Source organism: Sus scrofa, chromosome 7, assembly GCF_000003025.6.
Source record: "Sus scrofa isolate TJ Tabasco breed Duroc chromosome 7, Sscrofa11.1, whole genome shotgun sequence".
In the NCBI taxonomy this organism is placed as follows: Eukaryota; Metazoa; Chordata; class Mammalia; order Artiodactyla; family Suidae; genus Sus; species Sus scrofa.
In genome coordinates, this window is record NC_010449.5 from 57,934,976 (window position 1) to 58,074,991 (window position 140,016).

At 52.2% G+C, this 140,016-nt stretch overlaps 5 protein-coding genes across 6 annotated transcripts; 3 read left to right on the forward strand and 2 right to left on the reverse strand.

Annotated features, from left to right (window-relative positions):
- ODF3L1 (outer dense fiber of sperm tails 3 like 1) lies at positions 309 to 4,045 on the reverse strand. Its single transcript, XM_001929275.5, has 4 exons — positions 3,825 to 4,045; positions 2,897 to 3,007; positions 1,849 to 1,962; positions 309 to 1,260 (listed from the first exon to the last, which is right to left on the reverse strand). Exons 1-4 carry the CDS (start codon positions 3,943 to 3,945, stop codon positions 779 to 781), a joined length of 828 nt encoding a protein of 275 aa, XP_001929310.3. The 5' UTR covers positions 3,946 to 4,045; the 3' UTR covers positions 309 to 778.
- CSPG4 (chondroitin sulfate proteoglycan 4) lies at positions 14,207 to 53,627 on the forward strand. Its single transcript, XM_003128485.6, has 10 exons — positions 14,207 to 14,646; positions 35,249 to 35,412; positions 36,883 to 40,410; positions 41,565 to 42,047; positions 42,355 to 42,531; positions 45,230 to 45,428; positions 45,508 to 45,642; positions 45,742 to 45,908; positions 50,126 to 50,309; positions 50,608 to 53,627. The coding sequence occupies exons 1-10, from the start codon at positions 14,559 to 14,561 to the stop codon at positions 52,440 to 52,442; spliced, it is 6,960 nt and encodes a 2,319-aa protein (XP_003128533.4). The 5' UTR covers positions 14,207 to 14,558; the 3' UTR covers positions 52,443 to 53,627.
- Positions 64,472 to 80,623, reverse strand: SNX33 (sorting nexin 33). The gene is made up of 2 exons (XM_001929226.7): positions 77,372 to 80,623; positions 64,472 to 69,777 (listed from the first exon to the last, which is right to left on the reverse strand). The coding sequence occupies exons 1-2, from the start codon at positions 78,840 to 78,842 to the stop codon at positions 69,524 to 69,526; spliced, it is 1,725 nt and encodes a 574-aa protein (XP_001929261.3). The 5' UTR covers positions 78,843 to 80,623; the 3' UTR covers positions 64,472 to 69,523.
- IMP3 (IMP3, U3 small nucleolar ribonucleoprotein) lies at positions 88,393 to 89,521 on the forward strand. Its single transcript, NM_001243292.1, has one exon. The coding sequence runs from the start codon at positions 88,439 to 88,441 to the stop codon at positions 88,991 to 88,993; it is 555 nt and encodes a 184-aa protein (NP_001230221.1). The 5' UTR covers positions 88,393 to 88,438; the 3' UTR covers positions 88,994 to 89,521.
- SNUPN (snurportin 1) lies at positions 103,942 to 130,997 on the forward strand. Of its 2 annotated transcripts, XM_001929236.5 has the most exons (9): positions 103,942 to 104,077; positions 107,626 to 107,788; positions 112,131 to 112,278; positions 119,346 to 119,450; positions 119,662 to 119,758; positions 122,383 to 122,480; positions 125,733 to 125,810; positions 128,912 to 128,992; positions 130,406 to 130,997. In XM_001929236.5, exons 2-9 carry the CDS (start codon positions 107,631 to 107,633, stop codon positions 130,727 to 130,729), a joined length of 1,089 nt encoding a protein of 362 aa, XP_001929271.1. In that variant the 5' UTR covers positions 103,942 to 104,077; positions 107,626 to 107,630; the 3' UTR covers positions 130,730 to 130,997. The 2 variants fall into 2 exon arrangements, with proteins under 2 accessions (XP_001929271.1, XP_003128528.1); XM_003128480.4 differs by lacking the exon at positions 125,733 to 125,810.

A 140,016-nucleotide genomic window follows, 5' to 3' on the forward strand; every position in this document is an offset into this window, starting at 1 on the left:
GAAAAAGAATGTGTATATGTATGTGTGTCTGGGTCATTTTGCTGTACAGCGGAAATCAACAGAATATTGTAAATCAGCTATACGAAAACCGTTTTTTTAAAAAAGACTGGGAACCTCTATATGCCACGAGAGCGGCCCGAGAAATGGCAAAAAGATCAAAATAAATAAATAAATAAAAGACTACATTCCCTCCTACACACCTTCTCTGTTTGTCCTCTTAGGATCCTCCCCCAGGAAAACTGCCCTCCCCCCTGCACCCCAACCCAGAAAGGCCTCTCCTTCCAGTGCCCACATCCACTTTCCTTGCTGCTCTCTTGGATGCCGATCCCTCTCAGGGGCCAGAGTCGAAGAGTTCAGGAACTAGAGAGAAATCAGACATCCTCCCCTCTCATGGAGACCCAGAGAGGTTCAGGAGCTGCACGAGCCCACACAGCACGTTAGTGGCAGAGGTAGGACGAGAACTCAGCGCTCCGGAGCCTCTGCCCAGGACTCCTTGGAGGACAAATGGCTGCCTCCCCTGGTGAGCCAGAGCAGAACGTCTCCCAGACTGGGATTCCTCCAGTGCCTCCAGGTAGTCCCATGGCAGGGCCCAAAGAAAGCAGCTGTGAGTGTTTGCAAAACAAAGGAATAAATAAATGAAAATATTTATCTAATGCTTTCTATGTGCTGGTCACCACAGGCACCAGCTCTGCTACTCAAAAACCTTGGCAAGTTGCTCAATTTGGTATAGAAAAATAACTTCTGGGGACAGTGGGGGGGGGGTGCCCCAGGAGGGGGCTCAGTCGTGAATATCGATGACCAGCGGGCACAGGTGGGGCGAGTGCTTGACGCCCATGCTGAAAGCAGGCGTGCGGGGCTTGTGCACCGTGACCTGCTGGACCTCATGGGAGCCAGGTCCCGGCCGAGGCATGTGGTCCACTGGGTAGGCAAAGCGCTTGGCCATGCTGTAGATGGGGCCGCGATTCTGGTAGATGGATGGCTCAGGTCGGATGTGCATGGCTGGTCCAGGCCCTCCTGCCACATTCTCCTTGTAGAACCAGTTCTTGTCTGAGGGGCCCAAGCTGTAGCAAGGAGCAGCTCGGTTGGCAGGCAGGTTGGGCCCCAGCAGGAGTGGCAGCTGGTACTGGTTGGGACCCGGATTGGGATCCGTCACTCGGTACCGACACCGGGAGCCAAAGGTGTACTGGGGAGCCCTGCGTTCCCCAGGTGGGGGGGTCTTCTCCAAGTGGTAATGGCAGGAGGCTGGGGTGGAGCTCAGGCCTGAAAATAGGTGAATGGAGGGAAGGAGTCTCAGGGCTGGAACCAGGCCACAAACCCCAGTGTCCAACCAACGGGTCCAGGGAGGGAGCTGAGGTCCTGCTTAACCTGGCGTAACTTAACTACAACCAGGCAGGAATATCAGCACCCGAGTACGGGGCTATGGGGTGGGGGTGGGGAGGGATTTCTGCCATCCTATAACAGGATTATGAAACGGTTGTCATCATATAAAAACTACTACAAGTGTCATCAGAACATCACTCTCAGGCTGTCATTGTCCTTGTGACAGCACCAAGAAACCCCAGAAATCACTACAATCTGTGAACCCATTAGCATGACAATATCGCTGCTGCGACATGAGCCCTGTAACACTTTTAGCATAACATCGCCCTGCGACATCCAGGCATAGCACTGGCCTCAAGACATACGTGTTGTGACAAAGACATATTGACATCGCAGGGAGATGCCAGTATCGGCAGACACACTTGGTGAAGGGAGTCATGACCCCTCTGCCCCTGCTCGTATGTCCTAAGCGTGGACCCCCATCCCCCAGCCTCGCAATCCCCACCTCCCTCCCCAGTCCCATCTTACGCAGGTTAGAGATGCGCTCTGCCATGGGAACCTGAGGGCAGCTGGACATTCCAAACCGAGTTACTTTAGGATCCAAGAAATAGCAAGGCCCAGGGCTGCATACGTCCACAATCCCTGCAGGGCAGCCAAGGAGAGGCCCAGTCAGCCCCAGACGCTGTCCCTCCCTCAGCCCCACTCCCCCCCCAGGGTGTGTCTGGCCTGCCTCCTGGCAAGATCCTCCTCTCCCAAGAAAGGACAGAGGGCTCCCTTCCCAATCCTTGGACTCGGGTATTTCGGAAGCCTTGATTTTCTGCAAAATGGGGCTTTTAATACATAATTTAACATTCTCAAGGTCTTGTTCAGGAGTCCTCTGGGGACACAGTGGGTTAAGGATCCAGCAGGTCCTGCTGTGGCACGGGTTTGATCCCTGCCCTGGGAACTTCAGGCATGGCCCAAAGAAAGAGCAGATTCTGTTCAGAGGAACAGATAAAATAACAGCTGCGTCTAGCGGCTTGGTCTGCCCCCACCCCATAAGGGACTGATGCCAAGGGGATAATAAAAAGCTAATGGATAATTTTAGATGAAGAATGGGGTCCCAGTCCCAGAAAGGGGGTTTTCCTCCTGAAGAGGGTGTGTCCCCCCCAAGGAGGGGCCTATATCTCAAACCTCCAGATACACCCCCACCCTCTTCTCTCACTGGCCTTGCCCAGCAGGCCCAGCTCCTCTGTGACCCTCTGCTCCCACCCTTCCAGGGGATTCTAAGCCATCTGGGACACTTCGGGGTCCACCACCCCCACCACTTTCCCCCCAGCTACTCCCGCCCAGCTGCTGTGGCAAGTGAACCCACGGCAGCCAGAGTTAAAGGACCCCAGCGAAAAAGCAGGCAGAAGGGGACCCTGCTCTGCCTGCTGGACGTGGCATCGTCCCCTCTAAGCTCAATCTGGAGGTCCAGGCCGGAGAGGCCCACGGATTTGCCTTCAGAGGGACAGGGCACTTGGCATCCTGCCAGCTTCCTCTTGGACCCAGAGGGCCACCTGTGTGTCCCATTCAAGGGAAGGTGAGCACTCACGTTTCTCTGAGTGCCGGGTGTGCAGGGTGTAGGCCGGCTCCTGGAACATGGAGATATCATGGTCTATGTAGCCCGTGCAGGACGGCCGGAGGTACTTGGCAGGCCCGGGACCTGTGAGCACAGACGGGGCGGCCCTGAGCCTGGGCCCGTCAGATCAGAGGTGGGAGAAGCCCCAAATGCAGTGGGCCTCGTGAACATGGGGAGGGGGCAGAGGGTGGGGCGGTCTTTGCTCCCACTGATGTCGCACTGCCACCAATCCCACCATCGAGCTGCTTCCTTTGGGGAAAGGCAGTATTCCCAGATAAGATGCAGTTTCTCTCCGACAGGCAATGCATAGGAAGAAAAGTAATAATTACAAGTAACTGAGAGTTTATTCTGTGCCTAGTACTATGCGGAGCATTTTCCACGGGTTATTTCAGTTAAGCCTCTCAACACCTCTGTAAGATGCATACTCCTAATCTTCCCACCTTACAGATGAGAAAAACGAGGCTTAGAAATATCAATTTGCCCAAAGTCACACAAGTTGTTAGTGTGAAAATTCTGAGCCATTAGCCAACAGAGCCCAAATATTTAATCATACGCTAAACCACCTCCCATACAGAGCAACAATCAGTCATTCACAATGTAGTAAGAATCAGTTTGTCTGCTTTCAGTTGAGCATAAGAGTGAAGGGAAGTGAGGAAAGCTAAAGCTGGGCTAAAGATGCCACTGAATCCCTAGCATTTTTCCAAAACTGGCTTTACTTCACATCCCTTACTCCCTCTCTCCCCAAACCACCCCCCAAAATTCCCAGCAGCTAGTATTGCCTGCAAGGTTCAGCTTGGAAACTGATCTTCTGTAGCTTCAAGGGCTAGAAGGCTGGGACACTCTCAGCAGCTCTGCAGAGAGGGGAATGAGCCCAAACCCAGGGCAGGGGGCCTGCTCTCACCTTTGATGGTTGCCAGGACCACAGGGGTCTGCTTTACCTCCTGCCCCGAGGGCACCTGCACCTTCTTCTCTGGGTGCTGCCCATAGAACACAGGGTTCCTGGCCCCCTTGGGCAGTTTCATGCCTGGGGCCCAAGAGGGAGTAATAGCAGATTGCTGCTGAGAGATCTAAGTGGCTGGCAAGGAGCTGGCCCTGGGTCCTCTGCCCAAGGCCCCGGGTCCACTCTCTCTCCCTGGCACCAGAGGTTGCGTGGAGGCTGGGAAGGAAGACGGTCCTCCGGTTTGAGCAGTGGAGGCCGGCTGGGGTGCAGCCAGCTGCAGGGGCCCGCAGTCTGGAGCTAAGGATGACATCACCACAGAACTTGGACTGTGAAACCCAGAGTGTTTATTTCCCCCAGTTGCCGTGGCGCCTGAACCGTGGCTGAGAAATTCTACGCTGGCAGCTCAGTTGCGGAACCCTGAGGACTCAGTGGGGGCCCCACGGTCCCCGATCCCAACCCGACTAAACATCCTGAGGGTCCATCCCCAGGGCTCTGGGTCGGGAAGGGAGAAGGGAGAGGTGGAGTGACAGATCCAGCTCTTCACTCCTGGTGGGTGCCCTGAAAGAGTGCACCGCTCATGGGTAAAGGGTTCTTGCCACCTGCACAGCCGCCTGGGGGTGGCCCTCTGCTCCCTGCCCCTCCCAACTCTCCCCCCCCCATATTCTAGATGCCCTCCCTTCTATCACAGTCTGGTTTTTCTTGGGAAAGTTTCAAGCCAATTATTTCACACTAAGGTGGGACTGTCTGATAGCTTCCCAGGTTTTTATCCCAGGGTGTGACATCTTTAGAGGAATACTACCTGCTGCTGGCATTTCAGGCAGGGACTGGGGAAAAAATGAAGGCACATAGAGGGTAATGCTGAGGCCTCCAGAAGCTACTTCTGGGAACTGTATCTAGTCCCTTGTGATGGAGCATGATAATGTGAGAAAAAGAAGGTAAATATGTATGTGTGACTGGGTCACCTTGCTGTACCGTAGAAAATCGACAGAACCCTGTATACCAGCTATGATGGAAAAAATAAAATTCATTAAAACAAAGAAAAAAAAGAAGAAGCTACTTTCGTTGCTGGTGGTCAAGAACGCCCCCTGCGGTGGCAGGAATGTGAGGAAAGACATTGAAAGGCAGGGAAGCTATCCAGCTGCCAAAAGATTGATGGATGAGCCCCCCCGCTGAGGAAATGCTAGAGACCCCTTCACCCCTAAAAAACAGGAGGCTGGGGGGCCCTGGGGTCTGCTTTTACCCACCACTTCATAGCTCAGATGAGGGATTTGGTCTGGAGGAATGACTGCTGGCTTTAGAGAGGGTGTCACAGCCTCGGTACACAGATTAAGAAACGAGGACCAGAAAGGAGTAAAGACTTCCCCGGAGTCTCCTATTGCATTAGCAGCAGAGATGGAACCAGAGCACAAACCCCAGGACTCTCTTTGGATCAAAGGCGACAAAACCACACTCTGCACTCACTCCAACCAGCAGGCACAGTGAGGGCCCCCACAGACCAGCCGGGTGAGCTGGGAGCCCCAGAAGCCCTTCGTGGGACCAAAAGGCTTGGAACAGAGGGCAGGGTCCCGCTCCAGAGGCAGCAGATCCTGCCTGTGCCTCTCTCATCAGCCGTGGGGCAGCCAGCCGAGCCCCTGGTTTCTGGAGAGGGAGGGCTGGGCAAGGCGGGGGGGATTGAGCCAGCCTCGCTTGGCCTCCGGCCACGGGCAGTGCCGCTTCCTCTCCCCCATCCTAGTCAGCTTTTCCTGGATGAAGCTGAGGACCTGCTGGGCCACAGCCCTGATGATCCCTTCGTGCTGATATGGGCAAGATGTGGGGCTGGGACCTTCACCTTCCTGGGCCCGGGGAGGCGGTGGTCTCCAAACATTTCAGACCCCAGGAGACTTCCTGACACCTCCCCTACACACTGCCCGCCTGCTGTCCTTGCGCATGGCTCTCTTAGGGGAAAGCAAGCCACTCCTTACCCCAGCAGGTCACAAGCCACCCCATTTCTGCTCCACATGCACCCTTCCCTCCCACTTTAACAGAGCTCACCCCCGGAGAGAGCCCCTGGTTCTCTCCAGAGCCTGGAGTGGGGCAGGTCCCTGGTTTCCTTAATATGGACCCAGGAGGTATCCCCTCCCCAAGAGCATGGCTCCCCAAAGACTCCAGCATGCAGGCTGGCCCTCCTCATCTCTCATCCTCAGGGCTGCCATCTGTCCTGACTTGTCATGCTGGTGGCCCTGGTCTTCCTCCCCAACCCCAACTCTTGCCATTACCCTGGGGACTTGGGCCTGCCCAGGACCCCCCACCCATCCCTTGGCCTCCCAGTTCCCAGACCTCCTCCTCATCTCCAGATGCCTCCTCTGCACTCTTCCCAGCATGTTCTGGGCTTCTCACCCTCCTTCCAGGATCATGTCCCCTGTCCTTCCCCTTCTGGCCCTGCACAGATTCCCTGCCATCACTGAGACCCCATCAGTGACCCTGCACCTCCTCCCCACCTCCTGCCTTACTGCCCCCCTTGTCCAGCTTCTTTCCTGCTAAATCCCAGCCCTGAGTCACCAGGTCTGCCTTGCCCACCCACATCAGGAAGCTAAAAACTCCTGGGGATAGCCATGGCCCCCGAAACTTGAACGTGGCTCCATGTCACCTGGCTGCCCATCTCCTCTCTGGTCAGCTTGCTCTTTCCCTCTCCCCAGAGAGCATTTCAAACATGGCTTATTCCCCTCTGTGTGCCTGGCCCTCCCTCCAGCCCCCTGCTCTGCCTCCTGCTCACAGAGAAAACAGAGATCATCAGCCTGGACTCAGACTAAAACCCCTCTTACTGCACTGTCAGAACCACCAGCTTCCACTGTCACCTGTTCTCAACTCCCTCCTGGGGCTTAAGAGGACCCACCAAGCCATTCTCTAATCTCCTTTGCCTCTCAGAACACTTTGCTCTCCTTTGCCCCCCTCCTTGCTTGAATCTCTCTGGCCCCTTCCTATCACATTCTCCCTGCTCTACAGCCCTTCCATCAATTAAAAATCATCTCCCTGGTCACGGACACCTCTCCATCTCTGCCTGGATCCCTCTCCCCAGCCCACAGGCAAACTTTCCCAAAGAGGCATTTCCCCGCAGTCTCTATTCTCACCTCCCTTTCACATTCTGACTCTCTGCAGGCTGGCTTCAGACCCATCGCTCCACCTAAATTATGACCTGCATGTGGAAGCTGCAGCCAATGGCCACTTCTCATCCTCGCCAGACTGGCCTCTCAGCAGCCCTGGACCGCAGTGACCAGCCCGTCCCTCCTACTTGCAATGCCTGTTCCCAGTTCCAAGATGTTCTGGTCTTTTTCCCATGTCCCCGCTGCCCCTTCAAAGGCTTTCTTCCTGGCTCTTCTTCCAAAACCTGACCAATGTCGGCATAAGCTTATTAACTTCAAAGGGAAAGACAGTGACTTTATAGGGAGATTCCTGGCAGCCACCACCTCAACCAGGTGATGTATGTTAACAACATTGACAATGTGACAGACAGATGCTGTGTCCCTCCTAAGAGGATGCACTGGGAGGGACACAGCATCACTTCTGGGGTGTTCCCACCAAAGGTTCCTAACCTGAATCTAATTAGAGAGAGACCAGATAAATTCAAATCTAGATTCATGCTATAAAGCAACAGGTCTGTACTTGCTAAAAATGGCAAGATCATGAAAGAAGAACTGAAGAGCTTTTCCAGGTTAATGGAAACGAAAGGAGTTCCCTTGTGGCACCGCAGGTTATGGATCCAGGGTTGTCACTGCAGTGGCTTGGGTGGCCCAGGAACTTCCGCATACTGCAGGCATGGCCAAAAACAAAACAAAACTCAAGAGATAGGACAACCAAATGCAACATAGAGGCAAGGATTTTCTTTGCAATCAAAGCTTTTATTAGAGAAATTGACAAAAGTGGATAACAGCCTTAGGGTAGTTAAAATTATTGTATCAATGTCAATTTTCTGATTAGGATCATTGCACTCTGGTTCTGAAAGAGAAGATCCTTGTTCTTAGGAAATACACACTGAACTATTTAAGGATAAAGACATTATGTCTGCAACTTTCTAAAAATCCATACAGGCAAAAAAAATATGCATATACATAGAAAAGAACTTAAAATGTGGAGCTCCCATTGTGGCCCAGCAGGTTAGGGACCCAACATAGTGTCCGCGAGAATGTGGGTTTAATCCCTGGCCTCATTCAGCGGGTTAAGGATTCAGTGTTACAGCCAACTGCAGCGTAGGTCACAGATGTGGCTCAGATCCAGTGTTGCTGTGGCTGTGGCATAGGCTGGCAGCTGTGGTTCAGATTCAGCCCCTAGCCTGAGAACTTCGCTATGCTGGAGGTGCAGCCATTTAAAAAAAAAATTATAAAATATCAACATTTGAGAAATCTAGGTGAAGAGTATGTGGGAAATAGTTGTAATGGACTTACCACTTTTCTATAAAACTGAAGTTAGTTTAAAAAGAATTTAAGAAAAAACTGTTGGTATCTCAGAATTCTGTGCTGGGCCTTCCTCTCTCTTTCCACCACTCACCTCTCATTAGAAAGTCTCATCTCCTCTTGTTGCTTCAATCCCATCATCTGTACCCCAACAATTCCTAAATGTACATGCTTCAGGCTCAGACCTTCTTAGGAGTTTAGTCCCACACGTCCATCAGCCTCCAGCGTCACTTGAGATTCTCACAAACATTTAAAAGTCAAATATGCCCGGAGCTTTCTCATGAGATGCCCCCTGTCCCTCATTTATCTCAGTGAATGACACCACCACCCATCCAACTGTCCAAGCCAAAAATCTGGGCTTGTCCTGGACATCGCCCTTGTCCTTACCCCCCACATCCAACAATCATCAAGTTACTTGGGAAGCCTGTGAGCTCCCCAAAGCAGGGCTCCTCTCACTTACCTTGTGTCCCCAGCCCCCAACATAGTGCCCTAAAATATGATAAGTGCTTAAGAAATATTTGTGGAGTGAATGAATGAGCCGATCCATTGATTGACCAAGGAACCATCCCTCCTCCTCATGGGAACAGAATCCTACTTTCTGCACCCAGACATGTGCCCAGAATGGCTGCCTGGACTACAATTTACACTCATGCAGGTTTGTATCAGTTATCCCTTTCTGTGTAACAAATTATCCTCAAAGCCTCAGAGCTTAAAATAGCAATAAACATCTATTACCACACAGTTTCTGTGGGTCAGGAATTTAAAGATGGCTTTGCTGGGTGACTCTGAATCCAGATCTCCCCGGAAGTGGCAGTAAAAATGTCAGCAGGGGAGTTCCCATCATGGCTCAGTAGTATCCACGAGGATACAGGTTGGATCCCTGGCCCCGCTAAGTGAGCTGTGGTGTAGGCTGGAAGCTGCAGCTCCAATTCAACACCTAACCTGGGAATCTCCACATGCTGTGGGTTCAGCCCTAAAAAAAAAAAGGTGTCAGTAGGGAGTTCCCCAGTAGCTTTGGATCTGGTGGTGTCACTGCTGTGGCATGGGTTTGATCCCTGGCCTGGAACTTCCACATGCTATGGGTGCAGCCAAAAAGGAAAAAAAAAAAAAAAAAGACATCAGTAGGAGCTGTGGTCATCTGAAAGTGTGACTGGGGCTTGCAGATCTGCTTCCAAGACGACTCAGCTCATATGAATGGTGAGTTGGTACTGACAGTTGACAAGAAGTTCCTCTCCACATGGGACTCCACAGGCTACTCAACTGTCCTCAGGTCATGGCGGCCAGATTCCCCCAGAGCGTGCTCTCAGAACATAGGAGTTCCCTTGTGGTGCAGTGGGTTAAGGACCTGGCATCATCACTGCAGCAGCTCAGGTCACTGCTGTGGCCCAGGTTTGATCCCTGGCCCAGGAAAGTTCATATGCTGTGGGGGTGGCCAAAAAAAAAAAAAAAAAAAACAGGAATAGACCAACACAGAAGCTGCCATGTCTTTTGTGACCTGGTATTGGAAATCACACGCCATTTCTACAGTGCCCTACGAGCCATACAGGTCAGCCCTATTCAGTGTGGAAGGTGATCGTACAAGGTCATGAACACCAGAAGGTGAAGATCATGGAGGCCCATCTTGAAGACTGGCTCCCACAGGTTTTTCACTGATCAAGGACACCAAGGCCATGGGGCCACTAGGGGCTGAAATTCAAGCTGCATGTCCTAGGGTAAAGTGGCATAGCTTCTAAAGCCCTCACAGACTGAAGACAGCCTGCCAGCTTGCTCCAGCTGTCTCTTGGTTGTCAGCCTTGCCTCTCCTTCAAAGGATTCCTGGGAGTCGTGCAGAGAACACGACCTGGTATCCACAGTTACCCTCATCACAACCACCAGGCACTGCCCTTTATAAGGCCTTGGCACCTCTGTTGGAGGGCAGCATCCAAGCGTATGGTGGTTCTATGATCTACAGATGAGGGAAAGGTGCAGGGAGCTGAGGTGACTCGCCTGAGGCCACACAGAGAAGGCTTGGCAGAACCAGACTTCTGGCTCCTAACCCCACATTCTTTCCACTGCCCTGCCCAGCCGCCAGCCCAGACCCATGTCTCCTAACAATCATTGAAGCCTCATTCAAAGCTGAGCAGGTACTTCTCATCCTTCTTGTGGGAGCTCCACCCCAGCCCCCAAAGTAACGCCCCATGCTAGACCCTGGGCAGGTATGTTCACAAATTTTTGAGGACTATCCATTCCCCCTCTTCAAGGCTCTCTCTGCAGCCTGCTGAAGAGCCTCTGGTGGGGGAGAGCAGGGGTTAACAGCATGAACCAATATTTAGAAATAGCACAACTCCAGGAGGAGTCAGCTGCAGCCAGCTGGTCACAGCCACTGAAGCCACAAGCCATTGTGGACGTGGTGTGGGAGATGCATGCTTGCTCCTGGGAACAGAGGCTCTGAGAGGGTCCTCTACCACCCCCAGCCCCTGTCTCCCCAGTACAGCCTGGGCATGGCTCAGAGCCTGCCCTTGGCCAAGAAAAGCCCTGCCATCGGCCTCCCATCCACAACTCACAGCCGGCTCCCAAGGGTAGCAAACATAACTTTCAGCTCCTGAATTGTGTAATTGTTGGGAATAGCTGTCCCCGCCCCTCCTGATCCTGGCTGTCTGCACTTGCTGGAGCCCCACTGATGCCTCCAGCCAGGAACAGGAGCAGGACCACTCCTAGCAGAAGCCCCTGGTCTGAGGTTCAGGCCCAGGCCCACTGCTGTGGCGCTCCTGGCCATGAACCTGCAGGGCCACGGAATCAGGGTCAAAGGCCCGTGACCCCTTGCACAGTAGTGGCCTGGGTTCTATGTCCTTCATGGCAGAGGACCAATTCCCTGAGGTTAGGACCTGGGCAGCAGGAGCTGAGGCAACACCCCATCTAGGGCACAAGTACCCGCCATTTACCGGCAAGCTGGCTCTGGCCACAGGCTCTCTGGGTGGGGCCCAGGCAGTCAGCCTGCAAAATATAGAGGCACTCAGAGTGCCAGGCCCTGGCCAAAGGCAGGGCCGAGCCACAGCCACTGCCAGAGCGAGTGCTCTTAATCCACGAGGCGTCGAGGATGAGTGACCAGGAGGGCCTGGCTGAACTCTGCTGCAGGGAAGTGGGTGATGCAGGGTGCTCACTGTCTTGTTCTCCCAGAGACACTTCACTGAGGGAAACTGAGGCAGCACATATCACAGGGCATTCAGAAATTTTTGAAATTTTTGCATCCTCTTTCAGCCCTGGGGTGTGGGTGTCCTTCTTCATTCTTCAAGTCTGTTCTCTACCTGTTGCCTGTGCTTTGCTAGGAAGAAATCTATGTAGGGGCACGAGAGGCATTGATTTACACCTGCTGACCCCACTAGGCTCGCCCCGGGGTCACTAGGAGATGGCTCCTCAAGGGAGTCAGTGGAAAGGGAGCTGAGTGGTGGGAAGGAAGACGGGGAGGCTTTCTGGAGGAAGGTGAGATGAGGCCAGAGAGGCTGGGGCAGTCAGGGATGGTCACTCCAGCCTGACCAACCCAAGCCAGAGAAAGTCATGGCGAAGATCAGAAGGCAAAAGGAGAAGACCTGAGGATGCCAGGGAGGCCCTGGTCAGCTATACTCAGGATGGGGATTTGGAGGCCTTGGGGGGTGGGACGCATCCAAGGAGGCTGGGAGGGAACCATGGAGGAGCAAGCAGTACCCGGTCCAACAGCCTTTGCTCTGAGACAGTAAAAGGCGATCAGGCATCAGTTCCAAAGCAACACGAGGCCTCAACTTTCTGCCAGTCTGCCTGGCATGAGGCCACTCGGTACCAGTCTGGGGTTCAGGTCCTAGGCTCCAGGCTGAACAAAGGCCAGGTCTGTGTATGCGGCAGCCCCAACATCCCTTTTCACCAGAGCCTCAGTTTTCTCATCGGTGAAAAGGGAACACTGTCCTCGACCCCACACTTCCCAGGGTTGTCAAGAGACCAGGTGAATGTTTTGTAAACTGAGAAGCCCCAGCAGAGAAGCAAGTGTGGTTATTACTGCCGTGCTGGTTGCCATTATTTTTCCAGGCCTGTGTTTCTCTCCCCAGCTAGCAACCAGGCCGGGGGAGGCTGCGAGCTAATCCTAACTTGAATCTCCGCTGTGGGCGGGAACTCCGTCTGGAGTCTCCAACGACTGACTCCGACTCCGGTAGTGGTGGGTAAATCTGTGTGGGTGGGGCTCAGGGGAGGAGATGGGAGAGGAAAGGATGGGCAGATGGGGTGGGTGGAAATCTCCACCCACATTTTTGATTCATAAAGAAGGAGAAGGCTCCTTTGCTTTTGTCATTCCTAAAAAGAAAGCTCTTTTCCTCGCAACGTTATCTTCTCAGCAGCTCCTGCAACCCTGGGTCCACACTTGGCCAGTAATTAGCCCCTAACAAGGACCAGGTGCCTTGCTGACTTGGGAAGAAGGAAAAACAAGGGACAAGTGTGGAGTCGATGGCTTTATTGCCACCAAGACCAGTTGAGCACAGCCCCGCCCAAGGCCTTCTAGGGTAAACCAGATGCGAGTCAGGTTTGCCAAAATCCCCACAGAGCTGCAGCGAATGGCTTCTTAATCAAACACAACATGCATTTATTGAGCACCTACTGTGTGCAGCTGCCTCTGGAAGCTATAAGCAAAATGTGAGACACAGGGAGGAGGTGCAGCAGGACTACAGGGCAAGGAGTGGAAAGGACAAGCATTTGTTGAGTACCTTCTGTATACCCAGAGCTAGGCACTTGAGGTATTTTAAAGCATTTAATCCTCACTAACCCAATTTTACAAATGAGAAAACTGAACTATAGAAAAGTGAAGTGACTTGCTCAAGGTTGGACAGCAAAGCAGGAGAGCTGAGGCTGGAATCCAGAGCCTGGGTTACCACTGTGCTATGGTGGTAAGAGCTCTGAGCTTGGGTTCTAAGACCTGACTCCACCTCCTGGCAGCAAAATAGACTTGTTCAAGTCCCTTAATCTCCCTCAGCCTCAGTTTCTTCATCTTCAAAATGGGGCTCAATTTCGTTGTAAACTCTGAAGAGCCGTGTACATGGTAGGACCATCACTGGACAGGGGAGGTGCTGGGGAGTGTGTGGTGGGATGGGGTTGGGGTTGGGCTGAAGCAGGCAGATGTGACAGAGATTCTGATGGAAGAAGGGAGGGGAAAACGCTCCAGGGGTCCTTTTCCACCCATTCCCTGGTCAGAGAAACCAAGGCCAGGCAGCGCTGATGCTGAGGCTAAGCAGAGAGCAAGCAGAGCCTCTAGGCGCCACTGGAAGCTCTGCGGTATTGCCTTTTCTCCTGTTTGGGACAAGGCTGATGTTGTTGCCTGGGAGTGAGCCAAGAGGAGCAGGGCCTCAGCCTGAAGCTGTTAGGTAGGAGCTAAATCCAGGGCCAGACTTCCAGAAGGCAGCCTCAGAAAGTTGAAACACCCAAATTTAGGAGTCAGGAGGCCTGGGGTTCTGGTCCCATATGGCCAGGGCCCTACTCTCCATCTGGGGGCCTTGCAAGAACCACTTCCAGCTCTGAGCCAGTTTTCTTCTCCGTAAAATGGGGCGGGAGGGTGGGGGAATGGTTATCACTCACCTTGCAGGATTAGTTTGAGGCAAATGATAGGGAGTTGACAATCCCTCCTGCCTCGTGGGAGACTGGAGAACATTTCTCCTTTACCGACTAGGAAACCGAGGCCCTGTGAAGCAGAAAAGGACAAGGGTGCACAGACAGTGGGCACCCAGCTATGCAGAACCTCAGGCTAGTGCTTCTCTGCCCAAATGGAGTCCTGAAGAGACCTCCGAGGCAAAGCAGCCCAAAAGCAGCCTGTGGGGGGTGGGGGTGGGGGGTCAACTAACCTTCCTCCTTGGCCTGGGTAGGGACGTCCCCGATCCACACAACCCTTGCAACAGCTGAAAGCAGAGAAGCGAGGGCACGGGCTCAGCTCCCAGAGGAGCTCTCCGAGAGCCCCGGAGTCAGAGCTCAGGAGGTCTGGGCTCCTCTGGGTTTTGGTCCCAAATCTCTGAGGTGGAGCCTGGGTCTGACCGAGCCGTAAGGGTCCCCTTACCCCGGCACGGGGAGGAGCAGCCAGCACGGGCCCTTTAAGAAGGTGGGGGCGGGAGGGGGCGACGGGAGAGCCCCAGCCTGAAACCAGAGCGCGGGTCGGCGCCTGCCCCGCCCCCAGGGTTAAGTGGGCGGCGGGCCGCCCGGAGTCCCAGCCCGCGCCGGTTCTCTCAGCTCGAGCCTCTGGTGTCCAAGCTCCGCTCCTCCAAGTCCTGCCGCCCTGCCCGCCGCGATGCGCTCGGGCCCGCGGCTCCCGCGTCCGGCCCCCGCCCTGGCCCTGGCCTTAACCTTCGCAGTGTTGGCGCGCCCGGCGGCCACAGGTGAGTGACGGGCCTGAAACCCCGATCCTGACAGGAACTGCGGCGGGTTCCTTAGGTAGAGAAGAAGGCCGGGAGGACCCAGGAGTGGCCCCCAGACCGCGAAACTAGCGGCTGCACTTCTGCCACCCCAGGCTAGGGTCCCTGACCGTCGGACCTCACCCCCAGCGGATGCGGGACTTCCAGCGATGGCTCTGGATCTGGGGGGTCATGTGGGCTCCGGTTCTCAGAGGTTGGCCCCAGGGTCTTTTGCCTAGGGCGTGGCTCTGCGAGGGCTGCCCGCTGTACCCAGAGGGGTCGCCTCGGGGCTGACTGGGTTCCCTGTGCCCCAGCAGGCTTCCTGTGACTGAGTTGGTGCTTAGAGGACACTTAGTGACAGCAAGAAGCCAGTAGCCTTGCCTCAGACCCCAGGCCAGGAAGGGGGAGTGCTGTGAGGCTCGATGGGGAGGGAGTTCCCCATGTGCCCCAGCCTCCACCTCCTCTGGCCTCCTCCAGCAGCGCCCCGGCTCCTGCTCCCCTTTTTCCCCTGAGTGCGTTTCCAGCCCGGCCTCTTCACCACCAGCTTCTCCTGTTCTCCTCCCCTCCTGTCTCCTCTCTCCTCACTGAGAAGGCCTGGTTGGTGACAGATGGGACCACCCACCCTTCAGCCTCTCAGAGACAGGACTGGTGCCCCTCAGATATCCTCTGCCCCTCAGACAGCCCTGGGCAACCCACTGCCACAGCTCGCTGTCCCAGGCTTTGGTGCTTTCCCCAGCACAGAGAGAATGCCATCAGAGAGGGGCTAGGACATATCCCGTCTCTAGTGCAATGCAACCCCCGCTAATGCTGCGTTCTTGCCTTAGTTGAGGCACAATCTAGTTATGCCATAAGAACTGAGGCCTCAGGGCCCATCAGTCATTACTACCCATGTATGTATGAATCAGTGCTTCAGCCTCCATCTTCGGGACCATGCCAAGAACAACGCTGAGCAGAAGGGCCTGTGCCTCCCTTCCAGGGACCCAGGCCACACCCCTCTCTCCATCAGATGGGGAAGCCAGCTCAAATAGACAGTGATCATGAAGTGCCCAAAAGGGAAATGAGTCAGCGGAGGACCCCCCCCCAACTGCTACCACCACTGGGTTGGTCAGAGCTGGATCCCCAGGCTCCCTGTTCCTGTCTCCAGGGACCCCGTCCTCCAGAGTCTCAGGGCCTGGATGATGGGCTGGGATTCTAGAGAGATGGAAAGGGAGCATTTGAACTGACTAGAGAGATTCGCTCATTTGGCCCCCAGACTCCCTCTGAGGAAGAGACTCCAGCACCCCCTCCTCCTTGGGCTTCAACTGAGAGCCATTCTCAAATACCTTCTCGGCATCAGTAATGTACAGACATTGTGCTGGGCAGTCAGCCGTGCACAGAAATGCATAGGCTGAACTTGGACTCATTCAGGAGGCAGAAAAGCAAATTGCAACTCAAACAGCAGAGTTCCCTGATGGCCTAGTGGTTAAGGATCCAGTGTTGTCACTGCCGTGGCTCAGGTCACTGCTGTGGCACAGATTTGATCCAGGGTGCAGGAAGTTCCACATGCCTTGGGTGCGACAAAAAAAAAAAAAAAAAAAACCTCACTCAGCAATTCCTATCATGTCTGCAAAGATCCAGATGAGGAATATGGTGAGGATAAATTCAGAGGCAAGCTAGGGCAGGGCAGAAGGTGATCCTTGAGCCAAGCCTCAGAGGATGGGAAGGCAGTCAGAATGCCAGGTGAGAGCTCATTGAGCAAAGGCTCTGAGGTGGGTATGAACAGAGGGAGGGTGAGATAAGAAGGCCGGTTGCCTGACCAGAAGGCATATATATTTTGAGCACAAGCCGGGAAGTACCATTGGACTAGGGCTCAGAAATCTGAAATAGCAAACTGTAGCCTGCAGCCTATGCCCAGTTGGCAGTGGGGAGCCAGAGAAAGTTTTAGAGTGGAGAACAGCATGTTGCCAGTGGAATTTGATAGCAGCAAGGTGACCCCTGTCTTTAGGAGGGATTTGGAAATGGTGAGGGGATGGGAAGCTGGTATCCACTTCCCCCTTCCAGACAGAGCACCCCTCCCAGCTCTGTCACCATTCCTGGCTTAGCTCCCTGTCCTGGTCTCTGTAATGGGGCAGCCCTTCCTTGAGAAAGGCATCAGTCATTCTCACCCCTCCTGGACACCTCAAACCCCAGAGGTCCTCCACTCTCATGGACCACAGTGAGGCACACTGCTTTCCCTGCATCATCAGCATTCCAGAACATCCAGGTCATGGGGTCCGAGAGTCAAGCACCCTTGGAATCCATCTGGCCAACTATCCAACTATGCAGACAGGGAAACTGAGGCCCCAGGGAGGAAGCAAAGTGATCCAACCCAGAGAGAAGCCAGCTGCCCAGCAAGAACCCCCAGTTTCACTTTATGGCCTGTGTGGGCAGCGAGGCTTGGACCACTGTGCCAGGGTGGATGATAAGTATGGTGTCCAGCTCCTTCGGAGCCCTGTGGGAGGCCCAGCAGAGCCACAAGCCTTGGGGAGGTTGGGTTTGAGCTGATGTGGTTCCAGTCAGTGAGAACAGCCTCAGCAAAACCAAGAGGTCAGAGTACGCTCAGAGCATGCAGGGCCAGTGGCTCCCACACCTCTTCCCTGCCTGGCCCAGCTGACTTTGAGGACGAGAGGCTGAAATGGGACTGAGGGAGGAGTACCTGGCAGAGAGGGTTCCTGTATAATCCCGGTGAGGGCTCTGAACTGATGGGGGTATCTTAGAGAGCAGGGCTGGGGTGGAGGCGGGGGAGCGTCAGGTGCAAAGAATTGAACCAGGGTAGATTCTGTTGCGTTTAAGTATGGTCTAGGGAGACCGATGGTGCTGGAGACAGCCTCTGAACCGCGTGTGTGTGTGTCTGTGTGTGCACGCGCTGCCCCAGCCCTCTAGAGCAGGACAGGGGCCAGGGCCCTTGGTCCAGCCCACCCAAACTCTGAAGAAGCTGTTCCAGAACCAAGTATAACGGAGCCCCCCTCCCATCATTCGCCTGCCCAGCCAGGACAAGAAGAGCCTTTCAGGGCTGCCCGCCTGGGGGGCTCAAGGAGGGGTTTTGCACCAGGTGGGCCTGGAGGCTGTGGGGTGTGTGTGGAGAGCGCTCAGAGGAAGTGTGTGGGGAACTGGGCGTGCTGCCCGGGAGGGGGCGGGCAGAGGAGGGGGAGTTGGAAATAGCCTGACTCCACACTCACTAGCGCATACAGATGTGGGCCCGCACACAGAGCACACACAACCCTGCACACAGCCAGCCTTGCTCACAGACCTGGGCTGGGTGGTGCCTTCAGGGAAGCGGGTGCGGACCAGGAGGGGGCAGGGGTGCTGAGCTGCGCTGTGGCTCCTGTTCAGTCCCAAGAGCAAATAAACAAGGGGGCCTTTGGGTCTGGGACTTGAGCCTGCTCCTTTCCAGGTCCCTCTGCCCCTTTACTGCCTCTCCCCAACTCCTGGCCCCTTCCAGCTCCCCTTTTGCCTCCAACACACCCCTGACCCAGCATGTGTCCAGTTCTGGAGAGCCTTCTAGAGTTAAGACTCCTTTTCCAGGTGCAGGCTTAGGGTGTGTTTCCAAAATACTGTGTTACCATTATTACTGAATGCGTATGAATAATTTCTTTTGGCCACACACAGCATTCGGAAGTTCCCCGGGCCAGGGATCGAACCCCCACCATAGCAGTAACAATGCCAGATCCTTTAACGGCTAGGCCACTGAGGAACTCCTGTATGAGTAATTTCTAAATGAACTGAATTCGTATGAACAATTTTGCCCAAGGATTCTCCCCGGGGTCAGGGTTCCTGGCTCTCTCTGCCTCTCAGAGAACAGGGGAGAGGATGGAGCACTCTCATCAGAGCTCCAGGATACCCCATGGAGGCCACTAACCATGGTGTCCCGCAGCCTCACTGCAGCCCTGCAAGTCAAGAAATATTCCCATTTTACAGCTGAGGAAACTGAGTCTCTGAGAACAGCAGGGACTGGCCTCAGGTCACTCTTTGGGCCCACAGACAGCTCACTCACCCCAACAACAGCTGCCTTTCCCAGATCAGGGCAGGTGGGCAGCCACCTGCCAGTGGACTCAGGCCCCCCAGTGGGAGGGGGGAAAGAGAGCTCCCTGAGGATCCTGGATCTGTGATCTCCTCAGATTTCTCCAGCAAGGGCCCCCCACCTTTCCAAACCCTCCCCACTTCCTCACAGCATAAGCAGATCCTCTTCAAGAAAGCCTACCATCTCTCCTTGACAGCTGGGGTGGCAGATAAAGCCACATTTGTCTCAGATGTAGGGTAGCGGCTCTGGGGGCAGCCACGAAGGTGGCTTGGTGGTATGGCTCACCCATGTTCTGGACAGTGCCTCTCCAGTTGACCATTTCTTCCGCCAGCCCAGCTCCTGCCCACACCCCTGCCGCTCCCAGCCCACAGAAGGGCCAGCTCTGCCAGCTCTGATGAGCATTAGCCAGGCCTCCCACCACTGCTCATGCTAAACTGTTTCAGTGTGTGTTTCTCTCACAGTTTAAGTGTCCTGGTGGGTCAGTGAGGCTGCCTCCCCTCCCACACCTCAATGCAGAGACTCCCCACCCCCAGGCTAGCCCCCCATGGTTCATGGCTCATGGTTCATGGCAGCTGCTTTCTCAGAGTCACATAGCAAGTCCTTAGCAGGCTGGGGGCTCTGCCTCTCTGCTCTTTGTCCTTGAACCCTGGTTTGGGTGTGGCCTTCCCCATAGGATCAGCAGCTCCCCAAGGGCAGACCTCCCCTCTGCTTTTCTCTGAGGCCCCTACTATCTTGCTGCTCCCAGGACTGGGCCCACAAGGGTCAGACAGAGAGATCACTGAGCCAACCGGGGGTTTTCCAGCTGTGTCCGAAGTGTTCTGGGTCTTTACATTCCCATATCTGGGAATATGGCATGCTGGCCCCATCCTGACTCATACATAGCAGTCCCATGAACATGTGTTCATAGATTGAGGTTTTGTATAAGATATGGTTTTGATAAAGCATTCTGTGCTTTAAAAAAAAAAAAAAAGACTTGAAAACCAATGAGTTTCTTTGAGTTAAAACATACTGAGAGCAGGGGAAACTCAAGTCAGGTACAAAAAAGGACTACATGGCTTTCAAAGAATTCAACTCAAGATTGATACCAACAGCCCCTGGAAGATGTCCCTCCCCAGGTGGACCGAAGTCTGGGGGCCTAAAGGCAGGAAGAACACAATCCCAGTTTCCTCCCAGCCAGGCCTGGGGACCTGGCCTCTTCTGCCCCAGCATCCCACTCCCGCACCTCCTGGAACCAAATGGGACGTTCCTAAGTATCCAGGTAGACAGCAGCATCGTGGTACCACCTGCCTGCAGGCCCAAAGATACCATGACTGTGGCTGGGCCCTCTCTCCTCCCTGTATATCTGCCTCCACGTTAAAGGTGATGCTGTCTCCCACAGGCAGGCTGATGAACTACACCATCAGAGAATAATCCATAATCCCTGGCACCTTTGCCCAAGCTTTTGCCTACAACTGGTCTTCTCTCTTTCTCCCCAACCTTCAAGGTCCAGCTCCAGCATCACCACCCCTGGGAGCCTTTTCCAGCCATTGGTTATTGAGGCCTACAGCCTGGTCTGCTCCTCTTCTGAGGCCTTGCCTTCCCTCTCTGTGGGATTACAGGCCTTTCCCTCCTTGCCCTTACCTGGCTCCTACCCATGTCCCATGACCTCCATCAGTGTGACACCCAGTAGGTTGCTCAGCAGCCTGGCTCAAGGCCTAGCAAGAAGAGTGTCCAGCCCCTGAGCCAGCAGCCTGGGGGAAGCCCCAGCTCCACCTCCAGGCCAGGGCCTCTAGCCTGGCCGGCCTGCTCTCTGGGGAGACAGAGGGGGTGAGGAGAGGAGACCAACTTCCGTTCCCACCTAAGAGCAATGCCTCCCCCACCCACATTTCAGGAGGAGCAGCTATAAATATCCGTGGGCCCAGGATGCTGATTCCCACGACACCGGCCCCTCCCTGCTTCTTCCCTTGTGCACAGCGACTGGGGCCAGCTCAGCTCTCCTACAGCTGGAGGCCAGCCAGGCAGGCCTCAGGCCCAGACACACATACAACTTCTCACCAGAGTGAGGGAAGAAACGAATCACCCTTTTTGGGTGTCTTGGAGCGGCTAAGGGTGAGCTCTCCTCCCTCCCCTCAGTCCTGACTCAGGCCCCACGTCTCCCTCCTCTGAGTCCTCAGCTCCTGGAGCTTTCTACAGAGTTGGGGGAGGCAGGAGGCCAGGCTCGTGGGAATAAAGAATGGCATTAGAGAGCTTAAGATTTAATTCTAGGAGTACCCGTTGTGACTCAGTGGTAACAAACCCAACTAGTGTCCATGAGGACTAGGATTCAATCCCTGGCCCCACTCAGTGAGGGTCCAGCATTGCCATGAGCTGTGGTGTAGGTCACAGGTACGGCTTGGATCCTGCATTGCTATGGCTGTGGTGTAGGCTGGCAGCTGTAGCTCCAGTTGGACCCCTAGCCTGGGAACTTCCTTAAGCTGTGAGTATGGCCCTAAAAAGACAAAAGAAAAAAAAAAGAGATTTAATTCCAGCCCTACCTATCACTTGATACATGACCTTAAGCAAGTGATCTGGCCTTTCTGAGCCTCAGTTTTCTCTTCTTTAAAATGGGATCAATAATCCCTACCTTCTGTGTGTGCTGAGGATACTCCTTTGCCTGGAGTAAATGCTCAGTAGGTCCCTGCTCCCGAGGTTGCTGTTATTCTGTTATTACCGTCTTCTTCTGAAGTTGGGCAAGCCCAGACCTGGGAGAGGGGGTGCTCCTGCCTAGGAGTCTTTGAGAAAGTTTCTAAGGCAGGGGAATGGATGGGGTGACCCAGGGAAAGGCTCTGTGTGGTTGAAGTGATGCGAAAGAGGGGTGGTGGGCTCCCAAGGGAGCTGTCAGCCAGCCTCTGCCTGCCAGCCCAGGACCCTTCAGAAAGGGGAGGGGGGTCCTGCATCTGACAGACTCAAGTGGGCTGAGGAAAAGCAGGACACCCCCTCGCAGCCCCACTCCAAAGCCTAATGGCCCCTTGGATGGAGATCGATGAGCAGAGATGCAGCACAATCAGTCTTTTGAACGAATGACCAAATGGAACTCAGACCCTGTCCTGAGAGAAGGAGTGGGCCAGGACCTTTTTATCAGATGGAGAGGCTAGACACCTGTCTTTTCCTTGCTCTCAGCCCACCCTTCAGGGCTCCCTCTGGAGGTAGGGTCAGAAGGCCAGGGCCTGGTGATGTGAGATGGCTCCCATAGAGCTCCCATGGGGCTATTACTGCCACTCATTAAGCAGTAGTGGCTGCATCATGAGGAGCAGACTCCAGACTGAAGGAGCAAGGGCCCCTCTCTGCCCTGCTGCTTGGACCCGTCACCAGGTTGGTGATGCCTGAGTCCATGTACTTATGAGACCAGAGTTGGTGAAGGTGAGGGGAAGTGAGTCTCTGGCTATGGCTACAGAGTGGGGGGAGGAGCCTAGGGGTGTGCCAACTGGAAGGACACTCTAGATAAGATGCTGGCATGAGCCTGGGCCCACAAGTCAAAATCCCAGGATGTGGGCCTCCTCTGCCTCCACCCCCATAAAGGTAACTCTTTGGAACAGACCATTGGGTAGACACTGGCCAGATCCCCAGATGTGTGCTAATAGAATCCAGCCTCCTGCCCCCTCCTGAGGCTCCATATCTGGGCCTTTGGTGCCCATGTGCTTCCGGATACTCATCTGGAGCCCAGCTAAGCTCCTCTAGGGGCAGGTACTCAGAGGGGGGCCTGTTTTTCCAATTGTTGACAGGCCTGGAGCAGGAGAGATGTTGTAGGGGCTTGAGCCAAATGTGTAATGGATGCCCTTGGGATACCTGGCCCTGCTGTGTGACCTTGAGCAGAACTTTGTCCCTCTCTGGGCCTCTGGGTAGGATCTTCAGTCTCCAAGGTCAGCTCTAAAATTCTGAGCTCAGACACCTTGGGAACAGGACAGGGGTCTCTGCTTCTATCCAGAGAGAGCTGGCTGCTTATCTGGGTCTACACATAAGGCAGGCTGGGCTCAGGACGGGGCTGAGAGGCAGTGCAGCCTGCCAGAGCTCCCTGGCATTGAGAAACCGCTTTCCTAAGTTGGCACAGAGCCTTGGGGCTCTCCTGGGATGAGAGCAGTGGCTCCTCTCCACCCCCGGTTCGCATCTTCCACCCCCTGGCCCCAGCCCCACCCTACCCAGAATAAACCCAGACCACCCCATCCTGTACCAGCCAGATCCACCCAGCCCCTCCAGAGCCAGTTGAGTCACTGCTCAGAGCTGCTCCTTTTTTTAACAGTCTGAGTCACCGGTTGTGGCTATGGCTCCATGACACATGCCCCAGGCTGCAGCTACCCCACGGCCCCTAACAGCACAACCAAAGGAGGGGTCTGAACGGAGGCTGGCAGCAGGTGTGAGCCTAGGCCATAGCCTCCACTTGTCACCCTTCCAGGCCTGGGAGATTCACCCCCTAGCAAGGCAGAGCTTAGACCTGCCCCCAGAGTCCTAGAACTACCCCACCACCTCCATCCAGGACAGTCTTTCAGGGATCTTGGCACCAAAGCCCATCTTCATCAGCTCTAACCCCACAGCTTTGCTTTGCCTCCAAAAGGACCTGGGCCTCCCAGCATTAGGTTGCCAGGAACAGAGAGTCTCTAGGCCCTGGGCCATGGGGGTGGTGGGAGCAGACAAGGCCTGGCCTTCTGGGGTGTGGGCCACAGAGATGCCTGAAACCTGCCCTTCCTCACCTGGACCCAGCTCAGCCTGACCTCTGACCACTCTGCGCAGAGCGCCATGAAGACATTCTCTGGACAGAACCACCACTTCCGCCCTTCCCTCACTGCTTCTCTCTAAGAGCTCCAGCTCTCTCTCCACACCCCTGCCTCTCCCTGTCTTCTCCTCCAGCCTTTCTCTCCATCTTTCTCCTCCCGCTTCTCTCTCCATCTGCCCCATCTCTCTGGCCCTGCCCCATTCTCGTTCCTTCACCCAGTCCTGGTGACAGCCGGCACCCTGCCCCCCACAGGTCCTCCTCTGCCTTCTCTGCTTTGTAGACATAACATACCCTCACCTCCACCCCTTCCCACAAAGGACTCTGGCCCTCAGGGACCAATTCAGAGAGAAAATTTCCATCCCCCTCACCCAAGTCCCCTCCTTCCCCTGCCCCAAAGCGCAGGCTACATCCTGTCCCAGGGAATGTCAAGATCCCACAGGCACTTCCTTGGAGGCTGAGAAGGGGGAGCAGGGGGCCTGGGAATGGCTCCACCACCACCACCCCCAGCCCCTGCCTGAGTAGGAGCCTGCACAGCCTCAAACCCCATCCATCTCCTGTCTGTGGCTATGGCCTCCAGCTATAAATAAGGGCTCTGATTCTATTTTCTTTCAAAACAAGCACCAGACTGTCACCACAGGCCCAGAAAAGCACTCCCTGGCTGGGGCAGTGCCCCACTCTGCCCCGCCCGTGTGTCCACCCTCTCCCCTGCCCAGCCCCAGCCGCAGCCCCACGGGCAGGCACTGGGGCCCTGGAGGGCACAGAAGCACTGGAAAGAAGCCTGGAGGTAAGACAAGGGTGGGGCCGGAGCTGGGGACAGCTCCCAGAGAAGCCGGTGCCCCTCCTCCTGCCCTCATGGGCCCCTACCTCCTTCCTTGCCACCTCCCATCACCAGTCTTGTCCCTGAGACTCACAATATTAACAGAGAGGTGACAATAACACAACTCCCCAAGCCATGGCTGAGTTTCTTTGCACCCCAGATGTGGAGAAGGAGCTATGGGCAGGAGGAGGCCTTCGTTCCTGAGGGAGCATGAGGGCGTTTCCTAGGCGAAAAGGAAAGAAGAGTTCACTGGGCAGAAGGCCTGGCCTGAGCAAAGGCCAGAGCGGGGACCTGGTAGGGGTAGATGGCAAAGGGCCCAGGGCCTGGTGTGGCTGGCGCACAGGATGTTTGAAGGAGTGAACAGGAAAGCCTGGCAGGGCAGTGGCTTCTGTGCCAGGGGTTGGGGCGTGATGGCAGGGCAGTGGGGAGCCATTGAAGGTGTCCAAGGAAGGGAGGATGCCAAGCAACTTTCAGTTGACCGTGGCCGTTACTAGCAAAAGGAGGCAGGAAATTGATTACGCCAGGCAAGGGGTGATGACCATCTGTCTTGTGGGACGATACAGAGGAGCAAGGGGGAAGACAAACTTGAAGGCTAATTTAGGGACTGAATGGATGGAACATGGGTGGAGGGAGGAAAAGTTCAGCGATTTTCAGATTTCTGCCCAGCAGTGGGTGGGGGGCTTTACTGGGTGATGAGCAGGTTGGAGGAAAGATGATACTGAGTGTGGTTTGGGGGTTCCTATAGGTGTTGCTGGCATAGATATCCAGGGGGCATTGGCAGGAGGGTCCAGCGCCCTGGAGAGTTGATGCTAAAGATGGAGATGAAGGGAGTTCCCGTCGTGGCGCAGGACGAATCCGACTAGGAACCATGAGGTTGCGGGTTCAGTCCCTCCCCTTGCTCAGTGGGTTAACGATCCAGCGTTGCCATGAGCTGTGGTGCAGGTTGCAGACACGGCTCGGGTCCCGCGTTGCTGTGGCTCTGGCGTAGGCTGGTGGCTACGGCTCCGATTAGACCCCTAGCCTGGGAATCTCCATATGCCACGGGAGCGGCCTAAGAAATAGCAAAAAGACAAAAATAAATAAAAAAATAAATAAAGATGGAGATGAGGATACCAGACCAAAGAGGCAGTGCCCGAGGCCAGGGAGGAAGGGGTGGGCTGGAGAGAGTGCAGCAGGAGCCAGGCACAGCTCGTTGGGTTGGAGGGCTCTGCAGAGTTAGTTAGCAGGTAGGGATGGAAGGCAAGGAATTATTCCAAGAAGAGTCAGGCCATGGAGTTCCTGTCGTGGCTCAGTGGTTAACAAATCCGACTAAGAACCATGAGGTTGTGGGTTCAATCCCTGGCCTCGCTCAGTGGGTTAAGGATCTGGCGTTGCCGTGGGCTAGGCTGTAGGTCACAGACATGGCTCGGATCCCACGTTGCTGTGGCTGTGGCGTAGACCAGCAGCTACAGCTCTGATTAGACCCCTAGCCTGGGAACCTCCATATGGCTCAGACACAGCCCTAGAAAAGGCAAAAAGATGGCAAAAAAAAAAAGAGTCAGTCCTGCCAAACAGTGGGAGTGGGAATGGGGTCTGAGTCTGAGGATCTCTGGTCAAACGTGGTTAGCACGGAGGCCACCAGCGAGGACACTGAGGTTTCCCGGTCTACCCTCCACACTCCTGCTGGCACATTATCAATGCCAGGAACTTGTTTCTCTTCCTGTCTGCTGTCAGACAGCTCTGCTGATAGAAAACCCCTCCTATAGGCCAATACCCACTCCGTGTGATCCTTGCCTTCCCTCAGGTGCTCATACTTTCTCTGTTGATATATGTGAATGGCCCTGGATGGCGGGTGTCCCATCCTCAAGAGCCTCCAGTCTAGCCAGGCCAGTGGCCCCTTAGGCCAGAGGTAGCTCTGCTGTACCCACTGTGGTGACCACACCCGTCCACCAGCCACTTCTTGCTGGGCTGGCAGGGGGCCAGGTGTGTTGTGTGGGTGTGTTGGGGGTGATCCCTGACCCAAGCCTCTGCTGCCCCCAGTCTCCTGAATACAGGACTTCTGTCTGTGGGGTCATCACACCCCTCTTTCCTATATTTCAGATGGGGGAACTGAGGCACAGAAGGCAGGGCCTTCTCCAAGACACACAGCCTACTGAGTACAATCTGGGCCAAATGGGTCCAGGCCTTTGTCCAAACCCACAGTCATCGCTTCCACTATCCCCCATCCCAGCTCATACACTCACTGTCTCCAGGCCAGGCTGCCAGGCTGGGGGAAGCCCGGAGACACCTCCCCAGCAGCCCTGCCCTTAGCGGTTTCTCATCTCAGAGTGGAGGGAAGATTTGGAGCTGAGCCCCAGGCATCCCAGCTCTGGCATGTGCCCAAGAGGGGATGGCTTCTCACCCTGGGAAGAGCCCACAGCCCCCACCTCTCCACCCTTTCCTCTGATCTCCAAGACCCCAGTGATCACGGGTGGCACTTATCACTGGTTTCTGGAACGTGCCGTCTTGAGCCGGCCAGCCTCGAAGAAGGTCCCGCCCTGATCCGGCCAGCCCCAAACCAGACCCCATCCAGCCACAATGGCTGAGGCCAGCTGCCAAACCACCACAGAAAGCAGATACTCCCCTCCCTCCCCCCTCCACCCCTGACCCTGATGGAGGGAGCCCCCAGGACAGGAAAGGAAGGAAAAAGCAAGTCTTCCCCAGGCAGGGGGCCAGCTCTCACACCCTCCTCCCTCTGGGGCCAGCGGCAGAAGCTCCACTTCCGATTCACAGGCAGCAACCAACCCCCACCACCTCCACCTCAACCACCCCACTTCTGTGTGCACACATTCCCCCCGCCCCCGACACCCACAGCACCCCGCTCTGGAGCCACCCCCGCAGGGCCTTGGATCCTAGCCCTGCCGCTGCTCGTCTTGAGGCCCTGACACAGAGGATTGCTATTTTTGAGTCTTGGGGTCCTCACCTGCAGAATGGGAGCTACTGACAATGACCCTGCTGGGCTGCGGGGCTGCAGGCCCAATGCCCGGCGAAGGCCCTTCACTTCGTTTCTTCCCTGAAGAACCCCTGCAGATACTTGGGGAGAGGACCCGTAGCTGAAGCCAGTGACCAGGGTCAGGGCTCAGCTGATAGCTGAGGAATCTGCTGTTCCGCCCTGGCTTCCTTGGCCTGGGACCCCTGAGCTGAGGATCCCACTTTGCTTCTGGGGCCAAGAAAGCCAGAGGGAAGGAGATGTGGAAAAGAGTATAGAAATCCACCCATCTCCCCTAAAAGGAGGAAAATTATAAGGCGAGGAAAAGCCTCTCGGAACTGCTCCATGCCGCAGCGGCCCCACCCCTGGGGAGCAGCGGAGCCTCCACAAAGACTCTTTTGAGGGCCCCACTTCCTCCCCGCCCCAGCCCTCCAGCCTGGGTGGACTCAAAACTGCTTCTTCCAGCAGAACCTCGTTTTCCCTCCCACTTCCTCTGAGCCCCATGTGGCCCCAAGGTTAGAACACATGGCTGGGAGCCCTGGGCCCCAGCCCTGCCCCGGTCAGTATCTAGGGGCCAAGCTCAGCACCTCCACACACACACCCTGCCCCCAGTCCCCTGCTTCCTCTCTGGGGTACTCACCTTCCAGAGGGGGCTGCCGTATTGGAAGTATTCCCCAGTTTTTTCCCCTCGGCCTGAGTGGCCTCCAGATACTTGGGGAGGGGACCAATAGCTGAGGCCAGTGACTAGGGTCAGGGCTCAGCTGATAGCTGAGGAATCTGTTGTCCGGCCCTGGCTTCCTTGGCCTCACAGGGAACCAGAAAAGCAGCCAAAGAGGTCAAGTACCCTGAGAGTGAGTCTCATGGCTCAAGGGTTCTAGGAGCAAGGAGGGATGGGGCCGTCTTGACCCCAGCGAGGACTTCACAGTGTTGAGAAGGGGAGATAGTCAGGCAGGGCCTGACATTCCTGCACTGTATTGGATAGCTATTGTCTCTCAAGGGGGAAGCCTACTGATTTTTTTTATTCTTTTTCTTTTTTTCTTTTTTAGGGCCACACTCTTAGCATATGGAAGTTCCTGGGCTAGGGGTCAAATTGGAGCTGCAGCTGCCACAGCAACGCCAGATCTGAGCTTCATCTGTGACCTAAACCACAACGCATGGCAACATGGGATCCTTAACCCACTGAGTGAGGCCAGGGATCAAACCCGCATCCTTGTGGATCCTAGTCGGGTTTGTTTCCACTGAGCCACGAAGGGAACTCCAGAATCCTGCTTTTTTAAGTCCCACGTGACTCTGAACTAACATGCTGTTTTTCCTATGGCCATGGCTTGCAGGGCATGAGAGGAGCCGGCGGTCAGCGGCCGCTGGGATGGCTGGGGGTTATTCCCCAGTCTGGAGTCGGGTAGGAGAGCCAGGGGAGTGAGCACTCTGGGTCTGCAGGTGTGTGAGCATCTCCTAGGCAGCCAGCCCTGGCAGGTGATGAGCCATCCAGCCTTGGCTGTGTGACCCCTGTGTCACCACGGGCAGGTTATGTTGTCCTTTTGATCTGACCCAAAGTCATCCCTGTAACTTTCCCCCTTGTTACCCAAAGTGTAAACAGCCTTGGTGGAAGGTCAGATCTCAGTTTGGGAGGGCTGAGCCTTGGGGGTCTGTGGGACCTGCTGAAGGAGGGGTAGACACCTGAATAGACATGGTGACAGCATCTCCCTTGCCCAAGAGCTCAGGGAGGAAGGCATGGCTTGGAGTCAAGGTCCAGTACCCAGAGCCAGACTGGCCCTACTGCGCCTGATTCTCGTCTGTCCACACTCACCTCAACCACTGTGAGGCGTGGCATTGACATGCACCACTGCACACTCAGGCCACCTGCAGCCCACTGAGGCTGAGCAGGGGTCTGCAGGCTCTGTGGGGCTGAGTTCTATCAGCACACTTGCATCCCCAGATCTGAAGTGGGAGGGAGCGGTGCAGGGAGCATCAGCCTGGGCCAGTCCTGGGGGCCAAACCCCTGGTTCTGCATCAGAGAGAACTTTCCACTGACTCCAGCCTCCTTGGAGCTGCCCCGGCTTGGGGCAGAGTGCTGGTAAGGACAAAGCGAGTCCTTGGAGGCACAAGGGAGGGGATCAGGCCTGAGGTCTAGAAGACTCTGACTGGGGCAGAGCACAGGGCCCATCCCCACACACACACACAGGGCCAGCATTCAGCCCCAGGTGGGCCACACACACACACACCCTTGAAGAGAGACAGAGAGGCCTTCATCCCGGCCCTCCCAGAGCTCCCCACCCTGCAGACTCTCTCAGGGGGACTCTCCCAGCCTTACTGCTACCTTCCCAGGATCTGTACCCCTGGTGCCAAACCCCAAGAGGCTATGGTGGAGAAGCCCAGCCTTGCCCCAGAGTGGGACCCCCTCCCTCCCCAGCTGGTTGGCGGGTGCCCCCCTCCTCCCCCTCCTTGCTCTGTCCACAGCAGCAGGCTCACTGCCAACATCCTGCCTTCTCTGTGTCTCTTGGTTTTTCCTCCTCCATCTCCTTCCTCAGGGCTCCGTTTGGATCCCTGAGTTCAGTCTTTGTGGAGGAGGGGGGTCTTTATTTCTCATTCTCAGTTTTAATACCTTTCTCAGGCTTCCTGTGTCTCCCAGGTTAGTTCTCCCTTTCCATCCCTTATCATATTTGTGAGTGGATGAGTAGATGGACGGATGGACGGATGAATGAATATGGGTTCCCACTTCTCTCCCCATCCATCTCTCAGCTCCTGCTCCATCTCAATACCCCTGGGTGTATCCCACACACACATCTGCATGTCCAGGTCTCCCACCACCCACCCCACTTGTAGGGCCAGGCTATCCTACCCAGCAGCTCTGAGCTCCCAAACTTTCTCCCTTATAAAGTCAGGCGGCGGCAGACACCCAGGAATGCTGCTGCTGCCCATGACGCATGCCGGCTGTGGGGCCGCCCGACTGCCCCCAGGCAACCAGGAATGTGGTGGGAGGGGGGCACACAGAAATTGATTGCCAGGGGGTGAGGTGGGATGGGGGTGCTCAGGCAGCCTGGGGCTCAGACAGGTGGTAGGGACAGGAGCTGCAGGCTTTCTGCTTCTCTCTGTCAAATTGCTTCTCCACCAGAGCCTCAGTTTGTCTGATAAGTGGAAACCAGCAGTACCCTACTGCAGGGAAGGGCCACGGAGAACTCCCATCACCAAGGAGTGGGGGCCCCAGGGTCGAGCAGGCAGGCCTGGCTCTCTGGACTGTCCTGGGGCAAGGGCGATGCTCACAGTTACAGCTGGGACAGGACAGAGGGAGGAAAGGACCAAAGACCAAGATGGGGGAGAAGAAGAAAAGCAGAGGCAGGGACGATGGAGACGTGGGACAGAGACAGGGAGAGAGACAATCTGGCTGACCCCAGGGGTCCTGAGGACCCAGAAGGAGCATGGTCTGCAGCAGCCCCCAGACTGGAAAAGGCACCCATTCTTGAGACCCCCCCAGGCCAGCCTGAGAGAGACAGGAAGGCCAATGCCTGCTGACAGGCAGGCAGAGGGTGGAGTGTCATGGTGGAAGTAAGCCTCAAGTTTAGGGTCTCCCAGGGACAGGGACCAGGTTCCCATTCATAAACATCCTAGGAGTGCCCCAGGAGCCAGGAGATGCCAGCACTGCCCATGCTGTGCCAGAGGGTAGCTTGTTGGGGGACCTTGGCGGAGGTGTCGTCTTGCTGTGTGAGAAGGGGCTTGGCGGGAAAGGACAGACTCTTTTCTGTGCCCCAAGCCCTCTCTCAGGAAGAGAGATGGAAGCACCCGCCCGGGGCCCAGACAGCAGCGCCCTGTTCATGGGCAGGAAGGGTGGGAAGCTGTGGGATTCTCCACCTTCAGCAAACCTCTCGGATGGATGGGTGCTGGGGGGGGGGGGGAGGCGCGGCAGCCCTCCAGGAACACACTGCCCCTTTCATGGAGCCGGCCGCAGCCAAGTCACGGCGGGCAGGCACCGAGGGGCAGGACAGGCCTGGGCACAATCACTGCTCTGTCCTGGCAGCTCCCAGCCCACACGCGCACACATGCATAAACACACAGCCTTACGCAAACCCAAAATATACTCCCAACAGCCACCCACACGCCTGCACACACGTGCAAGTACACATCTATGCAGCCCTGGACGCTCACATAGGTACCTTCTTCCAGACAGAGAAGCCCATAACTGCGGCACTCTTCCTGCCCTCCTACTTGTCCCCCATACCCCTTAGGACACCCTGCACTCCCATGCCAAAGGCTTGGAGCCACTCAAGCAGCCAGTACCATTTCCCTCTGCAAACTCACATTTGAGAGCAGACCCCAGAACAGAAATAGGACTAATCCTCACAGAAAGGAAGAGGAAAGAATGCCCATTTTATGGAATGGCAACACTGAGGCCTGACTTGGACCACTTTTTCTGGCCCAGAGGGCAGCCCACATCACCGCTGCTGTCCTCAACCGATGTTTTGATGAATTTTAGGTCCTCTTCACCTAGGAGAGTCAAAGACAGGTCTCAAGGCAGTAATGATGCCACCTCCCTTCCCCCACCACCCCAGCACCCCATTAGCCTGCTGAACCTGGTGTTGCCCACTCAGCTTTTCTCTCTACTCCTCTGTCTTCAGCATCTCCAGAACCTGTCTATGCCTGCCAGTCCCTCTGAGACCACCCACTTCCCTCTCTCTACTCCTCTGAACACCCTCGGGAGTTCCCATTGTGGCGCAGTGGAAATGAATCCAACTAGTATCCATGAGGGTGTGGGTTCGATCCCTGGCCTCGCTCAGTGGGCTAAAGATCTGGCATTGCCATGAGCTGTGGTGTAGGTTGCAGACACGGCTCGGATCCCAAGTTGCTGTGGCTGTGGTGTAGGCCAGCAGCTGGAGCTCCGATTAGACCCCTAGCCTGGGAACTTCCATGTGCCACACATGAGGCCCAAGCAAGCAAGCAAACAAACCCCTCACCTCCCTCAGGAAGCCCTCTGGGATTGACTCCCAGCTCATTACTTCTTTATCCTGCATTCCTTCTCCATTCAAAGCCCCTCTCCAACTGCAACTCCCCCCACGCAGCCGAGGACAGGGATTCTGGGTTCTTACAACTGCAGCCCATCAGAGACAGTAAGAGAGGCAGCAGAAGGAGACCAAGAGATGGGAGGAGCAGCGCTGTCAGAGTTTCCAAAACTGTGGCCAGCAAGGCCTCAGAGGCCTCCGTTGGGGCAAGGGGGCTGCTGGGCCTGTTCACTCCCAGCAGCACAAGGCAGCTTGTGTGAGCCCTTTCCCGCCCGACCTCACAGGAAACAGCAGGGCCCGGCCCCTCAATGGGCCCATTCAGACCCCAGCTCTCTGGAAAGTACCTCTGCTTCCTGTTGCCCCCCTCCCCCGACTCTGGCCTGAAGAACCAGGCCAGACAGGCTGCTACTCTCCCTGCTGGGAGGGCGCTGGAGGCAGGTGGTTCGGTGGTTAGATCCAGCCAGCTACTCCGGTTCCTGCCTGGTCCCGAGCTTGACCATGCCCTGGCAGGTTGACATCCACCTGTCACAAAAGAAGCAGAGGGGCCCCCAACCAGTGTGTGGTAAGCAGGTAAACGTTTAGCAACACCCTCTGTGGGAGAGAGGGACCCTGATTTGTAGTGTTTGCCACTTTCCGTGGTATAACTATTCTCATTGGGCAACATCACCGGGCTTGTAAAATTCCTGCAAATGTAACAATCAGCTTTTGCCCGTTGCTCTAAGCCACGGTGGTGGCTCCATCCTGCAGGGGCCATCTGCCCCACTCTTTGCACTGTGGCTGCCCTTGGTTTAGGGTGCTCCGTTTTGTTCTCAAGAATCAATGACTTTGGAGTTCCTATTGTAGCGCAGCAGAAACGAATCCAATTAGTATCCATGAGGAGGCGGGTTCAATCTCTGGCCTTGCTCAGTGGGTCAGGGATCCAGTGGTGCTGTGAGCTGCAGTGTAGGTCACAGACACAGCCTGGATCCCACATTGCTGTGGCTATGGTGTAGGCTGGCAGCTGCAGCTCTATTTGGACCCCTAGCCTGGGAACTTCTATGTGCCATGGGTGTGGCCCTTAAAAGGGGAGAAAAAAAAAAAAAAGAAATAAAAAGAATCAGTGACCTTGCAGGCAAGGCATCCCTGTAGGCGCATGCCAGCTGCCGGTTCCCTGGTCTGCCCCTCACGGCACCGAGGTGTGCTGGGCCTGCTAGGCTGTGTCTGCCTGGATGGTTTTGCCATTCTCCTTTGATTCCTTTCACTTCCCAGGCAAGGCTCTGGTGTTGCCAGCAAGTGCAGGCAAGAGGAGCTAAGTAGAAGGGGTTCCGGCTCAGCCCGAGGGGAAGAGCATTGTCTTCCGGACATCCCTCCATCCCTCCGGGCTGCATTGTGTCCTTAGGGCGTACAAGTCTGGGACACCTCCAGTGGCTGCTGCTACTTCCTCAGATGCCGGTCAGCTGCCTCAGGCTGCCCCGGAGACCAGCATGTATGTGGCTAGTGCCAGATGATCCCTTATCAAGACCATCAGCCTTTACTCATTCACACAGGATTTAAGAGAAGCCTAAGGGAGATGAATCATCTTTTTAACCCATGCCTGCCCCCCCACCACCACCACCCTAGTCCCAGATGTCAAGGGAGTAGAGTCAAAAATTATATTTGGCACTAATCTCCACAAAAGGGATGAACTAGAAGTTGTGGCAGCAGGTTGGAGGTCAAGGGAGGCTAATTTGGGGAAACTGGAGAGGGGGACAACTTGAAAAAGGAGATGTCCCAGCATGAGACAAAAGGAGCCTGGTTAACAAATCTGACTAGGAACCGTGAGGTTAAGGGTTTGATCCCTGGCCTCACTCAGTGGGTTAAGGATCCAGTGTTGCCTTGAGCTGTGGTGTAGATTGCAGAGGTGGCTGAGATCTGGCATTGCTGTGGCTCTGGCATAGGCCAGTGGCTATAGCTCTGATTAGACCCCTTGCCTGAGAACCTCCATAAGCTGCAGGTGTGGCCCTAAAAAAGACAAAAAAGAGGGGGACCATATACGGTGACCACTAATGCTGGGAAACCCCAAATATGACCTCCTGCCTTAAGGGGCCTTCTGGCCTCCCCATCAGGCCCCCAGCCCCTCCAGGCCTTTTGTTTTTTGTTTTTGGGGGGGTGGTTTTGGCTGCACCAGCAGCATGTGGAAATTCTCAGACCAGGGATCAAAAACTCATCACAGTGTATCTTTAATCCACTAGGCCACCAAGGAACTCCTCCCAGGCCTTGTTTTCAGCCTCAGACCCAGGCTTGGAGAACTCAGCTGCTGTCATCCCTGGGTTCCTGGCCATGGTGGAAATAATGGGGCCGGATCCGACCTCTCACCAGGGACCACTAATAGCTAAGCAGCAGGGAGCAATATGGGTGATGGAGGAAGTTTTGGCCCATTTGGGGCCCAGCACAGCACGTGGTCTCCATCTGGCCTTGGAGGCTTTGCTCCTCGGTGGACTCAAGCCAAAAGGTGCCACCCCCACCCCCAAGGGCAATTGGAAGCATGGCCAAGAGAGAAGCAGGAATGGGCGGGTTACCTGGCTTATTAGCACCACCACCAGAGCCCAGCCATGGCCCCAGCCAATCCACGGGGCATGACGTGGAAAGTGTTGCCCAGGAGCCAAACCTTATGGGAACTCAGGAGAAGGAATTCGAGCAGGGATCAGTTTGGGTAGATGCGGTACTCCTAGAACTTCACTCCTGGAGGTTGGGAGCATCAGGCCAGTGATGGTTTCCTTTTGAGCCAGGGAGGAAGCAGACCCAGGAGGGAGATTCCTCTGGGCCCCAGAGGAAGACAGCCAGAGCTTTCTGAGGCCTCTGATCCCAGAAACCTCTGAGGAAGAGACCTGAGATGCTTGACATTGCTGGGTCTGGCCTCTTTCAGAGCCAGGGTCTGGGATGGATGCAAGGGGAGGCTGAGCCTTCTCATGCCAGGACCAAGCAGGTGCTGGATGCAGCTGAGGCCACAGGACAGTGCCACATAGGCCTGCAGCCCACCTGCCCACCCTGCAGCACCTCTCCTCCAGGCAAGGAGCTGAGCTTGACCACAGCTCTCTCTGTCATACAGCCTCCTTCTTTGGAGAGAACCACCTGGAGGTGCCTCTGGCCACGGCGCTGCCTGACATTGACCTACAGCTGGAGTTTTCCACGTCTCAGCCAGAAGCCCTGCTTCTCCTGGCGGCAGGCCCGGTGGACCACCTCCTCCTACAACTCTACTCGGGTCGCCTGCAGGTCAGTGACCTCTCCCCGCTGGACTCCTTTACTAGCTTTGAGTGGCCCGCAACCAGCTGTGTGACCTTGTGCAAGTCACTTTCACCGTGAGGTCCCAAGTTGCCCACTGTGAGATGGACAGCAGCATCCCAGGAGGTGTGACTCCCCTATGAACTGGCTCGGCACCCCCTCTTCCTAGTCACACTTCTCACCACAACCCCTAGCCAGCCCTTTGTGTTCTGACCACACCAACTGCTTTCAGTTCCCTGCCGTCTCGTGGTCTCTTGCTGCCAGGTCTTTGCTCGCTACACACCCTCTGCCTGGGGCATGCCTCACTCGTTCCCTGCACCAGCCTAACTCCAACCTTTCCTTGAAGTCTCAGCATGGGTGTCCCTTCCCCACCTGGGCTGGGTCCCCTCTCCTGGGTTCCAGCACCCCTGTGCACCCCTCTGGCATAGCATCAATCACCCTGAATCACCATGGTCTGTTGGGGATGAAACAACCAGTACTGCCCCAGCTTCCTCATTTTTCTCTTTCATCCTTCGAATCTCCACAAGCATTATTAGCAAGGATTCTTTTGATTGTATCTTGAGACGTTCCCCTAGCCATGAAGAGTTTGAGAACCTAATGTCTTAAGCCAAATTGGAGGGTCTGCTTCCACACCCCAGTGGGGAGAGGTCTATGGCCTGGTCATCCATCAGTCCATCTGCTGCTGTCATTGCTCCTCATTGCCACAAGGTGTCACTGTTGAACATGGCCTGGTACAGCAGAGCACTGATGCTCTTCCTCTCTACCAGGTATATTGATGCCACACCCCCAGAAATGGCTCCAAACCTGGACCCCCAAGGCCATAAGTTCTCAGTGCACTGCTCTTTCAGTTCCCATATTCTGCCACCACCCATTCTACTATCTCGGTGTGGGAGCAGCTCACCAGAGCCATGTCCCTCTTCTCTCCCCAGGGATCTCCCCTCACTCTAGGTCAAGAGATTTTCTTTACTAACCTGAAGAATACAGAGCATTTCATTGGGCTCCCATCCCTGAGCAGTGAGCCTGGCTGCCTCAGTGGCCCCAAAGTGTTTTTGCTCTACTTCAGGGGACTCATCAGGGGATTCCCAGGTGTCCATTATTCCAGGGGTGGAATCGTCTGCACCTGGCACCTGTCATCCCAGAAAAGAGGGGAAGAATAAAAGAATTTAGGTTGACTCTCTAGGAAAGCATTTTGCTGCATGACAGTTCTTTGTGGGAAGGGACCACATCTGATTCACATTGGGGTCCCCTGAGCCCATCCAGGCCTGGCACAGAGATCACTCTGGTGAGTGTTTGGGGCATGAGGAAACAGGTGGCAGGAAAGAGAGAGGGGTAGCATGAGGAGCCCTTGTCCTAGACCTTCTGCTCTGGGGACCCCACATGTGGAAGACCAGCTCTGCTTTTACCGCAGAAGTGACGGACTCAATGTGCTTACCCCACCCCCTATCCCCCATCTCTCCCCAGGTCAGACTTATCCTGGGCCGGGAAGAAGTGAGGCTGCAGACCCTGGCAGAGATGCTGCTGAGTGACTCTGTCCCCCACACCGTGGGGCTGACTGTGTCAGACAGCTGGGCCTCGTTGTCAGTCGATGGGCTCCTGAACGCCTCAGCCCTAGTCCAGGGGGGACCCCTGGAGGTCCCCTATGGGCTCTTCCTGGGGGGCACTGGGAGCCTCGACCTTCCCTACCTGAGGGGAGCCAGCCGACCCCTGCGGGGGTGCCTCCACACAGCCACCCTCAACGGCCGCAGCCTCCTCCGGCCACTGACCCCAGACGTGCCTGAGGGCTGTGCCGAGGAGTTTTCTGCCGGTGATGATGTGGCCCTGGGCTTCTCTGGGCCCCACTCACTGGCTGCCTTCCCTGCCTGGGGCACTCAGGACGAAGGCATCCTGGAGTTTACCCTCACCACACGGAGCCGGCAGGCACCCCTGGCCTTCCAGGCAGGGGGCCGGCATGGGGACTTCATCTACGTGGACATATTCGAGGGCCACCTGCGGGCAGTGGTGGAGAAGGGCCAGGGCACCGTACTGCTCCACAACAGCGTGCCCGTGGCCGATGGGCAGCCCCATGAGGTCAGTATCCACGTGGATGCCCACCGGCTGGAAATCTCCGTGGATCAGTACCCAACACGTACTTCCAACCGCGGGGTCCTCAGCTCCCTGGAGCCACGCGGCAGTCTCCTCCTTGGGGGGCTGGATGCAGAGGCCTCTCGCCCTCTCCAGGAACACCGCCTGGGCCTGGCTGTCAACGTCTCCCTGCTGGGCTGCTTGGAGGATCTCAGTGTCAATGGCCAGAGGTGGGGGCTCCGGGACGCCTTGCTGACTCGCAGCATGGCAGCCGGCTGCAGGCTCGAGGAGGACGAGTATGAGGAGGACGCCTATGGTCCCTACGAAGCTCTCTCCACCCTGGCACCCGAGGCTTGGCCAGCCATGGAGCTGCCTGAGCCCTGCGTGCCAGAACCGGGGCTGCCTCCTATCTTTGCCAATTTCACCCAGCTGCTGACCACCAGCCCACTGGTGGTGGCTGAGGGCGGCACAGCCTGGCTGGAGTGGCGGCACGTGCAGCCCACACTGGACCTGAGCGAGGCCGAGCTGCGCAAATCCCAGGTGCTGTTCAGCGTGAGCCGCGGGGCCCGCCACGGCGAGCTAGAGCTGGACATCCCGGGTGCCCAGGCGCGGAAAATGTTCACGCTCCTGGACGTGGTGAACCGCAAGGCCCGCTACGTCCACGACGGCTCCGAGGACACATCCGACCAGCTGGTGCTGGAGGTGTCCGTGACAACTCGGGGGCCCGTGCCCTCCTGCCTTCGGAGGGGTCAGACGTACATCCTGCCCATTCAAATAAACCCTGTCAACGACCCGCCCCGTGTCATCTTCCCGCACGGCAGCCTCATGGTGATCCTGGAAAATACTCAGAAGCCGCTGGGCCCAGAGATCTTCCAGGCCTACGATCCAGACTCCGCCTGCGAGGGCCTCACCTTCCAGCTCCTTGGGGCCCCCGCCGGCCTCCCTGTGGAGCGCCGAGACCAGCCTGGGGAGCCAGCCACAGAGTTCTCCTGCCGCGAGCTGGAGGCAGGCAGCCTAGTCTACGTCCATCGAGGCGGGCCCGCCCAGGACCTGACGTTCCGGGTGAGCGATGGACTGCAGGCCAGCCCCCCGGCCACGCTGAAGGTGGTGGCGGTCCGGCCCGCCATTCAGGTCCGCCACAACACGGGGCTGCGCCTGGCCCAGGGCTCCGCTGCACCTGTCTCGCCCGCCAACCTGTCGGTGGAGACCAATGCCGTGGGGCAGGATGTGAGCGTGCTGTTCCGGGTCACCAGCCCCCTGCAGTTTGGGGAGCTGCAAAAGCAGGGGGCAGGCGGGGCAGAAGGCGCCGAGTGGCGGCCCATACAAGCGTTCCACCAGCGGGATGTGGAGCAGGGCCGCGTGCGGTACCTGAGCACTGACCCACAGCACCGCACCGAGGACACCGTGGAGAGTGTGGCCCTGGAGGTGCAGGTGGGCCCAGAGACCCTGAGCAATCTCTCCTTCCCAGTGACGGTCCAGAGAGCCACAGTATGGCTGCTGCGGCTGGAACCTCTGGACACCCAGAACACCCGGCAGAAGGCCCTCACCACAGCCCACCTGGAAGCCACCCTGGAGGAGGCAGGCCCAAACCCCACCACCTTCCACTATGAGGTGGTTCAGGCCCCCAAGAAGGGTAATCTTCGGCTACAGGGCACTCGACTGTCAGACGGTCAGGGCTTCACCCAGGATGACCTGCAGGCCGGCCGGGTGACCTATGGGGCCACAGCACGTGCCTCAGAGGCGGTCGAGGACACCTTCCGTTTTCGGGTCACCGCCCCGCCACACTTCTCCCCACTCTACACCTTCCCCATCCACATCAGTGGGGATCCAGACGCCCCTGTCCTCACCAACGTCCTTCTCTCAGTGCCCGAGGGCGGCGAGGGTGTCCTCTCTGCTGACCACCTCTTTGTCAAGAGCCTCAACAGTGCCAGCTACCTCTATGAGGTCATGGAGCGGCCCCGTCATGGGAGGTTGGCGTGGCGGGGGGCAGAGGATAAGGTCACCACGGTGACATCCTTCACCAACGAGGACCTGCTTCACAGCCGGCTGGTCTACCAGCATGATGGCTCCGAGACCACAGAAGATGACATCCCCTTTGTGGCTACCCGCCAGGGCGAGGGCAGTGGTGGCATGGCCTGGGAGGAGGTACGGGGTGTCTTCCGCGTGGCCATCCAGCCCGTGAACGACCACGCCCCTGTGCAGACCATCAGCCGCGTCTTCCACGTGGCCCGCGGTGGGCGGCGGCTGCTGACTACAGACGACGTGGCCTTCAGCGATGCCGACTCTGGCTTTGCTGACACTCAGCTGGTGCTGACCCGCAAGGACCTCCTCTTCGGCAGCATTGTGGCTGTGGATGAGCCCACGCGGCCCATCTACCGCTTCACCCAGGAGGACCTCAGGAAGAGGCGGGTCCTGTTTGTGCACTCGGGGGCCGACCGCGGCTGGATCCAGCTGCAGGTGTCCGACGGGCAGCACCAGGCCACCGCGCTGCTGGAAGTTCAGGCCTCAGAGCCCTACCTCCGTGTGACCAATGGCTCCAGCCTTGTGGTCCCTCAAGGAGGCCAGGGCACCATCGACACTGCCGTGCTCCACCTGGACACCAACCTAGATATCCGCAGTGGGGACGAGGTCCACTACCGTGTCACAGCCGGCCCACACTGGGGGCAGCTGCTCCGGGCCGGCCAGCCAGCCACATCCTTCTCCCAGCAGGACCTGCTGGATGGGGCCATTCTCTACAGCCACAACGGCAGCCTCAGCCCCCGTGATACCCTGACCTTCTCTGTGGAGGCAGGGCCTGTGCACACGGATGCCACCCTACAAGTGACCATTGCCCTAGAGGGGCCACTGGCCCCACTGCAGCTGGTGCAGCATAAGAAGATCTATGTCTTCCAGGGGGAGGCGGCTGAGATCAGAAGGGACCAGCTGGAGGTAAAAGGCTGGGGGCCGAGGGCAGGGGTATGGCCAGGTAAAGAGGGCCCTTCCCTCCAGCCTTCATGCCATGCATGCTTGGATGGTTTGGGACGTGCCTGTGGTGGCTTCTGGGCCAGGGGTGTGCATATGCCTTGGGTATGCTCCTGTACATGTTCCTGTTGTGTGCCTGAGGGTTTCTGGGGAGTTTATTGCATATAAGGCTGCCTATGGGTTGTGTGTGCTTCCACGTGTCATGTGCCCATGTGTCCACGCTGTGGCCAACCAGGCAGATTCCTGGGCCCCAGCCAAACCACAGAATCTCTGATGTGGAGCCTGAGAATCTGTATTCAAATAATGATAAGTTCTCCAGAAGGTGTTTATGAGTACAAACTTTGAGGACAGTAGGCTTTGGAGACAGTCTTGGCTGCCCTCCCAGCTCCCATGTCCTCAGCTCTCTTCCCAAACCTCACACCAGGCCTCGGGGTCTGGAGCAGGCTTCTGACCACCAAGGAACCTCAGAGAGCAACCACAGGCTGTCCAGCAGGATCATTGCCTTTCTGTGTGACCTCATACCAGCTGTTTGCCCTCTCCGGGCCTTATTCTCCTACACTGCCAACTTCTGAGCCTCTGTGGTTCCAGCTGTCTGGACTTTGGGGCAGACTCTGACTAAACATGTCCGATGTCAGGAAGTCTTCACCTGGGAGAAGGCAGCATTTGAGCCAGGCTTTGAAGTCTGGGGTTTACCAGCAGAGAACAGGGGGACAGGATTCCAGGCAGAGGGACAGAATCAGGAATGTGACTTTAGGGGTGGAGTATTAGCCTTTTGTGGCTGAACTATTGGATGAGGGAGCACCTTCCTTCCTGGCCCTTGGGCTGGACTAGGATCTGCAAGCTCTATAGGGCCTATAGTTAGGCATCCATGTCACTGAGCATGATAGGGCGCCCTCTGGTGGCAGAGGGTGGCAATAGCATAGCAAGGGTAGTCTGCGTGCCTGTGTCCTGCAGCTACATGGGACATAACATGTGTGTCTCTGTCCACACATTTGCACTTTTGTGTGTGGTGAGACTGTAGGTCCATATCACTGAATCTGAGAATATGTGACTGTGCACATCTCCGAGAGTATGAATCAAAGGCCTCAACAGCCTCCCTCTGTGGCCCCTCTGTTAACCAGGCAGCCCAGGAGGCAGTGCCACCAACAGACATCATGTTCTCAGTGAGGACCCCACCGAGTGCCGGCTACCTGGTGATGTTGTCCCACGGCACCACGGCCGCCGAGCCGCCCAGCCTGGACCCCGTGCACAGCTTCTCTCAGGAAGCAGTGGACGCGGGCAGGGTCCTGTACCTGCACTCCCACCCTGAGGCCTGGAGCGATGCCTTCTCCCTGGATGTGTCCTCAGGCCTGGGTGCGCCCCTCCAGGGCATCCGCATGGAGCTGGAGGTGCTGCCTGCTGCCATCCCACTGGAGGCGCAGAACTTCAGCGTCCCTGAGGGCGGCACCCGCACCCTGGCCCCTCCACTGCTCCGCATCACGGGGCCCTACTTCCCCACGCTGCCGGGCCTCGACCTGCAGGTGCTGGAGCCACCCCGGCACGGGGCCCTGCGCCGAGAGGAAGGACCTCCAGACGGAGCCCTCAGCACCTTCTCCTGGAGAGAGGTACGGCTGTCATAGAGACCCAGGGTGCACCTTGGGAGGCAGGAGCCCACATCTTTAGAGCACCTCCTCTTTAGATACCTTATCTCATCACTGGCAGGGAGAGATGAATGTCCCGGTTCCCTCACTCCTTCATTCCTTCACTCTGGGAGGAATGGCCGTCCCCATTTCCACCTGCAGAAACTGAAAAGCCCTGAAGGAGTCAATCTCCTCCTGCACCCAAAGGCAGGGCATGAAGGGTGCTGGGTCTGAGACCCACCAGGAGTCAGGCCTGCTGGGGCCTGACCTCCAGCCCTGGACCTGCCCGCAGGTAGAACAGCAGCTGATCCACTATGTGCATGATGGGAGCGAGACGCTGGCAGACAGCTTCATCTTAGTGGCTAATGCTTCAGAGATGGACCGCCAGAGCCATCCCGTGGCCTTCACCATCACCATCCTGCCTGTCAACGACCAACCCCCTGTCCTCACCACAAACACAGGCCTGCAGGTGAGAGCATTCTAGAACCACCTCCCGCCTCCCCTCCCAGAGAGAGACCCAGCACATAGCTCCCCCTTTCTGAGCCTCAGGTTCCTCTTCTGTAAAATGAGGACACTGCCACATGCCTCACTAGGTTATCGGGAAGCGAGAAGAGCTATTGCACTGAAAATAGAACACAGGTTAAGGCTTTCTTATTGGACACTTCTAAGTGCAGTAGACAGCCTTGTGCAGGGGCATGCTTGGCCCTGTCTTCCCTGGACTCACCTTTAGCAGGAAGCTTTTGCAGTGGCTCAAGACCAGATCTCCTCGGAGTTCCCGTCATGGTGCAGTGGTTAATGAATCCGACTAGGAACCACGAGATTGCGGGATTGGTCCCTGGCCTTGCTCAGCAGGTTAAGGATCCAGTGTTGCCTTGAGCTGTGGTATAGGTCGCAGATGCGGCTCAGATCCCACATTGCTGTGGCTCTGGCGTAGGCTGGTGGCTACAGCTCCAATTAAGACCCCTAGCCTGGTAACCTCCATATGCCACGGGAGCAGCCCCAGAAAAGGCAAAAAGACAAAAAAAAAAAAAAAAAAAAAACAGAACTCCTGAAGAAAATTCTTTCAAACCCTTAAAGGTAAGAGTTCCCATCATGGCTCAGTGGAAACGAACCCGTCTAGTTTCCATGAGGTTGCGGGTTCAATCTCTGGCCTCACTCAGAGGGTTAAGGTTCCAGCATTGTAGTGAGCTGTGGTGCAGGTGGCAGACACAGCTCGGATCCCACATTGCTGTGGCTGTGACGTAGGCTGGCAGCTACAGCTCTGATTCTACCCCCACCCTGGGAATCTCCATATGCCGTGGGTTCAGCCCCAAAAAGACAAAAAGATAAAAACAAAAAAAACCCTTGAGGGTGGACTCCAACTGCTCCCCACTTCCACCTGCAGCAAATCATGGCCACAGCTTGGCTCCCCAGCTCGCTGCCTCTTACACTACTGCAGAGTAGTGGTGCCCCCATCCATCAGAAGTGGAGGTTGAGGCCAAGACAGGTATCATAACTTCTCCATGGGTCACAAAGGAAGTTACTGGTGGAACTGAAAGAGTGTGGCTTGACCGAGGCCACACAGCAGGATAGCGAATGGCTGGGCCTTGGATGCTGACTTCTATGGTATGAACTCTGGGTCAGAAGCAGCCATGGAAGGTTTCAAGAGAGGGCTGATGGGATGTCTGTGACATGGGGCACTGGGAATCTTTGCTGGTATAGGATGTGCCTGGTGGAGAGGCCAGCAGAGGGTAAGGTACAGCTAAGGGCTGCCCTGGGACCACAGTCAGATGGTGCTGTGTGGCATTTCAGCCACAAGATGGCGCTGCCCACTGTGTTTGTGCCGGGAACCCCGCGCTGACGCTTGGCCTCTGTACTTGGTGGCCCTCCTTCCAGTGTTCCGGCAGAGGTCTGCCTTGGGCTGGGGGAAGGAATCCCAGAGGGCTCAGTTTTCCAGGGATAGAAACCCCTCCCCAATACTGCCCATAAGTTGCTGACCCAGCAGGACATGTAACAGGGCCCTGGGAGCAGGATCCTGCCCTGCTAGCTGGTGGGAGGCCTCGGGGAGGAAGTGCTCCCCTTCCCTCTGAGCAGAGGGAGAGGCTGCCTGCACCCAGCATGTTCTCACCCACCTGCCTGGGGCCTGTGATTGCACTGGAAACACTGGGCTCCATCCCTCCCAGTATTGCTCCAGCTTACCAAGCCTCCCATACCCTCCCTCGTATGGAAGGGGAGCCCATTTCTAAATATCCTGGGCAGGAGTTCCCATCGTGGTGCAGCGGAAACGAATCCGACTAGGAACCATGAGGTTTCAGGTTCAATCCCTGGCCTTGCTCAGTGGGTTAAGGATCCAGCATTGCCGTGAGCTGTGGTGTAGGTCATAGACGTGGCTCAGATCCTGCGTTGCTGTGGCTGTGGTGTACGCAGGCAGCTATAGCTCTGATTACACCCCTAACCTGGGAACCTCCGTGGGCCGTGAGTGTGGCCCTAAAAAGACAAAAAGACTAAATGAATAAATAAATAAATAAATATCCTGGGCAGACCAAAATCACCATGCCCAGGAATTCCTGTTGTGGCGCGGCGGTAATGAACCTGACTAGTATCCATGAGGACACAAGTTCGATCCCTGGTCTCACTCAGTGGGTTAAGGATCTGGCTTTGCTGTGAGCTGTGGTGCAGGTGCTACTCAGATCTGGTGTTACTGTGGCTGTGGTGTGGGCCAGCAACTGCCACTCTTATTAGACCCTTAGCCCAGGAACTTCCATATGCCAAGGATGCAGCCCTAAAAAGCCAAAAAACAAACAAATAAACCACCGTTCCCATAGTGTGCCAGACTCACCATGGAGGGTCTGAAGAGAGACCCCTGCCCTGCCAGTGAACCACATTAAGCAGCACTCCGGGTCATGGTAAAGGGCTCTCTAGAGGTAAATTTCCATGAGTTCACCTTAGAGACAAGCAGGATTCGGGCAGGTGGGGAGCAGGGAGCTTTCGCATGGAGGCCCTTGGGCTAACAGGGCAAGGTGAAGGGGCTGGGGCTTTGTGCAGGGAAGCCCAGGACAGCGTGCACCTCCATGCCAGCTAAGAGCCTGAGCCCAGTGCTTGGAGCCCTGCTCGCCACCCCAGGGCCTGGGAGGAAGGAAGTGGGTGAGCTTGGCCAGGGCAGAACCTTCACAGGCTTGTGTCCCCAGATGTGGGAAGGGGCCACTGTGCCTATCCCTACGGAGGCCCTTAGGGGTGCAGACAACGACTCAGGACCCGAGGACCTGGTCTACACCCTTGAGCAGCCTATCAACGGACGGGTATTGCTGCGGACAGAGCCGGGCACCGAGGTCCACAGCTTCACCCAGGCCCAGCTGGACGGCGGGCTTGTGCTGTTCTCACACAAAGGTAAGTGCTGAGAGGTGGGGATGCCCTGAGCGTGGGCGCCGGCATGGGCCAGCGAGACCCAACTCCACCCCTGTCCTAGGAGCCCTGGATGGAGGCTTCCGCTTCAGCCTGTCTGATGGTGAGCACACTTCCCCTGGACACTTCTTCCGGGTGGTGGCCCAGAAGCAGCCGCTCCTCTCGCTGGAGGGCAGCCGGACGCTGACTGTCTGCCCAGGTGGGTGCACCACGCCAGGGTCATACTGCCTCTCCAGCCATTGCAGGCCTTGCCCTGGCTCCCGAGCCAAGGCTGACAGTCCCCTTTTGCCTCTCGCAGGCTCTGTCCAGCCACTCAGCAGCCAGAGCCTGCGAGCCAGTTCCAGCGCAGGCACCGACCCCCGCCACCTGCTCTACCAGGTGGTGCAGGGTCCCCAGCTTGGCCGGCTCTTCCACACCCAGCGGGGCCCCGCTGGGGAGGCCCTGGTGAACTTCACTCAGGCAGAGGTAAGGACCCCTCTCTACAGCCACCACTTAGACTCCGGCCTGGAATAGCCCACTCTGCCTCTGGACACACATGTGGACATGGGTACGAGCTCCAGCAGTGTTGGCAGCCACTCCCCGGGCTCACCATGGTCCAGCCTCTGCATGCCCCCCTCCAAGGGCCACCAACCAGTCAGGACCACCAGGGCTTAGTGTTCCGGGGCAGAAAGAAGGATGCAGGAAGTCAGAGCTATAGGGGCTCAGAACAGGGATGATGTTCTGGGGCTTGGCTTCTAGAAGAAACTACAGTTGGACCCTAGGAGCTGAAAATAATACTCTGCATGGGGGACACTAGATACCCCAATGGCTGATGGGGGCAGTGCTTGGTTCAAGGGGATAGAGTTTGGGATGAAGGCAGCTGCTGGGCTGGTGAACAGAGGTGTAAGCCTGGGGCTCAGGTCAAGAGCAGCAAGAAGCAGAATGGGTCCTGAAAGCAGATGAGTGGGCAGAAGGCAGCTGAGTAGGTGAGTTAGGAGCAAAGCTGCCATCCATCCATCCATCCATCACAGCAGCTTCAGGACACAGCTGTCCCACTGCACGCCAGAGGCCATCAGTGAAAACCAGAATTGAGCCACAGGAAGGGTCAGACCGATACGCTGCTGGGATCACAGAGCCCTCTATGCTGTACCAGTGGGGCCAACAGCCATCACTTAAATTAAGGTCCCTTCTAAGTGCAAAAGGTGCAAGCATTCTAGGGCAGCCCTGGTTCTCCCCAGGGCAGGGCAGTATGGAACTTTCAGGCATCGGGGAAGGAAGTCACCTTAACAAGGGCAGGAAGAGTCTCTCAGTCCTCTCGCATCAATATTCCCCAGGCCTGGGTTCTCTGTTCTCCCAGCTTCTGCTATGGCCCCCTTTCTGCTCCTCCCCACAATGAAATATTCAGCAGGCTGGAGGCTGTAGCAGCTGTGCACCCTGAATCCCTGGGAGCCTTTGTCACTGGATGCCCAGGAAGGAGGAGGAAGTCCCCTCCTGGACCTGCTCTGCTTCCCTCACACCCCAGCAATCCAAGTTCTAGAATGAATGGCCCCTAGGGGGTCTGGCTGGCAGGGCCACCCAGGGAAGCTGGGAGGAGGGCAGGACTGGGTGAAGGGGGCAGGCAGGACTGACAGCGCCACTGTCCCTCCATCCTCTGAGTTGGGTGGGGCAGAGATCAGCTTTTCCCACTTTACAGATGAGGAAACTGAGGCTCACAGAGAGAGGTCAGGTGACTTCATTCCAAGTCCATGGCTAGTAAGAAGCAAAACCAGGACTGTGCCTTCAGACTGCTGGCCCAAGATTTCTTTCACCAAAGAACACTGCTGGTTTCCAGAGCTCAGGAAGCCTTCCCACCTCACCTGTGACTTGCCTCATCCCAAGCCAGTCACCCCCACCCACAAGGAGCTCCTGTACCCAGACATCCAACTTCCCACCCCCACCCCTAAGGGTCTCCATTTCCTCCCCACCCACCCATTGGCCTGGGCCAGAGGTTACAGCTGGTAGTCCTTGCAGGCCACAGCTGGCCCACAGATGTGTTTTACTTGGCCTGCACATGCCTTTAATATTTTTAAATTAGTGGTCAAGATATAACCTTTGGGGGATTACACACACACACACACACACACACACACACACACACAGGCCCTGATTTCCAGTTTCTTATAAGACCTGTGTTCCCTCTTCCGGCCATCAACTGAAGAGCAGCTGTCCCTTTGACTGGCTCTGCTCCCGTCTCAACCAGGCAAGGCTCCCCAGTTCACAGCCCCCCTGCTCCTAGAATCTCCCGCACGCTGTGATCCCAGTCAGTTTCCCTCTCTCTATTGCACAAGTCCTGTTTTTCTGAGAGAAGGAAAATAGTTCCCTGTGTCTCCCGAAAGGGGAAAACAAAAGATAAGCCAAGAAGACACGTTGGGATTAGAAGGGGGAGGGAACGGATTGCTTGAGGGAAGTGGAGACTATGCCTTAGTGTTTAACAGGCAGATGGCCCTGGAGCACAGCGGGTGTGGCTGGAGTGGAGTTGCCGTGGGAGGCGTGGGAGGACGGGAGGTCACGGGTAACAGGGTCACACAGGGTCTTTGAGGCCAAATGAGCCCTTGTACTGTCTGAGCGAGAGTGACATAGCCTTATTTACATGGTTAAAGCTTCACTCTGGGAGTTCCCTTCATGGCTCGGTGGAAACAAATCTGACTAGCATCTGTGAGGAGGCAGGTTCGATTCCTGGCTTCTCTCAGTGGGTTAAGGATCCAGCACTGCCGTGAGCTGTGATGTAGGTGGCAGACACGGCTCAGATCCAGCATTGCTGTGGCTGTGGTGTAGGCCAGCAGCTATAGTTCTGATTCGACCCCTAGCCTGGGAGCCTCCACATGCTGCATGTGCGGCCCTAAAAAATAATAATAAAATGAAAGTTCACTCTGACATCTGTGTCAAGAACAAACTGTAGAGGGGGTGGAGCAGGGGCCAAAGCCAGGACGCAGGAGGTTTGGGGAATAATCCGGGCCAGAAATGATGGTATGTGAGAGGAGGAGAGGAATCAGTGGTGACTCAAGAGCTTGGGGCTTGAACCACTGGAAGAACAGAGCTGTGCCCTCTGCAGTGGGAACCTGGGAGCGGTGGGGCAGGTCAGGGATCATCTGGGACATACTGAGTTTGAGACATCCCTCAGACATCCCCACGGAGCTGCCCGAGAAGCAGGTGGTCATGAGCCTGGAGTTTGGGAGAGCACAGCCGGGCTGCAGATACAAATAAAGGGGTCATCTCGTGGCTGGCATTGGAGGATGTGAGGCCCACTGAGAGCCCGTGAGCAGTGCCTGTAGCTAGAGTCTCAAGGCCAAGCCACAGACATTGAGGAGAAGGGGCAGGACCAGCAAGAGTCTGTGAAAAGGCAACTAGTGAGGTCGGAGGGAGACTAAGAGAGCAGAACCTCTTGGAAGCCACCAGGTGCGCTCAAGGAAGGAACGCTCGATTGGGTAGAATGCCGCTGAGCGGATGAGTGAAAGGAGGCCTGGGAATAGACCACTGGGTCCAGCAACCCAGAGGCCATTGTGCCCTTGGCAGCCATAGGAGCAGAAGCCTGGGTGGAGTGCACTCAGAATGGCATGGGGAAGAGTGTAGACTATTCTTTTTGGACTCTGCTGCAAAGAAGAGCAAAAAAAAGAGTTCCCTGGTGGCTTAGCAGGTTAAGGATCCAGCATTGTCACTACTGGGGCTCCGGTCCCTGCAATGGTGGGAACTTGACCTCTGGCCCAGGAACTTTTGCATGCCTCAAATTCAGCCAAAAAAGAAGAAGAAAGGAGTTCCCGTCCTGGCTCAGTGGTTAACGAATCCGACTAGGAACCATGAGGTTGAGGGTTTGATCACTGGCCTCGCTCAGTGGGTTAAGGATCTGGTGTTGCCGTGAGCTGTGGGGTAGGTTGCAGATGTGGCTTGGGTCCCACATTGCTGTGGCTGTGGTGTAGGACAGTGAAGTCAAGAAGTTTTTTCTTTTTTTGTGTGTGTGCTTTTTTTTTTTTTTTTTTTGTCTTTTTAGGGCCACCCTCACTCACTGCATGTGGAAGTTCCCCGGCTAGGGGTCGAATCAGAGCTGTAGCTGCTGGGCCTACACCACAGTCACAGTAACTGGGGATCTGAGCCACGTCTGCAACCTACACCACAGCTCACGGCAATGCCGGATCCTTAACCCATTGAGTGAGGCCAGGGGTCAAACCTGCGTCCTCATGGATACTAGTCCACTGAGCCACAATGAGAACTCCAAGAGAAGTTTTTTCTTTAAGGTGGAGGGTTAGCTTAGTTGCGTAATGATAAGAATGACTCACCTGGGGGAAGAAAGACAGGAGATGGTAAGAGCGGTGTCTTCAGAGAGAAAAGAGGCAGGGATTTCATTGCAAAAGAGGAAAGATATGCTATTGAGAGAAACACAGAGAGGAAGACTTGCCCCAGGGGCAGAGCTGGGGCTTGACAAAGGCATCCAGCTGCAGCTCCGGGCTCTTCACTGTCATGGGACTGTTTTATGGTGACCCACTGAGTTGATGAGGGAGAGTGCAGGCTCCAGACAACATGATGCACAGCAGGGAGCACCTCAAGGGAGGCTGGACACTGAGGGGCTGGCAGGGAGCTCCAAATGCCCCACCTGGGACCAGCCTGTGATGAGGCTCCTGGGCACCACAGGCTAGACCTGCCTCCATCCCAACAATGGGTTATCCCCACAGGTATATGCTGGGAATGTTCTCTATGAGCACGAGATGCCCCCCGAGCCCTTCTGGGAGGCCCGCGACACTCTGGAGCTCCAGCTCTCCTCACCTCCTGCCCCCGACGTGGCCACCACCCTTGCTGTGTCCGTGTCTTTCGAGGCTGCCTGTCCCCAGCGCCCCAGCCGCCTCTGGAGGAACAAAGGTGAATTGCATGATTGAGCTGGCAAAGTTGGGGGGACACTGGGAGAGGCCCAGAGAGGAGGGGACATAGGCCAAGGTCAGTAGTTCATGGCAATTCCCAGGACATGGTAAATTATAGAGAGGGTGGGTGAGTGGGGAGGCTTTGAGGTCAGATTCTGGTCCTCCTGGGCCCCTGAGCCCCAACCTGGGGCACCTGGCCTGAGGCGGGAAGCACAACCTTGCCTTGAGGACCTGGGTCCGAGGGTCCACAGCTCTGCCCTCAGCGGATGGTAGCATCATCGCCTGTGTCCCGCCCCCAGGTCTCTGGGTCTCCGAAGGCCAGCGGGCCGAGATCACCACGGCCGCCCTCGATGCTTCCAACCTCCTGGCCAGTGTTCCATCACCGCAGCGCCTGGAGCATGACGTGCTCTTCCAGATCACACAGTTTCCCACACGGGGCCAGCTGTTGGTGTCCGAAGAGCCCCTCCACGCCGGGCGGCCCCACTTCCTGCAGTCTGAGCTGGCCTCAGGGCAGCTGGTGTACGCCCACGGCGGTGGGGGCACCCAGCAGGATGGCTTCCGCTTCCGTGCCCACCTCCAGGGGCCAGCTGGGACCTTGGTGGCGGGACCCCACACCTCAGAGGCCTTCGCCATCACAGTGCGAGACGTGAATGAGCGGCCCCCTCAGCCACAGGCCTCCATCCCACTCCGGCTCACCCGGGGCTCCCGCAGTCCCCTCTCCCGGGCCCAGCTGAGCGTGGTGGACCCAGACTCGGCTCCTGGGGAGATAGAGTACGAGGTTCAGCGGGCCCCCCACAATGGCTACCTGAGCCTGCCAGGGGCCAGCCCAGGGCCAGTGACCCGCTTCACCCAGGCTGATGTGGATGCAGGGCGGTTGGCCTTCGTGGCCAATGGGAGCAGCGTGGCGGGCATCTTCCAGCTGAGCGTGTCTGATGGGGCCAGCCCGCCCCTGCCCATGTCCCTGGTTGTGGACGTCTTGCCCTCAGCCATTGAAGTGCAGCTGCGGGCACCCCTAGAGGTGCCCCAGGCTGTAGGGCGCTCCTCCCTGAGCCGGCAGCAGCTCCAGGTGGTTTCCGATCGGGAGGAGCTGGACGCAGCCTACCGCCTCACCCAGGGGCCCCGCTACGGGCACCTTCTGGTGGGCGGGCAGCCCGCCACGGCCTTCAGTCAGCTCCAGGTAGACCAGGGTGAAGTGGTCTTTGCTTTCACCAACTTCTCCTCCCCTCACGACCAGTTCAGCATCCTGGCACTGGCCAGGGGTGCCAACGCGTCGGCCACAGTGAATGTCACCGTAAGGGCTCTGCTGCATGTGTGGACAGGTGGACCATGGCCCCAAGGTGCCACCCTCCGCCTAGACCCCACCGTCTTAGATGCGGGCGAGCTGGCCAACCACACAGGCAGTGTGCCGCGCTTCCGGCTCCTGGCGGGACCCCGGCACGGCCGTGTGGTCCGTGTGCCCCGGGCCAGGACAGAGCCCAGGGGCGGCCAGCTTGTGGAGCAGTTCACCCAGCAGGACCTTGAGGATGGAAGGCTGGGGCTGGAGGTGGGCAGGCCAGAGGGTAGCCCTCCTGGTCCTGCTGGCGACAGTCTCACTCTGGAGCTGTGGGCAAGGGGTGTCCCTCCTGCCGTGGCCTCACTGGACTTTGCCACTGAGCCTTATAATGCGGCCCGGCCCTATAGTGTGGCCCTGCTCAGTCTGCCTGAGGCTGCTCGGACAGAGGCAGGGAAGCCAGAAAGCAGTACCCCCACAGGAAAGCCAGGCCCAGCGGCCTCCAGCCCCGTGCCCGCTGTGGCCAGGGGAGGCTTCCTGGGCTTCCTCGAGGCCAACATGTTCAGCATCATCATCCCCGTGTGCCTGGTCCTCCTGCTCCTGGCCCTCATCTTGCCTCTGCTCTTCTACCTCCGCAAACGCAACAAGACGGGCAAGCACAACGTCCAAGTGCTGACTGCCAAGCCCCGCAATGGCCTGGCGGGCGACAATGAGACCTTCCGCAAGGTAGATCCCGGCCAGGCCATCCCACTCACAGCGGTACATGGCCAGGGGCCCCCACAAGGGGGCCAGCCTGACCCAGAGCTGCTACAGTTCTGCCGGACATCCAACCCTGCCCTCAAGAACGGCCAGTACTGGGTGTGAGGCCTGGCCTGGGCCCAGATGCCGATCAGGCCAGGGACAGGCTTGCTCAGGCCCCGGCCCCCATGGCTCCCCTGTCCTGGTGCTGTCTGAATGTTCCCAGAGCCAGAAGCCCTGGGGACACCAGGGGTGGAGGGTGTTGGGAAGAAGTCCCAGGGGTCCAGGACCACGTGGAGTCAAGAGCTGGAACCTCCCCAGCTCACTCCGAGCCAGGAGAACTGCATGGGGCCGAGGGAAGAGGCAGGCTCAGAGTCAGTCCCCTGCCCTGGAGCTGGTGTGGGCTGTCACAACCAGACCCACTTCCTAGATGGTCAGGACTCTGGGTCGTGGGTCTGTGACCTTGGGTAAGTCACACCTGACCCAGGCTGCTAAGAGGACAAGGGGAAGAAAGAGAAGGGAGGGACAGATGGGGACTCCTAGCTTTTCCACGCCAAGCCGGGCCTCCGCGCAGGTCTGCCCCACAGTTGAGAGGAAAACTTTTTTCCCCTAGTTTTTTAGGGAGATGATGTTCCCTGGAGCAGAGGGCAGGAGGAGAAAGCTCCTCCACTCCCTGGAAGGCATAAACCAGTAGAATAATATATCCAGGGTGCAAGCCGGGTGGGTCGCTCTGGGATGAGTTTAATTAAGGGAGATTGCAAGGAAGCTATTTAATACGGTGCTGAGCTAGCCAAGACTGATGGAGCCTCTGGGGTGAGGGGTAGAGAAGTATCTGAGGCCAGCTCATTCTCAGGGCCCCACCTTGATGGGCTGATGGCTAGGCCAGCATGGGTCTGTGGCCTCGGAGTGGGTTGGGCTGGGGGGCATGTAGGGTCTCAGGCCAAGAACCACTGCAGTGCCTGTGTTCCCCTGCAGATGGAGGGGTGGGTACTTGGGGGCACTCAGTTCCACGGCGCCTGGATAAATGGTGCTTCAGAGGTTCTGGACAGCTGCGTGTTTTTTGTCTGACTATGCACTGGGCCCTTTTCCCCACCAGCCTACACTCCCCTGATGCGGGCCATCCTGCTGGACCTCAGCCACCAGGATGGATGGGGCCTGAATGTCCACCTCCTAGAGCCTTCCAGATATCCTCTGACAATCTTTTGTGGGATGGAACCAAAGCCTGTCAGTTTAGTAGAGATAGGCTAGATCCTCTCCAAGGAGAAGAAAGAAGGAAGGAAGGAAGGAGGGAAAAAGAGAGAAAGAAAGAAAGAAAGGGAGGGAGGGAGGGAGGGAGGAAGGAAAGAAGGAAGGAAGGAAAGAAGGAAGGAAGGAAGGGGAAAGAAAGAGAGAAAGAAGGGAAAGAAAGAAAAAGAAAGAGAAAAAAGGAAAGAAAGAAAGAGGGAAAGAAAGAAAGAAAGAGAAAGAAGGAAAGAAAGAAAGAGGGAAAGAAAGAAAGAAAGAGATGAAACCAAGAGATGTTCAAAGTCCTAGCCGTAGATTTCTTAGCCCAAGTTTGGCCTCCAGCCCTGCTCCTTTCCACCCACCTTCGGAGCAGCAAAGGTGAGGAGAGAAAGGGACTTGGGGATCCCAAGGCTGGGCCATGGTGCTAGGGGCAGCAAAGGCAGAGGGGGACCACCACTGGTGCTCCCCTCAGCTCCCTGAAGATTTTCACGAGGAAGATTTCTGCTGGTCTCTACCCTTCCAGCAAGAAGACCAAGGTAGCCCTTTCTCAAAGGCAGAATGAGCAGCAAGGGTTCCACAAAGTCAGCTGTCCCTGTACGTGGCCTGAGAGCCCATCTCTTGGTGACAGATGGGTCTGAGACACAGCATCCTCAGAAGACCCTTGGTGAGTTGCCAAGGAGCCACCACCCTCTGGCCCCTTCCCTTTGTAGGGTCTCCCAAGGTCAAGGGCAGTGGAAGCAGATTCTGAGTCCCAGGTTATACTCCAGGCCCTTGGGAGCAGGTTGAAATCCTCAGAAGAAAAGCAGCATGAGGGCCATCTGCGCTCTGCGGTGGGAGGGGGGGGCCCACAGGGGATGATGGGGCCCGAGCACAGCTGGACTGGGTTTGGAGAACCCCAGCCAGCCTTTGGCAGCCTTTGATCTGCGTCACCTCATCCCTGTGCCTCAACATTTGTAACATCTGAACCACGAGTTAGGGCGAGAGAGGAGATTCCCTCCTCCCCCCCGGTGCTGTCCCGGACCACCCCTTCCCAGGATGCCCTTTGCATCTCAGCATCCAGCCTCCTAGAGCCTCCCCTGTTCTCAGAAGTTCTAGAGAGGAAACCTGGAATCCTGCTGGATCACTGCTGAAAAGGCCCCCAGAGGACCAAGGAGGCTGGGGTCGAAAGGGAGGGGAAGAGCGTTGCCCAGAGTCACGCACATCCAGTCAGCTGGAGAGTGGACCAGGCCCCTGAGGCACAGCCAGCTCCTGTTGTCACACTGCAAGCCTCCTCCTCACAGAAGGTGGCCAGGACCCATAAGAGAGGGCCCTGCAGCGATCCCTCCATACCCAGAGTTCTCGATCCTGGCCCCAGCTTCCTTTCACAAGCCTGGTCTCTCCAGCAACCCCCAGGCCAGCCTCATCCAGGGGCTCTGTCAAGGGCATCTCCATGCCACACCCCACTGTCTGCCCTACCTCTCCCCGGGGATCGCAAGGCTGCATCCTCAGGGCCCTGATATCCAGGGCCAGTCTCCACCCAGGACAACCAGTTTCCCTGGGAGTGTAAGCCGAGGAGGGTGACAGACCTGCCAGGCAGGATCTGGCCTCGGCTCAGGTTTCCCCCAGAGGTCTGCTGACACCCTCTCTGTTCCCGCAGCCTGGCCTGCCCTGCCCCCAGTGAGCTGGCACGGGCTGACACTACTCCAGCTCATCTCAGCCTGGGCTGGACAGTGGGCTGGCATCCAGGCTCTGTGCCAGCAGCTCTGCCAAGACCTGGGAGAGGATCATTCACTGGCATACCAACCTCAAAACCCGTTCTAAATATGGGGGCTCGATTTAAGTAAACCCTTGCTGGTTTCAGACATGCATCAGAGGCTTAAGAGGGTTGTCACCCACCTTAAAAACTAACTCACCGTTCCTTCCTTTAGGGAGCCAGTTCCTTCTAGGCACTGAGGATAGGAGCCAAGCTGTGTACAAGTGCCCAGGAATGTCCAGGAATCTCCGACCGTCTTATACACTCACGTGCACACACGTGCATGCACACACGTGCATGCACACACAATGCTCTTGTGCTCAAAGCTGTTCACTTTCAGACCTTCAGAAACAAAACACAGAGATAAATACTTGCTTATGTAATACATATGCGTGCGAACACACACACATGCACACACAAGTGCACACACAAACTTTAAAGTTAGGTGAACCTCATCTATGGCCCTCCCACTGTCCCAGGAGCCAAGGACCAGGATGTCCTGTCCCCAGACCCAAGCTGACATCAGCAGAGCTGGAAGTGACCCCACATCAAGAAGGGTGGATGATGGGGGTGTCGGGAACAGAGTAAGGGTTGCCAGAGGGGCCCGGGTCCCCAGCTTGGAAGCTTGGAAGCCACCCTCAATGGTTTAGCCTCTTAGGTGCTGAGGAAGGAGCTCCCTTTGAGTCCCTCTCCTCATTCTAGGAACTGGCCCTTTAAGGAAGTTTCTATGGCAGCTGTAGAAGCTACAGAGCTGGAACCATCATCCTCCAATAGGAAGCAAGAGAAGTGGTCCTCCTCCTCCTCCTCCTCCCAACTAACCCCTCCTGACCAATGAGAACTGTCAGGGGTGCTGGCATCTTCCTCTGAGTCCTGAAGATTCCAGATCTTAAAGGGATGGAGGTACCAGGGCAGCCCCCCAGAGTTCTCTGGTTGGGTCTTCTGTTCCTGGCTGTCACATGTGAGGGAGCTCTGGCAAGTAAATGGAGCTGAGATGGGGACCAGACCTGTTGGACCCCTCTCTGCACAGCCCCTGTCCCATCCTAAGCCTCTTATAGTTAACACCATCCCTGGGTAGTTATTACTGGGATTAGTCAGGCATTGACAAGGGCATTTGGTGCCAAAAATGCTGTGGGACATACAGATAGAAATTTACCCAACCCTTCCTGAAGAGCTCCAGACATGCCAGTGAGTCTCTACCACACCACGTGTGCCCTAACCCAGCAACGTGAGCTGGCTGCTGAGGGCAAGCCCAGAGTGGGAGGGAAGCTGGCTCTGACTGCTTCCTCCTCTTCTTACAGACTGTCCGGCCTTTCCATGGAAGGAGCAGCCACGCAGTGGCTAATGCCGAGCATTCCCAACTGAGCTCCTGGTCACATTTCCATTTTCAGTGCAATGAGGTATAGTGTTTAACTGATAGCTGCTATCCTCATAAAAGGTGCCAGCTCCTCAGAGAGTCCCCTGTGTCCACGAGTATAACTGGTGGGTTGTGGTGTGTTCCTTCACGTGTCAGATGCCCTAGGAGTCCCTAAAGACAGAAGCAGCCCTTGGTTAAATCAACCAGTTGCCAAGAAGGAACTTTTGTACCCAAACGCAGCCTCAGCTGAGGGCTGGAGGATCTTCCCAGGCCCCCAACCTGGGAACTGCCAGCTCTGTTAGCCCAGAGCCCAGAGCTAAACCCAAGACTTCCTTCTGATGCCTGGTGAGCAAGCTTACAGAGGCTGCAAGTGTCGGCCATGAACCCCCAATTAGATGGATTGTCTAAGTCCTCGAAGCAGAGGAGAGTGAGGTTGACAGCGGCCAGGTCTGATCCAGTGGGGAGGGACTGCAGGGAGTAGCCCACTCCCACCCTTACCTCCCAAAAACAGGTCCCTGGAAGTGCAGCAGCCCCTGCAGTCTGCCTTCTGTGATCCAGCTGGTCCTTCCTTCCCTGTCTTCTCCCTGCCTGCAGAGGGAGGGACTAAGGGAGGTGTCCAGCCAAGGTCACCAGTCGGGTGCATTGGGTCGCCCCCAGGGCAGAGCAGCAGCCAGCAGAGGGGGAGGAAGCTGCCTATCCAACTACCAGCCAGGCCTGATCTGTAAGCTGGGGGGTAGCCTGCAAAGGGTGTGGAGCAAGAGAGGCCTGACACAGTCCCTTCCACCCCCAGAACAATTGGCTGTGGCCCCCAGCCTGGGCGAAGGCCCCAGCCCACTGCACCTTGTAGTAAACATAGTTCAGTGCTGTGTGCCCCCTCGGGGCAGCGTCCAGCCGGCCCAGTGCGAGGCCCGTAGAGATGATCAGTAAACATGTATGGCCGGGATGCAGCCCCTCCCTTCCCATAGGCCAAGAGGTTTCTAACCACCAACCCCACCCAGACCTCCTTCCTGGCTTCCCTCATCCCCACGGGGCTGGTGAGGCTTCTCGTGGCTGCTCTGCCCCTCACATCTCATCCAGAGTCCAGGCAGACCTTAAGTTTCTAGGGTTTTAATCTGCCCATCCCAGACTCTTCAGAGTTCGCTTCCTGTCTCTCCACCACCTGTGGCTCCCTCCCACCCAGACATCTGGGCTCTATCTGCCCAGAACCTCAAGGGAAGAACCCTTTGACCAAATTAAATGTGGGAGCCCACCACAGACAGAGTCAATGTTGATTAAATAGGGCAGGAAGTGGGGGACAACCCAGAACCTCTCATACTTAGCCTCCCCTGCTGCTCCAGCCCCTCCTAAGACATCTCTGTGCCAGCAGGTCTGACCACTGCAGGGGTCCCCTGATCTCAATCTTCCCCGGCAAGGAGTAGAACAGAGCCAAGGGTGACTCCCCTCTACCCTACCCAAGGGACCCCCTGCATTCAACTCAGGGGCTCAGAGTCCCAACCTTAGAAGAAGGACTGGCCGCAGTCACACTGCAATTCACTAGCAGAGCTGGGCCTCCTGGAGGCTCAGATCCTCTCCAGATGCCAAGGCCAAGGATGCAGCTCTCAGCAGTGGGATTCCTGGCACCTGGAGAGGCATCAGGGCACATGCAGGTAGGCCAGGGCTGCCAGACATGCTGGCCAGGGCAGAGACCTCCAAGAACCAGAGAGGAGCAGGGGGAACCCTGTTGGGTCTTGTTGGGGAAGGTGGAGCCTATTGTAAAGGGCTAGTGAGCAAGAAGGCAGGTGGGTGAGGCTGGCAGAGCCTGGGCACTCCTGGAAGGTAGTGACTCAGGCTGGAAGGGCCCCTTCTGAGTCAGCCCTGCTAAAAGGTTGCCTCGTGGGGGTGGCACCTGGACAGGTGGCTGGGGCAGGGCCTGGGGCGCCAAGGAGGTTCTAAGCCTCAAGACCTCAGCTCCTAGGCCCCATGAGCTGCCCTGAGAACCTTAGAGTCTGGGGACTGAACCCACAAACTGAAGGAGAGAAGGTAGAGGTGGTGAGTGTGTCATTCCCATGAACTTGTACGAATCCTCCCACCTGTTCTAACTCCTAAGGGGGTCATGACCCAAGAGAGTATGGAGCCAGGACTGGGGGAGCAGGCTGCCTGCTTTCTATCTAGAGCCCCACTTCTTCCTTCCTGCCCCATTTCCTGTCCCTACCGGCATCCGTGCGATGTGGCTAGCCAGAGGCTCAGGCCAGCTCCCACTCCTCTGCCTGAGTTAGGACCTATAAAAATTTTTCAAAGGGTCATTGCTGTGGCAAAGCTCTCAGACTAGCAAGAGGCACCTAGGAAACCCTCAGTAAGTGTTGACCGCAGTGATTAGTGGCTTTTATAATAACAGATATTATTGAATTACCAAGCACATCATCTAGCATGTTGTAGGTGCTTCACAAATGTCCGAAGTTGGTGTTGCTGTGATTTTTTATAATTTATTATAGCCATCACAGCGCCTAGCGCAGAGTAGCTGCTACGCAATGTTTGGTCTTCCTGGAAGGCCACGTGCATGCATCTCCACCTGGAGGAGAGGACACGGAGGCACTCTGCTTCGCTGGGCTTTGGCAGGGAGAGTTGCAGTGTGCAGCGAGGCGTCAAGTTCTGGGTAGGAGAAGCCGGCGGCCCCACTCTGACCTCCCCTCCTCTGTGCGCGCCACCCCACCCCCCGTTGATTTGGAGGGCCTCCCTGAGGTTGTAGGGGGGGTGGTGACCATCTGGCTACCTTGGAAGAGGCTTGGCCCCAGGGACCCAAGAAGCAGGAAGCTCACTGGAACCTGCTGCCCTGGGGGAGGAGGACAGGGTCGGGGGGTGGGAGGAGGATCCCGGGCTGTCCCTGAAGAACGGGGAGCAGAGCGCTGAGGTTAAGGCAGAGCAGGAGCAGGGAGGAAGATGATGCAGAGCCTGAGTGAGGAGGAGATGGCCTGGAGCAGGCAGGGCTCAGAAATGGGGCAGAGTGATGCTCCTGTGGAAGCTGGGTCTGAATGGAAGCAGTCCCCGGGAGTCAACCTGAGGCTGGGCTGAAAGCACTTCCTACTTTCCACCTTCCAGGGCCTGCCCCTCACGATGCAGAACTGGGGTGGGGAGTAGAGGGCTCTGAGCCCCAGACCAGCACCCAGTTGCCCCCAGTTTGAATGGTTTCAGTTGCCCAACTACCCAGGGGTCACCCTAGGAGCCTTAGAAACTGGCCAGGATGGGGTACCACCACCTCTCTTCCCCACATCCCACCCCCCACTGATGCCAGCCCAACCTGGCAGGGCTGGAGTGCCAAGGAGGAAGGAGACCACCCACTCTGTGGGCTGGAAGGGCAGACTCCTGCTACCCAGAGAGGAACAGGGAGGGGCTCTCTGGGCCACCCTGGCCTTGAACCCAGCCCTCGAGAGGATGGGGGCAAGGTCTGGTGCATCCCTCCCTCCTGCCCTTTCACACGCGCACACACACACACACACACACACTCCACATACTTTGCCGAGAAAGAAGGAAATACTCCCCAGAGCAAGTCAGGGTCCCAGGGGTGTGGGAGATGACATCAGGGAGGAAGCATGCCTTCAGCCACCAGCTGCTGTGGCTACGCACACGTGCGCACACACACATTCAAGGGACTGTCACATGTGGCTGTACATGCAGGCATGTGCAGATGCACTCACTGACAGTGGCCAACCTGTGCAAACCAGAACCCAAACACACACACACACACATACACACCCTCCCCAGAGACCTGAGACAGCCGTGGACACATTCCGAGTCACTGGCCATGAGCCAGGCACCGTGCCAGGCTCTGGGGATACAGCACCAGGCAAGACAGACTAACACAGATCCCCTAGAAGGCTGCCTTCTCACAGACACATTTAAAAATCTAATTTTGCACTGAAGGGATTTGCAGAGGAAGTTGTGAGATGTCTGGGTTTTCCTGGAAGCAAAGGCGGTCAGGGAGTGAAATATTGCCCTAGAGTTGATCCTTGTTGAAGCCGAGGTATGAACACACAGTGGTCCATGATATTACCTCTCTATTTTTGTATATGTTTGAAACTTTCCATTATAAAAAGTTAAATATAGGAACTCCTGCTGTGGGGCAGAGGGTTAAGGATCCAGCGTTCCCACAGCTGCAGCAAAGGTCGCAGCTGTGGTTTGGATTTGATCCCCGGCCCAGGAACTTCCATACGCCATGGGTACGGCCCAAAAAAAAAAAAAAAAAAAAAAAAAAAAAAAAGACTTAAATATATATGGATACATGATCAGCAGTTGATAATAAGTTAAATGAAGAAAAATAAGGCAGGGTAAAAGGACAAAAGACTAGAACTAGGAAATCAGGGAAGGCTTCTCCAAGGAGGTGACATTTTAAGCAAATACTTGAATTAACTGAGGTTCAACCCACACAGACATCTGGGAGGAAAGACATCCCAGACAGAGGAGGAACGGCAAATACCAAGCCCCAAGGTGCAAGCAAGCTTGGCATGTGGAAGAAATAGCAGTCCAGTAGGTCTGGGATTCTGTGACCAAAGAGGACAGAGTTCCAAGGTGAGATCAGAGGGGGGCCTTGTGGGCTGTGGTAGGGGTTTGGGATCTGGCCTAAGAATGGCAGGACGTCCTGGAGGTTGGAAGCATGGGGCAGACATGCTTTGGTTTAGAATATGGTCTTAAAAAGTCACTCTGGTAGTTCCCATTGTGGTGCAGCAGAAACGAATCCGACTAGGAACCATGAGGTTGCGGGTTCAATCCTTGGCCTCGCTCAGTGGGTTGAGGATCCAGCATTGCCATGAACTATGGTGCAGGTCGCAGGCTCAGCTCAGATCCCCCGTTGCCATGGCTGTGGTGTAGGCTGGTGGCTACAGCACTGATTTGACCCCTAGCCTGGGAACTTCCATATGCTGTGAGGGTGGCCCTAAAAATCAAAGAAAAAAAAAGTCTCTCTGGCTCCTGTTAAGCAGCAGGCGAGAGAAGAAGAGAGCTTAGAGACTACTGCACAAGTCCAGGCAGGAGTGGCGGTGGCTTGGGCCTTGGAGTGAGATGGTGAGACAGGTTAGATGTGGGGTCTCTTTTGAAACGCTAACAAGGCTTTGCTCACATGGGTAGATGTGGAGCAAGAGAGCTAAGCATGATTCCCGGTTGGCGCCTGAGCTTCAATGTGAGGGGTGTCCTTGTCCAGGCTGGGGGACACAAGCAAAAGCATGTGCATCCGGATAACTGCAGGCAGAGTGCAGTTATCCGGTAGGGACCTACACACAGCGCACATGGGCAGACCTACACACAGCGCACATGGGCAGTAGGGACCTACACACAGCGCACATGGGCAGACACCCAGCGGGCACACAGATGGATGTACTCACTCCAGGACCCAGGCACAGGCACAGCCCATCACCCCACCCCCCTGCCCCCCACAGAACCCCAGCATCAGGGCCCCCACCCTCTCCAGCTCAGCCTCAGACACTCACTGGGATCCCCAGTCCTAACATTTCCCTACCAACTCTCACTCCCTCCCCCTCCCCCATCAGCCCCTTGAGCAAGGAGGCTCCTGACCCTCTTCCTGGACACCAGAATCCTGCCTCTGACCCCAACTCCCTGCCCTTGTCCTCATCTGTCCAGCACTTCCCTGCCCCCATAGCCAGAGCCAGCTCCCACGCCCCAGCCTGAGGCCCTGCATTCAATAAATATTTGCTCGGCTCCAGCTCCAGCGTTCTCTGTGGGCCAAGTCCTCTGCCCTCTCAACTGCTGCTCCTCCCACCACCAGCCCTCACCTCCCCACGCCCCTCGATGCCCAGCACTCCTGCAGTCACTCTACAGCAGGACAGTTGCCCCCACACTGCCCAGCCTGCCGGCCTTGGAAGGACAGCCTGGCGCGGTGGGAAGGGCATAGCTCTGCATCCAGGCAGAACTCAGCCCTGCCTGCTGTTGAGCAGCTATACAGCCCCACACAGGTGACTTGGTGCCTGTGAGCCTCTGTCTGCTGGAAAATATTGACAATGGTTCTCCCCTTCCAGACTGCCGTGGGCAATGAGATAACTCACAGGAGGTGCTGAGCCTGATAACCAGCACAAAGCAGCACAGAGCAGCCATTCAGTGATCGCTGTTGTGTACTCAGGCCCAGCTCTGACATCTGCCCACTGCGTGGCCTGAAAGGGCTCATCTAACCAGTTCTCTCCCTAACGAAGTGAGGTGACAGCCTTCTTGACCCATCTCTCTGGGGCTGCTCCAAGGCTGGTGATCCCAGCTACTCCTTCCTGGGCACTCGCTGTGTGCAGACAGTGTCCAGCTGATGGGTTTTGCTCACATAACTCTCCTAATAGCCATCTGGAACTCCTGGTATAAATGGAGAAATGGAAGCATGGAAAAGCTAAGAAACATCCCTAAAAACAAGTATGTGTAGGAGTTTCCTGGTGATGCAGCAGGTTAAGGAACCATTGTTGTCACTGCAGCAGCTGGGATCACTGCTGTGACATGATTTTGTTTTGTCTTTTTGCCATTTCTTAGGCCGCTCCCGCGGCATATGGAGGTTCCCAGGCTGGGGGTCTTATCAGAGCTGTTGCTGCCAGTCTATGCCACAGCGACAGCAATGCAGGAACCAAGCTGCATCTGTGACCCACACTACAGCTCACGGCAATGCCGGATCCTTAACCCATTGAGCAAGGCCAGGGATCAAACCCGCAACCTCATGGTTCCTAGTCGGATTCATTAACCACTGAGCTACGACGGGAACTCCTGTGGCGTGGGTTTGATCCTGGGCCCGGGAGCTTTCACATGCCATAGGCATGGGTTCTACCCACCCCCCCACACACCCCAAAAAAAAAGAAAAGAAAAATCAAATATGTGTAGAGTAGGGTTTGTACTCAGGTCAGCACTCAGGTCCTGCCTGAGTGGTGGAGGGAAACGAACCCAGGGGCTTTGCTGTCTGGGGGGGCAGCAGGCCTGTCTCATAGAGCCCCATTCGACCCCAACCCAGAGCACTCCTTCCAGAATGGCAGCAAGGGGACTCAGGTCAGCCCAGAAGAGGCTCCGGGTGCCTCCAGCCTCCTGCCAACCTCCAACTCCTACCAACCTCCAACTCCTACCTCAGGCATCAGCCTTTTACCTCCCAGCACAGGTGGCCCAGGCCTGGGTACCACCTCAGCTGCTCTGCACCTCCCTCACTGGGCCCCCTTACCTGGTCTGTAAGATGATGTTGATAATCTCGTACACACAGGGTGACTGTGAAATACGAGCCATCCAGTGTGCACCATTTTGCTGCTCGCCCTGGGGAGGGAGAAGCCCAGAGACTGGGAGACCCAGGAGCAATGGGGACCCCTTCCCAGGTAGAACCAGACCTCAGAAGACAAAGGGGTGCATGGGGTCTCTAGACAACACCCAGAGCAACTTGCACTTGACACTGTGGAATGATTTTGCCAGCCCCTTGAGGTTCCCTGAGGCCCGCAAGGTGCCAGAGCAATTGCGAGAACCCTGAGTGGGAAGGGCCAGGCCCGCAGAGGCTTCGGGGGAGGGGGGGTCAAAGGGCAGGTGGTGGGAAGGCAGGAGGTGGGGGAAGATGACCAAAGGGGCCGATGCTAACCTAGGACCAATGGTGGACACTACAGACCCAGCGCCAGGGCCCAGGAGCTCTGCAAGAACCCACCACAATGCTTGCAGCTAGGGGGGAAAAGGAGCAGCAGAACAGGGAGTTCTCCTGTGGTGCAGCAGCTTAAGGATCTGACATTGTCACTGCAATGCCTTGGGTCACTACTTTGTTGGGGTTTGGATCCCTGGCCTGAGAACTTCAGCATGCCATGGTTATGCCCCTCCCACCCAAAAAAGTAGCAAAACACCAAAAGGCAAAAGAAAGAAAAGACAGACTCAAAATGAATAAAATTTAATTAAATATCTACAAGACATGACACTGTCAAGTAATTAACTGAACCCAACTGAAATAGGTATACATGGATGACACTGAGTGTGGAAGGCAGGCAGATTTTCCTATGGGTGATAGGATGGAAGATTCAGTATCTAAAATGCAAAGTGCCAAAGGCCTGCCTAAGGTTTTCCAATGTGCCATCCCCCAAATTGATATGCCTCCCTGGGGAAAGGAGGGGTCCCCATTCGATTTCAGATTACTTTTCTCTTGGGTGGGTTAATAAGAAAGCAAAAGGGAAATTCGGGTCAGTTGTGTAAAAATGAAGCGATGTTCCTCGCACGTGTTCGTTTGTAAATGGAGATCCTGAGTCACTGCAGACGCCACTGTGCAATGCTGGCGCCAGCCTCCTCATCCCTGGGGGGCTGGCGACACTCACCCTCCTCCCAAAGCCCCCGCGCATTTCAGCCATTGCCTTGCCAGCCTCCCATTCTTCCACACCTCTGGAGTGAGATCTGCCACACGCTCCTGCTCTGGACCTACATGAGTTACTCAAGGTGGCTTTAGGGAATGAAGCCAGAGAGTTGGCTCCAAGTCCAGCCCTGCCTGGGTCCCACTGTGTGATCCTAGGCAGGTCCCATCCTCCCTCTGGTCAAGTCTGGGTGTCTTCATCTGTGAAATGGAATAATGATGCCTACCAGGGCTTCCGCGAGGACCCAGGAGGCTGCAGCTGTGTGAGACACTGCTTTTTAAACAGACTGGACTGCATTGGGGTTTGACTAACAAAACAAAACTGAAGGAAAAAAGCTTTGTTGAACCTCAGAGTGGGGTTTCACAATCAGCCCTTCTGAGCTGTGCCTGGGGGAGGTGAATTTTTATGTGTCCCCATAGTCTTTTGACCAGGGCTCACCATCTCCTCTTGCCCCAACCAGCGGGAGGGAGGTGCCAGAGCCAAAATGGTGGGGAAGCAGGTTGGAGTGGGTTGGGGTGAGAGAGGGCGCCAAGCCTGCTTGGCTCCTGGAGGCCTGAGTCAGCAGGCAGGCAGGCAGGCAGGGCGGGCCCAGTGCTCGCAGGCTTGGGGAGGAGATGGTGCAGGAATGTTCCTCCCGCCCAGGCCTGGGCCCTGCCCACCTCATCCTGGCTCCTGCTCTTGTGGATGCTGCAGCCTCAGCTCTGGCTCCAGAGATGGGAGATGGCAGGAGCTTGGTTGAGTGGGTTCAGCCAGGGGCCTTCAGAGGCAGCCTGGCCCTGGGGACTGGCCCAGGGGTGGGTAAGTTCAGGCCACAGAGCCTACCGGGAGCTGGGCTCTGCCCTGAGAACATCCCCCAGACCCACTGGGTTATGCAGCCAACTGCCACCCCCTCACTAGACCTCAAGTTCTCCATCTACGTGATGAGGAATTGAATGTGGTGGTGTCAGATGAAGGATGACCCCAGCTGGCTCCCCAAGGAGGTGAGGCAGGTGGAGTCCAAGAGCATCTATGTGTGTGACACCTTGGCTATGTGCATGTGCGACTTTGTGGCCACATGTGTCTGAGTGTGTGTGTGTCACTGTGTGAGGGTACGGCAGTGTGCACAGAACCATGGTATGGCTCTGAGTAACAACATGGCTGAGACTGACACTGTGAACGGATATCAGCACGCATGTGGGTATGGACGAGTGTGGACAGAGCTCTGAACATGTGACAGCATGTGGCACAGTGGCTGGGAGTGCAATTGTGCAAGCACATGACCATGCATAGGTGTGTGGAGCCAGGTGTGACCTGTGTGCCCATGGGCAGGTTGTGTCTGTGTCTGCTTTGAGTCAGGCCACTGTGTCTGTGATCATGTGGCTGTGGCCCGGGAGGCAGAGGCAGTGCTGAGCTGGGCCCAGGGCCACAATGTCTCCCCCAGGGCCTGGCTCTACTACAACCAAGGCACGGCCATGGCACCATGACTCATGGCCCTCCTGAGTTCAGGAGGCAACAGGATGTAGGATCTGAGAGCTACCTCCACCCCCATCCTCCACATGTAGCCACAAAGCATACTTCTTTCCTGGGCTGGGCCAAGACTGGGGATCAGGGGTCCCCGACTCCCCACCTCCAGGTCCTGGTAGCTGCCCAGGGCAGAAAGAGAAGCCTTGTTTTCCACCCGGCTCAGGGAGGAAACTGGAGGCAGCTGGGCCCAGCTTAGTCTGGAACATCTGCCTGGCATGTGAACATCTGCCAGCAGGCCCAGCCACCACCAGGATACCCCCCTACACACACTGGTTCCCAGTCCCCCATTGAAAGAGGCTCTGGCCAGTCCAGACCCATCTCAAATTCCCCCAACACCCCAACCAACACAGAGATAGAAAGAAACCAGAGAGAAGAGCCCTGACGTCCTCACTTCCCACCACATACAGGTCTGTCTCAGCCTAGAGACCTCAGGATGCCCAGAGGAGGCTTGGCTCATCCCAAGACTTCACGTTCTGATGTCTTTCCTAGGTCCAAGCCCCTCCCCCTGAGGATGGAAGGTGTAGGACGTGGCCCGCCTCAAGGAAGAATCACAGAGAGCAACTCTATTCCCAAGACAAAGTATAAGCAGAGGACTTTCTGGGCACCGTGAGTTAAGGAGAGCATTCCCACCAGGGACTAGCCCAGGGAAGAAGACCCCCTAGACCACCCAGTGGTCAGACTGCCCACTGCAGAAGGCCGCCTGGAGGTCAAAGCTGGGAGGAGGTTAAGGGTGGGAAGGTCCTCGGACGGGTTGGAAAATGAAAGCAGAGCAGGGAGGAGAGAGGGGAAAATTCCACAGAAAGTCCCAAAGCTGACCTAATTCTGACCCAGGGCCAGGGGCCCATTCCAGAAGTTCCTCTGAGGACACTCTGCCCTGAACAGGGAAGCTCAGCCTCCCCTTAACCTTTGCACCTGCTGCCTCTTACTCCATCTCACTGCCACGAGCTTCCCGGGCCCCTGGCTAGGCCAAAGCCTCCCCTGATGGCTGGAGCCTGGCAGCCCTCCTCCACCAAGTCCCCATTGCCCCGAGAGAAGTGTGGGTCCACAGCACTCCTCTTCCCTGTGTGCAAACAGATTCCCTGTTTGAACAGATTCAAGGGGTCCGCCTCGGTTTGCAACCTGGCAGCCATTGCAGGGCTGGGCACCCTGGACTGCCCGGGGAAGGAAGACACAGTTTCTGAGTCCCATCCCCTCTCCAGACTGGGACTTTCTGGGGGCCAGACTGAGACATGCCCTCCTGGGGAGAGGAACCTTCTATCGATTAGACTTGTCCCCTCTTTATGTGACCCTCAGTCCTGGACCGCAGAGCAGCACAGCCAAAACCCTGGCAGGATGCCACCCATTTGAGAGATGAGAAGAGTGAGGTCTGAGAAAGGCATGCATCCCACCAGCCGGGGTCCGCGGCCACCTCTAGCTCCCCAGCCAGCCCCTCCCACCAGCACGGCCCTCCCCTCAACATTTGAGGTTCTGGGGCAAATGTTGTGTCCATCATGACCTCAGAATCTGGTCCAGTGGCTCCCAGGGACAATTAGGGGTCCATCCTTCCCTCACCCTCATCCCCTCGACCCCCAGGATCCAAATAAGGAGCCATGCCTGTGTTATCTTAATTGTAAAAGGTTTATCAAGAAAACAAGAAAGAAAGATTGAAGCCAAAGCAACCTGGAACACCCATGACCTCTGGGGAAGGCCAGCAGTGGCACCTGTCAGTTCCCCCCAACTCGCTGCTGGACCACGCCCTGGCCTGAGGGGCTGGGAGTAGCCCCCTTGAGGATGTAAACATGGCTGGGAGACAGCACAGTCCCACCAGGACCCGGCCTGGCATCACAGTGAGAGTGGCAGTGGGCAGGTGGGCCCAAGCCTGCTTGGAGTGTGGGAGCTATTGCTGGTGAACTCAGATACCCAGTCACTTTTGGATGTTCCCTCCAGGAAGGTGCCACTGGGGTCCTCGGGGGCCGAGGCCTGTCTCAGCACCTTGGTCCCCTAACCAAGGGGTGGGGGCTCAGCTAGTGAAGGAGAGTAAGGAGGGAGCTGGCCTGCAGCCCCTCCTGCAGGGGGTGGGGGTGGGTGTGGGACAGGGACATGGGAGCAAAGCAGATACCTTCCCTCTATCGTCCCGACCAAGGGGGCACCGCACTTGCTTGGGGAAGATTAAGGAGAGAAGAGGGGGTGTTTTCATGCCTCTGAAGCTTTGGCCATGCTGTTCCTCTCCTCTGAATGCCCTACCCTCGGACTGTCCCCACTTACTGTCTGGCAGATCCTTGTCATTCTTCAAGACAGTGCTCCAATGTCACCTACTCCGTGGAGTCATCCCTGACCAGCAGAATGAGTGAGTGGGCCCTTCTGCGAGCTTCCTGGAACCCCTCATTCACCACAGGTCATTCTGATTTTGTTTTTTTGTTTGTTTGTTTGTTTGTTTTTGTCTTTTTTTGCCATTTCTAGGGCCACTCCTGCGGCATATGGAGGTTCCCAGGCTAGGGGTTGAATCGGAGCTGTAGCCGCCGGCCTATGCCAGAGCCACAGCAACGCGGGATCCGAGCCGTGTCTGCAACCTACACCACAGCTCACGGCAACACCCGATCCTTAACCTACTGAGCAGGGCCAGGAATTGAACCCGCAACCTCATGGTTCCTAGTCGGATTTGTAAACCACTGAGCCACGACGGGAACTCCAACCACAGGTCATTCTGCACTGCCCCTGCCTGTTTCTGTGTCTGACCGCCACCTCGACCAGGGCCCTCCCTAAAGGCAGGCATGTTGCAGCCCTGGATGCTCAGCCAAGGCCTGGGAGTTTGCTGAATGGACGAGGGGTGGTGGCAGGGGATTGAGTGCTAGAGGCTCAAGGGGAGGCTAAGACCCTGGCCCAGCCTCAAATGACTGACCAGCAGCCCAGGCCTTGGGCGGAAGGGCTCCTGGCCCTGTTCTCACCCCTGCTGTGCCCCCACTTCTAAGGGATGGGGGATAGCTATGACTCTTCCAAAGCCCCCCCAACCTCCCCCAGGCACTACTGGCGCGGGAAGGTCTGGAGGGCAGAGTGCACTGCAGTGACCAGGCCCTGGGGCGGGGAGAGGGCCAGGCACACGTGGTCAGAGGTTGTCATACATGCGCAGCGTCTTCTCCAGCTGCTGGCCCACCCGCTGGTAGAAGAGGATCTGCTGGCGCAGGTAGTTCTGCATCATGTGTTTGAAGTCGAGCTCGCGGCGCTGGTGGAAGTGGTTCATCTCAGCCTGAAGGGCGAAGCCTACCACGCGGCAGCGCCTGCGAATGCCATCTGCCTCGTCCTGCGCCATTCGGCCCTCGTCACTCATGCGTTGGCTCTCCTTCACCTTGGCGAAGGCACCTGGTGTGGGCAGAGTGGAGGATAAGGCAGGTTAGGGCTCCGGTCTCCCCCATTCGCTCCCTAATCCCTCTGGGAGACACCTCGAGAGCAGACAATACACTCATCAGTCCAACTCAGGGCTCGCTCCTGGACTCCAGACCCATGGTCCAGCCACATGGGTGTCTCCATCAGGATGTCCCCCAAACCCTCACCTTCAGCACATCCTAAACCAGATGTACCATCTTGCCACCGTCAACAGCCCACACCTGACTAGTCACAGTCCTGCCGGTTGTATTATTTTCTAGGGCCAGGCTGTTCCTACCCACCGCAGACCTCATCACCTCTCATGCCAGCTCCCCTTCCAGCTCAGGTATCACCTCCTCCAGGAAGCCTTCCCTGCAGTCCCACTGCATCAGGTGCCTCTCAGTGCTCCCAGATGCCCTGGGCTTCTCCCTATCACAGCTCCCAGGCTCCCTGTGGTTTCTCTGACTGCCTCCCTCTGGGCTGTGAGTTCAAATTCTCCCATGCCCAGAACAAAGCCTAACCCACGGAACATCCTGACATGAGTCTGCTAAGCTGACTCAACCTCAGTGGACCACCACAACAGGACCCCCATGGGTCTCCCCACCTCAGTTCCAGCCTCTGAGAGGTTCTCCACAGCACCCAAAGAACAGCCAAGCTGGGCACCTACAGCTCCAAGCTTCCCCTGGCTTCCCTCTGCCTGCAGATCAAGGACCCCTGTTCTCCCAGCCTGTGAGGCCCTCTGGGAATTACGTCCTGCACCCATTCAACACTAACCCCACATTCATCGAACTCACTCTTGCCTACCCTCCTATGGCTGCCTCCTGGACCCCTCAGCATAATTCAAAGATCTGATCAGGTGCCACTTCTGCCCAGAGGATCCTCCACTGCCCCCAGGCAGACTGCCGCCCACCTCACCGCCCCAGGGTTCCCCCACCCCCATCACACTGCCTCAAAGGCTACCTGGAGGTTTCCTTCTCAGCCCCCACCTCTAGGGAACTAGAGGAAGCCATTCTAATAACCAGGTGACAGACGGCGGTCAGGGGATGAACCTGGAGAAGGGACTCAATTTGGAAGAATCCGAATGAATCAACAAGCAATTGAGGAAAGAATTTGGGTTCTGGAGTTCCCATCATGGCTCAGTGGTTAACGAATCCGACTAGGAACCATGAGGTTGCGGGTTCGATCCCTGGCCTCGCTCAGTGGGTTAAGGATCTGGCGTTGCCGTGAGCTGTGGTGTAGATTGCAGACACAGCTCGGATCCTGAGTTGCTGTGGCTGTGGTGTAGGCCAGCAGCTACATCTCCAATTAGACCCCTAGCCTGGGAACCTCCATGTGCCACGAGTGTGGCCCTAGAAAAGGCAAAAAGACAGGGGGGAAAAAAAATATATTTGGGTTCTGATTTAACAGGCACTTGATGGATTGCGCACTGAGGCCGGTGGGGGGAGCTGCTGAGAAGGGGGCGGTTTGGCGTGCACTCCTTGCAGGGCTGTAGGGAATCCACTGTGCCAAGAAGAGTAAGGAGGTGGCGAGGGTTAGCACGGAGGATAGCACGCTCCCCAAGCACTTCAAAAGCATCCACTGCACACAAACAACATGCTCATGCTCCGTGCTCCCCACTTCTCCCTTGCGGGGGCCTCCTAGGAACCTTCGAAACATGTTCCTTTTACTCTCAAGTTGTTCACTGCATTCAAGATTATTTTCGTGTGTGTGTGTGTGTGTCTTTTTGCCTTTTCTAGGGCCGCTCCCATGGCATAGGGAGGTTCCTCAGCTAGGGGTCCAATCGGAGCTGTAGCCACCAGCCTACGCCAGAGCCACAGCATAGCCAGATCTGAGCCATGTCTGCGACCTACACCATAGCTCACGGCAACGCTGGATCCTTAACCCACTGAGCGAGGCCAGGGGTCGAACCTGCGTCCTCATGGATGCTAGCGAGATTCATTTCCACTGAGCCATGATAGGAACTCCTCCTAAGATATACTTAGTGAACATGTACTAAGTGCTGGAAATCACTCTGAATGCCCTTAGGAACAGCACCCATATTCAAGGGCAAGTATGTGGCTAATTGGCTAATAGGGGGCCACTGCAGAAAGGGCCACTTTGCCTTCGGCTCAAATTCAGAACATTTCCAGGGCTGCTCACACAGCACCCAAAAGAACTCTGCAGCCCCCAGCTCCTGGCCCACTCGGTCGTTTCACCACCTTCCTTGAAGCACCCATTGCCTTCTATTCCATCCCGCCTGTCCCAGCCCACGCAGAAGAAGAGGGATCGCCCCAAAGCCCAGGACGAGGACTCCATATGGGACTTCAGATCCGGAGTGGCCCTCGAGGCCAGCTGTCCACTCCCCCCTACACCTACTGTACAGAGGAAACTCAGGCCCTGACGAGAAGGGGCTTGCCAAGGGGGTCGCAGCCTCCTTCCTGCCCCATAAGTCAGGGAGGCCTACCCCTCCACAGCTGGGAGTGGACACCACTTCTACTGCAGGGAGCCCAGTCAGGTCCCCCAGGCACATGTGTGGGTGCCCAGACCATGGACCCAGGAATCTGAGACACTCCTAAGGGGTAGGGACAACCCCAGGAAGAAAGGCAGAAAACAGCAGGACAAAGAAACCAGAGTTAGGCTTCAAACAAGGGAAACTAGGACCTGAATTCCACCTTCCTAAGAAAGTCTGAGTAGGAGTTCCCGTCGTGGTTCAGTGGTTAACGAATCTGACTAGAAACCATGAGGCTGTAGGTTCGATCCCTGGACTCTCTCAGTGGGTAAGGATCCGGCGTTGCTGTGAGCTGTGGTGTAGGTGGCAGACACGGCTTGGATCCCAAGTTGCTGTGGCTCTGGCGTAGGCTGATGGCTACAGCTCCAACTGGACCCCTAGCCTGGGAACCTCCATATGCCACAGGTGAGGCCCTAGAAAAGGCAAAAAAACAAAAAAAAAAAAAAGAAAGAAAGAAAGTCTGGGTACAGCAGGGTAGACCTGCTTTCGAGGGGGCTTTTCTTGGAGTTCCAGCTGCGGTGCAATGGGATCGGCAGCATCTTGGGAGCGCTGGGATGCAGGTTTGATCCCCAGCCCAGCACAGTGGTTAAGGATCTGGCGTTGCCACATCTACGGCTTAGGTCACAACCACAGCTCGGATCCCATCCTTGACCTGGGAACTCCATATGCCACAAAAGGGTGGCCAAAAAAAGAGGGCTTTTCTTGCCCATGGCCTTTTTCTTGTCCATGACTTTTCTTGCCCAGGAAGGAAACTGAAGCCCAGATAACAGGAATGAATCTATTGCAACTTCGAGGTATCCACAGACAGGCAGGGAGCCAGGGATGGGGGGCAAAGGCTGCAGGGGGGAGGCAGAGCCCCACCCTGTGCTCTGTCACCCCTCCACCCTGTGACTCAGATGTGGGGCTGGGACCAGCTAACACTAAATCGCCCCAGAGACAGACTGGGAGTCAGGGCTCGGGCCTGCACCTCTGCATTCCACCTAAGACTCAACCCAAGAGCTGAGGCCCCAGGGGCGCCTCCTGCCCTGCAGTTGTCCTGTAGGCTGGGTCCCAGGAACAGGGAAAGGAGAGTTGAAGCCTCAAAGCCCCAAGGTCCCCAGCATATTCCCTAAACTCCCCACTTGATCCATCCTGTTGCTGCCTCTTGCAGGTAGTTACCACCCACCCTTACCAGGAGGGCTGAGTCCTAGTCCTAACTGGGTCACCTCCAGCAAGGGCTACAAGTCTCCCCACTGTCAATGGGACAGGCTGGACTAGACAGGATGCTGCTGACAGCTGCTCACAGCAGTATAGTGCTTTCAAGTTTCCACATCGGTAAAATGGGATAATAATAACAGTACCCACCCTATTGTCACAGCCGAGGTTTAAATGAACTAATGTTTAAAGGACTCAGGATGGCGCCTGACAGAATAAAAGCACCAGATGCCACAGACAACTATGTGCAAACTGCTTTTCAGTCACAACCAAGACCTAGCTGGTGGTGGCTTGTGGAGCTAGGATATGTAGTTCATGGAAGCCTAGGAAGGGAGACAATGGCCCAGGACACAGGGGCTGGACCCACCTGTTCCCCAGGCAAACACTTGGTCCTGTAAGGTCCACTTTGCTGTGGCCAACCTGTGAGCTCCACAGCCCCTCCGTTGCTTGCTCTGTGGTCCCAGGCTTGCCTCCGGCCCACCAAGGATGCCAGCTGACTTGGTGCTGGAGTACCCAAGCCCCCACCCTCGTCTTTCCCCTCTGGCTCATCTACCTCAGGCGCCCATCCCTTAGGGCACTCCCATGCCTGAGAGACACAGTAAGAAACAGCCTGGCTGCGGAGTCAGGGACGCCTGGGCTCCAATTCCTACTCTGATTATATCCCACCTCGCCGTGCCTCAGCTGAAAATGGAAGGGACACCGACCCCCAGCTTGTCATGAATCTTAGGACAGAGCCCTGGCCTGGCCGGCTCTCAGCCAGGGGCCCTGGACAGTCCCTGTTTCCCTGTGTTGTCCCCGGTAACTACGACTGAGGCTCCCTTTCACCCCCAAGAGTGCCCTGAGGCTCCCTCTCACCCCCAAGATTGGATGGTAAATTATATGGTTGCCCATCTCTTAGAAGACCCCTAAACTGAGCTCCACAGGCCGGGTCAGTGGAGAGACAGGCCGTTGGGCTTCAGCAGCACCAACCAGGTTCCATGTCCCATTTTGCTAAGTTTTTTCAGGGGAGAAATCTCACCCAGGGTCGCCTCAAAGGCACCATTTGTTGAAATCCTGGTCTCCTTCCTTCCAAGGCCTCCCCACACTCTCACTATCTTTCAGATCCATAACCAGGCTGGACAGAATCCGGGGGGCCCCGGGCCCAACTTTCCTGCTCCTTCCTCTGTGAAAGGCTTCTATCCACAAGGCCAACAGAACACCTTCTCCCCTCATCAGGCTGTGTTTGCCCCCACAGCCTGCCCAATTCTGTCTCAGCCAGATTTCAAGCTCTCCTCCCTCCCTCACCCCACCATAGGCCTAGAAGTGGCAGTGCAGAACCCAGAAAGAGAAAGAGTAAGCCCAGAAGAACTTGGCCTAATGGGGAGGGGTCCCCCAGGTAAGGGAGAGTGAGTCAGCCTCTGCCTGAGGTTGAAGACATCGCCATGAGGGCTATTGGCCCCTCACCTTAGAAACACTTCCAGTGGAAACTCAGAGGGGCCTCACTCAGCTCTGTCTCCCTGCCCCAGGGCCCGGCTTTACTCTCTCCTGCTTCAACGGGAGCCTGGAAGCCCTGAGGAGGCGGCTGCCTTCCTGCTTCGAGCTCTGCCCTGGGCGAGGGTCCCCAGACACTGCGCAGGGGCAGCTGTTGCATCACCTCTCCTGTTTCCCTCCCCAGCTGCCCACACAGAAACACGCCATCCAAGGAGCTGGTCGAACCAGCTTTCCCAGACCCTAGCGCGGCAGTGAGCGTGGCTCCACTTCCGCACAGGGAGACACCTGCCCCAGTGGGCCCCAGCTGGCCCCGGCCACTACCCCGCCCTATCCCTGCCCCAGGGCCCAGAGTCGGAACTAAGGCATCACTCTGTCCTCAACCAGACCCTCCCCCAGAGTCTCTCCCACCTCCAAAGCTAAGAGCTCACCGTGTCCATCCTCCTTTGTTTAATTTTTTTCCTCTCTCTCTCTCTTTTTTTTTTTTTTTTAGTTTTTTTAGGCCTGTACCTGTGACATATGGAAGCTCCCAGGTTAAGGGTCAAATCGGAGTTGCAGCTGCCAGCTTACACCACAGCCACAGCAACACTGAATCCAAGCCACATCTGTGCCCTATGCCACAGCTTATGCAACACCAGATCCTTAACCCCCTGAGTGAGGCCAGGGATTGAACCTGCATCTTCATGGATCCTAGTGGGGATCTTAACCCACTGAACCACAATGGGAACACCACATTGTCCCTTGTTTTTTTCTGTTTTGTTTTTTGTTTTTTTGTGGTTTTTTGTCTTTTTGCCTTTTCTAGGGCTGTTCCTGCAGCACATGGAAGTTCCCAGGCTAGGAGTCTAATCAGAGCTGTAGCCACTGGCCTACACCACAGCCACAGCAACGCGGGATCCCTCCAAGCTGCGTCTGCGACCTACACCACAGCTCACGGCAATGCCAGATCCTCAACCCACTGAGCAAGGGCAGGGATCAAACCTGCAACCTCATGGTTCCTAGTCACATTCGTTAACCACTGCGCCACGACGGGAACTCCCGCCCCTTGTTTTATAGACCAGGAAACTAAAGCCCAGAGAGGGGGAGGCGCACAGCAAACTGGGGGCAAAGAAAGGGCCAGAACTCAAGCCTCAATGTCTCCTGAAGCTGAAAGAAGGGCAAGAGGAAGAGAGGTATGTGGAGGAGAGAAAAAAAGAAAGAGAGGAGAAGAAGGAAGAGAAAGTGAGGGGAGAAAGGAGGCTAGGAGCTGGAAGAATTCTAGAAGTTAACCTGCTGGTGAAGCAGAACAAGGCTGGTTTACTCTAGACTCTGCCGGGGACCAGGGTAGGGTGGTGGTGCTTTGGTGGTGCTTGCTGTCCCCCAGCTTAGCCTGGAGCTCTGCCTCCTGGCCCCACCCAGAGGAAAACTCCCCACCAAGCCAGGCCTGACCTCAGGGCCTAGGGGCCTGGGAGCCAGCCCCACGCCCTGCAGACGTTCTTCCTGAGTTACCAAGCAGCCCTGGGGAGGACCACGCCTCTCTCCTGTCCTGCCTGTAGTCCCTGGGACCCAGGCACCTGCCGGGTCAGTCCCTGACTCACTGCTCAGGCCAGAAGAGAGGCCAGGCTCAGGAAGAGTGAATTGGATGGACAAAGTGGGTAGTGCCCTGGACCCCTGCTTTCTCCCCCAGCCCAGCCCGGGTGCCCCTAGGTGACCCAGCTATGAGTCACTTCCCTGGCAGTTCCTTGACAGCCCCACAGTAACAGGGACCCTTCCTGTTCCTCCCCTAGGGAGGGGGCCGTGAGAACTCAACACATAGCTGGGCTTGGGAGGTAGCCAATATGGATGTGTCTTTGGGGAGGCGCAGGAGGAAGGGACAGTCCCAGCTGGGCCATGGACTCCCTGTACAACCACCCTTCTGTGGACACAGCTTCTTCACCTGCAAAATGGGGGAAGCCACCCTCCTGAACACAGATAGGCAGCTCACAGATAGGGTGTGCAGCACTGAGAACAGGCTCTGAAGAGGCAAAGGCAGGGAGGCAAGCTTGTGAGGAGCGGGAAGACCAGCTACATTCTGTACTCTCGTTATCTGGGTCTGTGTCCATGTCCCCCATGAGCCTGTGGGCTCTTCAAGGGCACAGAGCTCCGTACTCCCAGAACCCAGCCTGAACCTGAAGGGCTCAGTTTATCAGGAAACAGAGAAAACAAATGAATGAATGAATGAATGAATGAAGAAGGTGAGCCATGAGCTCCATGAGGACAGGGATCAGACCTGTCCATAATAACACCCCTGAACCTAGAATAGCACCTGCCCCCTGGTAGGCACTCAACACACCTGTTGAATAAATGAATGAGACAAAGACAGAAAGACCGACTGCACTGCTGTGCTCCACCTAGGCCATCCTCACACCACTAGTGCCCGGCAGAGTGGAGATGCTGTCAGGGGCTCCAGCCTGCACCAGCTCTTACCTTTCTGCAGGTGGATGATGTCGGGGAAGTTGGAGAGCAGGCCCTGGTAGAGAGAAAGCGTGTCGAGCATCTGGAAGAGGTCGTTCTTGGGCTGCTCAGCAAACATCTCACCAACAGCTTCATAGGTACGGCCCGTGTGAGAAATGGCGCTGTTGAGGGCCTCAGAGCTGAAGGGGGGATCCATCTGGAAGGCATGGCTGATGGCCTGAAAGGCATTGCCCAGCTTCTGGAATTCCTTGCGGAAGCCCCCCACATGCTTGCGCACCAGCTCCGATGCTATGGTGCTGAGCTGCAGGACGCTGTCGTCCATCTTCTTGCTGAAGGCTTTGAAGGTGTCCACCCGGTCCTCCACATCCTGCAGGTCCTGGTGCTCCGTGGGGATCTGGAAGGTGAGCAGGAAGCTGGCACCCACCATCTCGTCCTTCTCGGCCCGGCGTTTGCCCATCTTCCACTGCTTGTCATCCAGGCAGCTGAGGAAATGCTGGAAGCCCTCGTACTGGGATAGCACAGGGTGGCTGGTCATGTGGTCCATCCAGAGGATGAGCCGCCGTTTCCGTTTCTCAATGAAGTCCTCCTCAAAGCGGCCTGTGGCCTGCTTCTCTGGCAAGTGGGGCACCGAGATGACAGTGAACTTGTGCAACAGGCGGTTATAGAGCCAGTCAAAGTGTTTGTAACGCCTGTAGACAGGTGAGCCGGCGTGGGTGGGTGTGAGCTTGTAGGAGATGTAGCTTTTGATGCCCTTGAATTTGGTCTGTTTGGTGGGGTCCTCTACCGAGCAGGCAAATGGGTGGGGGTTGGCCTTCCACTGGGGGCCTCGAGGGCCCATTTCAATGGAGTATGTCTCTGCGATCTTGGCCATCATGGGCACATCACCCAGGATGAAGGCCTCCACGCCAGAGCGCACGAAGCACGAGAAGCGATTGAGGTTGCGCCCCACCACGCTGCCTCGCTTGGCAGATGCCAAGCTGTCCTGCCGCTCGAGGGGTGGCTTTGGCCGAAAGGCCATATGTTGGCTGGGGTATGCACCAGGGTAGGAGAGGTTGAGTGGGGGGTGCCCATTGGTGCCCAGCCCACCAGCCCGTGGCTCCTCTACCACTGTGCAGCCATCATCCCAGTCATCCCAGTCATCATCATCGTCCTCCTCAAAGCTGCCCTGGTTTGAGAGGAAGCCACTGCCCCCAGCACTCCTGGAAGGGTTGGCCACACTGGAGCTGTCATACAAGCTCACCTCAGTGCCCAGAGAGCCTGCAGGGCTGCTAGAGTAGTCAGCATGGTTGGCACTCGTGCCAGAACGGATGATCTCCACGTAAGAGGCAGGGAAGAGCCCTGTCTCACCGCGGCTGTTCTGGCCCTGCAGCCAGCCATCCAGGGAGGTCTCGCTGAAGATGACCAGGTCCTCATCCTGCTGGATGCTGATCTCCTCTTTGTTCTCACTGCGGAAGTCATAGAGGGCTCGGCCTTTTAGTGCCATGGCTGGGTCAGTGGAACAGAAAGACGAGGAGAGGGTCCTGCCCAAAACTGGAGAGAGACACTTGCTAGGGTGTCCAAGGATGCACCAGCAAGCAGAGGCCTGCCACAGCCCTTGGACTCTCCGCCCCTGGGGGGGGGGGTGTTCTCGGTATCCACAGATGGTGTCAGCCTCACTCTCTTCAAAGCAATATCCACAGGTCAGAAACCGACCTACCAGGTCTCCCCGCACATGCCTGTGAGCAGGGAGGGTTCATGTCCACAGTCTTCCTCCCTTCCTTCCGCAGCCCCTGAGGGGGAGTCTCTCCTCCTCCCACAGTCAGAAGAAAAGTCAAGTGACTCGAGAAATCGGCTCTGAAAGGGCAAGAATTCGACACTTTCCACTGGAACGTGTTCTAAAATAGAAGAGAATCACTTGGAAACCACCGTCCCAGAAACCCGGCGGCAGCGCTGGCTCCCAGCTCCTTCTGGCTCTTCAGGCCCCGGGAGGCTCTCAAATTCCTCCGCAGATCTGCCCCTTCCTCCTTCCTCCTCCTCTTCCTGGGCCACTGGGTTTTCAAAAATCCAGAAAATCCAAGAGGGGCAAGGAGAAAAGCAGCAGCCTCCTGAATCGAATCCAAGGGTGGATGTGTCCGGCTTCACAACGAGCCAGGCCGGGAAAACAAGGACCGAGGCTTACACAACAGGCCGCCAACTCCTCGACCCCGGCGGCCCGCCGCGCCCCCAGCCCCCAGCCCGCTCGGTTGTCCTCTCCCCGCCCCCAAGTGGCCAGCCCCCTCCCCGGGGAAGAAGGGGACGCGACGAGGCGCTCAGGCGACTTCTGGCCACTAGCTGAGTGGCCTCTTTTGTTTGTTTAATTCCTCAGCAGTTTCTGAGCCTGAGTCTGACCCTGATCTGAGTCCAAGGACCCTCGTCCAAAGGTAACCCCAGCGGTAACCGGCCCCGGCGCGTAGACCCCCCGCCCCTCGCGTACACACAAACACTCAACAGGGAGTTTGGCGAGTCAGCTCCGAAGTGCAGATAGCCCGCCCGGGCGTCTGACCGTCGGTCCTCTGCTCTACCCCGCGGGGTTCCGCCGGTGGGCGGTTGGCCGGTGGCGGGTGGGCGCCGGTGGGTGGCGGGCTGCGCCCCCAGCCCTCCTTCTTCTCCAGCGTTCGCAGCCACTCTGCGCCGCCAGAGAGAAGCCAGCTCCAAAACAACAAAAAAAGGCAATTCCGGGAGGTGGCGTCCCAAGGAAGGAGGGAACAGCGGAGTGGGGGTGGGGGGGAGGTGAGGGGTGGGGACAGGGAGAGAGAAGGAAAAGCAGGCTGGGGAATTGGGCAAACTCCACTGCACTTCCGTGCGTCCTGGCTGGCCAAGGACGGCCCGGCTCCGCCCTCCCGCGGGCCTGGGGCGCAAGAGCTCGGCTCCCGCCTACTTTTAGCTTTTCTTTTTGGCCGTCGCCTTCACTCCCTCGCGCCGAGATCGGGATACGCGAGCGAGGAGACCACTGGAACTAGGGGGCCCGCAAGCCTCCAGGGCCAGCCCCTAGGGCAGCCGCACCCCTCTGCCCATCTGGCCCCGCTGGGAGACACCTCTCGCCCGGAGAGGCTTAAGCGCCGCGCGGGGGAGCTCTCCAGCCGCCGCCTCGCCTCCCGGGCTCCGTCACCCTCCAGCCTTTTCCATGACGCAAGTGAGGGAAAACTCCTAAAGTTTTTAGAGTGCGGTGCTCCAAGGTGTGCGCCAGAGTTGGAACCTGGGAGAGAGGATGTGCGGAAAGCCGCAGACGCCACCTCCCACTCCTCTGTCCCCCACCCCCCGCTCCGGCGGGACGCGGCACCGCAGTGGCGCCGCCTGGGGATTGTTCTCTGGAGGGGGTCCCATCGCCAGAGGCGCCCTCATGGAAGAAGCCGAAGCCCAAGCCTGAACCGGCTGAGATACTGGTCTCTGCAGGTCCTAGGTACCCTAGCTAGACAGAGCCAGGGGCACCCCTATCCTGGGCGAATTCCTTCAGCAGGGGAGACAAAATCCCTTGTATGTAGCGATGGGGAACAAGCCCAGGCACAGCCCGGTTCTTGTTGCTTTGTACGGCTGCGGCTGCGGAGTCACGATGTTCTGTCTTGGCCAGCAGCCGCGAAGAGAGAGGGGTGGTCGGGGTCGGGTTCTGGGGAGAGGTAAAGGGGGCTTGACCTTGCTCACTGATTCTGACAGGCATTGTGCTGGGCACTGGGGATTAGAGTACGGCAATGCAGTCGGGGTTCCTGCCCTGGATAGTTTACAGTCCACCCTCTTGTCCTTCATTAATTCATTCATTCTGTCTCTGTCTCATTCATTGAGTCATGCATTCAAGGAAATATTAACTGAATATTCAGTACCAATCCCCCTGGGCTTCAAAGACAAGTAAGACGTTGTCTTTACCTACCAGAAGCTCAGGTGAGTCAGGATAAGTAAAGAGATATTCCTCCATCAGTGTGACCAATGCCCTGAAGTGGGAATGGGAGGGCACCGATTCCAGCCTGGGTTGAGCATGGGGATCAAGGAAGGCTTCCTAAAGGAGGAGGTGCTTAAGATGAGGCAAAGGCTTCAGCCCATATTCCCCTTCCTGGCTATATAACTAGAACTTCCCTCCCCCTCATTATTCTTCCCAATTGCAGATTGACTGCCACAAGGTAGTGCTATAAAGTTAGGTAAATTTGGCTGTTTTTCGTCTGTTTGTCTTTTTAGGGCTGCGCTCATGGCATACAGAGGTTCCCAGGCTAGGGGACGAATGGGAGCTGTAGCTGGCGGCCTACACCACAGCCACAGCAACGTGGGATCTGAAACTTATCTGCAACCTACACCACAGCTCATGACAACGCCAGATCCTTAACCCACTGAGCAAGGCTAGAGATCAAACCTGAATCCTCATGGATACTAGTCTGGTTCATTAACCACTGAGCCATGACGGGAACTCCCTAAATTTGACTGTTTTGAAAGATATGATATGCAGGCCTCTGGCTCCAAGACCTAATTTCATTGGCGCAGAGTAGATCTAAATCCCTATGCAGAACTGGCATTTGACAGAATAAAGGCTTATGAAATACAAAGCCCAGAAGCCCAGGTATTAATTTGCATGGAGAAATTCAACTGTCAGGCAGACCTGAATTTTTCCATCAATAGATCAAGGCAGTTTGGCCTGCTCCTTAGAAAGCCCATTTACCAGAAGGCTAGCCCGCTGAAGCTAACAGGATGGGAAGCCCCAGGATGGGAAGAGGGGATGTCATGACAAGTCTTTCAACCAAGAAAGCTTGCATTCTTGTCCCCTGACATAGGGGCAGCCTTGATTCTCAGGACTCAGTTCAGCCTAGTATCTCCAGGACTAGAGCTTGAATATGCTTCCCCCAGCTGCTTTTGGGACACTTCTTTTTATTTATTTTATTTTATTTTACTTATTTATTTATTTTGTCTTTTTGCCTTTTCTAGGGCCGCTCCTGTGGCATATGGAGGTTCCCAGGCTAGGACTCTAATAGGAGCTGTAGCCGCCGGCCCAGGCCAGAGCCACAGCAACACGGGATCCAAGCCACATCTGCAACCTACACCATAGCTCACAGCAACGCCGGATCCTCAACCCACTGAGCGAGGCTAGGGATCGAACCCGCAACCTCATGGTTCCTAGTCGGATTCGTTAACCACTGCACCACGACGGGAACTCTGGGACACTTCTTTTCTGTAATCTCTCTTCTTTTCACAGAGCCTCTCTCCAAACTGGATTTAACAACAGCAGCAACTTCCTTAGTGTTTGCTGAATGCTAGACTCTGTTGTAAATGTTTACCTCTATTAGGGATAGTCCCAACCCCCTGAGTGGCCCCCAGCCATCATGCCCATGGCCTTCAGTTGGTTCCCAAATGCTTCAGTCACACATTCACACCTTGGATTTACTCCCCTATCTATTGGGGAGGGTGGTTTCTATCCCTGGCCACTCTCTTTCTAGGTGCTTGGGAAAAACTCATTCTTTAGCTTCACAGAGATTTCCAGAAGCTTTGTCTTCTATTCCTGACCCTCTTTAAACCTATGGGTAACAGGACCCCCAGTTACCAGTCTCAGGCAACTGCAATAACCTTTATGGTTTCCCTACACCCTGTCCATTCCTTTGGGGCGAATTTCCTTTATTAATAAATTCTCCTCACATTATTCTAATTGGAGTGTGTTCTTTCTTTGCTGCTGGGACTCTGATTCAGGCACAGGAAATAACATCTATCCCCCAGACATCTCCTCCTTTAGGAAAGGAATCAGCAAGGGAGAATGGTGGGGCCAGTGGTTCCCAGGCTGACTGCTGGTGGCAGCATGGCGGACACACTGGTCTATGACTATAGTAATGCAGATAAGAGATGAAAAGCGCCTGAGATAGGGCAGGGGTAATGACCGGAGGAGAAGTAAATTTGAGATTTTATGGAGGTAGAATGACTGGAATGACAACCAACAAGCTGTGGGTGTTGCAAGAAGAGTCAACCCACATTTTTTTTAAGTAATTTTATTTATTTATTTGACTTTTTTTTTTTTTTTTTGCCTTTTTGCCATTTTTTGGGCCACTCCCGCAGCATATGGAGGTTCCCTGGCTAGGGGTCGAATCGGAGCTGTAGCCGCCAACCTACGCCAGAGTCATAGCAACGCGGGATCCGAGCCACGTCTGCAACCTACACCACAGCTCACAGCAAAGCCCGATCCTTAACCCACTGAGTGAGGCCAGGGATCGAACCCGCAACCTCACGGTTCCTAGTCGGATTCATTAACCACTGAGCCACGACGGGAACTCCATCACTTACATCTTTAGATTTTCTCCACCGGCTACTTCGCCACTTCTCTGCTTACCTTTGCACCAAATTCCTCAAAATAGCCATCTTCTATACTAGCTGCCTGCACTATCTTTCCTCTCTTTCTCTTCTTAATCCCCTCTAGCCATTCTTTCGCCCTCACACTACTGAAACTATTCTTATCAAGGTCATTGGTGACCTAGGAGTTCCTACTGTGGCGTAGCAGGTTAAGGGTTAAGAATCCTGCATTGTCACAGCTGTGGTTCGAATTCAGTCCTTGGCCTGGAATTCACATATGCCCAGAGTGTGGAAAAAAACAAAACAAAACAACAAGAACAACAAAAAACAGTCATAGGTTGTTATTCTCAGTCCTCCTCTTACTCAGCTTCTCAGTGTCATCTGACCAGAGACTCCTTCCCCCAGGACACCCTTTCTGGACTTGTACTGGGAAGACCATTCTCTCTTGGTTTCCCTTCTACTGCATTGATTCATTGTCTTCTCACCAATAATCCTTAACACTAGTAGAGTGGTCCTCTTGTTTTCTATCCATATTCACTCCTTTAACAATCTCACCCAGGCTCATGGCTTCAAACACCATCTTTCTGTCAATAATACCCAAAATTTTAAGTCTCCAGCTCAGGCCTTTCTCTAAAATATTAGACCCACATATCTTTTTCTTTGACAACTCCCTTTGGATGTCTCATAGACATCTCCAACCTAACATGTCCAAAATTGAATTTCTTTTTTTTTTTGGCTATGCCCACAGCATCTCAAAGTTCCAGGGATTGAACCCTAGCCACAGAAGTAACCCTCACCACAGCAATGACAACAGTGGATCCTTAATCTGCTGAGCCATCAGGGAACTCCAAAAATTGAATTTCTAATTTTGTCCCCCAAATCTGTTCTACTTGGTGGCCTTCTCCTTATCAGATGATGAGTACTTTCTTCCATTTGTTCAGGTGCAAAACTGGAGCCATCCTTTGACTATTCTACTTATCCTGGGACTCCTCTCTCATTGGCATCTCTTTCTTTCTTTTTTTTTTCCTTTTTTTTTTTTTTCTTGTTAGGGCTGCACCTGTGACATATGGAAGTTCCCAGGCTAGGGGTCAAATCAGAGCTGTAGCTGCCGCCTACAGCAACGTCGGATCCGAGCCACATCTGTGACTTAAACCACAGCTCACAGCAACGCTGTATCCCTAGCCCACTGAGTGAGGCCAGGGATCAAACCCATGTCCTCATGGATACTAGTCGGGTTCATTAACCACTGAGCCATGACAAAACTCTGGCATCTCTTTCCTAGTCCCAACTAGTACCACCTTTCTTGCCTGCATCACAAGCTTTCCAATTGCCTCTGTTTCTACCCTGCCTCCTGACAGTCTGTTTTCAACATATTAGTCAGAGTGATCCTTTTAAAGCATAAGTTAGAGGTCAGTTCTCTTCTCAAAACCCTCAGTGTCCTCATCTCACTCAACCTAAAAAAACAAAGTCCTTACAAGGGCCTATGAGCCTCTGTTATCTGAGCCCCCTTTCCTCCCCTCCTAGCCCACGCTGCTCCAGCCAAGATGGCTTTGTTTCTCCAATTCTAATATGCCAGGCATATTCCTATCTTAAGGCATTTGCACTGTTTCCTCTTTCTGAAATACTCTTCCCCTGGATAGCCACATGGCTAACCCCCTATGAAATATCACCTTCTCAGTAAGACCTACCCTGACATGCCCTGTTTAAAGTTACAGCCCATCCTCACCCCAAGCTCTCCTATATCCTACCCAGTTTTGTTTCCTGACACTCATCACCTGCTAACAGATATAATTTACTTATTATGTTTATTGTCTGGGGACAAGGAAGTTAACCAAGAGTTATAAGAGAACTCCGCTGTCACCTTTTTTCTTTTTTTTTTTTTTGTCTTTTTGCTTTTTGTAGGGCCACTCCCACCGCATATGGAGGTTCCCAGGCTAGGGGTTTAATCAGAGCTGTAGCCACCGACCTACGCTACCGCCACAGCAACGTGGGATCCAAGTCGTGTCTGCAACCTACACCACAGCTCACAGCAACGCCGCATCCTTAACCTACTGAGCAAGGCCAGGGATCGAACCGGAAACCTCATGGTTCCCAGTCAGATTCGTTAACCACTGAGCCATGACAGGAACTCCTCCACTGTCACTTTTAAGGTCATTTGTGATTACATGAGACTCACCCAGTTACCCAGTTAATCCAGGACAATGTTACCATCTCAAGATCTTTAATTTAATCACATCTGCAAAATCCCTTTTGTCATTGTAAGGTAGTATTCACGGGTTCTGGGTAGACACCTTTGGGGGGCCATTTTTTTTTCTCTCTTTTTTTTAAGATTTTTATTTTTTCTATTATAGATGATTTACAATGTTCTGTTGGAGGGGCCATTTTTTACTTGCCCCACAATCCAATAGAAAAATAGACAAAAGACAGGGAGAAGCATTATATAGAGGAGGAAACACATATGAAATCTTTATTTACCAGGAAATGCAAATTAAAGTCACAATGAAATACCATCACACACTCACCAAATTGGCAAACATTTAAAAAAATCTAACACCAAGCGTTGAAAAGAATGGGGAGCAAAGGGAAGTCTCATGCACTGTCAAAGCAATATAAAGTGGTACAGCCACTTTGGAAAACAATTTGGCAATATCTAGTAAAGCTGAACATGCACTTTACAACTCAGCAATTCAATTTGAAGATGTATAGGAGAAGCTACTGCATATGTGCAAGGAGAAATCTAAAAGAATGTGAATGGCAGCACTGCTAAAAATAGCCCCTCCAAAAAAATCCAACAGGAAATGGATTAATAAATTGGATAAAACCAAACAATAGAATATTACATAGCAGTTAAAAAAAAAGCAACTGCAGCCATGTATAATAAACTCCACATGATGCCATGTCTTCTAAGCAACACTTCTCAAATGTATGTGTACAAATTACCTTGATATCTGATTAAAAGTAGATTCTGATTCTGTAGGTCAGGAATGGGGCCTGAAATTCTGCATTTCCAATAGATCTCTGCTGATCCTCAGGCTACACTCTGAGTGAGACGGTTTTCAGGGATGCATTTACAATAATAAAACTGTTTTTCTTTTTCTTTTTCTTTCTTTCTTTCTTTATTTATTTATTTACTTTTTTGTCTTTTTGCTATTTCTTTGGGCCGCTCCGGAGGCATATGGAGGTTCCCAGGCTAGGGGTCGAATCGGAGCTGTAGCCACTGTCCTACACCAGAGCCACAGCAACATGCGGGATCTGAGCCGGGTCGCTCGCAGCAAAGCCGGATCGTTAACCCACTGAGCAAGGGCAGGGACCGAACCCGCAACCTCATGGTTCCTAGTCGGATTCGTTAACCACTGCGCTACGACGGGAACTCCCCTATTTTTCTTTTTAAATGAAGGGTAAAAATAAACACTAAATTGAGGAGAGTAGCTACCTTTACCTCTGGCCGGGAGAGTGGCTGGAATAGGTAGATGAGGTGGTCCTAGTGACCCTTATACTGGCTGTGGGTCCCTAAGTACTCATTATACTTTGTATCTTACATATGTTACATACAGTATTTTCCATATGTCAAATACTTTATTTAAAAAAATAAAAAGCATAAAAAACCCACAATGATCAGCGAAGAAGCTAGGTGGCGTCAAAGTCTTGAGCAAATAAAGAGGTTAGTCCTGTAGCACTACACTAAGATTTTTTAAATTTTATTTTAACGCTATACTGAGATAAAACAGATATTGCCAGCCGAAAATGTGCTAAACTTGTTAACTAAATACTTGGGACCAGAAATCCACCCTGACAAGCTATTTCGCTTGAGCCGAGATTAAAGGGTCAGGACTTGTACTTACTATCCAAGCTTTTCAAACTTACTGGGTTTTATGAATCACCTGTCATTCTTGTTAACAATACAGATTTTGGGAGTTTCCGTAGTGGTGCCTTGGTTAAGGAATCCAACTAGGAACCATGAGGTTGCAGTTCGATCCCTGGCCTTGCTCAGTGGGTTAAGGATCCGGAGACGCGGCCTCAGATCCTGCGTTGCTGTGGCTTTGACCTAGGCCGGTGGCTACAGCTCTGATTAGACCCCTAGCCTGGGAACCTCCATATGCCGCGGGAGCAGCTCTAGAAAAGGCAAAAAGACAAAAAAATAATAAAAATACAGATTTCTAGGTGACTCCTGTGTCGATCCGATTCAGTCCATGTAGGAAGCAACCTGGGAATCAGTATTTCATAGGTTAGGTGGATTCCAGCCCCACTTGGCAGAAAGAAACTGCTCCGCCCACTTGGTGATTAACCTGGGGTTCGTGGGCGGTGGAGATACCGGGTCAGCCCTGGCCTGCTCCAGGAAGCACCCCCCACCAAGGTGGGAGGACCCCGCCACACACACAACGATCAATTAGCACAGTAGATCAAACTAGAGCGGCAGTCTTCCGTCTTTCCCGGAACTGGTCTCTTTTGCTCTTGTGGGAGAGACTTTGAGATCCCTTGAATGGCAAAAGTCTTAAAGAGAGGAAACTATTACAGCACCAGGTGGTAAATCATTTGCAACTTAAAACCGCTCAGCCTTGCCTCGGGACCGCCCCCTGCCTCCGTCAGCAGTTCTGCCCGGCTTCTCTTGGAGAACGCGGAGAAAAACGCGAGATACGGACTCAGGGCCGTGACTCCACTTTGACCAATGGAAATAGGGGGCGTGGCACCGAGCCTTTCTTTCATTGGCTCAGAGTTCCCAGGGTGGCCCGGGCTTGGCATGCGGGGGCGGAAGTCGCTCGGGTTCCGGAACACGCTCTGAGCCTCTGGTCCAGCGGTATCGGAGCCGCCATCATGGTGCGGAAGCTTAAGTTCCACGAGCAAAAGCTGCTGAAGCAGGTGGACTTCCTAAACTGGGAGGTCACCGACCATAACCTGCATGAGCTTCGCGTGTTGCGGCGTTATCGGCTGCAGCGGCGGGAGGACTACACGCGCTACAACCAACTGAGCCGTGCTGTACGCGAACTGGCGCGGCGCCTGCGGGACTTGCCGGAGCGGGACCCTTTTCGCGTGCGCGCTTCGGCAGCGCTGCTGGACAAGCTGTATGCTCTCGGCCTAGTGCCCACGCGCGGGTCGCTGGAACTATGCGATTTCGTCACTGCCTCGTCCTTTTGCCGCCGCCGCCTGCCCACGGTGCTCCTTAAGCTGCGCATGGCTCAACACCTCCAGGCCGCCGTGACTTTCGTAGAGCAGGGCCACGTGCGCGTGGGCCCCGACGTGGTCACGGATCCCGCCTTCCTTGTCACGCGCAGCATGGAGGACTTTGTTACCTGGGTTGACTCGTCCAAGATCAAGCGGCACGTGCTGGAGTACAATGAGGAGCGTGACGACTTCGATCTGGAAGCCTAGCGGGTCCTCCCTCCCTAGGACGGCATTTTATAGATGCAGAAGCCCAGACCTGATGCCTGAGATTCTGTGAGGACGCTCTCCCAGAAGTGTGTCAGCTAGTCGTCGGTTATTAAGAACTTGGCTCCTCAGCTACAAGCCACGCGCGGAGCCAAAGGGTACGCCCGTTTTCCACGAATTTTTCTTAGCCTTTGGACGATTTAGAATTAAATGACTGCCTTTAGAGACCATGAGAAGCGGTTTTGTGCTTCACTGGGGAGTTGTTAGATTTTGGTACCTGAAACATCGTAGTGTGAAAGAAAGGACTTTGCGGGGGGGGGCACCCCTACATTTCCCTTTCATCTTCTTGTAGGACAGTTTGGTTTAACTTATTTAACTCGAATTCTTACTCCTCTTCTTGATTAAGCTGTGTACAGATGTTGGAGAGTTTGGTCTCAAGTTTTCATAAAATGGGTGATATTTTAGTGTTCTGAGTCTTTTTTTCTTGTTTAAAGGAATGCTCTCCTAATGCCAATAAATGGCTTAACTACCGTTAAAGTGTACATTTTTTCTTGTTTTCTCACATAGGGTCACATCTATAGGTCTCCTTGGTTCAGGAACCCAGAGAAGAGGAATAGTGACAGCAGCGATCTGCCTATGGCTGAGGCCAGCAGTAGGGCCTGCGTGTGGAGGTTGCAGGATGTTGTACAAGGCTGGACAAATTTGTTAGTTTACCAATCCCTTCCTTGGAATGAGTGTTTTGGCAGAGGCCTTCCCCACAGGGCTTCCTGTTGACATTCCAAGTCCAGGAAATACCGCATTAGAGGGCTGAAGTGTTTGCTTGCCTAAGGAAATAATCACCCTGTAGCTTGGCCATCTAGTGGTTAGAAGTGGCCCAGGAGGTTCCTGGAAACTTAGATAGTCTTAGGAGTGGGGCCCTCCAGAGGTCCCAGGGCTGCCTGCCCAGAGCAGAACCTGGACCACCTCTGCCCATCACAGCCCAGCATCACTCCCTGCCCAGCCTTTAGTTTAGACAAAGGTGAATTCTAATTCTCAGTTGGGGTGGGTTTTATAGAGAAGCCATGGATGGATTGGGAATCAGGGAACCTAGCCTGACGACAGTGGAGGAATATGAAGCTAGAGGCCCTGATCTAATCCAGCCCCCTCCCTGGAAGCGGGAGTAGGGAAACGACCTCACTCATGCAAGAGATTTTCATATTAAGTAAATCAGACAAACAGTGCATGATATTACTTATATGGGGAATCGAAAAGATGATAAAAATGAACTTATTTGCAAAACAAATAGACTCAAGACATAGAAAACAAATGTATGATTACCAAGAGGGGGCAAATTAGAAGTTTGGGATTAACACACAGTATTATATTAAAACAGGAGTTCCCGTTGTGGCTCAGCAGGTTAAGAACCCAGATAGTATCCATTAGGTTGCAGGTTTGATCCCTGGCCTCTCTCAGTGGGTTAAGGATCCGGCATTGCTACAAGCTGTGGAATAGGTCGCAGCTCAAATCTGGTGTAGCTGTGGCTTTGGTGTAGGCCGGCAGCTGCAGCTCCAGTTCAACCCCTGGCTGGTAACCTCCCCATGCCGTAGGTGAGGCCCTAAAAAGGGGGGGAAAAAAAAGAAAGAATGAGGAGTTCCCATGGTGGCACAGCAGAAACAAATCCGACTGGGAACCATGAGGTTGTGGTTTCAATTCCTGGCCTCGCTCAGTGGGTTAAGGATCCATTGTTGCCGTGAGCTGTGGTGTAGGTTGCAGACTCGGCTTGGATCCAGCATTGCTGTGGCTGTAGCGTAGGACAGCGGCTACAACTTCAATTAGACCCCTAGCCTGGGAACCTCCATATGCCGCAGGTGCGACCCTAAAAAAAAAGACAAGAAGACAAAAAAAAAGAATTATTGCTTAATGGTTACAGAGTTTGTATTTGGGGCAATGGAAAAAATTTGGAAATAGTGGTGGTGGTTGCACAATATTGTGAATGTAATTAGTGCCAGTGAATTGTGTACTTAAAAATGGCTAGGCGGGAAGTTCCCGTTGTGACTCAGTGGAAACAAATCTGACTAGCATCGAGGACGCAGGTTCTATCCCTGCCCTCGTCCAGTGGGTTAAGGACCCAGCATTGCCGTGAGCTTTGGTGTAGGTCACAGACACGGCTCAGATTTCACATTGCTATGGTTGTGGTGTAGGCTGGTGGCTACAGCCCCAATTCAGCATCTAGCCCAGGAAACTCCATATGATAGATACACACACATATACATGAAAGAAGCTATATATATATATATATATATATATACACACACATATACAGAGAGAGAGATAGAGATATATATAGTCTCTTTGGCACCATGGATTCGATCCCCAGCCGGGCACAGTGGGTTAAGGATCCACTGTTGCCAAGGCCAGGGATCAAACCCATGCTACCTAACCTAAGCCACAGCAGTGACAACACCAGATCCTTAACCCACTGAGCCACCAGGGAACTCTGTAGAATATAATAGGGGGAAATTTAAAATGTGTCTGGAGGGGACTGGTTAAATTACTGGATATCTTTACAATGAAGTACAACTATTAGAAGTTATTATAGCAAGATTTTAAAAAAAAAGAGTAGGACCAACTCAGTAACATTAATATGTTTTGAGGATCAATTTGGTATTATGTAAAGACTGAATTAGACATGGACCTGCCTGCATGGATGTGTAAAGGGCAGTAAGAAGGCTTTTCAGTCTTATAGGTGAGAAACAATGGTATGGATGGATCAGTGGTGGCTGTGAGGCTGGAGAGAAGTAACTGTGTTAGCAGTCTGTTTTGGAGACTATAATAGATACTCTTGGTACCTCAGCCAGATGCCCCTTAGTTGGTGAGGGTGCCCACGCCCCAGGTGCTGTCAGTGTTAGCCACCTCCCTCCTCTGGGGAATTGCCTCTGCTGACTTGAGCCTCCTCACCCTAGAGATGAAACTCCTTATCGCTACCTTCAATCACTGCTCTGCAGCTAGTGACTGACTGATAGGGGGAACAAAAGGCCAAGCCCCTCGCCTCACACTAGGGCATCTGTGGCACAGAGCCCCTTTGGGTCAAGCGGAGCTTAGGCCTTCCTTGAGTCCACATCCCAGCTCTGGTCTTTCTTCCCTCTCCTGCTTCCCTCACCTCTTGGAAGCTCTTTCCTTAAGGGTACCTTCTTGATAAATCACATTCCCTCCCATCCCTGCCTCAGGCTCTGTTTCTAGGGAACCTCTCTAGTACAAAGGAGGAGGACATGACTAATAGGAAGGAAGTAAGGACTGAGGCAAGAGACAAGCTTGTCTTCCCCCCATCCCCACCCCCCATCCAGGTGTCAAGACACATGGCAGCCATTCGGTGAAAGTGCAGATGCCTGTGTTGATAGCACAAAGCCTCCTGATGACCTTGTATGTTCACATGGACTCTTGGGCAGGCCTCATTGTCAAGTTAGGTCCAAGGGACTCTGGCTGGATCTGGAGAATCAAAATTAGGAGACCAAACAGAACTGGGAGCATTGTGGATGAAAGCACGTGGCTGCTATCCTGCCTGAGGCCTGCCGCCTCTCTCCCTGACTCCATAGGATTTTACAGGTGGACTGTGTCAAGGTAAAAATGCCTCTGACCACAGAAGTCGCCAGTAGCTGAGGGTTTGGGGCTCTACAAGCCAGAGAAGTAGCCAACAGAAGGGAAGAGGAGCGCTCAGGCCCCAGGTTATAGGAATTAGGTCAGAGCCTTGGCAGTGCCCAGCTCCGTGGCTACCTTGTCACCTGTACCTCTGGTCTTGCCAATTTCTGTATCAGTTATCTTTTGCCTCAATAATGGTGTGTAGCAAACCCAGCCCCAAATTCAGAGCTAAAACAATAAGCGTTTGTTTAGCTCATGAATTTGCAGGTCAACTGGGCAACTTCAGGTCTTTGCTGGGCTCACTTGGATTTTGTGATTGAGGATGTGTTGGATTCATGACTCTGCTGACCTTGACTGTGCTCTCTTTTAAGTCTGGGCATGGGCTGGCTGGCTGTCAGCTGGTCTAGGTCTAGGATGCCTTGGTTTGGGGTAACTGTGGCAACTTGGCTGGGGTGCATTTGTCTCATCCTCCAGCAGCAGCAATTAACTTGCACATCATTTTAATATCACTCTCAGTGTGCCTGTGGTGAGTATGACTGACATTGCACAACTCAGATCTCAGATTGGGACTTGAACCCACAGGCCAGGATGCAAACCCATGCAAAACCCAGATTAGGACTTAAACCCATGGGCTTTTTTTTTTTTTTTTTTTTTGCTACTGTGTGCAGTGGCTTGATGTGGAATATCAGTTCCCAAACCAGGGATTGAACCCAGGCTGAAGCAGTAAAAACACCAAACCCTAACCACTAGGCCACCAGGCAACTCCCCATGGGCTCCCCGCTCCCTCACTTCTTAGGGCTGCACCTGCAGCAAATGGAGGTTCCCAGGCCAGGGGTCGAATCACAGCTACAGCTGCTGGCCTATGCAGCAGTGGGGGACCCCAGCCGAGTCTGCAGCCCACACCACAGCTCTAGGCAATGCCGGATCCCCAACCCACTGAGCAAGGCGAGGGATGGAACCCGCAACCTCATGCTCTGTAGTCAGATTTGTTTCTGCTGCACCACAATGGGAACTCCTCCCCATGGGCTTCTAATTAAAATCACACACCTGGGAGTTCCGGTTGTGGCTCAGCAGATTAAAAACCCGACATAGTCTCTGTGAGGATGCAGGTTCAGTCCCTAGCCTTGGTCAGTGGGTTAAGGATCCAGTGTTGCCGTGGCTGTGGCGTAGACCTCAGCTGCAGCTCTGATTGGACCCCTAGCTTGGGAGTCTCCATATTCCGCAGGTGTAGCCCTAAAAAGACAAAAAAAAATAAAAACAAAAAACGCCAGAGAAACGAGTCTCATGCCATACAGAGAAGGCATGGGCTCTATCCCAAGAGGGCAGAGACTCAGTGAACCGGCTACTTAAATCTCTGGGTTTATCTCTAGGCTCAGCCAGCCTCGCGTGGTTTCCCAAGATCTAGTCATTCCGAACTGAACCGTTGTTATCACAGTATTTGCCAAAGCCCCTTCCCACTTGAATTACTGTGTAGTAAATAATTTAACCTTGCACTCAGGGATCATGGCCCTTGCTTCTGGGAGGTAATCCCTAAACCCTTGGAATGCCACACCTGATAGGAATGTCTTTGGTTACCTGGGGTCCTGGGAGCAGAGAGCAGCAATGTGATTAGGGTGGCTCTGAGCCACACCCATAATGTGATGGAGGGTGGGACCTTTGGGGCAGCAGCTGGGCTTATTGAGGGGGCTAAAAACTGCCCCTGGATGGACAGTTAACCATTTCTATGTGATGGAGCCTCAATAAAGACTCTAACCCAGTGATCTCTAGATGGCAGTGCTCCATTCGTGTTGTCATACATCGAAGCTGACAGAGCAAAGCTGTCCTGATCACATTAGGCAGAAGACGATGGAGCTCTGTGCTCTGGGCTTACTTCCCTTAGAGGACTTTAATCTGTATCTATTCCCTTTCCCATAACTGAGAATAACAACTTTCTGTGAGTTCTGTGAGTCTTTCTAGTGAATTGTCAAACCTGAGGATGGTTTGGGGAACCCCCGAAATTTGCAAGTGCTGTCAGAAAGGAGGACAATCTTTTGTGCATGGTATCCCCTCACTTTGCATTTGGCTACCTCTCACAGCTATTATTTTCTTTTCTTTTTCTTTTTCTTTTTTTTTTTTTTTTTTTTTTTTTTTTTTTTTTTTTTTGTCTTTTTGCCATTTCTTGGGCTGCTCTCGCGGCATATGGAGGTTCCCAGGCTAGGGGTCCAATCGGAGCTGTAGCCCTATGCCAGAGTCACAGCAACGCGGGATCCGAGCCGCGTCTGCAACCTACATCACAGCTCATGGCAATGCCGGATCGTTAACCCACTGAGCAAGGGCAGGGACCGAACCTGCAATCTCATGGTTCCTAGTCGGATTCATGAACCACTGCGCCATGACAGGAACTCCCAATTTTTTTTTGTTTGTTTGTTTGTTATTATTTTCTTAATCGTTTTCTTTACATCATCTTTCTTTCAACTTAAGTCTATTTTAAAAGGCAACTGCCCAAGGAAAAGCTTTGAGGATGTGAATATTTTAGAGTCACGTGGTCAGGTCTGCTAGAGAGGCCCAGACAAATTGCCTTGTTGCTTTTGGACTTAAAAGTGTATTGGGGGAGAAAAGACAGCCTGTTCAAGAAGTGGTGCTGGGAAAACCAGACTACCACATGTAAAAGAATGACATTAGAACACTCCCTAACACCATACACAAAAATAAAATGGATTAAACACCTAGATATAAGACCAGACACTATAAAACTCTTAGAGGAAAACATAGGCCAAACACTCTTTGACATAAACGACAGCAACATCTTCTCAGATCCACCTCTTAGAGTAATGACAGTAAAACCAAAAATAAACAAATGGGACCTAATGAAACTTAAAAGTTTCTGGGAGTTCCCGTTGTGGCTCAGTGGTTAATGAATCCGACTAGGAACCATGAAGTTTCAGGTTCGATCCCTGGCCTTGCTCAGTGGGTTAAGGATCCGGCGTTGCCGTGAGCTGTGGTGTAGGTTGCAGACGTGGCTCGGATCCTGCGTTGCTGTGGCTCTGGCGTAGGCCGGCGGCTACAGCTCCAATTCAACCCCTAGCCTGGGAACCCCTATATGCCACAGGAGTGGCCCAAGAAAATGGCAAAAAAACAAACAAAAAAAAAAAGTTTCTGCACAGCAAAGGAAACCCTAAACAAAATGAAGAGACAACCCACAGAATGGGAGAGAATCTTCACAAGTGAATTGGCTGACAAGGGATTAATCTCCGAAACTTAAAACACCTTCTGCAGCTCCACACCAAAAAAAACAAACAACCCGATCAAAAAATGGTCAGAAGATCTAAACAGACAAGTCTCCAAAGAAGACATACAGATGGCCGAAAAACACATGAAAAGATGTTCAACATCACTCGTTATTAGAGAAATGCAAATCAAAACCACGATGAGGTACCACCTTACACCAGCCAGAATGGCCACTATCAAAAAGTCTACAAACAATAAGAGTGGAGAAAAAGGAACCCTATCACACTTTTGGTGGGATTGTAAATTGGTGCAACCACTGTGGAAAACAGTATGGAGAGTCTTCAGAAAACTGAAAATAGAACTATCATTTGATCCAGCAATCCCACTCCTGGGCATCTATCCAGAGAAAACCAGGAGTGGAAAAGAAACATGTACTCCAATGTTCACTGCAGCACTATGTTCAATAGCCAAGACATGGAAACAACCCAAATGTCCATCAAAAGAGGAGTGGATCAAGAAGATGTGGTACATATACACAATGGAATATTACTTGGCCATTAAAAGGAACGAGATACCGGCGTTTTTAGCAACATGGGTGGACCCAGAAATTATCATGCTAAGTGAAGTCAGTCAGACAAGGAGACACCAACATCAAATGCTTTCACTGACATGTGGAATCTGAAAAAAAGGACAGAATGAATTTTTTTGCAGTATAGATACTGACTCACAGACTTTGAAAAAGTTATGGTTTCCAAAGGAGACAGTTCAGGGGGTGGGGGGATGTGTTGGGGTTGTGGGATGGAAATCCTATAAAATTGGATTGTGATGATCATTGTACAACCATAAATGTAATAAATTCATTGAGTAATAAAAAAAAAGTGAATTGGGGAAAAAAAGGAGGGGGAGTTCCCTTGTGGTGCAATGAGTTAAGGATTCAGCATTGTCACTGTAGTGGCTTGGATTGCTGCTGTGGTGCAGTTTTGATCCCCGGCCTGGGAACTTCCATGTGCCTTAGGCACAGCAGAAAAAAAAAGAGTGGGAGTTCTCGTCATGGCTCAGTGGTTAACGCCCCACTAGTATCCATGAGGACGCATGTTCAATCCCTGGCCTCAATCAGTGGGTTAAGGATCCAGTGTTGCTGTGAGCTGTGGTATAGGTTGCAGATGAGGCTCGGATTCCACATTGCTGTGGCTGTGGTGTAGGCTGGCAGCTGTAGCTCCGATTGGACCCCTAGCCTGGGAACCTCACATCCTGCAGGTGCGGCCCTAAAAAGACAAAAAAAAAAAAAAAAAAAAAAAAGTGAATCGAAGATATTCGGTACCAGTGAAATTATGGGAAAAAGGCATCCAAGTCATAGCAGGTGGGTGCCAAGTAAAGAATGTTGCTCACCATCCAGCTCTACAAGGACTGAGTCTTTAGCCACTGCAGTTGCTAACCTTCAACACACCCTAAACCATAACTTTTCAAAGTCTGTGAGTCAGCATCTATACTGCAAAAAAATTCATTCTGTCCTTTTTTTCAGATTCCACATGTCAGTGAAAGCATTTGATGTTGGTGTCTCCTTGTCTGACTGACTTCGTAGCATTATAATTTCTGGGTCCACCCATGTTGCTAAAAACGCCGGTATCTCGTTCAGGGTGGCAGTGAGGAATGAGGCCCTCAGAGCTCTGGGAAAAGTGTCAGAACAGGCCTTCAGATAGTTAGACATTTTCAGGAGAAAATTTTATGAACTACATTTCTTGTACTTTCCCATATTTAGAAAAGCAGTAAAATCATTAAGATAACTGTGGAGTTCCCACTGTCGTGCAGTGGGGTTGGCGGCGGTGTCTCTGGAGCCCTGGGATGCAAGTTTGATTGCTAGTCCGGAACAGTGGGTTAAGGATCTGGCAATGCCACAGCTGCAGCATAGTTTGCAACTGCAGCCCAGGTCTCATCCCTGCCCTGGGAACTTGCATATGTTTCAGGGTGGCCAAAAACAGAAAAAGAAAAAAAAAAGGTAACTGTTCCTTGTGACTAGCAATACCCTTCTACCGAGATGTGTACTTTATTGCATGTACCGCTTCTCCAAAATTACGGACATACTGGCCTCCCCCACTTACTTTTTCAGAGCAGTTCCTTAGAGCTAACTTTTTTTTTTTTTTTTTTTTTTAGGGCCACACCCACAGCATATGGAGGTTTCCAGGCTAGGGGTCAAATTGGAGCTGTAGCCGCTGGCCTACACCACAGCCAATCTGAGCTGCATTTTTTTTTTTTTTTTTTTTTTTGTCTTTTTGTCTTTTTGCTATTTCTTGGGCCGCTCCCGCAGCATATGGAGATTCCCAGGCTAGGGGTCGAATCGGAGCTGTAGCCACCAGCCTACGCCAGAGCCACAGCAACGCGGGATCCGAGCCGCGTCTGCAACCTACACCACAGCTCACGGCAATGCTGGATCCTTAACCCACTGAGCAAGGGCAGGGACCGAACCCGCAACCTCATGGTTCCTAGTCGGATTTGTTAACCACTGCGCCACGATGGGAACTCCTGCATCTTTGATCTGCACCACAGCTCACAGCAACACTGGATCCTTAACCCACTGAGTGAGGCCAGGATCGAACCCGTGTCCCTCATGGATACTAGTCAGATTCATTTCCACTGAGCCACGACAGGAACTTCCTTAGAGCTATCTGAGAACTGTCTCCTGGGCTATAGTGCTCAGTTAAGTCCCCAAATAAAACTGAAACAGCTCTCAGGCTGTGCATTTTTATTTCAGTCAACATAGGTTAACTTATTTCCTATTAACAAACACCTAGTAATATTCTCTCAAAGTGAAGGATACATTCTTCAGGAGATAACTATATATATATTTTTCTGGCTGCACCTGCAGCAGGCAGAAATTCCCAGGCCAGGGATCACACCCATGCCACAGTAGTGACCATAGCCACAGCATTGACAATGCCTGATCCTTAACCCACTGAGCCACCAGGGAACTCCATGCTTTTAATGTTAAGATGTCTCCGAGGAACTTCGTGACAAACTAGCCAGGCCATTTTCATAAAAACAGGAAAAGGAATAAGCATAAATTGAACAGGAAGGAACTTCAAGGTAAAATAGATTGTTTTTCACTTATATTTTATTTTTTGGCTGCATTTGAGGCATGCAGAAGTTCCTGGATCAGGGATTGAACCACACACAGCAGCAACTTGTGCCACTGCAGGGACAATGCCAGATCCTTACCCCACTGAGCCACATGGGAACTCCTGGTTATTTTTTATTATAATCAAAGAAAATACACTTCGAGCATTTTCCAGTTCTTTTTAAAAAACATTTATTGAAGTAAAGTTGATTTTCAATGTTTTTTTTTATTTTTTCTTTGGTTTTTAGGAGTGCACCTGTGGCATATGGAGATTCCCAGGCTAGGAATCCAATTGGAGCTGCAGCTGCTGGCCTACACCACAGCCACGGCAATGCAGAATCAGAGTCGTATCTGCTACCCCCACCACAGCTCATGGCAACACCAGATCACTGACCCACTGAAGGAGGCCAAGGATTGAACCGCATACTCCTGGGTACTAGTTAGATTCATTTCCACTGCACCACAAAGGAACTCCTGATTTACAATGTTGTGTTAATTTCTGCTGTATAGCAAAGTGATTCAATCATACATGTATATATATTCTTTTTTTGTTTGTTTTTTGTTTTTTTGTCTTTTTTGCCTTTTCTAGGGCTGCTCCCGTGGCATATGGGGGTTCCCAGGCTAGGGGTCCAATCGGAGCTGTAGCCACCGGCCTACACCACAGCCACAGCAACACGGGATCCAAGATGTGTCTGCGACCTATGCCACAGCTCACGGCAACGCCGGATCGGTAACCTATGCTTTTGGATGGACTGTCTGTAAATCAGAGGCTCCATGAATTCCCTCTTGATTAATTTGCTAGAGCCACTCACAGAACTCAGGAAAACAGTTTACTTATTAGATTACCGGTTTATTATAAGAAGATCTAAACTCAGGAACAGCCAGATGGAAGAGAAGCATAGGGCAAGGTATGGGGGAAGGGCACCACTCTTTAGATGTGCCACCCTCCCAGCACCTCCAGTTTTCAGCATCACAGATGCTTTCCAAACCCAGTTGGTTTGTTTTTTTGTTTTGTTTTTTGGGTGGTTTTTTTGTTTTGTTTTGTTTGTTTTTTGTTTTTTTTTAATGGCAGCACCTGTGGCATATGGAGGTTCCCAGGCTAGGGGTCAAATCGGAGCTGCAACCACTGGCCTATACCACAGCCTCAGCAATATTGGATCTGAGCTGAGTCTACAACCTACACCACAGCTTACACCAACTCTGGATCCCCTAGGCCAGGAATCAAACATGAATCCTCATGGATACTAGTCAGATTTGTTTCCAGTGAGCCACCATGGGAACTCCCCAGTTGGCAGTTTTAAGATCTTTATGGAGGCTTCATTATGCAGACAAAATTGATTAAATCATTGGCCGTTGGTGATTAACTCAACCTCCAGCCCCTCTCCCCTCCTAGGAGGTGGGGAAAGGAGAGACATTAGACCAAAAGTTATAACCCACCAATCGCACATCGGTTCCCCTGGCAACCAGCACCTCCCTTCTCCAGGACTTTCTAAAAGTTACCTCATTAATTTTTAAAATTTATTTATTTTATTACAGTTGACTTACAATGTTGTGCCAATTTCTGCTGTACAGTAAAGTGACCCAGTCATACATAAATTACATTCCCTTTCTTATGTTATCTTCCATCATGGTCTATTCCAAAAGACCAGGTATAGTTCCCTGTGCTATACAGTAGGACCACATTGCTTATCCATTCTAAATGTAATAGTTTGCATCTACTAACCCCAAACTCTCCATCCATCCCACTCCCGCCCATGTCCCCCTTGGCAACCCCAAGTCTGTTCTGTAGGCCTACAGCTGCAGCTCTGATTTGACTCCTGGGCTAGCTCTGATTCCTAGCCCAGGAACTTCCATATGCTGCAGATGTGGCCAGAAAAAAAAAAAGAAGAATAGGAGTTCCTGTTGTAGCTCAGTGGTTAACAAATCCGACTAGGAACCATGAGGTTGCAGGTTCGATCCCTGGCCTTGCTCAGTGGGTTCAGGATCTGGCGTTGCCGTGAGCTGTGGTGTAGGTTGCTGACGAGGCTCAGATCCCACGTTGCTGTGGCTGTGGCGTAGGCAGGCAGCTACAGCTCCGATTAGACCCCTAGCCTGGGAACCTCCATATGCCTTGGGAGAGGCCCAAAGAAGTAGCAAAAAGACAAAAAAAAAAAAAAAAAAAAAAAAAAAGAAGAAACACATGCGTTAAGGAGGCAAGAGCCTCCTTTTTTGGAAAAAGGTGGACACCTTCCTCTCCTCAATCTCCTATTTTCTAGGTAGCACCCCTGCGTGAAGGTGCTTACTAGATTTTAGGGGTTACACAAATTCTACCTTAAATAACCTTAAATCATAGAGGAGTAGAGGAAGTGGGTCTTCCCTCTTCTGTTCTCTGTGAACTTTTCTCTTAAATTTTTTTTTTAGGGCTGTAGCCATGGCATATGGAAGTTCTCAGGCTAGGGTTCAAATCAGAGCTATAGCCGCCAACCTACACCAGCCACAGCAACAACAGATCCCAGCTGCAGCTGCGACCTACACCACAGCTCATGGCAATGCCAGATTCCTTAACCCACTGAGCAAGGCCAGGGATTGAACCTGAGTCCTCATGGATACTAGTCAGGTTTCTTACTGCTGAGCCAAGATGGGAACTCCACTGTGAACTTTTCTGATTATACAAAAGAAAAATTTGGTTAGTGTTACTCCTTATCACTTCTCCAACACTTGCTAATCTCTGATTTTTACAAAGTCCATGGCCTCACAGTTTTCTTCAGACATCAGTATCTAGCTAGATTATAACATTATACTCTTGCCGCTCTAGAGTTCGTAGATGCTTTCTGTTAAAGTGGGAAGTGATTTCAGGTAACGCTATGGTGTTCCTCTTTCAAATTAATGTATTAGGCTTTTTGGAAAGTAAATTGGTTTAAAGACATCAGATATAGGGAGTTCCCATCATGGCTCAGTGGAAAGGAATCTGACTAGTATTCATGAGGATGCAGGTTCAATCCCTGGCCTCGCTCAGTGGGTTAAGGATCTGGCTTTGCCGTGAGCTGTGGTGTAGGTTGCAGATGCAGTTTGGATCTGGTGTTGCTGTGGCTGTGACATAGGCCAGCAGCTACAGTTCTGATTAGACCCCTAGCCTGGGAACTTCCATATGCCATGAATGTGGCCCTAAAAAGACAAAAAAAAAAAAAAAAAAGAGAGAGAGAGACAGCAGATATAGGTGTATGTGTATATCCAGTGTTCTGAAGATGGGGTGCAAATGACTATAGTTGAGCAATCGCTGTTGCAAGCAGAGCAGCCCCTTATGGAACATCCACTGGCCGAAAATGAGCCCCCAGGCCATCTGCCATTTAGTTAGTTTCTTTTTGGTGATATTCAGTGTGAATGAAGGACTGGAGCCTTTCTCCTGGACCTCGGTACACAGATATGTCAGTCTCAGTCTATTTTCCTCCAAAGTGTAGGGCCTTGTTCTGTGACATCCATGGCTGTGGCTAGAGAATGGTGGTTTTGAGGCACAGCATACTTAATATCCTGGTGTCAAAGTTGCCTGGTGAAGTCAGGCCCTGGGGTTTTCTTTGGCAGTCCCATATATCAGCTTTTATTTGTCAGTGTACCACATAAATAACCTAGTGCACAGCCTGACCATTGAAAGTTAGAGCTCACTTACATCAATTCTGAAGTAAAACAAATTGGTCTTCCAGGGCCCCAAGTACCACCCTCCCTGTCAAGGTGGTCTCCAAATGGATGGTGTCATGTACATAAAATATTCAACCAGTCCATGTGTTGGCATTCCTTTGACTGAGTGCCAACTTTGTATATGTTGTTTCTGTAGTATAGCAATATCTTAACTTCTAAGTCAAACATGCAGCAAATTTAAATATTTGGTTCAAAAGCTGTGTGACTTTGGCCAAGTTACTTAACCTCTCTGAGCTTTGGTCAGTAACTTCCTTGTTTCTTGAGGTTAAATGATAATGCATATGGAAGTGTCTGCCTCAATGTAAGCAATGATTACTACATCTGGAAGTTCACTGAACCTGAGCTAGAGAGTAATCCAAGCTGCTTCAGTGACAACTCTGGATCTTTAATTCCTTTCACACCACAAGGGAACACCACAGCTAGTCACATTTTTATTTTGTATCTCATCAGTCTTACCCCACAATAGCTGCTCTCTAGTTTGATTAGGTTTCCTAGATCTCAGTTGCTTCCCTCCACCCCTGCCACCCCTTGCTCCTTCATCAGGGTCTATAGAGTGCTCTGCATTGTGCTGGACCCTGGAATCAAACCAGACCCCTACCATTGCCATGCCCACAGAGGAGGAGCAAAGGGGCTGTAATCAAGGTTTGCTTCCGGTGTTCTTTTTTTTTTTTTTTTGGTCTTTTTGAGGGCCGCAACCAGGGCATATGGAAGTTCCCGGGCTAGGGCCAATCGGAGCTACAGCCACAGCAACGCCAGATCCAAGCCGCATCTGTGACATACACTACAGCTCACCGCCACACCAGATCCTTAACCCACTGAGCGAGGCCAGGGATTGAACCCGCAACCTCATGGTTCCTAGCCAGATTCGTTTCCACTGCGCTACAAGGGGAAATCCTGCTTCCAGTGTGCTAACATAAGGGAGGAATGGGGAAGGAACGATTAATTTTCTGAGACTTAGGGGTGGAGGTGGTGAGCAGTCATTCCGCTAACTGGCAGGTAACTGGTATGGACACGGGGAGAGGGAGCGGACTGTTGGTGCGCCTCTAAAGACTGTGTGGATCTGGGGGAGGCGGCAGGATCCAGGGCCAGGAGGGCCTTGAACACCCAGCCACGAATTCGGGGTTCCCCCTATTGGCGAAAGGAGGCCGCAGAAACTCGTGCCCAGGAGCGAGGTCTCGGCCCAGCCAGTCACCTTGCAGAAGGGTCGCGGACACTGCAAAGCAAAAGCAGAAAGAGTACCCCCGCCCGGGAGGAAAGGAAAAGGCCTGGCCGTTGAGGGCGGAAGTAACGGCCAGCCGGCGACCAAACTGCGGAAGAACTCCCGGCGTTCCCAACGGCGGGAGGAGCCGGAAGCTCCAGGTGGGTGGGTCTGGTGGCGCGGCGGCGGCTAAGGGGGAGGGACCGACTCTCTCCAGGCAGCTGATTGGTCGGCTCCCGACCGCAGTGGTGGCGGCGGCGCGTGGAATTGTCACCTCTCCCCGGTGAGTCCTGGGTTCGAGCGTGGGCCCCGCCGGCTCCCGAATAGTCCATGTGCGCCTGGCTATGACTCCCTGTGGTCCGCTTCGTGTTCCTGACCTCCCGAGGCATCACCTGGAGGGGCAGACCCAGGCCGCTTCCACTCTTTGGGCCCGCTTCCACTCTTTGGGCCCGCTTCCACTCTTCAGTTCCAGACTGTCTTGCCAGGACCCCTCAGGGGCTTCTTGTGGGGGAGGGGCGAATCATGCAAGGCCTAGATGATCCTGTTCCTAGAGAAAGGCTGTGGCGGGGAGGATGGCTGAATGGAGCAGGTAGAGTCCCCCGGACTGAAGCCCGGTGGCAGACGCCCAGGTGGCCTAGATCCTGGGCTCTGGGAGTCGAGGTGGGGGCGCTGGAGGTGCAGGGGAGGGAGAGGAGGAAGAGGCCGGCTGCGGGGGACGGCCGGGGTCTGGAGCTCGAGGGAGGGGCCCGGGCTGGTTGGAAATTTGGAAGTTAGAGTGGATACAGGTAATGGATGAGACCGCTAGGTCAGAACCCTTGGAGTCAGAACCATCTGAAGGATGGATTGAAAGAGCAGGAGCTAGCGCAAGGACAGCCATAAAGGGAGGCACAGGGATCACTTTTAAGGATTTTATGGTTCTTGGCAGAGCAGGAGCCCACACCAAGATAAAGCACGATAAGGCCTAATAAATGTATTTTAGATTTGGTCATTACTTTGGCAAGCCAAAGACATAATGAATTTTAAAAGTTATTATGGAAGTGTTCAAACTTATACAAAAGTACAGAAAAATACAGAAAATATCATACCATTTAGGACCCTGATTACTCATCACCCAGCCTCAATTATGCAACACTGGTTACATTTACTTTTAAGTTAATTCATGCCTCGGGAGTTCCTGGTGTGGCTCAGCAGGTTAGATACCCTACCAGTAACCATGAGAATGTGGGTTCAGTCCCTGGCCCTGCTCAGGGCTTTAAGGATCCAACATTGCCCTGAGCTGTGGTGTAGGTGACAGATGCAGCTGGGATTCTGCATTGCTAAGGCTGTGGCGTAGGCCGGCAGCTGCAGCTCCAATTCATCTCCTAGCCTGGGAACTTCTCATATGCCTCAGGTGCAGCCCTAAGAAAAAAAAAAGCATGCAAAAAAAGAGACATGCCTCTAATCCACTGATAATATGTAATCTTTTTCTTTCTTTCTTTCTTTCTTTTTTTTTTTTTTCTTTTTAGGGCCATACTCACGGCACATGAAAGTTCCCAGGCTAGGGGTTGAATTGGAGCTACAGCTGCTGGCCTATGCCACAGCCACAGCAACCAGGATCCAAACTGTGACAGCTCATGGTAATGTCAGATCCTTAACCCACTGAGTGCGGCCAAGGATTGAACCTGTGTCCTCATGGATACTAGTCAGATTCGTTTCTGCTGAACCATGACAGGAACTCTGGGTTTTGTTTTGTTTTTTTAATGTTTAATGGGTATAGAGGTTCAGTTTTACAAGCATAAGTGTTCAGGAAATTGGTTGTACAACTTTGTGAATGTAATTAACACAACTGGACTCTACACTTAAAAATGGTTAAGATCGGAGTTCCCGTCGTGGCGCAGTGGTTAACGAATCCGACTAGGAACCATGAGGTTGAGGGTTCGGTCCCTGCCCTTGCTCAGTGGGTTAAGGATCCAGCATTGCCGTGAGCTGTGGTGTAGGTTGCAGACGCGGCTCGGATCCCGCGTTGCTGTGGCTCTGGCGTAGGCTGGTGGCTACAGCTCCGATTCAACCCCTAGCCTGGGAACCTCCATATGCCGCTGGAGCGGCCCAAAGAAATAGCAAAAAGACAAAAAAAAAAAAAATGGTTAAGATGGTAAATTTTACATCATGAGTTTTTAACCACACATAAAGTTCTTTTCAAATTAGAAAAACATCTAATGCTGCAGATTTATTTTAAAAAATCTGACTTCAAGTGTGTAATGGAAAATAACTCCTTGCCAAGTAGAGGCCCATAGGGTTGTATTTTTAACTATGGAGGCTCTGAAATGAACCTGTTAGTTTTGGTGTTTAGAGCATTGGGACATGGCCTGGGGTGGAGTTTAAGCACTGGTCGTGCCCTCTGGTTTACACTAGAACTAGAGGGTTGGGCCAGCCCAGCTTCTGGGCCACCTCACATCTTCACTGATGGAGGGGTGAGTGAAGTGGGAATTCACCTCTTTTTTTCCACTCCCATTCTTTGGGGTCTGCCTTGGTAATCTGTCTCCAATAAGACATCTACTGCCTATCTCCCAAATGTACCACATGTCAGTTCTTCACAGTCGTAGAGCTGCTGTTAACACATCCTAGAGCTTTTCTTAGTCACACATAAGTAGCCTTGAAATCTTCCTTGGGCCCACCTGAAACAAACAAAATAAACTATAAAACAAGAAAGTAGGGGTTCCCTTTGTGGTGCAATGGAAATGAATCCGACTAGGAACCATGAGGATGTGGCTTCAATCCCTGGCCTAGCTCAGTGGGTTCAGGATCCGGCATTGTTGTGAGCTGTGGTGTGGGTTGCAGACGTGACTCGGATCTAGCGTTGCTGTGGCTGTGGTGTAGGCCAGCGGCTACAGCTCCAATTAGACCCCCAGCCTGGAACCTCCATATGCCCTAAAAAGACAACAAAAAATAAAATAAAAAGAAAGTAATTGCCAGATTTGGGGTTTTGGCTCCTCTTGTCTTCCTCCCTGGGCTCCAGAACCAGTATTCCTAGAGCTAAATTTTCTTTCTTTTTCTTCCTTCCTCCCTCCCTTCCTTCCTTCTTCTTCTTCTTCTTTTTTTTTTTTTTTTCCTTTTTTTTACTTTTTAGGGCCATACCTGTGGCATATGGAAGTTCCCAGGCTAGGGGTCAGATCAGAGCTGCCTCTGCCAGCCTACACCACAGCCATAGCAACATTGAATTTGAGCTCCACCTGTGAGCTATGCTGCAGCTTGCAGCAATGCTGGATCCTTAACCCACTGAGCAAGGCCGGGGATCGAACTCTCATCCTCATGGACACTATGTCAGGTTCTTAACCTGCTGAGCCACAGTGGGAACTTGAGGTAAATTTTCTTGATGTGAATAGGCATTTATTAGAGAAATAAGCAGCCAATTGGATAAAACTTGCATCAGAAAATTACCTTAATTATTGAGTAATGGCTATTTAGAAATATTCAGAAAAAAGCAGATACTTGATCACATCACTAGATATTGTCAATGGCAAGAAGCGATTAGTGGCAAGGCCCCTGGTGAGTGATGACAAAGAGCAAAAATTAGGTTCCAGCACAAGGCGAATTTGCTTAATGCTTGATGTTGAGGTTTATATCTATACACTCAGAGCTATCAAAATGATTATTGCAATATCGTCAAGAAAAAAATGTTATTGCTTGCATGTTAATTCACTCTTTAACTTCCTTTTTCCCCCATGCAAATAGTTGTGATTTTGGATTACGTGAGACTTTTTGGGAAAGTAGCCATTGTATTACATCATGACTGCCTATACCCAGGAGGTGATAGGAAATGAATGAACCATTTTCTTATGTTTTCCTTTGTAGGGAAGATGGAAGAGCTGAGTCAAGCCCTGGCCAGTAGCTTTTCTGTGTCTCAAGATCTGAACAGCACAGCTGCCCCCCACCCCCGCCTGTCCCAGTACAAGTCCAAGTACAGCTCCTTGGAGCAGAGCGAGCGGCGCCGCCGGTTACTGGAACTGCAGAAATCGTAAGGGATGCTTTAACTCCTTGGCTTCTTTCTGCAGGCCCGGAGCTGTGACCCTTTCAGCAGGCTCCAGGCTTGTCTCTCCAGAACCCCCTTCCAAGTAGACTCTTTGTAGGTTGGTCTTCTTGCCCATACGTTTGGGAGGGGTAAGTCATGGTGGAGGTAGACATCCTTTACACCCAGAGCTTGGGAAAAGATGAGGAAGTAGAGAGGGACTTAAGTTTGAAAGCAAAGCTCAAATATATGGTTAAATTTTTCTTTTTTTTTTCCTGGCAGCAGTACTGAGCTTTGCAGTTTAGGGACTTGTGAAAGCCACGCCCAGACTTCCACTCCCCACATTCCCTGTGTGACTTCTCCTGCACTCTGAATCCGGGCATTGGTGCCGTCTTCCTGTCTTCCTTCAGCCCAGATGTTTCTGTGGAGCCCTTGGGAGTTCAAGACAAATAATTCCACAGGGAATCTGAGGAAATGTCTTCCATACACTTCATTCTCCATGCCAAGACGAACAAATAGGAGCAAACAGAGAGAGAGCAGGCTAGGAGTGTTTGAGGCTGGTCTGCTCTGAAGGCCGGGCCTGTCCTTTTATTCTCAGTGCAACACAGGCCTCTTCTGGGTAAGAAATTAAAGAATTAAGGATTAGGAGGAACAGCCACAGTTTCCGTACAGTCTACATTTTCCCCACTGCTTTATCACTAGATGTGTTTAGCAGAGATGATGCCCAGGTTGCGTATAGATTACATTCTCAGAGCACCCCTTCCTCTCACCCCCAGTTTTTTTACATTATGATTAATTAACTTGGAATAGGTAATACATTCATATTGTTCAAAATTCGAGATACATAAAGAGTGTATGGTGAAAAGTCTCTTTTCCAAATCTGTTTTCTAGACGTCAAGTTCTTCTCTTATATTATTAGTTTCTTATGTATCCTTCCAAAGATAGTCTACGTAGATGTGAGCAAGTGTATAGTTGTATGCCTGCAGAAGTTCCCGGGCGAGGGATCAAACCCTCGCCACAGCTGTAACCAGAGCCCCACCAGATCCTTAACCCTCTGAACAACAAATGAACTCTGCCTTTTTTTTCTTCTTCTTCTTTTTTTTTAACAGAAGTAGCAGTGTATAATATACTGTTCTTTTTCTTTTCTTTTTTTATGGCTGCACCTGTGACATATGGAAGTTCCCAGGCTAGGGGTCGAATTGGAACTGCAGCTGCAGTCTGTACCACAGCCACAGCAACATCAGATCCAAGCTGCATTTACCACCTGTGCCTCAGCTTGTGGTACCGCTTGATTCTTAACCCACTGAGCGAGGCCAGGGACTGAACCTCCATCCTCAAAGATACAATTTCAGGTCCTTAACCTGCCGAGCCCCAGCAGGAATTCTTCCACTCTTCATCATATTTATTTAACAGCGGTGTTTTTTTTTAAAGAGATTCTGTGTCGGTTTATTTATTTATTTATTTTTAAATTTTTTATTATAGTTGATCTACAATGTTCTGTCAATTTCTGCTGTACAGAAGAGTGACCCAGTTTTATATATATATATATTTATATATATATATATATATACATATATACATATACATATATACACACACACACACATTTTTTTAGGGGTGCCGCTGTGGCATATGGAGATTCCCAGTCTAGGGGTCGAATTGGAGCTGTAGCTACTGGCCTCTGCCACAGCCACACAGGATCCTTAACCCACTGAGCGAGGCCAGGAATCAAACCTGCATCCTCTTGGATGCTAATCAGATTCGTTAACCACTGAGCCACAACGGGAACTCCCTATATCAGTTTATAAAGTGCCACCTCCTTTCTTATGGTACAGGTATTTCATTGCGTAGATAGTCCCCTGCTGATGGGCATGTGAGCAGTTTTCTTCTCTTGTGATTACAGACAATGCCAGGGAAATAACCACGAACATGCACCTTTTCACAAATATGCAGGCGCATCATGCTTTCTCTGACGTGCACCTTGGCGTCAGTGGACGCGAACACGTGGATGTGTCAGACAAAACCAGCTAAGTTGGTCTCACTGCCTCAGTGGTTTATACCTTGCCTTAGCGTTGAGGAAACCAAGCATAGCAGGTGGTGTGTCTACAAGTCTCTTTGAAACAGTTCCAAAAAGTTCTTATTCTTCCATCTCAATTTCCCAAACTTTCTGGAATATGTAGTTTTTTAAAAAAGAGGAAGATGGGGGAGTTCCAGTCATGGCTCAGTGGTTAACGAATCCGACTAGGAATCATGGGGTTGCGGGTTTGATCCCTGGCCTCGCTCAGTGGGTTAAGCGGGCATTGCCGTGGGCTGTGGTGTAGATTGCAGACACGGCTCAGATCCCGAGTTGCTCTGGCTGTGGCGTAGGCCGGCGGCTACAGCTCTGATTAGACCCCTAGCCTGGGAACCTCCATATGCTGCACACAGCCCTAGAAAAGACAAAAAAAAAAAAAAAAAAAAAAAAGAGGAAGATGTAGTTCTTGCTGTGGCTCAGTGGGTTAAGAATCTGACTGCAGTGGCTCAGGTTGCTGAGGAGGTGCAAGTTCGATCTCCAGCCTGGCACAGGCGGTTAAAGGATCTGTCATTGCCTCAGCTAGGATTCAGTCACTGGCCCAGGAACTTCCATATGCTGTGGATGCACCCATTTAAAAAAAGAGGAAGATAACAATAAAGGGAAACAAAAAGGTAAAAGATTAAATTTTAAACTAAGTGGCCTTTTTTTCTTCAATAATTTTTTTAAATTGAAGTATAGCTGATTTATAAAGTTGTGTTAATTTATCAGTCAACTTTTGTTTGAATAATTTTAGTTTATAGAAAAGTTGTGTAGTACAAAGAGTTTCTATATACCCTGCATCCGGGCTCCTATACTATTAACATCTTATGTTATAGTACGCTTTGTTACAACTAATGAACCAATATGGATACATTATTAGTAGCTAAGGTCCATACATCTTTACTGAGATTTCCTTTGTTCTCAGTGGCCTTTTTTGAAAGTTAAAGTGGGGGAGGTGAGGGAGATAATTTTGGAGTTTGGGATTAACGTCAACACACTAGTACTTATAAAATAGATAACCAGGGTTTCCTTGTGGCTCAGTGGATTAAGAACATGTCATCGTCACCATGTGGCTCTGGTTACAGCTGTGGCTTGGGTTTGAACCTTGGCCCAGGAATTTCTGCATGCCGCAGGTGAGTCCGAAAAAAAAGAGCTAACCAACAAAGTCCTAATCTATATATATATATCCAAATGAATCACTTTGCTGTACACCTGAAACTAACACAACATTGTGAATCAACTATACTTCAATTAAAAATAATTTTTTTAAGTACTTCCCTTTTTTTTTTTCCTATGGAATATGGAAGTTCCCAGGCCAGGGATCAAATCTGGGCTGTACCTGTGACCTGTGCCAGAGACAAGCTGGGTCATTTGTCCCTTGCACCAAAGAGGAAACTCCAAAAAGTACCTCTTAAAAAAAAAAAAAAAAAAGGGAGTTCCCGTCGTGGCACAGTGGTTACCGAATCCGATTAGGAACCATGAGGTTGAGGGTTCGGTCCCTGCCCTTGCTCAGTGGGTTGATGATCCAGCATTGCCGTGAGCTGTGGTGTAGGTTGCAGACGCGGCTCGGATCCCGTGTTGCTGTGGCTCTGGTGTTGGCAGTGGCTACAGCTCCGATTCCACCCCTAGCCTGGGAACCTCCATATGCCGCAGGAGCGGCCCCAGAAAAAGGCAAAAAGACAAAAAAAAAATATATATATATATATATATACATATATATATATGTTAGGCACTTCCACTGTGGTGCAGTGGGTTAATGATCTCTGTGGCCTTGCTAGTTTGAACCCTGGCCCAGGAACTTCCATATGCCATGAGTGTGGCCAAAAAAGAAAAAAAAAAGTTAGACAGGAATTGGCTGTTCCTCAGAAAGTTCAAGATGCTGTCCCTGTGTCATACTTCTCACTGCATGTCAGTGTTTCCTCTCTACAATTCCTGGGAGGCTTTAGACTAGATGTCTGCCAGGCAGGGAAGGGTCAGCTCTCACCTGAGGTAGAGTTGGGAGTGGGATCAGCCACTCGTGAACTTTGAACTTGGGAACTAGAGAATTCCTTTCACTATTCTACTTTGCCCATTCTTGAGAAACTCTGAGGCAGCCTGGGTATGTTCACAGGGGGTTTCCTATTTAGGATCTGTGAGAAGGTGGTTACTAGTTAAGCAGAGGATATCGTCTCATCTCTTACTCCCACCAGAATTCCCAAGTTGCTCTTGAATCTGGAGACTTTGAATTATGTCTGTCACATTGTAGGGTGTCTTCCTATGTGACATAAAGACCTATCTTTATGCCTTTTCTTTCCCCAGCAAGCGGCAGGATTATGTGAATCATGCCAGAAGACTGGCTGAAAATGATTGGACAGGGATGGAGAGTGAGGAAGAAGAAGAAAAGAAAGATGATGAAGAAATGGATATTGACATTGGCAAGAAGTTACCAAAACACTATGCTAATCAAGTGAGTGGTCCAGAGAAGGTTACATGCAGCTAGTTCTACTCCTTCTGCTTTGGAGTCAGAGTCAAAACTCCGTACTTGCATTATGCCTTATGGAGAGGAGTTTGAGGAAGGAAGGGACTGGAATAGGAACTGCACAGAAATTGCTGATGTACGTAAAATGTATGGGATGAAAAGAGATGGCTTACAGTTCTGTGTGTTGACTGAGGGCCACTGATGGAGTCTACGTAGTGGGTTTGGGAACCATTTCCTCATGCTGTTACCAAAGGTTTCCAGCCTACTGCAGAAAGCTCCTGGGCTACTGATGTACTCCATTCTTTTTTTTTTTTTTTTTGCCATTTCTTGGACTGCTCCTGCGGCATATGGAGGTTCCCAGGCTAGAGGTCGAATTGGAGCTATAGCCGCCATCCTACACCACAGCCACAGCAAGGCGGGATCTGAGCCACAACTGCGACTTATACCACAGCTCATGGCAATGCCAGATCCTTAACCCAGTGAGCAAGGTTAGGGATCGAACTTGCAACCTCATGGTTCCTAGTCGGATTCGTTAACCACTGAGCCATGGTGGTAACTCCTAGACTCCATTATTAACATTCTTTATTACTCATGATACAGCTGTTCTAGGTCAGGCCTGCTCAGCCCAGTACCATCCCCCACACCACCTCCAAGGTTGGTAGTCTTTCCTAAGCAGTGAACTAACAGGCTGGTCTTGGAGCTTCACACTCAAGTGGTAGGAGATTGGACGTGCAGCTATCCTTGAACACTGGGAGCCTTCCCAGCCACCCCAAGTCAGCCAGTTGGCCTAAGTGAGGTTGAGGCCGTGAAACAGCAGGTAATGATACCAAACTTGACTTAAGTGCCCAATCAGTTCCAGAGAGGAAACCAGTGTGGCCTGTGGCACCATAGGGGGAGCAGGCATGGGGACTGTCCAGTGCTCTGGCAGTCCAGGTGTTCCAGAAGGGAGGGTATGCATCCATGTGGGGCCAGGGGTCTCCCCTGCTATTCTGTCCTTCTCTGTATAGCCCAAGTGTCTTGTCACCTCAGAATCCTCTCCCACCTTTAGAATATGCTTCCTGGAGTTCCCGTCGTGGCTCAGAGGTTAACGAATCCGACTAGGAATCCGATCCGACTAGGTTTCGGGTTCGATCTCTGGCCTTAATCAGTGGGTTAAGGATCTGGTGTTGCTGTGAGCTGTGGTGTAGGTTGCAGATTTGGCTCAGATCCCACATTGCTGTGGCTCTGGCATAGGCTGGCGGCTACAGCTCTGATAAGACCCCAGCCTGGGAACCTCCATATGCCACAGGTGCGGCCCTAAAAAGACAAAAAAAAAAAAAAAAAAAAAAAAAAAGCTTCCTGAGTGCATATGCTACCATCCTCTTTATCTGCCCCAAAAATATAGCACAAATAACATCTTCTTTGAAAAAGTACAGTTTAGTTCTATTGAACAAGTATTGCTGGAGGCCCTGTTCTATGTTAAGCTGGGCTGTGCTGTGGGAAAGACAGACGTGGGCCAGAAAGAGCCCTTGCCCTCCTGGAATAAATGTAGGTTATGGATTTCCAATAAGAAAGCAAAATTAACTTCTAGCAGGGAAGGAAGCAGGGTTGGGAAATCAGGAAAAGGTTAACAAAAGAGGAGGCATCTTTGAAACAAGGGCACAGCATTGACAGGCAGAGGCACTCTAGCTGCAGGAAGAGGCTGCACAAGAGCCCAGAGCTGGGAGAGGAGTACAGGCGTGCAGACCAGCGAGGTGGGACAGCACAGGGCTGGGTGAGGAGTATGGTAGCATCAAGTGCAGGGGTTTAGCCCCTGTTCTGGGTTGTGAGGAACCACTGAGAATTTTTGAACCAGGAGCAGAGTTGCGACTTCACGTGATGACTCTCACATCAGTGTGTGGAAAAGCCTGGAAGAGAGAGACTGTGGGAGGGAGCTTAGGTTTGCCAAAAGATCTGATGGTGGGTGCCAGGGGCCGGGAAGGTGCTAAGGTACAGGGGTCATGAATGTGAGAAATGTTGCCACGTGGAATGAACAGAATTTATCAGTGGATTGGCTAGGAGAGGTAATATGAGAAGCGGATAAGGATTTTTTTGGTTTTTTTGTTTTGTTTTGTTTTTAGGGCCGCACCTGAGGCATGTGGAGGTTCCCAGGCTAGGGGTCCAGTCGGAGCTACAGCTGCCAGCCTACGCCACAGCCACAGTAAACGCCAGATCCGAGCTGTGTCTGTGACCCATACCACAGCTCATGGCAACGCCGGATCCTTAACCCACTGAGCGAGGTCAGGGATTGAACCCGCAACCTCATGGTTTCTGGTCGGATTCGTTTCTGCTGTGCCACAATGGGAACTTCGGGGATAAGGGTTTAAGCTTACATAGATCTGACCTCAAAGCCAGGCTCTGTATTGAGCATGAGCAAGTTATTAACCATTCTAAGTCTCTGGTTTCTTGTCTGTAAAATGGGGCATCTATCCCATCGGATTGTTAGAAGGAGTCAATGAGATAGTGTGCCTTAGATACCTAGCCCAGAGCCCATAGGAGTACTCCACAGTGTAACCACTACTGTGTTTGTAGAACTATCATATTGAGATATAATCGTAAACCATACAATTCACCCATTTACAGTATACAATTCAGTGGGGGTTTTTTTTGCTTTGTTTGTTTGTTTTGTTTTGTTTTGTTTTTTAGTAATTCATAGAGCTGTGCACCCATTATGACTATCTAATTCCAGAGTGTTTTCATACCTGTTAGCAGTCACTCCCCATTGCCCCTTCCCTCCAGGGCCTAGCAATCACTAACATACCTTCTGTCTCTCTGGATTTGCCTATTCTGGACATTTTATATAAATGGAATCATGTGAGATACATCCTTTTGTGTCTGGTTCTTTCATTTAGCAAAAGGTTTTCAAGATTCATTTACGTTACCATGAAGGAGGAGGTTGGGAGAGCTTTTAGGTTGGTGATCCAAACAGATTCCTTGTGCTACCATGCCAGGCCCTAAATTTCATGAAAACAGAGGTTCCTTTGTTTGTAACATTGCCCCGAGTGTCTCTTCATCTAGCTGTTGAATTGTTTTCTTTTCTTTCTCTTTCTTTTTTTTGGGGGGGGGCGGGCAGAACTGCGGCATACGGAGGTTCCTAGGCCAGGGGTCAAATCAGAGCTGCAGCCACTGGCCTACACCACAGCCACAGCAACGCAGGATCCAAGCTGCATCTGTGACCTACACCACAGCTCATGGCAACGCCAGATCCTTAACCCACCTTGCAAGGACAGGGATCAAACCCATGTCCTCATGGATTCTAGTCAGGTTCATTACCACTGAGCCACAACAGGAATTCCCTGAACTGTATTCTTTAATGTCCCCTGTAATAAACTGGTAATCTAGTGAGTTTAAAAAAAAAAAGATACAATTATGTTGTAGCATGTGTCAGGACTTCATTCCTTTTCAGATAATATTCTTTTGTGTAGATATACCAGACATTGTTTATCCATTGATCAGTTGATGGCCATTTGAGTTGTTTCCACTTTGGGTCTATTGTGAATAATGCTGCTATGAACATTTATTTACATGTTTTATGTGAACGTATGTTTTCATTTCTCTTGAGCGTATACCCCAGGGTTGAGTTACTAGGCTATGTGGAAACTCTGTGTTCAGGCTTTTTTGTTTGTTTGCTTGCTTGTTTTTTGGCTGCATCTGCAACATGCAGCATGTAGAAGTTCCCAGGCCAGGGACTGAACCCATGCCACAGCAGCAACCCGAGCCACAGCAGTGACAGCACCGCATCCTTAACCCACTGGGCCATAAGAGAACTAGAGTTTTCACATTTTGAAACTTCTAGTCTAATTTAGGCTTTTTTTTTTTTTTTTAATTTTTCATTTGTGCTTTTTTTTTTTTTTTTTTTGCTTTTTAGGGCCACACCTTCAGCGTATGGAGGTTCCCAGGCTAGGGGTCTAATCAGAGCTGCTTTTGATGTTGTATTACTGCTATTCTTTTTTTTTTTTTTTTTTTTTTTTCTATTTCTTTGGGCCGCTCCCGCGGCATGTGGAGGTTCCTAGGCTAGAGGTCGAATCGGAGCTGTAGCCACTGGCCTACGCCAGAGCCACAGCAACGCGGGGTCCGAGCCACGTCTGCAACCTACACCACAGCTCACGGCAACGCCGGATCGTTACCCCACTGAGCAAGGGCAGGGACCGAACCCACAACCTCATGGTTCCTAGTCGGATTCGTTAACCACTGCGCCACGACGGGAACTCCATATTACTGCTATTCTTTAAGGGAGTGTTGATTATGCCTTGGGTTTAAGATTCAATAACAGGGCATGGAATGCAGAAGGGGAAAGGTGGGTTTTTCAGGGATGGAAAGTACTTGGGCAGCAGAAGGCATTGAATTCCGTTTTGGCTATGCTGAGTCTGAGGTACAGAGAGGACCCACAGAGAAAGAGATGCCAAGGGGACAGCTGGAAATAGAGGTTTGGAAGAAATGAAAGAGTCTGGAGATGAAAAAGGAGAATTGGGCAGCATCCTCTTAGAAATGACAAAAGAAGCTACAGAAATAGGTGAGATCCACCCCTATGGGGAACAGCATCTAAGAGAAAAGAAAAGGGGATCTGAAACAGGCCCCTGGAGATTATCTACATGTTTTGGGGGAGTATAGGGAGAAATATTTGGAGGAAAAACAATAGCATGGTGTCACAGGGCCAAGAGGGCATGTGTCAAGAAGGAGGCTGTGACTGGCAGCATCACACCAGGAGTGGAAGGGCAGAGGGGGACTTGAGGGAAGAGAGAGATACTTGGCTGCAAGGAGATCACTGATGGCCTTTAGCAAGGCTGCTGGGTAGCAAATCTGGACTGAGGGTGTCAGAGTGGGTGGAAAGCAGCAGCAAGAAGTATGGGGTAGTTTAAAAAAAGAAAGTGGAATAGCTTCATCGAAATGTAGAGTGGTGAAAGGTGTTCATTCTTGTCTTGGTTTTGAAGATTAGGGGTTGAGTATTTTGTAGCCTAAGGGGAGATGGGAGAGATTCAGTGGGAGGGATTAATTAATAGACCAAAGTCTTTGTCTTTGGGAGGGACTCTATGGGAGGGACCAGTGATGAGTGCAAGAGTAAGTCTTTCTAAATTCATTTCACCACAGCTTTTTTTTTTTTTTTTTAGGGCCGCACTTGCGGCATATGGAGGTTCCAAGGCTAGGGGTCCAACTGGAGCTACAGCTGCCAGCCTACGCCACAGCCACAGCAATGCGGGATCCAAGCTGCATCTGCGACCTACACCACAACTCAGGGCAATGCCGGATCCTTAATCCACTGCACTGAGTGAGGCCAGGGATCGAACCTGCATCCTCATGGATCCTAGTCGGGTTTGTTAATCGCTGAGCCATGAAGGGAACTCCTGCCTTTTTTTTTTTTTTTTTTTAAGGGAGATTTCCTAACGTCCTTTAGTATAGTATTTGGGTCAGTAGTTTGGGAAATGATGATCTAATAAAGTCCCTGATCAGGTCAGGGACTTTATTCATCTCTGAGGTGTAGCCCCTAGAACATAATGGTTGTAATGCTGGTAGGTGGGTAGACAAAGTAAGGAAAGGAGGAAGGTCCTATCCCCTAGATAGAGGAGGTGAGGTAGGCAGAATGGGTATGGATGCAGGTATGAAAGTGAGAAGTTCACAGGGAGCAGAAGACAGTTGATTACTAAGAGCTAGTGGAGGTCCCGCTGTCACCCTTTTCCATTCTCATTCTTTTACATGTATTTTCATTGCATATATAGGACATAAATTCTTTGTCATTGTACACACAGGAATAGCACAGCCCTGTTGATTTTTTTTATAATGATTTTTATTTTTTCCATTATAGTTGATTTACAGTGTTCTATCAATTTTCTACCGTACAGCAAGGTGACCCAGTCACGCAAACATGTAGAGATTATTTTTTCTCACATTATCATGCTCCATCGTAAGGGACTAGACATAGTTCCCAGGGCTATTCAGCAGGATCTCATTGCTTATCCATTCCAAAGGCAATAGTTTGCATCTATTAACCCCAAATTCCCAATCCATCCCACTCCCCCCTGCCTTGACAACCACAAGTCTGTTCTCCATGTCCATGATTTTCTTTTCTGTGTAAAGGTTCATTTGTGCCATATGTTAGAGTCCAGATATAAGTGATATCATATGGTATTTGTCTTTCTCTTTCTGACTTACTTCACTCAGGATGAGAGTCTCTAGTTCCATCCATATTGCTGCAAATGGCATTCTTTTGTTCTTTTTTATGGCTGAGTAGTATTCCATTGTATAGATGTACCACATCTTCTTAATCCAGTCATCTCTCAGTGGACATTTAGGTTGTTTCCATGTCTTGGCTATTGTGAATAGTGCTGTAATGAACATGCGGGTGCATGTGTCTTTTTCAAGGAAAGTTTTGTCTGGATATATGCCCAGGAGTGGGATTTTTAGGTCATGTGGTAGTTCTATGTATAGTTTTCTAAGTACCTCCATACTGTTTTCCATAGTGGTTGTACCAATTTGGTTTTTTTGTTTGTTTGTTTGTTTTTTGTCTTTTCTAGGGTTGCACCCATGCACATGGAGGTTCCCAGGCTAGGGGTCTAATTGGAGCTACAGCTGCCAGCCTACACCACAGCCACAGCAACAAGGGATCCAAGCTGCGTCTGCGACCGACACCACAACTCAGGGCAATGCCAGATCCTTAATTCACTGAGCAAGGCCAGGGATCGAACCCACAACCTCATGGTTCCTAGTCGGATTTGTTAACCACTGAGCCACGACAGGAACTCCAGGTTGTACCAATGTACATTCCCACCAACGGTGTAGAAGGGTTCCCTTTTCTCCACACCCTCTCCAGCATTTGTTGTTTGTGGACTTATTAATGATGGTCATTCTGGCTGGTGTGAGATGGTATCTCATAGTGTTTTGAGTTTCATTTCTCTAATAATCACTGATGTTGAGCATTTTTTCATGTGCTTGTTGGCCATCTGTATATCTTTTTTGGAAAAATGTCTCTTCAGGTCTTTTGCCCATTTTTCAGTTGGGTTGTTGGCCCTGTTGATTTTTAACACTATGTTTTGTGTTCCCAGTTAATGCTCTCAGAGTGGTTGATTGACGTCCCTTCAGATCTGGGGCAGGAATGGATTGTGGTCGTGTGCCCTGTTGGAAAAAGAGCCCTTATTGTGGCCTCCAGGGTGAGTAGCTGCTCCTGCCCCCTGTGCTACATGCCTGGCCTGTAGCGGGAGGGCTTCTCTGTGCTCCGTGTTCCCTGTCTGCCACAGCGGCTGTATCTGGCCTGGGGATTGGAATGCTTTCATCTTTGGACTGCTGGCACCCCTGCAGAATGTGGATGAGGAAGAGGAGACCTGGCTGCCTAAGCAGGGTGGTAACTCTCTTTCCCCACAGGGTTCTACCAGTGCCTATACCAAGAGTGGTTACTGTGTCAACAGGTTTTCTTCTCTTCTGCCAGGAGGCAACAGGCGAAACTCAACAACAGCAAAAGGTACCTCCATATGATTGTCTGTTTAAGTTTTACAATCAGTAAAAGACAGGGCTTGGTTAGTTGTTTTAAAGACCCACTTTGAGTAGTTCCTGTTGTGGCTCAGCAGAGACATAGTCTCCGTGAGGATGTAGGTTCAATTCCTGGTCTCACCAAGTGGGTTAAGGATCCGGCGTTGTCGCATAACTACAGCAGAGTTTGCAGATACATCTCAGATCTGTTGTTGCCGTGGCTGTGGCGTAGGACAGCAGCTGCAGCTCTGATTCGACCCCTAGCACAGGAACTTCCATATGCCACACATGCAGCCGTAAAAAAATTAAAAAGTAGGAATTCCTGTCGTGGCTTAGTGGTAACAAACCTGCCTAGTATCCATGAGGAGGTGGGTTTGATCCCTGGCCTTGCTCAGTGGGTTAAGGATCTGGCATAGCCATGAGCATGGTGTAGGTCGCAGATATGGCTCAGATCTGGCATTGCTGTGGCTGTGGTGTAGGCTGGGAGCTGTAGCTCCGATTTGACCCCTAGCCTGGGAACTTCCGTATGCCGAGGGTTCAGTCCTAAAAAGACCAAAACCCAAAAAAACAGGAGTTCCCATTGTGGCTTAGTGGTTAACGAACCAGACTAGTATCCATGAGGACGTGGGTTCGATCCCTGGCCTCACTCGGTGGGTTAAGGATCCAGCGTTGCCATGAGCTGTGGTGTAGGTTGAAGACCTGGCTTGGATCCCGTGTAGGTCAGTGGCTGTGGTGTTAGGCCAGTGGCTACAGCTCCAATTGGACCCCTAGCCAGGGAACTTCCATGTGCCATGAGTGCAGCCCTAAAAAGACAAAAAAAAAAAATTTTTTTTTTTTTAATTAAAAAAATAGGAGTTCCTGTCGTGGCTCAGTGGTTATCGAATCCAACTAGGAACAATGAGGTTGCGGGTTTGATCCCTGGCCTTGCTCAGTGAGCTGTGGTGTAGGTCACAGATGCTGCTCAGATCCCGAGTTGCTGTGGCTCTGGGGTAGGCTGGTGGCTACAGCTCTGATTAGACCCCTAGCCTGGGAACCTCCATATGCCTTGGGTGCAGCCCTAAAAAAGGCAAAAAGGCAAAATAAATAAATAAATAAAAATTAAAAAAATAAAGACTCGGCTCAGATTTGGCATGGCTGTGGCTATGGTGTAGGCCACTGGCTACAGCTCCAATTAGACTCCTAGCCTGGGAACCTCCATATGCCACAGGTGCAGCTCTAAAAAAAAAAAAACTGCACCTTTGAAACTGCACCCCAGATACCACCTTGCCTACTGGTTTCTCCTTCAAGATTAGGCTTCCTCAGTTGCAGAACAGTTGCAACTTGTGAGGCCTCTAGACGGTAACCCCCTGAATTAAAGTCAATATACCTATCACAAGGTGATAAGTGCAGTTTTTCTGGGGAGAGTTCCCTCAGAAGGCCAAGTTTAACATACAGTAAATTCTTGCTGGGGCTTCCATGTCAAATCCCCTTTTCTCCTTGACCACTGTCCTAACCTTAGCTTCTCCATCCCACCTGGGCCTAGCAGAGGAGACTAAGGTCACAAAGGTTAAATAACTTTCCCACAGTCGTTCTGTTAGCAATTGGCAGAGCTGGGCCTTCTCTGCTGGCTCAGGCTTTCTTGATGGTTCTCAGTCCTCTGTATTGAGCCCCACTCCTCTCTGTTGGCTCCTGGAGCCCTTCACATGAGGACTGTGGCCCTTCTCCTGCCCCCCATACCTGCATCACTTTGCCTCCTTGCTCCACACGTGTGCCCAGTTCATTCAACCTCTGGGCCTTTGCTCAGGCCACTTCAGTGCTCCAGCCTGATGCCCTCCCACCTCCCTTCTGCCCTGTTATTTTAGTTCTCTGATCCCCGAAGAGTCTGTTCATATCCCATCTCTTCTATGAAGCATTTACTACTGCTTCAATCTCTTTTTCCTCCACTTCTCATTTCTCTTAGTTTGCGCTGTATGGTTCAGCTCTTGGTTCCTTCCCCTGTGGATGTCTTATCTCTTTAACTGGATTGTAACTTCCTTAAAGGCAGGGGTCACTTATAATCCCCACTGAACACAGCGCTTCTGATGAGAACTCAAAAAGTAATTGTAGGGAGTTCCTGTCATTGCACAGCAGAAACGAATCCGACTAGGAACCATGAGGTTGCAGGTCCAATCCCTGGCCTCGATCAGTGGGTTAAGGATCTGGCTTTGCCATGAGCTGTGGTGTAGCTACCAGCTGCAGCTCAGATCCTGCGTTGCTGTGGCTGTGGCATAGGTCAGTGGCTACAGCTCTGATTTGACCCCTAGCCTGGGAACCTCCATGTGCCATGGGAGCGGCCCTAAAAAGACCAAAAAAAAAAAAAAAATTGTCCCGGTTTATCCAGATGTTCAGAACTTAGGCTTGGCGTTAAGTGTTGCCTTGATCTCTCTCATGCTGTCATACCTCAGATCACCCTTAAGCTGCACACCCTTAGCCAGGAAAGGCAAACTCAGGGACAAAGGGAACTTTGTGCCTTAGTGCGGGTGCTTGCTGTGTGAGCACTGAGGATTGCTAGCCTCAGTTTCTAAGCCCCTTAGGTTGGTGGAGGGAAGCCCAATGGGAAGAGGAACCCGGCACGGAATTTGTGCTTTGTGTCCCCAGACTACACCATTCTAGACTGCATTTACAGTGAAGTGAACCAGACCTACTATGTTTTGGACGTGATGTGTTGGCGGGGGCACCCTTTTTATGACTGCCAGGTAAGGACTGATGTTCTCTTCATGTCTTCTCCTATTTTGTTTTGGTCTTTTTTTTTTTTTTTTTTTCTGCTTTTTTGCTTTTTAGGGCCACGCCCACGGCATATGGAGGTTCCCAGGTTAAGGGTCCAATGGGAGCTACAGCTGCCGGCCTACACCACAGCCACAGCAGTGCCAGATCCAAGCCACGTCTTTGACCTGCACCACAGCTCACGGCAACACCAGATCCTTAACCCACTGAGCGAGGCCAGGGATCGAATCCGAAACCTCATGGTTCCTAGTCAGACTCGTTTCCGCTGCGCCATGGCAGGAACTCCATGTCTTCTCCTGTTTTCTCCTCTCCCAGGCAAGTACCTTAGTGTGTGGGTTTGGTGCGTGACCAGCTTCTTGGTGTGTACAGGATGTGGTATATCAAGAACATTATCTAACGTTCCTTGCATCTTTGAGTGTGTTTAAATTAGCTTCATTTATAACAAGAGGTAGGAGGCACTAAGGGAAGTATAGCAATTCCTGAGGGGAGGAAAGAGAAACGGGAGGGTAGGCGGGGGCTTGGTACAAGCTGTGATCGCCCCTCCTCTCTCTGCAGATCGGGGGGAGGATTGCTGGCAGGGGAGGTTGTGGGCAAAGGGGCTGTCACCTCATGCAGGCGCTCAAGGAAGAGGAGGTGGAATGTTAAGGGCCGTCAAATAGACTCTCCCACCTCCACTCCTTCAGCAACCACACCCTGACCCGGAAAAGTCAGGACCTCCTTGGTTAGACGCTTAAGCCTCAAATCCCTGAGGGGCTATAGCTCTGGAAGATTTTCCAAGTGAGGAGAGGCCCCCAGATCATCTCCCCTCAACACATTTTTCTCAGATTGGTGATTCTTATGAGTGACAGTGACAGTCATCAGAGAGGCAAGGTCACCCCACAGGCTCCATCTCTGTTCCTATGCTTCCCCATCATTGTCCCACTTTTATAGTGGTGGGTTTTTGGTGTCCCTTGTCAGTTAGTCTTTTTTGTTGTTGTTACTCTTTACGGCCACAACTGTGGCATACAGAAGTTCCCAGGCTAGGGGTCAAATCAGAGCCACAGCAACACCAGATCCAAGCCATATCTGCGACCTACGCTGTAGCTTGTGGCAACACCAGATCCTTAATCCACTGAGTGAGGCCAGGGATTGAACATGTGTCCTCATGGATACTAGTCGAGTTCTCTGAGCTACAATAGGAACTCCTTTTGTCAATTAGTTTATCAGAGTGATTCTCAATGTGAGGCCTCAGAAAGTTGTTAGAAATACAGATTTTCTTCGAGTTCCCACTGTGGCGCAGTGGGTTAAGGATCCTTTGTTGTCTCTGCAGCAGCATGGGTTCAATCCCAGGCCCAGTGAAGTAGATTAAGGATCCATCATTGCCACAGCTCTGGCTCAGATTTGATCCCTGGCCCAGGAACTTCCATATGCCTCAGATGCAGCCAAAAAAAAAAAAAGAAAAGAAAAGAAATGCAAATTCTTAGACCTACTGAATCAGAAACTCTGGGGATAAGGCTTATGTTTTAACAAGCCTCCAAGTGATCTTCGTGCAAACGCAGGTTTGAAACTCACAGGTTATCACCACAGGCTGCTTCTTTCCACAGCCATCACCCCAAGCTAAGTTTCTAAATCAAGCAAGGTGGGTGTACTTCAGAATTCAAAAACATGCACCTCATTCAAAAAATAGTAGCCAAGGAGTTCCTGTCGTGGCTCAGTGGTAACGGACCCGACTAGGATCCATGAGGTTGCATGTTCCATCCCTGGCCTCGCTCAGTGGATCCTGAGTTGCCATGAGCCGTGTTGTAGCTCGGATCCCAAGTGGCTGTGGCTGCAGTATATAGGCCAGCAGCTGTAGCTCCGATTTGACCTCTAGTCTGGGAACTTCTTTATTCTGTGGGTGCGGCCCTAAAAAAAAAGAATAGCCAAGACTTGCATTGGTGTGAGCATGATCTCCTGGAATCTGTTACAGCAACTCTCAAAGGTAAGTATGTACTGTTGTTATTACTCCTCATCATATGGATATGAAAGCTGGGGGCCACAGATGTTAAGTACCTTGCCCAAATGCAGAGCCAAGCGTCAAACTCACCTCGAAAATTCAATCTAGAATATATTTTCCCTTAATTCTGTTGAAGGATGTTTTGTAACATGCATTCACAAACTGCAAATCTGGTAACTAAAACCACCTATGTTTTGATAATACAAAGAAAAGACTGTGGGGCTTTTTTATTTTGGTTTTAGATAGATTCTTTTTTTTTTTTTTTTTTCTTTGTGGCCACACCTGTGGCATGTGTAAGTTCCAAGGCCAGGGATCAAACCTGAGCTGCAGCAGCAACCCAGGCCACTGCAGTGACAACACTGGATTCTTAACCCACTATGCCGCAAGGGAACTCCTGGTTTAGAAATTTAGAAAATAGTTAAAGAAAAGCCCCTACAGAAGGGTACGTATCAGTAAGTCAGATAAATTGTAATTCAGGGAGTTCCCATTGTGGCGCAGCAGAAACGATTAGGAACCGTGAGGTTTTGGGTTCAATCCCTGACCTTGCTCAGTGGGGTAAGGATCTAGCATTGCCATGAGCTGTGCTGTAGGTGGAAGATGTGGCTCAATTCCCTGGTCTGGGAACTCCATATACTGTGGGGCGACCAGAAAAGGAAAAAAAAAAAAAAAAAAAAATCCATCATCTCATATAGATACATTAAAAAAAAAGAAGAAAAAAAAATTTTTTTTTTTTTTTTTTTTTGTCTTTTTGCCTTTTCTAGGGCCGCTCCCATGGCACATGGAGGTTCCCAGGCTAGGGGTCTAATCGGAGCTGTAGCCACTGGCCTACACCACAGCCGAAGCAACTCGGGATCCGAGCTGCATCTGCAACCTACACCACAGCTCACGGCAATGCTGGATCCTTAACCCACTGAGCAAGGCCAGGGATCAAACCTGCAACCTCATCGTTCCTAGTCGGATTCGTTAACCAATGCGCCACGACGGGAACTCCAGAAAAAATAATTTTTTTCCCTTTTGATGAAAACTCAGGATTTAGTCTTAACAGTTCTCATAAATACATACCTGCTCATACAGCAGTGTTAACTGTAGTCACAGCAATGTACTTTCCATCCCTAGTACTTACATATCTTATAACTGGCAGTTTGCACTTTTTGACCATCAGGTAACTTTTTAGAGTGGGATGTTTTTGTTTATATAATCCTTTGAAGCGAGCAGTATTTCATCTTTCCGTTTCTCTTGTCTGCGGCAGACTGATTTCCGATTCTACTGGATGCATTCAAAATTACCAGAAGAAGAAGGACTGGGAGAGAAAACTAAGCTCAATCCTGTAAGACCTGGTGTTAGGATCGTAGAGTTCCCTATGGGGTTTGGTTTGGTTTGGTCCATTATCTAAATATAATCCTTATGAATGGAGTTCCCAGTGTGGCTCAGTGGAAACGAATCTAACTAGCATCCATGAGGACACAGTTCGATCCCTGGCCTGGCTCACTGGGTTAAGGATCCAGCATTGCCGTGAGCTGTGGTGTAGGTCACAGACACGGCTCGGATCTGACATTGCTATGGCTGTGGTGTAGGCCAGGAGCTGTAGCTTCCATTGGACCACTAGCCTGGTAACCTCCATATGCCACAGGTGTGGCCCTAAAAAGATACACACACAAAAACGATCATTATGAATGAATTTTTTTTCCTTTTTGAGGCAGCATGGCATGGTGTGAAACATATAGGTTTAACAGTTATCCAGATTCAGTTTTGGCTTTAACAATCACTAGGTTAACATTTTCACTTGGGAGTTCCCGTCGTGACTCAGTGGTAACGAACCTGACTAGTATCCATGAGGATGAGGGTTCACTCCCTGGCCTCACTCAGTGGGTTAGGATCTGGCATTGCTGTGACTGTGGTGCAGGCTGGCAGCTGCAGCTACAATTCAGTCCCTAGCCTGGGAACTTCCATGTACCATAGGTGGTGCAACCCTAAAAGCACGCACACGCACACACACACAAGAATCTTTATTTGTCCTTGGTTTTTTCATCTGTATAATAGGGTTAATAATACTTACTTCACAGGGTTGTTGTAAGAACTAAATGATGTAAATGTGCAAGTCTTTCTAGCATAATACTTCTGGGGAGCACTCAATAAATAGTGATTGATATAAAATGCTAATAACTGCTTTGATTAATAATGCCATTTAGAATTCTAGGAGTTCCTGTTGTGGCACAATGAAAATGAATCTGACTAGGAAGCATGAGGTTTCGGGTTGAATCCCTGGCCTCGCTCACTGGGTTAAGGATCCAGCGTTGCCGTGAGCTGTGGTGTAGGTTGCAGATGCGGCTCAGATCTGGTGTTGCTGTGGCTGTGGTGTAGGCCAGCAGCTGGAGCTCCAATTAGACCCCTAGCCTGGGAACCTCCATATGCCTCGGGTGTGGCCCTAAAAGGACAAAAAGACAAAAAAAAAAAAAAAAAAAAAAAAAAGAATTCTAGTATAGTAGTTCTTTTTTCTTTTTTTTTCTTTTTTCTTTTTAGGGCTACAGGTGTGGCATATGGAAGTTCCCAGGCAATGGGTGGAATCAGAGCTACAGCTGCCAGCCACAGCCATAGCCACAGCCACAGCCAATCCAGACCCAAGCCATGTTGGCAACTTTTGCCACAGCTCACCGCAACGCTGGATCCTTAACCCACTGAGCAAGGCCAGGGATTGAACCCATATCTTCATGGATACTTGTTGGGTTCATTACCACTGAGGCACAACAGGAGCTCCCTAGTATAGTGGTTCTTAAATTTAGCATGTATCAGTGGCCCCTGGAGGCCTGGTAAAACATAGGCTCCTGAGTCTCACCCCCAGAGTTTCTGATTCAGTGGGTCTGGTGTAAAGCCTAAGAATTTGCATTTCTAACAATTTCCCCAATGAAACTGATACTGCTGGTCCATGGAACACACTGAGAACTTCTTTTTTAGTATCTGAGTGGAGAGTGACTTTATCTAGACAGTTCCCTCTTTTTATAGATGAGGGTATAGACTCAGAGAGGGGACTGCCTTCCTCAGGGTCCCACAATCCAGGACACTAGCCCAAGTGTCTTTGCTATTCGCTCAGTGATTAAATATGGGATAACTACTTTCATTACATTTTATTAGTTAAGCCCTGTAGTTTCGCATTTGCACAGGTTTCTTAAAACTTTTTTTTTTCTTTTTTAGGGCTGCACCTGCAGCATATGGAGGTTCCCAGACTACGCCACAGCCAGCCACAGCAACCCAGGATCCAAGCTGTGTCTTCGACCTACACCACAGCTCACAGCAATGCCAAATCCTTAACCCACTGATCAAAGTCAGGGATCAAACCCGTTTCCTCATGGATACTAGTCAGGTTCGTAACCTGCTGAGCTACAATGGGAACCCCCATTTACAACATTTTTAAAGGCACCTGGATAACCAGTTACAAGACAATAAATGAGGCCAGGACTTCCAGTGATGTTATCAGTAAGGTCCTGGAAGAACATGCCCTGAGGAAGGGGCACATGGGTGCTGCTTTCTCTGAGATGCTATTCTGTGTGCACTGCACGTACCATCTCCCTGAATCTGCACAACAACCCTATGAAGTAGGTACTTTTATTGACCCTTTTTACAGATGGAAAAATGGGGGGCATAGGGAGATTAAATGATTGGCAGAGCTGGGAATTCAAACCCAGGCATTCTGACTTAGAAGTGATCATAGTCCTAGTCACTTTGTTATTCTGCTTCAGTCTAAAAATTTATGCTGGTGTGAAAGGAGCTTGACCAGCTCTTCATTAGGGGCAACTGTCATAGGGCGGGAAGAAAAACATAGAATCCCTAAACCTAGCACAGGGCGGTGGTTCTCAATCTTGACTGTATGTTAAAATCAATTGGAGATCTTAAAAAAAAAAAAAAATGCATGGGTCCCACCCCAGACCAGTGTAGTCAGAATGTCAGCGTGGGGCCTAGGTATCAGCAATTTTTTTCTTTTGTCTTTTCTAGGGCCGCACCTAGGGCAAATGGAAGTTCCCAGGCTAGGGGTCGAATCAGAGCTGCAGCTGCCAGCTTGTATCACAGCCACAGGATACAACTTGGGATCTGAGCTGTGTCTGCGACCTACACCACAGCTCACAGCAACACTGAATCCTTCAACCCACTGAGCGAGGCCAGGGATCGAACCTGAATCCTCATGGTTTGTTCTCACTGAGCCACAATGGGAACTCCCAGGGCATCAGTAATTTTTAAGTTTCCCAGATGGTTCTCCTGTATAAAGCAAGGTTGAGAACCAAGAACCACTGACCTAGTAAGTCAGAGGGGAGGTTCAGGGGAGCCGGTAGGAAAGGATGAGACTGAAAACTTTCCGTCTTTGATATAGCTCCTCAGTTGCTGGAACCAGTATCTTTTGTAACATGCACTCATTCTTTGTTCTCATTTCTATTTTAGTTTAAATTTGTGGGGCTAAAGAATTTCCCTTGTACCCCTGAGAGCCTGTGTGAAGTGCTATCTATGGATTTCCCTTTTGAGGTAACAAAACCATTGTCTTTATTGCTCCGATGTGATCAAACTTGGTTACACAGCATCTTAAGAGCTCCTCTGACTTTGCTGGTTCAAAGTGCCAGCAAAGAGCTGAAAGCTGACTCTTGGGAAAGGCTGCACTTGGGGCCCTTTAGAGCCTCAGCTCCCCGCTGCCAGAGAAGTAAGCAGGAAGGGTCCTGACAGGACAACTCATCTGACTCCCCCATTTCACAGGGGATACACTGAGCCCCAGAGAGGTGGGAGGCTTCCACTCCTAGGTCCTTCTTGAGTTCCTCTTTCTGCTACAAGCCTGAGAGCCAGGCCCCTTGTTTAATCGCCAAGGCTGGTTGTAAAGGGGCTTCTGTGACGACAGAACTCCTAATCCTTCCTTCCTCTGAAAAGCAAATGGTCCCCTGGGGATGGCAGTGCTTGCTGAGCCTCGGCTTGGAAGTAGGGTGACCAGTTTGTCCCAGGTTCCCCAGGACTTCCCGGTTTTAGTGCTGAAAGTCCCACATCCCCAGAATCTCCTCAGTCCTGGGCAGACCTTAATCGTCCCCGCTTACCCTCTCCAGGCTCAACAAGCCAACTGCTTTTGCCCATCATACCCTTTAAAATTCTGCCTAGTCATCTGCAAGTATTTGCTTGAACTGGATATAATTTTGCTAAAAGGATCACAGCTTCCTGAATGAGGAAATGGCAAAGGCTGAGTTGCCTTCATTTCTGGGAGTCAATTAAGAAGGTGGTAAGAACACCATCTTTATTTATAACCCTTATGCCCCAGTGACAATAAATGCTTTTTAGAGATGAGTCACTGAATCACAGAAAAGAAAATATGGGACTGTGGGAGGTCTTCCCGTTGAGAAAAACCGAGTTTCCCAGAACATGGCTCACAAACAGTTTAGAGGGGAGGTTTAGGCAGCCAGCAGTGGCAGGGGAGCAGAGCTTCTTAACAGGCTGTTTCCCCTGTGCTCGGCTGTCCAGCATCTTGGTGCTTTGTTCCCTATTTGGAACGCATCCCGACTGGGTGGCAGGAAGTGCCTGGGATTTGGTGACAGAAGACCTGGGTTCAAGTTGGTTTCTGCTTCCTACTCACTGTGTGTTTAGAGAAGGCCCCAGACCTCCCCGAGCCTGAGCAGCCCCGTCTCTTAGACACTCTCATGGTGGGTAAGAAGGTGAAAGAGTGGGTAGGAAAGCACCTTGTAAACAGGAAAGTACTACTTATGTTTTTATTTTCTAAATTTCAGTTTTCTAGGCCATTTCTTCATTTAGAGAAATTCGTGTGTTAGAAACGAGGACTCTTTTTCCTCTGGCAGTGACCCAGAAAGAAAGAGTTGGACCACAGGGGCTGCCCCTGTGCATCTAGCTCTCCTGGAAACGTGTGGCCCCAGAAGTCATTCTGATCCCTGGTTTCCTCTCATGCAGGTGGATGGACTTCTCTTCTACCACAAGCAGACCCACTACAGCCCTGGAAGCACTCCTCTGGTGGGCTGGCTGCGGCCCTACATGGTGTCAGATGTTCTCGGTGTAGCTGTGCCAGCTGGCCCGCTGACCACCAAGCCAGAATATGCTGGGCACCAGCTCCAACAGATTATCGAGCATAAGAGGAGCCAGAGGGAGGGCCTGAAGGAGAAGCTCACACACAAGGCCTCTGAGAACGGGTGCTATGAGTTGGAGCACCTGTCTACCCCCAAGCTGAAGAGCCCTCCCCAGAGCCTCGACCCCCCAGGGAGCCTCATGGAGAACTAGGGAGGGCAGCCTTCTTTGGGAGTCACGGGATGGTGCTTGGTCCCAGAGGGAAGGCTGGGGAGGAGGACAGTGACAAGAAGAAGGTGACTTCGTTTTAGAGCAGACTTTCCAAAGCTGGAAAGTGAAAACGGCTAATCTCCTATCTGAAATGCTGGCTCTAACAGTTGGGAGAGGTTCCCAGATTGAGTGGTCGTCGGATTTGAGCAGTGGCTCCTGTGAAAATGTATGCCAGATCCACAATGTCAATATACATAATTCTTAAGAAGGAGGCTGTCTGTGATTCTTAAACACAGTCAGGAGTGCCCCCCACCTCCACCCCTCCAGGCTCCTGAAACCATGACAGTTCAAGTCTTGGCCCATCTCAGTGTTTTTAGCACTTAAGCATTCTGCTGAGTTTCCAGTTGCTGCTGTTGGTAACGTCATTTTTCTAAAAGGTCTTACCAGGAACTGCAGTTCTTGGTATTTGAATATGTTCCCTCTTCTGAGAAGATGTGTGATTTTCTTTGGTTTAGACACAGCCAGAGATAAAATGCAAATGGAGTTCATTCACTACTTCAACAAACATTTGAGCACCTTCCAGAAGATAAGCCTTGTGCTAAAGCCCCTGCTATAGGAGCAGGTTATGGAGAGGGATAGATCTCCATCCTTGAGGAGCTCACAAGCCAGTGAGAAAATAAACCCACCTGCATCAAGAGTGTGGTATGATTGCTATAGTGCAGAAAGGTGCATAGCGCATGGGGCGGGGGTGGGGGGCTGGGAAGAGCAGAGGGAGGCTTCGCAGAGGAGGTCAAACTGGCCTCAGGCTCAAAGGAGGGACAGCAATGCGCTCTGCAGACAAGGGAAGAGGAGTTGGCTCACAGAGGCAGGAGGGTACGCAGCTGCACCGCTCTAGAGCTGGGCAGTCCTTGCTCTGGGACCTGAGGCTGGTTCAGCAGGGCTCAAGTGTAAGGGGCCGGTAAGCTGTGGGAGAGGAGGCTAGAGAGAGACAGGCCTGATTGTAAATGGCCTGTGTGTTAGGCAGAGTTTTGGGATTTTCTGTCCTGGATGAAGGGGAGCGGGTGAAGCTCTTTGAGCAGCCCAGGCCCTTTCAGATTTGGGAGCTCAAGCTCTTGGTGGCTGTGGGAGTGGATGATGGTATCTAACCCCAACCCATCAGTTTCTGCTCTGTGTGCAGGAAGTGTGTCCCATTTCCTGTGGCCTCAATCTGCTCCCCATTCTGCTCTGCACTTTTCTAGGACTTCTCTGATTAGACAAAAGGACTTCCCTCTTCCACTCCAGCAGTGCTCGTATTCTGTGCATAAAATTTCAGAGGGATCCAGGTCAGATCTTGTCTGACATGCAGTTGTTTCTTTGTGTTAATTCTGGGAACAGATCTGGGCAGAAGTTGTGGTTTAGCAGAGCCCGATTACATAGATTCAGCACACTATTGGAACTTGCCCCGGCGTTGAGCGCTTAGAGAGCTGCTCAGGCTGACTCTAAAATTGGAGAAGTAAGAACCCCCCCACCCACCCAACCAGTGATGATCTGGCTGGCTGCAGTTTTAAGCGTGCCTACATCAATAAACGCTTTCCTGAATTTAGGTCAGTTCTGCAATGGGAACATCATGTTCCTCTTGCCAAAAAGCATGTTGTAGGCTGCAGAGAGGTTTTGTCTCTGCTTGATGATCTTCTGAATGCTCTAGTCTGTGCTCTTAGCTGGCAGCTGTACCTTTTCAGAAGCTGTGCATGCTAGTATCAGGGACTAGACCAGGCTCTGCCCAGAAATAACCCGGTCTGGAAGGACTACTTCCCTAAAGGACACTCTGGGGACAGATGCATGAGTTAAAGAACATATCAGCCAAACTTATTACCATGCACAACTTGAGACTGTTGAATGGTAGCCTGAAGGCTGTATCTCAGGAGTGCCTTGTAGTTTTAACTGAGGAGCCAGTGTTATCTATCGCTCACCAAATAAGAGTGTGTCTCCTGGTCGTATTTGTTGGTGAATTACAGAACTACCTCCAGCCACTTGTTTCAAAGATGGTTGTGCTATAGGATGCTATGATTGGGTATTAGTTTTCTGGTCACCATACTGAACAGCTCCCAGTTTCTTTTTTTCTGGAATTATCTCTTCCCTATGCAATATGGCCTGGTGGGACTGAAATCTGGGGGAACTGCCCTCCTTCTGCTAAACGTCAGGCTCATAACTCAGTATGGACCAGTCACATACGCCTCACCAGGAATCTGTGTTTTGAGCAGAGGAACAAAGACAGTGAATCATTTGGAATTCATTTATTTTGCCCACAGAAGTGTTTCTTCTTGCTATGACCTGTGAGCATCTAGTAAATTCTATCTTGCTTAAATTAGCCAGAGCTGGTTCCTGGGCTTGCACCCAAAGAATCCTAGCTGATACCATTTTCCAGTGTGGCCTGCCCTGCTTCCCTTGGCTGGAGGGCCAACTTGGCATGAGCTGTCAAGGGACTACTAGTTGAGATCATTTACTTATTTCATCTCAAGTGCCACTGAAACGCATGCACTGAGAACAGATCAGGCTTTTCAACCAGTAGATGCAAAATAAGGAGTCTTTTATTATTATTATTATTTTATCTTTTTATGGCCACACCCATAGCATATGGAAGTTTCCCAGCTAGGGCTCAAATTGGAGCTGCAGCTGCCGGCCAACACCACAGCCACAGCCACGTGGGATCGAGCCATGTCTGTGACCTACACCACAGCTCACAGCCAGATCCTTAACCCACGGAGTGAGGCTGGGGATTGAACTCATGTCCTCATGGATGTTAGTTAGGTTCCTTACCTCCAAGCCACAACAGGAACTCTGCAAAATAAGGAGTCTTGGTTATGTTAATGTTAACTGAGAAAAGCCACACTGGGTTCCAGGGTGTGCATGGAGGAATTGGTGTCCACCTAATCTATTTTTGTTTGGCAGTGGTTTATCTACATCTGCTGTTTCTCTACTAGCTCGCTTTTCACTCATGTCTCAACCCACTGAAATCTGACTTCTGTCCCTCCTACTTCAAGTGCTCACATAAGGGACTGGTGGTCTCCTGTTTTGCAAATCTAAGGGACATTTCCTAGGCTTTCTCTTCACTACTTACCAGTCAGTCCCCCAGTGGCTTCAAACTCAGCATGTCCCAAACTGAGCTCATTATCTTTCCCCCTCAGTTCTCCTCAGTCATGTTCTTCCTGGGGTTCTTGTCCTTGTTAACAGCATTTAGTCACCGAAGCTAGGAACCTAGGAATTGTTTTGACAATTCCTGTCCATCCCTTACCTTTCCCACCGGTGAGTCACTGTGTCCTTTAGATCCTCCTTCTCTCTTCTCCATTTTTTTCCACAATCTAGGCCTTAATTCAAGTCATCATTTCTCTTCTGGAGAACTGCCAGCATCCCTTACCTAGTGTCCCTGCCACCAGTCTTTCTCCCCTCCCCCCACCACTTTAATCCATCCCTGCCACAACAACTGGCAGAGTGAGCCTTCCTAAAAATGCACATCTGAGCTTGTTACTCCAAGGACTTCCCATGCCTGCAAGGTACAGGCGAAGCTTCTTGGCCTGCCATGCAAGTGTCTTTGTGACCTGGCCTTAGTCTCATAAAATACCTTGCTTCCTTAGCTGCCTGCTTCTGGTGATTCTGCTTCACAGTTCCTAGTGCAAACACAGGTTTCATACTTTTGTTCCCCCAAAACCATCCCTCTTCACTCTGATTTCATTCACCTGGCAACTATGCCTACCCATCTTCGGAAAACACCATTCAACAGATACCTCTTTGAAACTTTACCTCTGCAGGTAGAATTAGCCATTCTCAGTTTTGCGCCCTTTCCATCCCACTACATATCTATTTCCCAAAGTTAGGGATAGCCTCTGAGACTGCTCTTTGGTTTGATAATTCACCAGAAAAACTCACACACTCACTGAAAGCTGTTTTCTTCCCAGTTCCAGTTTATCACAGTGAAATGAAACAAATTTGAGTCAGTCAAGGAAAGAAATCCAGGAAAGTTCCAAACGTGGATCTTCTAGTTGTCTTATCCCAGTGGAGTCATGGACAATTTTTTTTTTTTAACTTTTTAAAAATTTTTTAATTTTTTGTCTCCACTTGCAGCATGCAGAAGTTCCTTGGCCCAGGATCAAACCCATGCCACTGCAGTGACAACAAGGGGTCTTTAACCTGCTGAGCCACAAGAGAACTCTGGACAGCTTTGACTTTGCTGGTAACTGTATGACAAAACTCCATGGAGTATTGCCAACCAGAGATTCTCACCTAAGCCTTGGGGTTCAAAGTTTTTACTGGACTTGGTCCCACTTGGTTGGCCAACTCCAGTCTCCAGCCCTTCCTGGGGTCTAAACGATAACATGTGATGCAAAGTCCCCCTCCCTTCTAGTCACATTGCTGGATTATCTGGTGTAGCAAAAGCACCCCCCCCCCATACAAACAAAGACATTTATCAGGTGGGACAGTCCAAGGGCTTAGAGGTTACTTCCCAGGAGCCAAGGGCAAAGGCCAGCCTTTCTTTGGGCAAGGTTAAATTCTTTACTACACACTCCCTCTATTAGATTGTAAACTCTGTGAGGTTAGGACCTGGTCTTATTCATCTTTAGATCCCCAGTGGCTGGCATTATGCCTGGCCCTTGTTCCAATGAGTGTTGGCTGAATGAATGAATTGATGTGCTGGAATGAGAATGCAGTCTGGAGGAGAGCCCCTCCCCTTTCTGCTGCCCAGGGGAGTGACCCTGGGGAGAAGGTGGAATGGAGGTGTGTGGTGGGCTGCTAACAGGTGGTTGCATGTGCTGCAGACTTCTAAGAACAAGAACTATGTTTAATTCTGTGAATATGATTAAAAAGACAGCCTTAAAACTTCTCACTGCATACATTAGAGGAGCGAAGGAAATGATCTTCCTAGCTGTAGACTTCCTTTCTAATAAGAACATGAGTAAAAACCCCATAATACATATATTTTAAGCAAATGTGGCCCTTTGTTTTATGCCTTCTGATATGTAGGGCAGGAAAAGTTGACAAAAACCTTGAGATTTTAGCCAGAGTATGACTGCTTGCTTTGGTGAGATGAGCTGATTTTTGAGTCCCACCTTGTCTTACAATTGGGTTATTATACCCAATCTTTAGGAAGAACCAAATTCAAGTGCTGAGAGGTTTGGTTTGGGGTCTTGATGGATTGTGACTCATCCTCTGCTCCATCTTCCCCAAGAGGGTCTACTGTCTAATGACAAGACAGAGGTGAACTGTGGAGGCCTGGGAGAGCTGGGAGGCTGGCAGTAGTGAAGGTGAATTAAGAATGGCCTCGAAGATCCCGTTGTGGCTCAGTGGTTAACGAATCCGACTAGGAACCATGAGGTTTCGGGTTGGATCCCTGGCCTTGCTCAGTGGGTTAAGGATCCGGCGTTGCCGTGAGCTGTGGTATGGGTTGCAGACATGGCTCGGATCCTGCGTTGCTGTGGCTCTGGCGTAGGCCGGCAGCTACAGCTCTGATTCGACCCCTAGCCTGGGAACCTCCATATGCCGCAGGAGCGGCCCAAGAAATGGCAAAAAGACCAAAGAAGAAAAAAAAAAGAAAAGAAAAAAAGAAAAAAGAATGGCCTCAGTGGGAGTTCCCGTCATGGCTTAGTGGTTAATGAATCTGCCTAGTATCCATGAGGATGTGTGTTCGATCTCTGGTCTCGATTAGTGGATTAAGGGTCTGGTGTTGCTGTGGCTGTGGTATAGGCAGCTCTGATTTGACCCCTAGCCTAGGAACTTCTATATGCCATGTTTGAGGCCCTAAACAAACAAAGGAACAAACAAACAAACAAAAATTAAAAATATGTCTTAAAAAAAAACAAAGATTGACCTCAGTGGAGTTCCTGATGTGGCATAACAGGATCCAGTATTACACCTGTGCTACAGGTTGCAGCTGTGACCTAGGAACTCCATATGCTATAGGACAGCCAAAAAAAAAAAAAAAAAGAATGGTCTGAATGGCCTGAGGGAGTTCCCTTGTGGTGCAGTGGGTTACAGATCCAGTGTTGTCACTGCAGCAGCCCAGGTTCCTGCTGTGTCTCAGGTTTGATCCCTGGTCCAGGAACTTATTCTGTGGATGCAACCAAAAAAGAACAGCCCCAGGCAGTAAATATCTGAGAGAAGGAACAGAGTACCCTAGTGTAAGATGTGTGCATTTCTTTCTCACATCCCTTCTAAGTGGTGGTGAGTATTTTCAAAAGTTGACTTTTGTATCTGTTTTCATGAAGCAGAAAAGTGGCCAGAGTTACCCTGGGAATCTGGGAGGTAAACCTCACTTTGGGACCCAACCCAGAGGTATTCTCCTCATCTTGAGGGACAATGTGGAAACAGAAGATGCAAATTTTGAAACCTAGAGAGCTCTTCTGGCTAGAATTTTGCACAGACCATTAGCATTTGTAGCAAACTTCCTCCCTCCCAGTGGGCTGGCAGTCTTTCAAGTCTTCTGTCTCTCCCTCTGTTTTTGCCCTTCAGGTTTTCTCTGCGGTCAGACTGGGAAATAAAAAATGGAGCTCAAGTCTTGTCAGTTCTGCTTCTCATTAGGAACTTTAACAAAAGCTTTTATAAGGGGGGAAATTGAAACTGGCTCAAATAAGGCTCTATCTGTGGAACTAATTTATCCGTTCTGCTCTGGCCTATTAACACAGGTAAGTCAAAATGAGTGAGAATAATGTAACTCAGTACCTCTCTCCTGTATTGAATGTTTTCCCATGAACAATTAAGTATCCAAGGTAACCAAATTCGTTTAGTATTCCTTGGCAGGAATTGGACTGTGGAGTTCCCTGTAGCCCAGCAATTAAGAATCTGGTGTTGTCACTGCTGTGGTGCAGGTTCAGTCCGTGGCCTGGAGACTTCTGCATGCCCCAGGGAGAGGCCAAAAAAGAAAGGAGTCACCCATTGTGGCTCAGCGGGTTAAGAACCCGACTAGTATCCAAGAGTTCATGAGTTCGATCCCTGGCCTTGCTCAGTGGGTTAAGGATCCGGGATTTCTGTGAGCTGTGACATGGGTCATGGATGCATTTGGATCTGGCAGCGTTCCTTGTGTCTATGACATAGGCCGGCAGCGACAGTTCTGAGCTCCAGTTCAAGCCCTAGCCTGGGAACTTCCATGTGCCGCGAGTACAGCCCTAAAAAGGAAAAGAAAAAAAAATTTGGACTTCGTTTACTAGGAAAGGTTGGTTCATTCTTTCAGCAAACATTGATTGAGCACACCTACTGTGTACTATACATTGTGCTAGCTTCTGAAGAGAGAGCTGTGAGTAAGACATGGTCCCTGCCCTCAAGGGGTTCATGGTCTAGTGGGAGAGACAGACGAGTAAGTAAATAATTACATAAATAATTAGAGTGTAAGGTAAACTCTAGACAACAGGTATCAAGTATAGAAGTAACATAGAGCAGTGACTGATTAACCTATGATCTGGAAGTGGTGAGTAGGAGTGTCAGTAGGAGTGTCAGATGAGAAAATTGTTTGTGTGAGGAAGGAGCCAGATCACATTTTAGTTTAAAGAAAAAGAAAAGAAGAGTTCCCATCATGGTGCAGTGGAAACAAATTCGACTAGGAACCATGAGGTTGCAGGTTTTATCCCTGGCCTCGATCACTGGGTTAAGAACCTGGCATTGCCGTGAGCTGTGGTGTAGGTTGAAGATGCGATTTGGATATGGCATTGCTGTGGCTGTGGTGTAGGCTGGCAACTGTAGCTCGGATTTGACCCCTAGCCTGGGAATCTCCATATGCCACGGGTGTGGCCCTAAAAAGACAAAATCAAAAAGAAAAAAAGAAAAAAGAAAAATAAAAAGCAGAAATTAGCAGCAGGTAAGTAACAGGCCCTAAAGTATTGAGTAATAGGGGAAATGTTGTTTCCAAGGGGTAAGTTTTTTTTTTTGTTTTTTGTTTTTTGTCTTTTTTTGCTATTTCTTGGGCTGCTCCCTTGGCATATGGGGGTTCCCAGGCTAGGGGTCGAATCGGAGCCATAGCCACCAGCCTACGCCAGAGCCACAGCAACTCGGGATCCGAGCCGCGTCTGCAACCTACACCACAGCTCACGGCAACGCCGGATCGTTCACCCACTAAACAAGGCCAGGGACGGAACCCGCAACCTCATGGTTCCTAGTTGGATTCCTTAACCACTGCACCACGATGGGAACTCCCAAGGGGTAAGATTTTTCACCTTCCTTACATAGCTCACTTCAGCCATCCTAGTGATTACAGATTTGGCCTATGCATAAACAAAAAAATGTTCACCCTTAACAGTGGTTAGTAGTATGACCTTATTTATTCTGTATCAGTCTTTTAGAAAAATAGCAATAAGAATTTTTTTCTCTCGTAGCCAAAGCATGTATATAGCATAACACACGTCTCTTTCATAGGCAGTAGGTGTTTTGGAGCAATAGTTGAGAAGAGCTTTGGATTTTAGAAGTAAAGGTATCTGGGGGGAAAGGTTACAAAATTCTAATCATAGCTTTGGAAATATATCTATTCATAGACCTGAACAAATGTTAAAAAAAAAAAGAGAGGAGAAAATGGTAAGAGAGGTCTCGGAGTTGAGGTGGCTGCCCTCTTGATTTCACTCATTCAGCACGGATTTATGAAAGACCTGCTACTAGGTACTAGGCTCTAGGCACTGAGGGTAAAGGGGCCTACAAGACAGCTATGGTCCTGCCATTCCGGAGCTTATGTTGAGCATGGAAATATGTGCACAATTATAAACCGTGATCAGCTCTCTGATAAAAAATAAGAAGGTACTGGGGGAGCAGTTTAGGGAGTAGTCAAGGAAGATTGTGCTGAGGAAGTGACTTTTGAGCTGAGACCTTAAGGATGAGTCAGATTTGTCTGGTGAAGGAGGTGGGAGGAAGGGCGGATAAGCTTCCTAGACAGAGACCTGAAACCTATGCTTTAAAAGCAAAAAAACAAAAGTACAACCTATAATACCCCTCCCCCCAAGGGTTCTCTCTTTGTAGTTTATTTTCTACTTTCAGATTTCAGTTCATGTTAATTTAATAAAAACGTGATTTTTGTCTCTCACCTATACTCCCCCAACCCTACCCTAGCCTTCCTTCTGAGGCCCTGCAGCCAAGCATTCAAAAATCCAAGGCTATGTCAATACATATCCATTTACCTTATGTCTGTTTTCTTTTTCCCTTTCTCAGCTGCACCTGAGGCATATAGAAGTTCCTGGGCCAAGGGTTAAATGCCATCTGCAGCCACTGCAATGCCAGATCCTTAACCTTCTGTTCCAGGGATCAAACCAGTGCTACCACAGAGACAAGCTGGATCATTAACCCAC

What these genes read in the sequence shown, in the direction of transcription:
- ODF3L1 (XM_001929275.5), bottom strand. Translation starts at nt 3,945, where the DNA reads ATGAAACTGCCCAAGGGGGCCAGGAACCCTGTGTTCTATGGGCAGCAC. An exon ending in GGTCCTGGCAACCATCAAAG is followed by an intron (nt 3,008 to 3,824) that starts GTGAGAGCAGGC and finishes CTGTGCTCACAG; the next exon opens with GTCCCGGGCCTGCCAAGTAC. An exon ending in AGAGCGCATCTCTAACCTGC is followed by an intron (nt 1,261 to 1,848) that starts GTAAGATGGGAC and finishes ACCTATTTTCAG; the next exon opens with GCCTGAGCTCCACCCCAGCC.
- CSPG4 (XM_003128485.6), top strand. Translation starts at nt 14,559, where the DNA reads ATGCGCTCGGGCCCGCGGCTCCCGCGTCCGGCCCCCGCCCTGGCCCTG. An exon ending in GGCGCGCCCGGCGGCCACAG is followed by an intron (nt 14,647 to 35,248) that starts GTGAGTGACGGG and finishes TCTGTCATACAG; the next exon opens with CCTCCTTCTTTGGAGAGAAC. An exon ending in CCACAAACACAGGCCTGCAG is followed by an intron (nt 42,532 to 45,229) that starts GTGAGAGCATTC and finishes TTGTGTCCCCAG; the next exon opens with ATGTGGGAAGGGGCCACTGT.
- SNX33 (XM_001929226.7), bottom strand. Translation starts at nt 78,842, where the DNA reads ATGGCACTAAAAGGCCGAGCCCTCTATGACTTCCGCAGTGAGAACAAA. An exon ending in CATCATCCACCTGCAGAAAG is followed by an intron (nt 69,778 to 77,371) that starts GTAAGAGCTGGT and finishes TGCCCACACCAG; the next exon opens with GTGCCTTCGCCAAGGTGAAG.
- IMP3 (NM_001243292.1), top strand. Translation starts at nt 88,439, where the DNA reads ATGGTGCGGAAGCTTAAGTTCCACGAGCAAAAGCTGCTGAAGCAGGTG.
- SNUPN (XM_001929236.5), top strand. Translation starts at nt 107,631, where the DNA reads ATGGAAGAGCTGAGTCAAGCCCTGGCCAGTAGCTTTTCTGTGTCTCAA. An exon ending in AAACTCAACAACAGCAAAAG is followed by an intron (nt 119,759 to 122,382) that starts GTACCTCCATAT and finishes TTGTGTCCCCAG; the next exon opens with ACTACACCATTCTAGACTGC. An exon ending in CTATGGATTTCCCTTTTGAG is followed by an intron (nt 128,993 to 130,405) that starts GTAACAAAACCA and finishes CCTCTCATGCAG; the next exon opens with GTGGATGGACTTCTCTTCTA.